Consider the following 144,179-nt stretch of genomic DNA (forward strand, 5'->3'; position numbering starts at 1 on the left):
TTTTTGGGATAGTTTCTTAAAACAGCAGGTTAAAAGTCCAGCCAGAAACTCCAAGGTGTTTTGTGAAGCTAGCCTAGACTCTGAGCTAAGTTTCACATTTGACATCAGGGTGAGCATAAGATGTTTCACTCCAGGTATGATTCAAGCGACCCACCTGGAAGTTTTTATCAAACAACGGTATTTAAGAACACAATTAAAATATAACAAAAAAAATGATCATAACTTTTACCAATTACAAGACTTAAATATGGCACAGAATAACTCCTAACAGCTAGCTATCTCCGTTGTTCCAATTTAAAGCAGTACCCCATTGATATACACCCTTCTTCAGAATTAGTTCACACTAAAACAAGTCTGCTCATGTGATGCTAGATTTCTAGCTTTTAACACCTATGGACAGAAATCCAAATGCCAGTTTTCAGAGAAGGACAAATCCTCAAGGCAGCAAAACAGCAGTGAACCCAATCTCGAGCAGCTTCCAGTCTTCAGACTTCAGAGGCAGGAAAGGTACCTCCCTCTCTCTGCAGTTTCCAAAATAGCAACACTCAGACAGCAGAATCTCCAACTCCAGAGAGGGGAATAAAGAGACACTGCACTCTCTCAACTCCAAACAGGATCTGAAAAACAGCAATTAGACTGGAATTCTGTGAAAGTCCAGCTGTTTCCAGTCATATGACCTGACATATCAATTATCCCAATCACGCTCTACTCTGCAATCCCAGGGGAACACTAAAATAGCAGAACACTGCTTTAGTTCAGATTAAAACAAACATGATGTCAATTATCATGCCTCAGTAACAATAGAGGAAACCGGTTCTAGACAAAATGGCTCAGAAAAATGCCAGGGGTTGCGAGAAACATCCTGCAGAGAAACATGATTAAAATACAGTTCTTAAAGGCACAGTATCGTCACAAGTATGTTCTGGAGCCAACCAGAGAACAGGTTATAATAGACCTGGTATTATGGAATGAGATGGGAGTAATTAATGATCTTATAGTGAAGACACATCTAGGTAGCAATGACTATAATATGACTGCATTTTGCATTCAGTTTGAAGGAGTGAGGAGTGGATCTGGGATTATTTAAAGTTTATTTATTAGTGACATAAGTAGGCTTACACTAGTTTAGTTTGGTTTATTTATTAGTACTCACAATTATTTATTAGCATTCACAAGTAACATTCACACTGCAATGAAGTTACTGTGAAGATCCCCTAGTCGTCACACTCCGGCGTCTGTTCGGGTGCACTGAGGGAGAATTTAGCACGGCCAATGCACCTAACCGGCACGCCTTTGGACTGTGGGGGGAAACCAGAGCACCGGAGGGAACCCACGCAGACACGGGGAGAATGTGCAGACTCCACACAGACAGCGACCCAAGCCGTGAATCAAACCCAGGTCCTGTAAGGCAGCAGTGCTAACCACTGTGCTACCATTGCCATTAAGGAGGGATTGTCCAACCCCTTTCGGCATTTGGGAAAGTCAGAGAGGGTGAAGAATCCACCGGATTCCCAAAACGACATTTACACCAACAGGTTTTCACACCAACATTTACACAAGTGGGATTACCGCCCCCTGCCAAAGGCACAATCGGGCTCTCATCATGAAAGGTCGGAAACGCCACTAGAAATTTGAATGTCATTAGCAGGCCTTCCCCACTGCATCATCCCACAATGCAAGGTTTCCCCTCCTCACTGGCGTGACGTCACATTGGCAGGGTTTACACCAGGTCAGGCGAATGGTCAGCACTGGGGGCACACAGCTGAGCACAGCCCCCCACCGGGGAGGGAAAAGGGTGATGCCCAGGCAGTGCCAGGGAAACCTCCACTGGGGAGGTTCTTTTTTTTAAATGCATTCTTTGATCGGGACACCTTTCCCAGCAAGCAGTTGGCTGGCTGCCATCCCCTTTTACCAGTGAAGACAACACTTCGAAAAAAAATTAAAAGCTTCCATCTAAACTTAAATAAGGGCAATTATGAGTTTGCTAAAGTGAATTGGCAAATTAGGTTAAGGGATAGGTCAATGGAGATGCAGTGGCAAACATTTAAGTTAATATTTCAGAATACACAGGGTATATTCCAATGAGTAAGCAGAGGTCAAAGGGATACACACCATACATGGTTAACTAGAATGGTTAAAGATAATATCAAACTTCATAGAATTGAATCATAGAATCCCTACAGTTCAGAAGGAGGCCACTCGGCCCATCGAGTCTGCACTGACCACAATCCGACCCAGGCCCTATGTCTGTAACCCCACGTATTTACCCTGCTCATCCCCTTGACACTAAGGAGCAATTTAGCATGGCCAATCAACCTAACCCGTACATCTTTGGAGTGTGGGAGGAAACCGGCGCACCCGGAGGAAACCCACGCAGACACGGGGAGAACGTGCAAACTCCGCACAGACAGTGACCCAAGCCGGGAATCAAACCCGGGTCCCTGGAGCTGTGAAGCAGCAGTGCTAACCACTGTGCCACCGTGCTGCTCCAAAGAAACAAAAATAAATTTAAAGAAAAATATGTGCATACAAAGTCAGATGACAGGTCAGAAGATTGGATAGACTATAAGGAACAACAAATATTGACTAAAAGGTTTCTAAGGAGGGGAGGATCAGAGAAGGAGAGAAATGTAAAAACAGATAAGTATTTATATGAAAAGTGAACAAAATGAGTATTGGCCCAATAGAAAGTGAGTCTGGAAAATTGATCATGAAAAACAAGGAGATTGCAGGTGAACTGAACAGGTCTTTGCATCAGTCTTCACTCCAAAGGACACAAGTAAGTAACTATAAACCCGAAAAATGGGAGGGAGGGAGGGAGGGAGGGAGGGAGGGAGGGAGAAACTCAGGAAAATGACTATCACCAGGACGTGGCACTGAGTAAATTGTTGGAGCTGTGGGCTGAACAAGAGCCCAGTCCAGATAGACTTCATCCTCGAGCCTTAAAAGAAGTGGCCAGTGAGAAAGGAAAGTAGAAAGAAACATAAGCAAGCAGTAAGGAGGGCTAAAAGGGGTCACGAAAAAGCATTGGCCAGCAGGATTAAGGAAAATCCCAAGGCTTTTTATACATATATAAAGAGCAAGAGGGTAGCCAGGGAGAGGGTTGGCCCACTCAAGGACAAGGGAGGGAATCTATGCGTGGAGCCAGAGGAAATGGGCGAGGTATTAAATGAGTACTTTGCGTCAGTATTCACCAAAGAGAAGGACTTGGTGGATGATGAGTCTGGAAAAGGGTGCGTAGATAGTTTGACTCATGTTGAGGTCAAAAATGAGGAGATATTGGGGTTCTTGAGAAACATTAAGGTAGACAAGTCCCCAGGGCCTGATGGGATATACCCCAGAATACTGAGAGAGGCAAGGGAGGAAATTGCTGGGGCCTTGAGAGAAATCTTTGTATCCTCACTGGCTACAGGGGAGGTCACAGAGGATTGGAGAATAGCCAATGTTGTTCCTTTGTTTAAGAAGGGTAGCAAGAATAATCCAGGTAATTACAGGCCGGTGAGCCTTACATCAGTGGTAGGGAAATTATTGGAGAGGATTCTTCAAGACAGGATTTATTCCCACTTAGAAATAAGTGGACGTATTAGTGAGAGGCAAATTGGTTTTGTGAAGAGGAGGTCGTATCTCACGAACTTGATCAAGTTTTTCAAGGCAGCGATGAAGATGATTGAAGAGGGTAGGGCAGTGGATGTTGTCTACATGGTCTTCAGTAAGGCCTTTGACAAGGTCCCTCATGGCAGACTGGTGCAGAAGGTGAAGTTGCATGGGATCAGAGGTGAGCTGGCAAGGTGGATAGAAAACTAGCTTGGTCAAAAAAGACAGAGGGTAGCAGTGGAAGGGTGCGTTTCTGAATGGAGGGCTGTGGCAAGTGGCATTCCTCAGGGATCAATGTTGGGACCTTTGCTGCTTGTAATATATATAAATGATCTGGAGGAAAATGTAACTGGTTTGATTAGTAAGTTTGCAGATGACATAAAGATTGGTGGATTTGCGGATAGCGATGAGGACCGTCAGAGGATACAGCAGGATATAGATCAGTTGGAGACTTGGGTGGAGATGGCAGATGGAGTTTAATCCGGACAAATGTGAGGTAATGCATTTTGGAAGGTCTAATACAGGTAGGAAGTATACAGTAAATGGCAAAACCCTTAAGAGTATGGACAGGCAAAGGGATCTGGGTGTACAGGTACACAGGTCACTGAAAGTGACAATGCAGATGGAGAAGGTAGTCAAGAAGGCATACAGCATGCTTGCCTTCATCGGCCGGGGCATTGAGTTTAAAAATTGGCAAGTCATGTTGCAGCTTTATAGAACCTTAATTAGGCCGCACTCGGAATATAGTGTTCAATTCTGGTCGCCACACTACCAGAAGGATGTGGAGGCTTTGGAGAGGGTACAGAAAAGATTTACCAGGATGTTGCCTGGTATGGAGGGCATTAGCTATGAGGAGAGGTTGGAGAAACTTGGTTTGTTCTCACTGGAACGACGGAGGTTGAGGGGCGACCTGATAGAAGTCTACAAGATTATGAGGGGCACGGACAGAGTGGATAATCAGAAGCTTTTTCCCAGGGTGGAAGAGTCAATTACTAGGGGGCACAGGTTTAAGGTGCGAGGGGCAAGGTTTAAAGGAGATGTACGAGGCAAGTTTTTTACGCAGAGGGTGGTGAGTACCTGGAACTCGTTGCCGGGGGAGGTAGTGGAAGCGGATACCGTAGTGACTGTTAAGGGGCATCTTGACAAATACATGAATAGGATGGGAATAGAGGGATATGGTCCCCGGAAGGGTAGGGGGTTTTAGCTCAGTCGGGCAGTATGGTCAGTGCAGGCTTGGAGGGGCCGAAGGGCCTGTTCCTGTGCTGTAATTTTCTTTGTTCTTTGTTTTTCGAGATAGTTGATGCATTGGTATTAATTTTCCATAACTCCATAGATTTGGGGAAGGTTCAATTTGATTGGAAGATAGCAAAAAACTCCATTATTCAAACAGATAAATTACAGGCCAGTTACATAGAAACTAGAAGCAGGAGGAGGCCATTCGGCCCTTCGAGCCTGCTCTGCCATTCATTTTGATCATGGCTGATCATCGAATTCAATATCCTGATCACCCCCTTCCCCCATATCGCTTGATCCCTTTAGCCCCAAGAACTATATCTAATTTCTTCTTGAAATCACACAGCGTTTTGGCCTCAACTATTTTCTGTGGTAGTGAATTCCACACATTCACCATTCTCTGGGTGAACAAACTTCTACTCACCTCAGTTCCAAAAGGTTTACCCTTTATCCTCAAACTATGACCCCTAGTTCTGGATTCCCCCACCATCGGGAACATTCTTTCTGAATCTACCCTGTCTAACCCTGTTAGAATTTTATAAGTTTCTATGAGATCCCCTCTCTCTCTTCTAAACTCCAGTGAATATAATCCTAACCGACTTAATCTCTCCTCATTTGACAGACCTGCCATCCCAGGAATCAACCTGGTAAACTTTCGCTGTACTCCCTCTATAGCAAGGACATCCTTCCTCAGATAAGGACACCAAACTGCACACAATACTCCAGCCATGGCCTCACCAATGCCCTATACAATTGCAGCAAAACATCCCTCTCTATACTCAAATCCTCTCACTATGGAGGCCAACATACCATTTGCCTTCTTTACTGCCTGCTGTACCTGCGCGCTTACTTTCAGCAACTGATGCATGAGGACTCCAAGGTCTCATTGAGTATCCACCTCTTTCAATTTATATCCATTCAAGTAATAATCTGTCTTATTATTGCTATCAAAGTGGATAACCTCACATTTATCCACATTATACTGTATCTGCCATGCAGATGCCCTCACACTCAGCCTGTCCAAATCATGCTAAAGCATTTCTGCATCCTCCTCACAGCTCACCCAACTTAGTATCATCTGAAAATTTGGAGATAATACATTCAATTCCCTCTTCCAAATCATTTATATATAATGTGAACAGTTAGCACGGATCCCTGCGGAACCCCACTAGACATTGACTGTCAATCAGAAAAAGACCCATTTATGCCAACTCTTTGCTTCCTATCTGCTAACCAGCTTTCTATCCATCTCAAGACATAACCTGCAATCCCATGTACTCATAATAGTCTGTTATGTGAGACCATGTTGAAAGCCTTATCTTAACAGCTATCATAGGGAAGATGTGATGAAACTATATCATTAAGAAATGTATTTGCATCATGTTTCTTGTTAGGGGTATGTTTAAAATTCAGCTCTGTTTTACATGGTGCCAATTTGGCCGCACCGGGCCCTCACATGCAGAGAACGCAGGCTAATGATTGATTTTAGCTAGGAAGATGTTTGTTTTAATCTGAGTTAATGCATTTTTGTTTAGTTGGTTCTCTGGGGTTTCAGAGTAGGGTGTTGATTAGGTTGATTGACAGAGGCATGTGCTTAACATAGAAAATAGGTCCAGGTGTAGGCCATTCAGCCCTTTGAGCCTGCACCACTATTCAGCGTGATCATGGTTGATCATGCACTTTCAGTATCCCACTCCCACTTTCTCTCCATACCCCTTGATCCCTTTAGCCACAAGGGCCACGTCCAGTTCCCTCATGAACATATCTAATGAACTGGCCCCAACATCTTTCTGTGGAAGAGAATTCCACAGGTTCACAACTCTCTGAGTGAAGAAGTTCTTCCTCATCTCAGTCCTGAATGGCTTATTCCTTACTCTTAGACCGTGACCTCTAGTTCTGGAATTCCCCAACATCGGGAACATTCTTCCTGCATCTAGACTGTCCAGTCCCATCAGGATTTTATATGAGATCCCCTCTCATTCTTCTAAATTCCAGTGAGTACAAGCCCAGTCGATCCAGTCTCTCTTCATATGTCAGTCCTGCCATTCTGGGAATCAGTCTGGTGAACATTCGCTGGACTCCCTCAATAGCAATAATGTCCTTCCTCAGACTGGGAGACCAAAACTGTACACAATACTCAAGATGTGGCCTCACCAAGGTCCTGTATAACTGCAGCAAGACATCCTTACTCCTATACTCAAATCCTCTGGCCACCGTGCCGCCACAGGATTGTAGCTTGTCATGTTTAAGTATTTCAATTGGGAGAAGTTGTTAATTCACAATGACACAATGGTTAGCACTGCTGCCTCATAGCATGAGGCCTGGGTTCAATTCCCAGCTTGGGTCTGCTGAGTCTGCACTTTCTCTCCTGTCTGCATGGGTTTCCTCCGATTTCCTCCCACAGTCCGAAAGACGTGCTGGTTAGGTGCATTGGCTATGCTAAATTCTCCCTCTGTGTATCCAAACAGGCGCCGGAGTGTGGTGACTCGGGGAATTTCACAGTAACTTCATTGCAGTGTTAATGTAAGCCTACTTCTGACACGAATAATAAATAATTCATTATAGTTAAACTATATTTTTTTTATTCATTCGTGGGACATGGGCGTTGCTGGCTGGCCAGCATTTATTGCCCATCCCTAGTTGCCTTTGGAGAGCAGTTGAGAGTCAACCACTTTGCTGTGGCTCTGGAGTCACATGTAGGCCAGACCACATAAGGACAGCAGATTTTCTTCCCTAACGGACATTAGTGAACCAGATGGATTTTTCCCGACAATCGACAGTGGTTTCATGGTCATCAATAGATTCTTAATTCCAGATTTTTAAAAATTGAATTCAAATTCCACCATCTGCCATTGCGGGATTCGAACCCGGGTCCCCAGAACATTAGCTGAGTTTCTGGATTAATAATCTGGCAATAATACCATTAGGCCATTGTCTCCCCAAAGTTTGTTTTGATAAAATCTTCCTTGTGTGAATAGAAACCTTATCCTTACACTAATGCCAAAATAGCAAAACCATTGGGGTCTAGTCAGCTAGTCAGGCTTCATTAAGTACTTTGAGGTTTCTGATCTGGTACCTTAATAAAGAAGTTATAGGAGGGAACTTGACTAAGTTCAAGAGAATGAGGTAGTGTCAATATTGTTTTGTGAAAAGGAATTCATAGAACCATAGAAAATTACAGCTCAGAAACAGGCCTTTTGGCCCTTCTTGTCTGTGCCGAACCATTTTTTGCCTAGTCCCACTGACCTGCACTTGGACCATATCCCTCCACACCCCTCTCATCCATGAACCCGTCCAAGTTTTTCTTAAATGTTAAAAGTGACCCCGCATTTACCACTTTATCCGGCAGCTCATTCCACACTCCCACCACTCTCTGCGTGAAGAAGCCCCCCCTAATATTCCCTTTAAACTTTTCTCCTTTCACCCTTAACCCATGCCCTCTGGTTTTTTTCTCCCCTAGCCTCAGCGGAAAAAGCCTGCTTGCATTCACTCTACCTATACCCATCAAAATCTTATACACCTCTATCAAATCTCCCCTCAATCTTCTACGCTCCAGGGAATAAAGTCCCAACCTATTCAATCTCTCTCTGTAACTCAGCTTCTCAAGTCTGGCAACATCCTTGTGAACCTTCTCTGCACTCTTTCAACCTTATTTACATCCTTCCTGTAACTAGGTGACCAAAACTGTACACAATACTCCAAATTCGGCCTCACCAATGCCTTATACAACCTTACCATAACACTCCAACTTTTATACTCGATACTCCGATTTATAAAGGCCAATGTACCAAAGGCACTCTTTACGACCCTATCCACCTGTGACGTCACTTTTAGGGAATTCTGTACCTGTATTCCCAGATCCCTCTGTTCAACTGCACTCTTCAGAGTCCTACCATTTACCCTGTACGTTCTACTTTGGTTTGTCCTTCCAAAGTGCAATATCTCACACTTGTCTGCGTTAAATTCCATTTGCCATTATTCAGCCCATTTTTCTAGTTGGTCCAAATCCCTCTGCAAGCTTTGAAAACCTTCCTCACTGTCCACTACACCTCCAATCTTTGTATCATCAGCAAACTTGCTGATCCAATTTACCACATTATCATCCAGATCATTGATATAGATGACAAACAACAATGGACCCAACACCGATCCCTGCGGCACACCACTAGTCACCGGCCTCCACTCAGAGAAGCAATCCTCCACAACCACTCTCTGGCTTCTTCCATTGAGCCAGTGTCTAATCCAATTTACTACCTCCCCATGTATACCTAGCGACTGAACCTTCCTAACTAACGTCCCATGAGGGACTTTGTCAAAGGCCTTGCTGAAATCCAGGTAGACAACATCCACCGCCTTCCCTTCATCCACTTTCCTGGTAACCTCTTCGAAAAACTCTGATTGGTCAAACATGACCTACCACGCACAAAGCCATGTTGACTCTCCCTAATAAGTCCCTATCCAAATATTTGTAGATCCTATCCCTTATCACACCTTCCAATAACTTGCCCACCACCGACGTCAAACTTACTGACCTATAATTACCCAGATTTCTTTTGGAACCTTTTTTAAACAACGGAACAACATGAGCCACCCTCCAATCATCCGGCACCTCCCCCGTGAATACTGACATTTTAAATATGTCTGCCAGGGCCCCTGCAAGTTCAACACGAGCTTCCCTCAAGGTCCGTGGGAATACCCTGTCCGGTCCTGTGGATTTATCCACTCTGATTTGCCTCAAGACAGCAAGCACCTCCTCCCCTTTAATCTGTAAAGGTTCCAGGCCCTCCCTACCTGTTTGCCCTATTTCCGTAGACTCCATGCCCGTTTCCTCAGTAAATACGGATGCAAAAAAACCATTTAGTATCTCCCCCATCTCTTTTGGTTCCATACACAGTCTACCACTCTGGTCTTCAAGAGGACCAATTTTATCCCTCACTATCCTTTTGCTCCTAACATACCTACAGAAGCTCTTTGGATTTTCCTTCACTCTGTCTGCCAAAGCAACCTCGTGTCTTCTTTTAGCCCTCCTGATTTCCCTCTTAAGTAGCTTCTTGCACTTTTTATACTCCTCGAGCATTTGATCTGTTCCTTGCTGCCTGTACATTTCATACAACTCTCTCTTCCTCTTAATCAGTGTTACAATCTCCCTCGAGAACCAAGGTTCCTTATTCCTATTTACTTTGCCTTTAATCCTGACAGGAACATACAAACCCTGCACTCTCAAAATTTCTCCTTTGAAGGCCTCCCACTTTCCATTTACATCTTTACCAGAGAACAGCCTGTGCCAATCCACACTTCCCAGATCCCTTCTCATTTCATCAAATTTGGCCTTTCTCCAGTTCAGAACTTCAACCCGAGGACCAGATCTATCCTTATCCACGATCAGGTTGAAACTAATGGCATTATGATCACTGGATCCAAAGTGTTCCCTCACACTCACATCCATCACCTGATATCATATTTAACCAACCTATTGGAGTTCTTTGAGGAAGTAACTTGTGTTGTGGATTTGATTTGATTATTGTCACATGTATTAGTATACAGTGAAAAGTATTGTTTCTTGCACAGAGAAAGCATACCGTTCATAGAGAAGGAAACAAGAGTGCAGAATGTAGTGCTACAGGAGGAAGGAGGACTGTTGGATGTGCTGTACTCAGAATTTAAGGCGGCAATTATTCCTCCTTGTTCTGCTGGGGTGAATGTGAAAGATCCTATGACACTATCTCAAAGAGGAGAGATATCCCTGGTGTCCTGGCCAATATTAATCCCTTACTCAATACCACAAGCAGATTAACGGGTTATCACATTGCTGTTTGCAGTGGTTTTGTTGCCACGTTTCCGACATTAGTGACTACACTTCAAAAGCACTAAAGGTAAACTTGCAGGTTGAGTCCGTAATCTAAAGGTAAACTTGCAGGTTGAGTCCGTAATTAGGAAAGCAAATGTAATGTTGTCATTTATCTCAAGAGGCTTGGAATACAAAAGCAGGGATGTACTTCTGAGGCTTTATAAAGCACTGGTTAGGCCCCATTTGGAGTACTGTGAGCAATTTTGGGCCCCACACCTCAGGAAGGACATACTGGCACTGGAGCGGGTCCAGCGGAGATTCACACGGATGATCCCAGGAATGGTAGGCCTGACATACGATGAACGTCTGAGGATCGTGGGATTATATTCATTGGAGTTTAGGAGGTTGAGGGGAGATCTGATAGAAACTTACAAGATAATGAACGGCTTAGATAGGATGGACGTAGGGAAGTTGTTTCCATTAACAGGGGAGACTAGGACGCGGGGGCACAGCCTTAGAATAAAAGGGAGTCACTTTAGAACAGAGATGAGGAGAAATTTCTTCAGCCAGAGAGTGGTGGGTCTGTGGAATTCATTGCCACAGAGGGCTGTGGAGGCCGAGACGTTGAGCGTCTTCAAGACAGAAATTGATAAATTCTTGATTTCTCGAGGAATTAAGGGCTATGGGGAGAGAGCGGGTAAATGGAGTTGAAATCAACCATGATTGAATGGTGGAGTGGACTCGATGGGCCGAATGGCCTTACTTCCGCTCCTATGTCTTATGGTCTTATGATAAAGCGCTCGGGGGCATCTGATGGTTGTGAAAAGTGCTATATAAACACAAGCTATTTTTGGGTCCTAGACTCCCACATGAAGAAAGGTTTCTATTTACCCCTCAAACTCCTTCCAAAATTTAAAATACTCCAATCAAATCACCTATTTGGTCAAATCCATCTGGTTCTTCTATTTTCCATGGAATACAATCTAGCTCATGTAGCCACTGGAAGGACCTTTGAGAAAGGGGCTCACAGTGCCAGGGACCCAGGTTCGATTCCCGGCTTGGGTCACTGTCTGCATGGAGTCTGCACATTCTCCCCATGCCTGTGTAGGTTTCCTCCGGGTGCTCCGATTTTCTCCCACAATCTGAAAGACGTGCGGGTTAGGTGGATTGGCTATGCTAAATTCTCCCTCAGCGTACCCGGACAGACACTGGAGTGTGGCCACTAGGGGATTTTCACAGTAACTTCATGTAAGCCGACTTGTGACTAATACATTTTAACTTTAGAAAATTATACAATACAAAGACGAGTGCAAAACTGAAATGTAGACGAAAAGTGGTAAAAGACATACAACTTAAAATTGATGGAATGTATTACATTAATGTCACTTCTCCACATTTAGGGAGTTTGAAAAACAACGAAAGGCAGAAGCATCAGCTCCAGATCAGAGTAATGTTATTGTTCGTCATCATACACTTAGATATCAAGCATCAGATGACAACTTCCACTCAGACCACAAATGATTGATGCATTTATGACAAACATGAATTAAGAACTGGTTACATCTATAGGTGATTGAGAAGTTTCCAGTGTAACTCAGTGCTCAGCTTCTGAGCCAGCATGTGACGAGCTTGGTTAAGCAATTGGTTGCTGCCCCAATGATGTTTGAGGCTAGGACATCAGTTTGGAGTTCCAGTCCATGTCCCTCAGATCTGAGCAAGGAAAATATCACTGGAGGTTGAGAGGAAAGTAGCAATGATATGTGAACAGGAAATAGTAGGAAAATCCGACTCAGTTCAATTTTCTCGAGCAGTTTTATTTGCCAGGAAACACCATTTACCGACATCCAGCATTTACCAACATTCAGCCAAGTTTAAAAAAATTCTCTCATGGGTTTTGGGTGTCGCTGGCTGGGCCAGCATTTATTACCCAAGCCTAATTGCCCTTGAACTGAGCACTAGGTAGTTTCAGAGGACAAGTAAGAGTATGGAGTCATATTTAGGCAAACCAGGTAACGGTGTCAGATTTCCTTCCCTAAAAGGAAATTAGTGAACCAGATGGGTTTTTACAACAATCCGCAATGGTTTCATGGTCACCATTAGACTTTTAAATGAATTCAAATTTCACCATCTGCCGTGGTGGGATTCAAACCCAGGTCTCCAGAGAATTAACCTGGGTCTCTGGATTATTAGTCCAGTGACAGTACCACAACACCACAGCCTCCCCGTTAAGTTACCCACAAGCTGAACTTGCAAGTTTACTTCCAATTAAATCTGATTAATGATGCCAAGATATCTGGATTTAAATGCATATATTGTTCCCAAGATCTTTTTCAAAAAGCAACAATGATATTGATAAGATCATATTGATCCCATTTGCACAGGAAACTTTTATATGTACAATAAGGCAAAAGATGTAATATACCACCCACTGACTACAAATCCGGCTGCAATTTGTCTCTATGGAGATGGATTTATTGTCACATTAATAATAGTGAAAGGTATTGTTTCTTGTGTGCTATGCAAAATATACCGTTCATAGAGCAGGAAATGAGAGAGTGTGGAATGTAGTGTTACAGTCATAGCTAGGGTGTAGAGAAAGATCAACTTGATGCAAGGTAGGTCCATTCAAAAGTTTGACAGCAGCAGGGAAGAAGCTGTTCTTGAGTCGGTTGGTACATGACCTCAGACTTTTGTATCTTTTTCCTGACGGAAGGTGGTGGAAGAGAGAATGTCCGGGGTGCGTGGGGTCCTTAATTATGCTGGCTGCTTTGCCGAGGCAGCAGGAAGCGTAGACAGGGTCAATGGATGAGGTGTTTAGGGAATGAAGTGTTTAGGGTTTTTCTCACTGGTAGGTGCTGAAAATGTTTCATATGTTGTAGTCTGCAGTTTCCACTACCACTCAAAACTTTTGAAAAGTGTTTAAAAATTTGGAAACATTTCAACGTATTCAGATTAAGTCCTTATGTGCATCCTCTGTATATTTATTGAAAAATAAAAGTTTTTCTGTTCCGTTGCCACATTTGCAGGATTGGAAGTTGCTTCTCATGACGCAAGTCATGCAGTCCACAATATTTGCATCACTTTGCAATGCAGATGGATTCAAAATTAAATGCACAAAGATACGTAACCATATTTTCAAATATCAGAGGACTGAATGAACAGTACCTGCTACTCAAGTGCACCCCCCACTCCCCCCAGTACAGCGCAGGGACCAACCCTTTCTCCACCAAGTATGGGCTGATCATGATGCTGTAACTAAACTAAAAAAAATCATCTGCCCCTACTTGGTCCGTATCCTTCTATTCCCTCCCTACTCGTGTATCCATCCAGATGCCTTTTAAATGTTGCTAATGTACCTGCTTCCACCACCTCCTCTGGCAGCACGTTCCAGGCACCCACCTCTCTGCATGAAAAACTTCTCCCGCACATCTCCCTTAAACTTGCCCCCCTCACCTTGAACTTGTGCCCCCTTGATTTAAATTCAGTACAAGCGGCACAGTAGCACAGTGGTTAGCACTGCTGCTTCACAGCTCCAGGGACCTGGGTTCGATTCCCGGCTTGGGTCACTGTCTGTGTGGAGTTTGCACATTCTCCTCGTGTCTGCGTGGGTTTCCTCCGGGTGCTCCGGTTTCCTCCCACAGTCCAAAGATGTGCGGGTTAGGTTGATTAGCCATGCTAAAATTTCCCCTTAGTGTTCTGAGATGTGTAGATTAGAGGGATTAGTGGGTAAAATATGTAGGGATGGGGGTAGGGCCTGGGTCGAATTGTGGTCGGTGCAGACTCGATGGGGCGAATGGCCTCTTTCTGTACTGTAGGGTTTCTATGATTTCTATGAAGCATATACTAATAAATTGGAATGCTGATTACAGCAATTATACATCTTCTATTCTTTGTTCAACAAAGAGGCCTGGACTTTGCTCTGTTGCTACCTCATTGACAGTTGCCCATAAATTTTTAACAGACTTGTTGCAAAACATTTCTGGTTCTCCAGAACAGTGCCCTGAACATAGGAGTCTGTGGCATGAACAGTTTAAAATAGAGAATGAACTGCAATTGGAGAAAATAAAGAACTCCCCAAGTTGCCTTCCTACAAACAATTCTCCAGAGATTTAGAGTCAGAGGTTTACAGCATGGAAACAGGCCCTTCGGCCCATCTTGTCCATGCTGCTCAGTTTTTAACCAGGAAGCTAGTCCCAATTGCCCACATTTGGCCCATATCCCCCATACCCATGTAACTGTCCAAACGCTTTTTAAAAGACACAATTGTACCCGCCTCTACTACTGCCTCTGGCAGCTTGTTCCAGACACTCTCCACCCTGTGTGTGAGAAAAAATTGCCCCTCTGGACCATAATTTCAGGCAATTATGTCTCATCTTCTCAGCCCTTATGAGTAATGTGCATATTTAAACCAAAAATGACCAACAGGAAATATGCTTGCTGTAAAATTTTATTCATGGCAAAATAAATTTGGTCCCAAACAAAGCAGCCAGCATTTGATAAGCCATTTTTCTTGTTCTATTTTTGTTGAAAATACATAGAGAGGAAACAAAGCCCTTGTCATATTTTCAGATATATCCAATACTCAATCAACATAATAATGTTCAAAGACCTCAAATAAACGCATCTCTACCAGTTTACATCAGTTGTACAAAGTCTGTTACTCAAATCAGCCAAGAGATTACCAACACAAATTTATGCAGATCTGCATATATAAGCCACCATTTCAGAACAACTACTAACATACTGTGGGTTTTTAGACATCACAAAACCAGAAACCTACTCTATGTGACTTGAGTGGCTTGTAATAAATCAGAATATTTCTGTTCCTCTTTGCTGATGCTCCAAGCAGGAACTATTAAAAAAGGTGTTTGGCAATAGTTACTGCACATTAACTTCTTTAGCATCTAAACTGCCGTCATTTAATAAGGTTTATTTTTGAAAAAAACCTATATATGTACTAGTGTACAGACATTAAACACCTGGCCAAAGTCTTCAACATTTGAGTTCCAGGTTTAACTTGGAACAGATTTTTTTTCCCATACGATTGTTCAATTTATCCCAGTTTTGCTACTTTCTAGTATTTCTGAAGCTAATATTTCAATGTTTATGCACATTATAAACCTGAATGGTCACAAATGCAAGTCTGTAGAGAAAGATAGTTTCAGCAATTACACATTTTACTAACAAACTCAAATCTCTGGCACCAGTGGAGAATTTACTTTTCCAAAAATAGGTTATTGTAATCTAGAAAAAGTGCGTTCTGGCAAATACAACCCATTGTAAAAGCCAGGTTCTGTCCAGAAGGCCCTAATGGGCCTACTGCCACACTGTATTAAATCCTTCTAACCTTTTCCAAGGTCATCACACTGGCACTACAGTCACCAACTCTGATACTTAAAACTTCCCAATAGTAACCACTCAAAACACAATGGAATAAAAGCAGTTCACATTAAAACATTCTGTAACTGTTAGTTTATGTACACAGCTCCCCAATGAAACATGGCTTTAAAAAAAAAAACAAGGTTTTAACAAAACCTTGATATTTCTGCATTTTCAAGGGGAAATTCAGCTCCAACTGTCAAGTGGAAATGATAGCTTTTAAACAGTTTTCCTTACCTGACCCAGGCCCTGTGATTTATGCAATACATGCATATTTCACAATGAACTCCCAATTCTGCACCCAGTGCCACTCACATTAGACTGGAGACGCACCATTAAGTGTAGCAGATTGCTAAGGCAATGGTCAATTCAATTTCGAGATATAATTCATGAAGACAAGATTACAGATAACTGATTAAACCAACTTGCAGTAAAACTCAAACATAAACCTTATGGGAAGCCATCACACCCCAACAGCATTTGCATTATCAGGAGGTTCTTTAGCTCTACTCTTCAACTACAGGACATTATAAACAACACAACCATTGAATGCAATCGGTTCTTTCTACAGAGAGGTGAACAAAACCAAAGGTTGGATTGTAATTACAAGCCACTCAAGTGACATTCTAAACATTTCAACTACACTTGTACAGTTAGATTATACAAGACGTGCTGCTGGTCTGTAGGAATCGGATCAAAAAATCCTCAGCTATCGCATGTTGAGACATCATGCATTTTACTGAGAAACCTTACATTGGAGAGATAACATGAATAGGCTTTTAGTGCAAGAAAACACAGCTTTGACTTTCTTAAAAACAAAAACCTCGATCAAACATTACAAATCTCTAAATTATAACAACCTATACACAAATCTTGGAATCTTAATTGCAGCCAAGATAGATCATGGACTACAGCAATATTAGCTCCAGACACAGACCCAGCTTTCTTCCTATGTGTTTTGTGGCGTTCTTTAAATATTTTAAATACAGAAGGAAAGTGGAGATAAAAATGTGTTCAATTCTTTGGATTTAGCACTTTGGAATCAGTTTTAGTGCTTTAAGTAGTAAAAATAAGTATACAAGCTCTTTCTTAAATTAATTTAAAGATTAATTGGGGATGAAAGTGAAAAATTTGCTGCCAACTTCACTTTACTTCTGGGCTTCTTGAGAGGGCTGTCAGTCACATCCATGTGTAGCGACTTGGTTTCATGCACATCCTCAGCTTGATACGCAGTCAGAATATTTTCTTTAATCTGGTTGGTAACGCTGCCACTGGTAAAAGCATCTTCAGTCATAGCTGCAGGAAGGACAGTTTTTTCCTCCTCTGTCAAGACCAACATGTCTGTTTAGAAAGTTATACAGCATTACAACACATTTTCAAAACTTGATCATTCCATGTTAAAAGTTGCATTCCATTCCTTGGCCTTAAAACATCAGATGTATTATTCTAAAGAGGAGTTCTCCCTTAAAAGTAGTTTAAAGTTTATTCATTAGTGTCACAAGTAGGCTTACATTAACACTGTAAAAATCCCCTAGTCGCCACACTCCAGCGCCTGTTCGGGTACACTGAAGGAGAATTTAACATGGCCGATCCACCTAACCTGCACATCTTTGGAGTGTGGGAGGAAACCGGAGCACCCGGAGGAAATCCACGCAGACACAGGGAGAACGTGCAAACTCCGCACAGGCAGTGACCCAAGCCGGGAATCAAACCCGGGTCCCTGGAGCTGTGAGGCAGCAGTGCTAACCGCTGTGCCACCACCTTGGTACTCTGACCAGTATTTATCTCTCAATCAACAACAAATTACCTGGTCAAATCTCATTGCTAAGTAAAGTAAAGTAAAAGTAACGTTTATTTGAGTCACAAGTAGCCTTACATTAACACTGCAATGAAGTTACTGTGAAAATCACCTAGTCGCCACACTCCAGTGCCTGTTTGGGTACACCGAGGGAGAATTTAGCATGGCCAATGCACCTCACCAGCATGTCTTTCGGATTGCGGGAGGAAACCGGAGCAAACCCACGCAGACATGGGGAGAACATGCAGACTCAACACAGTGACCCAAGCCGGGAATCAAACCCAAGTCCCTGGCACCACGAGGCAGCAGTGCTAACTACTGTGCTTCCATGAATAAAGTGGCTGCTACATTGCAAGTAACTACACTTTAAAAATACTTCACTGGTGTAAAGCATTTTGGAATTCCAGGATCATGGAATTATTGTATAAATGCAAGGTTTCTTTTATAGACAGATTTGCATCATGCAGTGTAGTTTTACAAGCAATGCAATATTATCCAGTATTAAATAATTTTTTTACTATTTACCTGTTTGTGAGGGATTATTTTAATGCTTACTTAATACTGATGTGGAGATGCCAGTGTTGGGTTGGGATGGCCACAGTAGGCAGTCTCACAACACCGGGTTAAAGTCCAACAGGTTTATTTGGAATCACCTGATGAAGGAGCAGCGCTCTGAAAGCTCGTGATCCCAAATAAACCTGTTGGATTTTAACTGGTGTTGTGAGACTTCTTACTGTACTTTGTGGAGATTTAATCTATTACATGGAAAAACTTTGACAGCATGTTAAAAAAGATAAAGATTGGCTCTCAACCTGCAACATTCGGCGACTGTTCCTCAAATTGAATAAGATCAGCATTTTCAAGAATAACTGGGTCTGGTCTGAGCTGGGGGGATGGTAAGCATGATGGGACGGGTCCACACAGCAAGTCAACAGGAGATTGGTTACCAAGGTAGAGAAGCTCTTGTTCAGGCTGGTTTGAACCTATGAAAAAAAAAGGTGATACATGTTGGAGGTTGTACACATTACAATACCTTCACCAAAACCTCACACGACACCTGCATTTTGGAACAAAGGGCCAATTTGAAAACTCTACGTGTATTATCTGTTATGACTTTACAATATGAACAAAGCACCACTGCACACTGTAGAAAGTGGAGTACAACAAGCATTCATGGTTTTAACATTGACATTGTTCATAGTCACTGCGCCTGTTGAAAACTGATGATTCGGGCAGGATTCAGGTGCTTTAATGGCTTCTTTGCCTTTGGGACTATGATCCCCAAGAATAAGCCACTCCATTCCATGTTTTAGTTACCAAAGCCCCACATTCTGCTACTTGCAGGGGAGGGATGCATCTCATCCCACAGCAACTCTGGCTTATATTGAGCAGCTTAGCCAGGACTGCGTATAGTGGAACTAGTGCTATTGTTAAGCATCAGTCAGCTCTCAAACAATAGCTGTTGTGAGGTTGTACAGATGCCAGTGCTAGAAGAACCCACAGGACTACATTTTACTTTTGCACACTTGTCGGACTTACTTCCAGTTTTGTGGATACACTGGGATGACTGGCAGTTATCACCTGCCACAAGTTGCCATAAAGAGAACAGGGCATCAATCTTGGAATCAGTCCAGAATGCACAGAATTATTACAACACAGGAGACTAGCTGACCCATCGTGTCTGCAACGGCTCTCCAAACGAGCAACTCATTCTCTCGTCTTCTCATAACATTCTCCACATTCTTCCTCTTCACAAAACAGTCTAATTCCCTTCTCAATACCTCGATTTAAGCCGTCTCCATCACACTCAGGTGGTGCATTCCTGATCTTAATGATTCGCCATGTGAAAAGCTTTTCCCTCATGTTTCTTTTGCCAATTAAGTTATATCGGTGCCCCCTTGTTTTAGACCCTGAGTGGGAACAGTTTCTCCCCATCTACTCTGATCCAGTCTATCTGGTGAATTTGCTCCCAGAATACTGCTAAGGTTGCTGACCCAGTGACAATGGAGAAAGTTGGCCGCTATGGCACATCTTGTTTCAGATCTAGAGGACAACCAATTGTTGCAACACATTAACTATGAAATGTATTATAATTACAGGAGCTTCCAGTGAAGCTCAACGAAAACTGGAGGAACAGCATCTCATCTTCCGGCTTGGCACTTCACAGCCTTCCGGTCTCAACATCGAATTCAACAACTTCAGATGATTCGCTCTACCCCACCTCCACCCCTTTGTTTTCATTCTATTTTATTTAATTTTTTTTACTGTTCTCTACCTTTTATTTCTTTATTGTCTTTCTTCCATTTTTCTTCCTTCCTCCCACTCTTTCCCCGTACTTCATCCCCCTTCCCTTTTCTCCCCCCCACTTCCCCTTTTCTACATTTTACCTCTGTCCCATGGCCACCCCCCTAACATCCCCATCTGTTACAGCTTCTCTGCGTTTGGCCATTCACACCCTTTATTCTCTCTGTGGACAGCCATTAGCAGTCTTTTCCCCTGGTTTCTGTGGCTATGACTCATCTTGCATTCCCTCACCCTGCAGTATAAATATCTCCCACTTTCTACGCCTTTTAGCTTTGACAAAGGGTCAACAGGACTCGAAACGTCAGCTCTTTTCTCTCCTTACAGGTGCTGCCAGACCCGCTGAGATTTTCCAGCGTTTTCTCTTTTGGTTTCAGATTCCAGCATCCGCAGTAATTTGCTTTCATACTTACAGGAGCTGGCAGTTTCAAACTCCTTTGTCTCGGTGTCACTGGAGTTTGTTACTGCCAAGGTTACTGGCCGTTTAGGGTCTTCTGGTGGCTGTTCACATTCTTCGACCATGTAAGCAGGAGAACAACAGTTAGAGCTGTTACGCACTGTCAGGGTTGGGGGCAAAGGGAAGAAGAAAAAATATAAGACCATGGAACAGGTTATTATAGAAGTTTTTTAAAAATCCGTTGAAAATTAATTCACAGTCAAAAGGCTGTTTAAATGCACAGCAAAAGCATTTATTTAAAAAATGATGTTGCTTTCCTGTCTCTAGAGATAGTAATTTTCAGGTGATGCAGCTGTACAGGAGAATTAAATCAGGCTGATTCTGGGGATGGCGGGACTGATGTATGAGGAGAGATTGACTAGGTTAGGATTGTTTTCACTGGAGTTCAGACGAATGAGGGGGGATCTCAGAGACATTTAAAATTCTAACAGGACTAAACAGGGTAGATGCAGGGAGGATGTTCCCGATGGTGGGGGAGTCCACAATCAGGGGTCACAGTCTGAGGATTCGGGGTAGACCATTTAGGACAGAGATGAGGAGACATTTCTTCACCCAAAGAATGGCGAGTCTGAGGAATTAATTACCACAGGAAGTAGTTGATGCCAAAATATTGAATGTATTCAAGAGGCGGCTGGATATAGCACTTGGGGCAAATGGGATCAAAGGTTATGGGGAGAAAGCAGGATTAGGCTATTGAGTTGGACGATCAGCCATGATCATGATGAATGGTGGAGTAGGTTCAAAGGGCCAAATAGCCTCCTCCTGATCCTATCTTCTATGTTTCTATGTAAACACCCCTAAACCGAGGGGGAAACTTCTCATGATTCCCGTATTTCCCTCTTTCACCAGCCAGTTTAAAAATGCAGAAAGTGTGCACAAATATTCATGGGTCATTAAGTCATTGTTGCAAATATGGAAACCCGGTTTTTTTGTTGTTAAAGGTGATTTGGGGCACAAAGTATAAATGTTTCCTTAATTTTTCCTTCACAGTAATTTTCTAAAAAGGGAAAGTGGAAATAAATGGATAAAAGCAGAAAGCCTCATTAAATTTAAAATAAATTGTTACCTTTCATGTCATTTTTTAAAACCACTATTCTTTTGTGCCCGTGTCCTTTTATCCAGATGACCTATTAAAAATTGAAAATATTAAAGATAAAACTCCACATGTTGTGGAAGGCGGTCCTTGAAATTCTGGCTGACATTTCATGCCTTGTGACAATCCAATAAGTTGGTCAAAACTGTGTTTGTGTTCTTTCATTTGGTGTCACTCTTACCAAGATCGAAAGCACAAAAAGTGGCAGAATTTGCAAGAGCGATTGTTAGGGCACCAGATCAGAAATCCCAACGTATATTATGCAGCGAGACTATACCCCAACAATTTTCTTTGGCAATAGTGTGAGGACAAGGTGGTGCAACCCTACTGACAAACTGGCAAGCTTTTATGAAAACAAAATTTAACAACAGTTTGACTATAACAATGAACTAGCTTAACCTTAAACGTGACAAGATACAAGTCTGAACTGCTAACCTATCGCTATGAGATCCAATTCAAACAATATTCCTCTTATAGACTTAAACCCCCTCTTTAAAATTAGTTAGCGAAACACAGGCATAATTGCTGTGACTTAGGTCATCGGGCGTTGGGGAATGTGGCGGCGAGCGAGAGAGCTGCAGGCAGCAACTGCTTGTATTTTAAAATGAAACTGAAACAACAAAATTTCTTCTCAAGCTTAGCCCCTCCCATTGCACATGACGCTGTCCCTGCCAATCAACCTAATCAAAACTCTACTGAAACCCCCAGGCAAACACAAATGCATTAGCTCTGTTTAAAACAAACACTCTAGGCCTAAAATTAGTACTTATCCTGTGCTCTCAGCTACGAATTTAAACATTTTGAGACAAAACCAGCACCCTGCAAAACAGACCTGAATTCTAAACATACCCATTACAAGAATGATGACATATATAATGTACACGCATGCACGCACACACATATAGCCCCCTGTATCTGGAGTCTCAAAAAAAAACAAAATATAAACTACATTTACATTATTATACAGGAAACAAAAATAAGGATTGGAAAATACATGAGCAGACCAAGAAAGCTAAATCTGCAATATTAATTTTGAGGGAATGAGATCCATCACGTTAACTTTTCAGGGCCAGAGAGGTTAAGTTACAAATATGCCCCAGCCTTTCTCGCTGTTTATAGCCATAGACTCTGTCACAGGGCAAGCTATCAGCAAAGATTGCAACAACACAACCTGACGGACCGGGTAACACTGACAGCAACTTCTGGATTTTCACAATTAATTGTGCATCTGCAGCTTCAATTAGACCCCTATACTTCATGTTTTTCTAAGGTACAAAAGAATCTCTGGAACAGGCTATTATAATTTGGCAAATGTAAATGGGTAATGATAATTGGAAGACAGCTGAAACATTAGGAATATTAATAATCACCATTAATCCTTGCAGCAGCACATATAGATCTAGTCAATCCAGCACTATTTAATTCTGAATGCTACTGCTGAATATGATTTGTTAGCACAGCGCTTCCCAGTTTCGATAGAATCTGCTTTTCACTGGCTAAAAGCCAATACACACATTTTAAAAATGAATTCCCATCCCAAAGGTGTAGTGAGACACAACAGTAAGAAGAAACATTTGAGTGGCGGGGGGGATTAAAGAAAAGGGGAAGGACAACATTCAATGGGACCGAATTTAAACTACGCATTTTTTGTATTTTAGGGTTTGTTTTATAAAATTTATCACTGCAACTTTGTCCCAAAACAAAACAACTAGCTGTCCCCAAGAGACTAACATCTAGCAAGTCTATAGAAAGAGTTAAAGAAAAAGACTTCTGCACAGTTTAAGAGCAACATATAACTTGTAACTAATAGGCACATTTACCTGTGGTATTGCAATAAGGAGATCCTCTATGCTTGCGTAGCCATATACTTTGGGCTGTAGCACTTCACCTGTGTACTTGTGGTAAGTCGATGGAAATTCAGTCAGGAAAATCTGCTGGTAGTGGTAGGTGTGCAGTAAGGCTCGCACATTCTTGGCAAACTGGTACACTTTGGTAAGTTTCACATATTCTTCTCCTGTGTCATCAGTGAATACCTGTCACAAATTAACCCAAAACAGTAAAAGTTTAGTAACCAGTATTATGCCCCAGCAATAAAACTACGAAAACTGGCAAACTACCACAAAGTAACATGGATGTCAAAAACCATTAAATGAATTTAAGATGTATCCATGAGGCAGACTCAGGTTATGATCTTTACTTTGTAAATTCAGTGAAAACTTCACATAACAAGCCCTACAGCACGACCTGAAATTATGTTTATTTCACTACATTTTACAACAGAATAGCATACTCCAATCAAACTAATGCAATTATTCAAACTGGGAGAGCAAATCGATTATGAATCTCCTTTTCAAATACTGTACAAACAAGCAGTACTAGCAACATTTTCCAGACGTACACATCAACTAAAACCTCAACGATCTAAAGCAGGCAGCTATGTGTAGATGAAGGGACTGTAACTAAAATCAGCATCACCCTGACAGTTCAATGCTGGAGGAAGTTACAGGATTGATAAAACACTCACTATTGTCCTCTCACTTATGCAAACTGAAACAATATGGCTGAGGCGATGCATTTTTAATACGTCGCCATGTGCAGGAAAACAGAAATCTTTTCACTCAAATCTCTAATCTGACCCCCATCACCACTGAGGGCCGACCATGCCTCAGTTATTTGGCAGGAGTCCAACAATGAAGTTTGCTGCATCAAGTTCTTGAGTGCAGCTTGGAATAGATTTCATGCAAGGTACAAAGTGAAGACAACAAGTCAGAAAGTATGAATTCTTGCTGGGAGGATCCTACCTCTTTGATATAAAACTTCAGTTCTACTTTAAGGTTTCTGGATGCAGAACTAAAAACCTGAATAAGCCTCAATGCAAAGAGACACTGGCTGAACTTTCTTTTTAAAGTAATTAGTAAACCACGCAACTTGCTAAGACATGAAAGAAATCTTCCCTGTACATCCTTAGGATACTGAAGAGATTTGAAAAGTAATTATCAGATAGAAAATTTTCAGATTGGTCAAGAAGATTCCCATAAGAAACCTCTGGGACAAGAAAGCACACACCTGCTCTTGAATTTAGATAGGATCATAGAAAGTAAACATCCTGAGGGTTGGGTCAGGAGGTAAACATGCAGAAATTTCTATGTGCACTATTGTCACATAAGAAACAAAAGCAGCTTTTATACACTGCCAGAAATAATCCTATAAAAATGCTCGTTAAGGAATCTTAGAATTTGTACCTCAACCAGATACGGCAAGCTCTTCAACAATTCTGTCAGAGACATGAAACCATATTCAGATGGGACAAGAGGATTTCCGCACGAAGCATCAAAATGATTCTTAAGATCGTCGACTTTGAGGAGTGAGACACCATCCAGAGACATCAACAGAACAAGAAGTTGAGCGGTTAGAGTGCGGAGGGACTTCCTGTTTATCAGCTGGAGCTGCTTACCTGATGGTGTGCTGGCAAGCTTTTTGGTGGGTGGGGAAAAAAAGTTATACTTAATTAGGAGACGCTCAAATAAAAATCCCAATGGGGAAGTCGTTAAAGTAACCATGTAATATACCTTCGCAACATGGCAGAGTTTCTGCATGAGTTCTGTAACAGTGTTGACGTCATAGTCCTGAAGGCGCAGAGTATATCCATATGTATTGTTATACTCTAGAAGGAAATCTGAAAGTGTCATGCAATTGTCCTTTCGTGTTCTGAGCAATTTAACAAGCTGGGCTGTCAGTGCTTTAACTTGCTCATTTTCTGTTAAAACAAGGATCTTTTCTTCCCCACACTCCAGAACCTGTGGACAATATCATTTGCATCATTGCTCTATAAACATTTCAGAGTTCACAAATGCAGTGTGCTTTCTGAAAGCATCATCCAAGATACTCAGCTGCTTGCTGTAGTCAGACTGTGACATAACAGCACACTGGGTTGAAATCTCATTCACATACAGCTGTACGTGGGTGTGAGAAAAATTAAACTGGCCAACTAAACACAGTAAAATCCACACATTTTAGCATTTAAGTACATTGATAATTGTACATCATTCAAAAACATGTGGGATGGCCTTATTGAAGCAAACATCATCTGGAGGGGACTTAACAGGGTGGCTGCTTCCCTTTGTGGGAAGGATTTTAAAAATGAAGTGGTCTCCTTTTAAGACAGATGGAGGAGAAATTTCTTCTCTCAAGAGTATTGTGAATCTTTTGAACTCTCTTCCCCAGAGAAGGGAGGAGGCGGGGTCATTGGATATTTTTAAGGCTGAGACAGATGGACTCTCCTATTCATCAAGAATATAATGATTATAATTGAGACCACAATCAGCCGTGTTCTTACTGAATGGTTGAGCAGGCCCAAGGGCCCGAATGACCTACTCTTGCTCCTAATTCATAGGATTAGCTTACATTTCGAGGTCAATGGCTGCTTGCTATCATCTTCAGCTTAAATTTCAACATTACACCTACTTTTCAGGAATACTGCCCCTGATGACGTGACAATGCTAAATTTACAGAATGATTTTATACTACTGGATATGCATAAATGACAAGGCAGGCTGACTTGAGCAGACTTAATTTTACTTTAACAGCAATGTGAGAATAAGGTTTAAATATTAGCATATTCCTGACTTACTGCTGTCAAAGTTCGCCTGCCCTTGCACTCACCTGCAACACATCAGGTATAGCTTCAAACAGTTCCAGGAGTTTGTTAAATCCATAGTAAGTGAGCTTGCATTGACGTCCAAAGTGGTGGTGATATGCAGGTATAAATTTATTAAAAGGCATACGACAATGAGACTGATGCCGCAGTAAATCCACCACCTCCTTTGCAAACTGCTTTGTCCTCTCTACTTCTTCTGGAGTACGCTCTAGAATAAAATTCAATAATTGTTCAAAGATTGAACACAGTTTGCAGCTTTCAAATGCATAAATTGTTATTCAATAGCAACATTGAACCAACAGCATATTGAAGTAAAACTACAAATACAAGATCTACAAACTGGAACAGATGTAGAAACATTAATGATAATTAATTAATAATAACCCATGATCAACTGATGAATGCAAGCTTTAAGTTTCTTTTCTAGATGCATACAAATACACACAACTTTGAAATAAAAGGGAATTTCAAAACACTTCTCAGCATCAGCTGTTATCTGCATTGTTTCATAGACATAGAACCCCAGCTTTGACAAAGGGTCACCTGGACTCAAAACGTCAGCGCTCTTCTCTCCTTACAGATGCTGCCAGACCTGCTGAGATTTCCCAGTATTTTCTCTTTTGGTGATAGAACCCAGTCAGTGCAGAGGGAGGCCATTTGGCCCATCGAGTCTGCACCGAATCTCCACTCCAGCCATCAGCTTCTATGCCAAGTTATGTCATGAGTTAACCACATAAAAGCAATCAGGGATGGTAATAAATACCAACACAAATCGTAACTGGAAATGTCTGCATATATAAGATAGGCTAGAAAGGATAGGTTAGGTCAACATTTTCTTCATCAAAATGCCCAGTATAGCTCAGCACAAAATCATCCTTCTACTTTTGTTCACTCCCCTGTTCCTGCACCCATAGGTCCACATTTCCTTTGCAGAGGATGAGGAAGGTACAAAATACCATGAATGGTGACTTGAAGTGGACAATTGACACATTATCAGCCTTCTCTCATCTCTAGATATCAGCTCCTTCCCCCGAGGATTATGGCCTCTAAGCAGAGGAACGCAGCAAGTTGAGAACAACCATGTCTCACAAACTACCACTACTTCAAAATACTGTTCCCTGCTTCAAAGAAACCAGCACCAATCTATCCAACTGTCACGTGAACAGCATAAAGTCCATTTTCCCCAGCCTGTGTTCAGAAGACTAAGGAAATTTGGCATGTCAGCAATGATTCTCACCAACTTTTACAGATGCACCATAGAAAGCATTCTTTCTGGTTGTATCACAGCTTGGTATGGCTCCTGCTCTGCCTAAGACCGCAAGGAACTACAAAAGGTCGTGAATGTAGCCCAATCCATCACACAAACCAGCCTCCCATCCATTGACTCTGTCTACACTTCCTGCTGCCTCAGCAAAGCAGCCAGCATAATTAAGGACCCCACGCACCCCGGATATTCTCTCTTCCACCTTCTTCCGTCAGGAAAAAGTTACAAAAGTCTGAGTTCACGTACCAACTGACTCAAGAACAGTTTCTTCCCAGCTGCCATCAGACTTTTGAGTGGACCTACCTTGCATTAAGTTGATCTTTCTCTAGATCACCCTAGCTATGACTATCATTACAACCTGCACTCTCTCGTTTCTTTCTCTATGAACAGTATGCTTTGTCCGTATAGCATGCAAGAAACAATACTTTTCACTATGTTAATACATGTGACAATAAATCAATTCAATTCAAATTCAAGAAAAATAAATCTCAGGATGAGGAATCAAAGCGGTCAGAGACATGCTACTCTGTGCATTTCCACAATGTTGGTGGAGCAGCTGTTGAACAGGAAATAAATTTATCTAAATTAAACATGCCAAACGTAAATGTTTTTAAAAAGATCAGTACCTCGCTTTGGGATAGAAATCACAGTATCGTCATCTTGTTGAGATACACAAACTGTGGTATCGGACATTTCTGAAAGAAGATCAGCCAGTTCACAGACACCATAGTCTGTGACATTCCAGTCTTTCGAAAAACACCTAACGGAATCAAGGCATGTAGAAAATTGAATCCAATATAGTTCAGGCATCCGCACAGTAAAAACCTATTGCATCATTACTTGCTCAGTGTTACCAACAGCCACAACAGTGTCAGTTGAAGTGTCACACAATACACATGCATGCTCAACTGAACTGCTGGTTCCTCTCAAATGCACTGCAGCACAGGCTGATGCTTCCGCATCACCTGGAGCCAGAAGGCCTTCTCTTGCACGTTGATTTGCAAATCAATCTCCCACCCAGAGGAATAACCTATCCTAAAGGTCTAGGTTCACTGTCCAACTGACCATCCTTCATACACAAAAGGTACAAGAGCATGAGTCAACAGCAAATGAAAGGTAATTAATTAGGTACATGGAAAGAAAGGGCTGGAACTTTAGCCATCATTCAGTGACAAGATTTTTTGTCATTTCCATTCAGGGAGGACCCAGAATTCTGAGTTGTCTAGATGTGGCACACTCGAGGACCAGCAGGATGACAATGGGAACAATAATTCACTGCTGTGCAGAAGATTATCTGGTTAGGCTGGGGCAGAGGCCGTGAGATGTTGATGCTCAATGCAAAGAAGAAGAAATTTCATTCCTCAAAATAACTGAAATTTAAACTGAATTGTAGAATTTAAGATCACACTTACCAATGATATGCCTGTCCAAATTCTTTTATGAAAACCTGTTTACTGGCTTGCGATTTCAGAAGCTTAAGTAGATCTTGGGTAAAACGCTTTACTTGTGCTCGGTGAGTCAAGGTAAGTAGGCGTTTCGCGCCCAAGCCAAGGATCTATAATAAATCATAAGGGCAAGCAATTCAGGTTGCAATGGTAGCATCTCAGAGGGCACACCTGAAAACCTGAGAGACTGTCACTAAATTATGGTCAGTACAATTCCGGGAACATCGGTTGGTTTTCACAATACATTTTATTTGTTGAATTAACTTGTCAACCAGCTTAATAAAAAGGAGTTTCATAAGGGGAGGTGATGGCCTAGTGGTGTTATCGCTAGACTATTACTCCCGAAACTCAGCTAATGCTCTGGGGACCCAGATTCGAATCCCACCACGGCAGATGGTGAAATTTGAATTCAATTAAAAATATCTGGAATTAAGAATCTACTGATGACCAGGAAACCATTGTCGATTGTTGGAAAAATCCATCTAGTTCACTAATGTCCTTTAGGGAAGGAAATCTGCCGTCCATACCCGGTCTGGCCTACATCTGTGATATGGAGATGCCGGCGTTGGACTGGGGTAAACCCAGTAAGAAGTCTCACCACCAGGTTAAAGTCCAACAGGTTTATTTGGTAGCAAAAGCCACTAGCATTCGGAGCGCTGCCCCTTCGTCAGGTGAGTGGAAGTGCTATTCACAAACAGGGCACAAAGACACAAACTCAATTTACAAAATAATGGTTGGAATGCGAGTCTTTACAGGTAATCAAGTCTTAAAGGTACAGACAATGTGAGTGGAGAGAACTTGGCTATCAGTCTCTGCTCAGCGACTCTGCGCTGTTGTGTGTGGTGAAGGCCGCCTTGGGGAACGCTTACCCGAAGATCAGAAGCCGAATGCCCGTGACCGCTGAAGTGTTCTCCAACAGGAAGAGAACACTCTTGCCTGGTGTACCTTCGGGAGGCAGTAGAGATCTCCAACGTGGGATGAGAGCCCAGCGTACAAAGAACCCCCAGCTTTCGTCGCAACACTACGGACTTCCTACAGAAACTCAGCGCACATGGAGCAGTTGAAGCAGGAGCACTCCTCGTCACAATGGATGTCTCAGCACTCTACACCAGCATCCCCCACGACGATGGCATTGCTGCAACTGCCTCAGTACTCAACGCCGACAACTGCCAGTTTCTAGATGCAATTTTACAACTCATCCGCTTCATCCTGGACCACAATGTCTTCACCTTCAACAACCAGTTCTTCATCCAGACACACGGAACAGCCACGGGGACCAAATTCGCACCTCAATATGCCAACATCTTCATACACAGGTTCGAACAAGACCTCTTCATCGCACAGGACCTTCAACCGATGCTATACACTAGATACATCAATGACATTTTCTTCCTTTGGACTCATGGTGAACAATCACTGAAACAACGATATGATGACATCAGCAAGTTCCATCCCACCATCAGACTCACCATAGACTACTCTCCGGAATCGGTTTCATTCTTGGACACACGCATCTCCTCAGCACTTCACTGTAGTGCAAGCCCACGGATAACCTCACAATGCTCTTCTCCAGCTTCCACCCTAAACACGTTAAAGAAGCCATCCCCTACGGACAAGCCCTCCGTATACACAGGATCTGCTCAGCTGAAGAGGATCGCAACAGACACCTCCAGACGCTGAAAGACGCCCTCATAAGAACAGGATATGGCGCTCGACTCATCGATCAACAGTTCCGACGCGCCACAGCGAAAAACCGCACCGACCTCCTAGAAGACAAACACGGGACACGGTGGACAGAGTACCCTTCGTTGTCCAGTACTTCCCCGGAGCGGAGAAGCTACGACACAGTCTCCGGAGCCTTCAAACATGTCATTGATGAAGATGAACTTCTCGCCAAGGCCCCACTTCTTGCCTTCAAACAACTGCACAACCTCAAACTGACCATTGCCTGCAGCAAACTACCCAGCCTTCAGGAGAACAGTGACCACGACACCACACAACCCTGCCACAGCAACCTCTGCAAGATGTGCCTGATCATCGACACGGATGCCATCATCTCACGTGAGAATACCATCCGCCAGGTACACGGTACATACTCTTGCAACTCGGCCAACGTTGTCTGCCTGATACGCTGCAGGAGAGGATGTCCCGAGGCATGGTACATTGGGGAGACCATGCAGTCCCTACGACAACGGATGAATGAACACCGCTCGACAATCACCAGGCAAGAGTGTTCTCTTCCTGTTGGGGAACACTTCAGCGGTTACGGGCATTCGGCCTCTGATCTTCAGGTAAGCGTTCTCCAAGGCGACCTTCACGACACACGACAGCGCAGAGTCGCTGAGCAGAGACTGATAGCCAAGTTCCGCACACATGAGAACGGCCTCAACCGGGATCTTGGGTTCATGTCACACTATCTGTAACCCCCATGACTTGCCTGGGCTTGCAAAATCTCACTAACTGTCCTGGCTGGAGACAATACACATCTCTTTAACCTGTGCTTAACCCTCTCTCCACTCACATTGTCTGTACCTTTAAGACTTGATTACCTGTAAAGACTCGCATTCCAACCATTATTTTGTAAATTGAGTTTGTGTCTTTATATGCCCTGTTTGTGAACAGAACTCCCACTCACCTGATGAAGGAGCAGCGCTCCGAAAGCTAGTGGCTTTTGCTACCAAATAAACCTGTTGGACTTTAACCTGGTGTTGTTAGACTCCTTACTGTGTCTACATGTGTGACCCCAACGCCACAGCAATGTGGGGGTTGACTCCCAACTGCCCTCCAAGGGCAACTAAGGATGGGCAATAAATGCTGGCCAACCAACGACGCCCATGTTCCACAAATGAATAAAAAGAATTACATCATGTTGCAATCCCTTTTCAGTTTAGTCAGATTGTGGACTTGGGAGACTACAAAGCACATGCATCTTCATGGATATGGGAAATCAGTGTCAAGGAAAGCTATTACAGCCAGCTGGATTAAAGAGGGTGTCAGCGCACGAGGATGAGACAGGTGCACCATCAAGTACAAGGACTGTAGCAGTGAGATGGAAGAGATCAACCAACATCATAGGGCAAGTAGAGATGGACCAAAAAAAAAAAGGCCTTACAATCCCAAGACTATAACACAGGAAGCAAGGGTATTGTGAACAGGAAGTAAGGGCATTTACAAGACTTAATAGATAGAAACACAAAACTTAACAGATGGAAACTCAGTTGAAGTTCCCTATCATCCTAATAACAGATCAGGACCAATTAGCTTCACTTTCAATTGTAAGAAACTTCTTAAAACTGTTCAAAATATTATATTTGGATTTTTAAAAAAAAACTTTCCAAATGAGATTTAAAAGCTCATATTACAAAAAGTGAAACTGTTACTTGTACATATTAATCAATCTCACCGGAACTAGCAATACACATTTAATGGTTAAAAAAAATCCACTGCATTCGTTAAAACAATAATCTCGCAAGCATTTCCAAAACTGTACCTACTGGTTGAAAAGGCCCAACACTGTGGTTTATGATTTAAACTTATTTCTGTTGTACAAAGCTCACCTGCAAAACATGAGGCACTGCTTCCAGCAACTCCACTAGCCTGGAATAGCCATAGTCTGAAACCCTGCACTGCTTCCCAAAATGATGATGGTAGGTTGGTATGAATTTATGTTGACATATGAGACAGTGAGCTTGGTTCTTCAGCAGATCGATTACTTCTCTACTAAACTGAATAAGCTGAGGGTTTCCTACTGGACTCTTACAGCGCAGCAACCAGGGATCTAGAGAACAGAATACAGAATGTTCACTGGATTCAGCACTTCAGACGCATGATACAGCAATCAAAATCGATCATTTTGATCAACCTGTTCCTTGTGTTATAAATAATGAGGAGATGCCGGCATTGGACTGGGGTGGGAACAGTAAGAAGTCTCACAACTCCAGGTTAAAGTCCAACAGGTTTATTTGGAATCATGAGCTCTCGGAGTGCTGCCCCTTCATCAGGTGAGTGGTATCACTGGATGAAGGAGCGGCGCTCCGAAAGCTCGTGATTCCAAATAAACCTGTTGGACTTTAACCTGGTGTTGTGAGACGACTTCTTGAGTTATAAACCCCAAGCTTTACCAGAGCCAGCTCAATTTCCATTGTGCAATCTGGCAGCAGCATCTTGCAATCAAGACTTGGTTAACAAAGATATTTTCTATGAGATGTTTGGCATTTTATAGATTTTTTTCATTCAAGCAGGGTTAAAGTTGGAGAAAGATTAACATATTAGAAAGCACCTCCTCAGATACAACTTCAAGTCAGATAGGTGATGAGCTTGACCTTGTTACAGTTTGTGCTTTAAAGCAGCTAAATTCTGCTGTAGTAACTCAAAAACTCCATAAAACTAAGATACCCTTGTACCTTAAATTTCTGAAATGAGGTTATGATCCAGTCAATTTCAAATGCATCAAACGGCACGACATCTAAACACGACTGGAATGTTGAGTTGTTGTCTCCCAACAGTAATGAACTTGCCTTCCAATTGTGGCTTTGCTAGATTTTAATCTTACATGCTCTTTGAGGCCCTCTCCAATTCTTTAAAATGGTGAAGAGCCTGAACTTACCTCTATTTCCGCATAACTCAAGTCTCCCTAACCTTGGGGATAAGGTCCTTTAGCATTTTGCTGAACCATTTTCTTGAGCAGGCAAAAATTTGTTTTATTGGTGACTAGAATTGAATGCAACGTTTAAAAGATGCTCAGTGGTGACCAAGGTGCTGTACAACTTCAGCATGGTGGTCTGGTAACCTTGTCTGCTGCTTTTTCTAAGCTACCACTCACCTGATGAAAGAGCAGCACTCCAAAAGCCAGTGATACCAAATAAACCTGTTGGACTTTAACGTGGCATTGAGAGACTTCTTACTGTGCTTTTTCTAATGCAGGATATGGAGTTCAAACTCATAACCATTTAATTGCTCAGATTTCATGCTTCAGAGTATGTTGGAAGTCAGGAACTAGGGAAAATTGGACGTAGTAATACAATATTGTGCCAAATGAAGGAGGTGATGCCCATAATTATTCACAATAGATAAAACCAGTTGTACGAATAGACAAGCATCATTGTTCTCTTTCACACAGAAACCTAATCTAAGAATTGTGTTGGAATATTGGTTTATCGCAATGAAGTTTATCAAATTCTGCCAGTGTTTTCTTAGAAAATAGCCATTACTTTCATGGCTATGTCAGCTAACCAATTATTTAGAAATTAAGTGCCTTTCACTTGTGTTTATTTTCCATTAAAGTTCCTATATCCACATTTATAAATAAAACTCATGATACCCCAATTGCATCGTGTCGTGGGATAATGCAGTGTCACAACGGACAGAAGGGTGCAATTAGAAGCAGCATTTCTGCCTTGTTTGTTACAAAGGTAAGGCTTGAGAACTTGTATTGGAATTATAACAATAAAATGCATGCCTGAGATGGGAGTGAAACGGGCGGCACGGTAGCACAGTGGTTAGCACTGCTGCTTCACAGCTCCAGGGACCTGGGTTCGATTCCCGGCTCGGGTCACTGTCTGTGCGGAGTTTGTACATTCTCCTCATGTCTGCGTGGGTTTCCTCTGGGTGCTCCGGTTTCCTCCCACAGTCCAAAGATGTGCGGGTTAGGTTAATTGGCCATGCTAAATTGCCCCTTAGTGTCCCGGGATGCGTATATTAGACAGATTAGCAGGTAAATATGTAGGGATATGGGGATAGGGCCTGGGTGGGATTGTTGTCAGTGCCGACTCGATGGGCCGAATGGCCTCTTTCTGCACTGTAGGGGTACTATGGTTGGGACAAATTATCTACCATGCTCTAACGGTATTCTTGGCTTTGACTCGAGTACATTGTGACAGCAAAGATTAGTTAAGATTTAAGGTGAAAATTTTACTTTAATACAAAAAAACGATAAAATTGGTACAGTTGTACAGATTGTGGAAGCGTTCAGAGTAAATTAGAGTAACCATAGCAATATATTTTACAGATCAACACGTGCATTTTCTTTGCTAGCTTTAAATGGGGAACTTGCATCAGCTTACCAGCATTAGGAGGTGGTGGCTTGTTCTGCACCCATTTTACAACTTTAATGCCATCCTGTGTTGTGACAATGTTAACACCAGGGACACAGGTAATGAGGTGCTCCAAAGGAACACCGCCCTCCCACTCTTCCACTGGCCTCAGAACAGTAAACTCTGCAGCATAGCAGTCCAGAAAGCTAAAGAAAATAAAATGCATCAACATTTTAAGTAAATAGTATTTATATAAAGCTGGAATCACAACAAACAAAAAACATTAATTGAATAAAACCCTGCCCACATATATAGAGCGAGGAGGCTTAGAAACTTCATTTGATTACTGAAATTAAATATTCTCAAGGCTTAGGCTAATGTGATCCGAGATGCTATTATAATGAATTAGTTTCCATTTACACTATGAAAATTAGCCTACAGGAAGTAGAGATCCTAGTTGAACCAGGAACAATGTGATTTCCTGGAAAGGATTGATCAGCCGAAGTAAAGGTGGGATTTCTCATTTCCCCAGGTTTTTAAACGCGATTTTCCAGATCGTATTTGTGTCACAAGTAGGTTTACATTAACATCGCAATGAAGTCACTGTGAAAACCCCCTAGTCACCACACTCCGGCACCTGTTCGGGTACACTGAGGGAGAATTTAGCATGGCCAATGCACCTAACCAGCACGTCTTTCGGACTGTGAGAGGAAACCCACGCAGACACAGGGAGAACGTGCAGACTTCGTACAGACAGTGAACCAAGCTGGGAATTGAACCCGGGTCCCTGGCGCTGTGAGGCAGCAGTGCTAACTACTCAGATGACAAAGGAGCAGTGCTCCGAAAGCTCATGATTCCAGATAAACCTGTTGGACTTTAACCTGGTGTTGTCAGACTTCTTACTTAGATTTACTGAGTTACAAGAAATCTCCTAGATTTCATAAATGAGAGACGCACAAGGCATCACAATTGTGTAGGGCTGGCAGAATGGACCAGCAAGTCTGTCATTTTCATTTATTTTCAATAAAACTCACTGCCCCCTACCAAGCAGGTGGGGAGTCAGTGATGAGAGATCAACTACAATACCACCAAGTGAGGAGATAGAGGAATCTGCCCCTTTCTTTTAAAGCTGCAGTGTTTGGCACCAGGCAGGAAAAGTGGCCTTGCAGCCACCAGCCCAAAGGCAGCTTTCTCTGCTACATTGCTCGGAACTTGGTTAAAAATCTTGATGGGGCTGGTCCCACACTGTCACGCTGGTGGGGCATGTTGATTGAGCCCACTCTGCCAGCTACTTAAATTGAGCCGCCATCCTGATGTCGAAGGTCAGGGTTTCCGTTATGTCACTGGCAGGCAGCGGGCACAGGCGTGACGAGGCATCTTGCCACGTAAAACATATTTCGTGCCTCGCACAAGATTTTCAGCTTCTGCCAGCAAACCCACCAGAGAAGAACGGGAGTGAAAAATCCTGGCATAGATAAAATTTATTTTACAGAGGGCTGATGGAGGGGGAATGCTTTGCCACAGGGAATGATTATGGGAGAAACTAATGCATCTATATAAATCTTTGAAGCAAAAGGAAATAAAAGACCATGGGGAGAAAATGAAGCAGTGGAGAACCTTGAACTTCACAAACTGCCAGTACGTGCTCTCAACTTCTACAGGTTGATTGAGGGGTATCGATCAGGAATTTTAGGCTTGATTCTCAATTATCAGCGAAATGGGTTCAAAATTGTGCAATAAATGGCCTCACCCCTCCTGGGATTGGGAAAGATGTAGATGGTGGGAAAAGAGCAACAAGCTTCCCGTTCTTGAAAGTGGTTGAGTGGCAAAATGTGCATGTATTAATTGTTGAAGACCTGACTGGGCTGAATAACAGTGCTCATTATTTGATCTCAGGTGGTATTAAATATTGCTGTCCACTTTCTGTACAGGAACAGTTTCTCTTGCATTTAATTCCAAATGATGTGCTGACACTACTGGCCAGTCAGGGAATTGCAGCAAAGTTGAAACGCCAAGAATTAATCAACGCCAATCTCAAGTAGGCATGTACTGAAGGAACAATAACTGAAGGAAAGAATTATGGAATGCTTTTTGAACAGAGTGAACGTACTTGAGCTTCAGATTTGAGAGATTTTGGCCATAAACTTAAAAATCCTTTCTGGCAATTGCCCGTAATGCTATTTGTCATATGGCAATTAGAATACAGGGGCTTTGAAGATTTTATGCACATCACCAGGTAGGGGTGACATTTTGGAAACATTTTCACTTTTCTCTCCAATCACCGATGAATTGCATCATGCAATCGAGAATACTCACCTAAGAAGGGGCACAGTTCCCTCATGGGTATGTAACAGGCTATGTACCTGAGGTGCAAACGTTTTCAGGGACAATATAATGAATGGTATTTTGTAAGAATCAGGATCAAATTCATTTTCACTGCAACTGAAAAAAACAACAAAAAAAGTTACTCTAAGGCGTGCACTTACTACATTCATTCACTTCAAAAATTTACATTGATTAACGTAGCAAAATACTACACTAGTGGCTTTAGGATGTGCGAAACTGAAGTCTTACTGGGCTTGTACAAAACATGCACGGAAACATTTGTTCACATATTGCACATCTCTGTTACTTTCTGAAACAGTGTGGCATATTATGGACAATTGCTAAAGGAAGCAGCAAAAGATATTATGATGCTTGTACTTTAACTGTTTAACGTATCTGAAGAGCTGCTGCTAGAATAGGCACAGTTACTCAAGGAAACACGATTCCTACCTATAGCTATTACTGGAGCAGTGCTGTTTGCAGATTGGTTCATGGTATTCTAGCTCTTCAAATATCACTGGGCTGCAATTGGACGATGAACCATCATATGATATTACGGAACCCAGAGGGCTCTGCCGAGCCTGACTGCTGGGCAGAAGACAAACCATTCTTCCATTTACTTGGTCGCGGATAGCCACTGTGTCCGTTAATTTGTATAAATCAGACACAACCAATTTGTGTCCAAATCTGGAGGGAGGTAGATTAAAGTTAATTACTCAGCAGTTACAGAATTTTCTGAAGCACGTGAACAAGTGATAGCAGATATTATGTATAAAAATACAAATAAATGTGCTTGGAAATTGGATAAATATAGAATTGAGCAAAATAATTTGACAAGTAAACCAGTAACAGGGGAAATAAACTTTCCATTTTACCAAAAAATTCTCAATGAAATTAAGTTATCACAGCATGCAACTTCAACCAACTCCCTACTTCAAAAAATAAAAAGCTTGTTTATTAGTCACAAGTAGGCTTACATTTACACTGCAATGAAGTTACTGTGAAAATTCCCTAGTCGCCACCTGCTCGGGTACACTGAAGGAGAATTTAGCATGGCCAATTCACCTAACTTGCACATCTTTTGGACTGTGGGAGGAAACTGGAGCACCCGAGGAAACCCACACAGACATGGAGAGAACGTGCAAACTCCACACACACACACAGTGGCCCAAGCTGGGAATCGAACCTGGGTCCCTGGTGCTGTGACATAGCAGTGCTAACCACTGTGCCACCCTCACAGAATGATTGTATGTAAAAACTTCATATTAGTATCATTCAACATCCACTATTACAGAACTAAAGAGGTGTGAACATTGTGAAAGACAGCAGCTTGCAAGTCTGCCTATAATAGAATAAATCACCACATTAAAAAAATGTAACAGTTAATTTCCATGTAAAATGAAATCAACTCCTTTATACAGTCCAAAGGGAGGAGGACCTGTCTCCTAAATCAGGAGGGGGTGAAGCAAGTCTCCACTGCTCAATGTATTCCCCTTTCCCTCAAATATTTCTCAAATCAAAAGGGATGAACACAAGTTAGTATACCAATTATTTTGTGGCATTAAGTGCATCAACAGTTCACAGAACTGCAATCTGTACCTTTTCTCATAAATCTCTGTGAATTTGAACAGTGGCAAGCAACATGCTGGGGAATCCTGCAGAATGGACATGGCTTCAGAGCTGTAATCAAAGAAAATCAGAGCAAATCATTCATTTGTGACATTTCTGAATACTACACAAGTAGTTTTGTAAGATATCTCGAGTACTCAGCCAGTGATATCAATAAAAACAGGCGATGGGAGCAATTTTAATTATTGAAACTATTTAAGTTAACAAAACACCAAGTTTCACAGTTTATTCAGAGTACAGATTAATAGGGCTTTTGTTATTACTCCCTACAATGAGGTTGTTCCAAAAAATAATTAATGGTTTTATTTTTCTAATCTATGAACTTTCCATTGTAATCGATTACAGCACTTGTTTTTGTTAGGTTAGGTCAGGTCAACATTGCGATGACGAGAGAATGGTTTTTAAGCTGGCTGCAGAACACAAAGCTCGCAGGTGTAGCTGCACACATTTTGATTAATTCAACACCGAGGGAACTTGTGTGCGCATCAAGGTGAGTAATGCATGATTAAAGGTCTGTTTAAGAGTGCATATGTTGACTTAATATGCAGCTGTTTGTGCTGCCTACTAAGCCAAGTAGCAATTACAACTGCAACCACTCAAAAAATCCCAAGTTTGATGGAGGGCCTTTTTAGCAATGGGTTCAGGCCTTGTGTATGAACTATCCTCGAAGTTAGTTTCAAATGGACCACAATACAGGTTTGGGAGGCCTAGGGATATATTATGGTCCCATCAATGTACAAATTAGATGATGGCAAGAATAAAAAGCAGGCACAATTGCATTACATCCCCATCAGACTCTTTCCCCACCCACCACACAACAGAAGCAGGAGTCGGCCACCAAACCCTTCAAGCCTGCCCCGCCATTCAGCACGATCATGGCTGATCTGTGCCGGCCTCAACTCCTTTTCTGCGCCATTTCCCCCTGCCCTCGATTCCTCGAACTATCAAATATTTATCCACCTCCACTTTGAATACTTCTAATGACCCAGCCTTCACCACCCTTTGGGGGAGAGAATTCCAGAGGTTCACCACCCTCTGTGAGAAGAAATTTCTACACACCTCAGTTTTAAATAACCAGCCCTTTATCTTGTGGCTATGTCCTTGTTCAAGACTGTCCCACTCGTAAAAACATCTCACCACCTACCCTGTCAAGTCCCCTTGGGATCTTATATGTTTGAATAAAGTCACCCTTCACTCTAAACCCCAAGGAATACAGGCCCAAACTATTTAGTCTCTCTTGATAAGACAACCCTGGGCTGCCTCCAACGTTACTATTCTTTTTAAGGTAAGGGGACCAAGACTGATCATAAAATCCCTAGTGCAGAAGGAGGCCATTCGGCCCATCAAGTTTGCACCGACCACAATGCCACCCATACCCTACTCATTCACCTTATTAACCCCCCTGACACTAAGGGACAATTACTCTATGCAGTATTTCAGGTGAGGCCTCACCTGTACAATTGCAACAAAACCTCCCTACATTTAAACTCCAATCCCTTTGCAATAAGGCCAAAATGCTGTTGCCTTCTCAACTACTTGAACCTGCTTGCTAGCTTTTGGTGATTGATGCACGAGAACATCTTGGTCCTTCTATACTTTTCTCACTTGCAGTCTCTCTCCATTTAGATAATAATCTGTCTTTTGATTCCTCCTACCAAAGTGCATGACCTCCCACTTTCCCACATTAAAATCCATTTGCCAGGTTTCTGCCCCATCACCCAATCTATCTATATCCCGTTGCAGGATCACCATATCCTCATCATATCTTCCACCTATCTTCGTATCATCAGCAAACCTTTCATTAATGTAAATAGTGAACAATTCAGATCCCTGCTGTACTCCACTAGTTATATCTTTCCACTTTGAAAAGGACCCATTTATTCCAACTCTGTTTTCTATCTGACAGTCAGTTTTCAATCCACGCTAACACACTTCCTCCAATTCCATGGGCTTTTACTTTACGCACCACTGTGTCAAATGCCTTTTGGAAATCTAAGTACACTACATCTCCAGGTTCCCCTCTGAGATTTCTCTCTATTCCATACTCAAGATTTGTGCAAATTTGTCAACAGTGATTTACCTTTCAAAAGACTATGTTGACTAGGTTTGATTATATTCAGCTTTCCCCCAGGTGTTACACAAAGCTATCTGAAGGTGTGACTTTAATGTGCTTTACGGTTACACCCTGAATGGATGTTTTATGGTTACACCTTAGTTGGTACAGTCGCAACTTAATACTGGCAAATATATTTGCACTTGAATCAGAGCTTTTTGACTATGCTCACCTCAGTCATGAGCACAGTTCTGTTTTCTAATCTCCGACCGCTAATGTTAGTTTTCCTCAGGAAACGTGGAAGATTTAAATTCATTTTTAAAAGACTTTTAATTTTAAATATAGCATGACATTATCTCTTCCTCCACACCTCCCACCCACAATTTGGTAAATATAGTTTATAAAGAAACAAGAAAACTTTAAACATGTAGTAGGTAAAAAAAAAACAGAAAACACCTTACCCAAGTAAAGCCAGAGATTTACTGGTGCTTCCGGTAGCCAAGGATACTTGGACTCGCTTGCTTCCTATTTTGTATCTGTGCAAAGTATTGACAGCCGAGATCGCTTCCTGGAGGTTCCCCATCTGAACTGTTGCCTTCAGCTGATAATCAGTATGAGGGCTTAGTTCCACATTCTTTACCTGTATATCCATGAGTTGGAACAAACAGAACTTCCCGTTATGGCTCATTTTTGGGTAATTATGAAGTTTTGATGTTTAAACTTCAGAGGTCTGTTTCAAATTAAACGCCAGGAATGTGTTAATAATTGAGAACTGCAGGCCCAATGTCAAACTAAAATTATAGCAATGCTAAGAAATGGTCACACCTACTCCCCTCATGGCCAAATGCACCAGGTGTGGTACGGATTCATATAGACCATGCCGGGCCTACATTTATGTGCTGAGGTAATATAGCCACTGTAGTAGCATAGGGAACATAATAAGATTTTAGTCTTCAGCCTAACAATTGCTTCCGCTCAATAGTACATGATTAGCAACCTGGGAAGAAGTTCTAGATCCAACCTGCTTGCTCTCATTCCCCCCCCAAAAAAAATTTCTATGAACTGCTTCTGTCTGGTACGTCAATTGTTAACTTGTTCAGATAAAACAGATCAATTAAATCCATAATCTGACAGGAAACCACGTGCTGAAGCAGAGCTCCTCAGTAACACAGGATTACAAAATCAAATCAGGTAAACAGATCCTTTTAGTCTTACAAAGTTAGACTATAAAGCTGCAGATCAACTGTGGTACAATGACAATTTGTATCTTAGCTCCCCTCACTAAACACTCCCCCAACCCGAGGGAAAAGATAACAAACATCATTACCAAATATAGCTAATCAGGGGGAGGTGATGGCCTAGTGGCATCATCACTGGACTATTAATCCAGAAACTCAACTAATGTTCTGGGGACCCGGGGTTCGAATCCCGCCACAGCAGAATTTGAATTCAATAAAAAGTATATTCAGAATTAAGTGTCTACTGATGACCGTGAAACCATTGTTGATTGCCAGAAAAACCCATCTTTGCCCTTTAGGGAAGGAAATCTGCCATCCTTACCCAGCCTGGCCCACGTGACTCCAGAGCCACAGCAATGTGGTTGACTCTCAACCGCCCTCAGGCAACTAGGGATGGGCAATAAATGCTGGCCAGCCAGTTACGCCCATGTCCCACGAATGAATAAAAATAATTTTATAATTATGGGGTGGCACAGTGGTTAGCACTGCTGCTTCACAGCTCCAGGGACTTGGGTTCGATTCCAGGCTTGGGTCACTGTCTGTGCGGAGTTTGCACATTCTCCCCGTGTCTGCGTGGGTTTCCTCCGGGTGCTCCGGTTTCCTCCCACACTCCAAAGATGTGTGGTTTAGGTCGATTGGCCATGCTAAATTACCCCTTAGTGTTCCAGGATGTGTAAGTTAGAGGGATTAGTGGGGCAAATGTGGGTGACAGGGATAGGGCCTAGGCGGAATTGTTGCCAGTGCAGACTCGATGGACCAAATGGCCTCCTTCTGCACTGTAGGGTCTCTATGAATCTTTGAAGTGACAGATTGCAAAAATGATGCTACTGTCAGCTTCACAGAATGCTTTCGGTGAATTTTTGAAAATGATTAAAAACAGAATCACATTCAAAACCTCAACCTGAATAATGGCAACTTAGCAACAAATTAATTACAATATGCCACAACACAAATAACTTCCCTAACAGGAAAGAGAAAATCCATTGCCAATGAGGATTCTTTTTAAAAGAAAAGCATCTGAAAAATGCAAATTACAACAGGGCCGAATTATCACTGAATTACATTCACAGTATGGACGCAGACATTAAAGCATGGAAATTTTAATTGGCATTGGGCAACAGATGAAAGGATGAAGCACCATCACAAAATACACATTCCAAAACTTGAAATTCAGTTTATGGTCAGGAATTTCCAAGAGCAACACAATCCAACAGTCAAATGATACAAATCTGCAATTAATGTTCGTTCAGGGTTCTTATCATACTGATGCACCTGAATGCTTAGTTAGGAATTTACATTCCCAATTCTAACCCAACACAAACGTTCAGAAAAAAATCTGCCTCTAAATACAGGACATAACAGGTCACAAACTTTACAGCTACCACTGGCCTTGAAATTTAGAGTTCTGCAAGTTCACTGTACTAGATTGCAGCCACATATTCAGCCTGAAACCTTACTCTGAGCATTCAGCGAGTTTACCTTGCCATGCCGGGAGAAAATATCATGCAATGTTTGTTGTAGTTCCTTTCTGGACATCCTGTAATCCAAGTTGCTGACCTGTATGTCTGCTCCATTTGCAAATGGGCCAGTCTGAGAGTCAGAATAATGAGGTTGATTTGCATTTATAGGAGGAGGTCCATTTGAAAGGTTTGGGGATAGACTCCTAGGATAATTAAGAAAGGGTCAAACAACATACACATTAAACCTTTACCAGAATTATGTACTGAAGCAGTGCTCATGATGCCAAAGTTCCAATACTGAATTTCCACTCCCAAGTACAAAACAACTCAGCTCCGATTTCCTCTTTACTAGTGGTAATTTTAAAAATTTGTCAACTCTTTTGACGATGTACTCTTAAAGAAAGTACATAGAAGTTACCTTGCAGACCAGGTACCGTGGCCTGGAGTAGGTGGTGTGTTAAGTCTCGAAATTGACAGCTTAGAAAAAGCAGAAGGGGAACTGATGTGGAAATCAACTTTCTTCTCAATCTTATCTATGGGAGATTCCAGGGAACTTCTGGAAGTTGGCGTTTCTCTCCTGAAATAAAAATGTAGATTTTAAATAGTATGCTTTCAGTTTATTTCCTCCAAGTACTACTTGAAACATGTTTGTTATACTCAAGCACATTTAACATTAAGAGGTTTGTGTTTGCATACAAGAGTGGCATTAGAAAACAGAAATATTTCTTCTTGACGCAAAGAAAAATTTTTGTGGAGACAATAGAGAGGCACCCAGTAACCAGGACTTATCCCATGCTGGGGAGGGGAGCTGATTTATCTATACCCAGCATCTCCCATGACTAAATTCACAGGCCAATTAAATTACAACTAAATTAGCCTTCACTACGCACTCACCCTCAGATACAAAACTCCATTAGGATGAGTCACTTTTGCGTAAATTGTTGACACTAACTGCTATATTATGATCTTTAGTGTCAGATACACCAACATATTGTCGTCCGTTTCTCTGATTTACATTAGGATAGGCAAATAATAGCACTTCACCCATTGCATTTATTATTCCAGTAGTACTTCACACTCCTGGGCTGTTAATTAATATTGTACTACATGGCATCCTAGATGACACCTACTTGAACAAGAAAAGTGTGCTATGTAATCAAGAATTCATTTCCAATTAAGTATTGTATTCAAAATATTAATTTCTTTTCCAATGCAAAATTACCCATGAATTTCCTGCATGAGAAAAATTAAATTGACAAAATAGGAAAACCAGTCCTTAAACTTGAATGAATTCATGCAAAGCATTTCAAACATTTCTTTATTCTATTGCTCGATAATTAAATTAGTTGTATAGTTGTGCTCAAGTAATTCCAAAAAGTGCATAATCAAAGAATATAGAACTTAAAACATTAGTTAATTTTTAAAAAATCGATTAAAAGCCAACCAGTTTATAAATGTTAGTTAGATATAAACTCACTTAATGTTTCCACTGAATGAATCGCCATTTCCAACATTTTTGACGGTGGCTGGGGGATAAAGGGATGTACAATGGCTGACTGGTGGAGATTCAGTTCCTTGCTTTTTGATCTTCTGGGTATGTGCACTTTGCTTTGTTTTGGATTCCATACCACAGAGCTCCTTACAAAATAAATAATTAACCACTTAAAACTGCACCATTTAATGCAAAAAAAAATGCTTCAACAGCTATATCAAACAGGAAATAAAAGCAGCCTTTAATTAAGAGTTGCAAATAAATATTCACAGAGTTAAATTTAAATAAAGCAGAGGAATCTTTGTTCTCTGAGCCATTGATAGAAGCAGCAGTAAATGGAGAAGGTATTGATCTAATAACATGTTTTTCCTCTTGTTGAGCTGGGCTTTATCAAAAGTTTAGTTTTTCAGATCAAACTCCCAGTTACTAAAATTACAGCAGTTAACACTATCAGGACATTTCTCCGTGAACTGCAAGGTTTAGAATATTATCTATTTAAGGCTGTCGTAGCCGTTAAGCTCACTTTTGCTGCCATCACCCTGCTTCTACAACATTAAATGTCCACATTTTCCATGACCTCCTCATGCTTTCACTCTCTGTCAAGTAAACAATCAGGAAATAGCTGTACTCAGCTTAAGAAATCAAAATGCATTTTGTTCTGTTTTCATGAGACTTAGCTTATCCCCACTAAGTTAATCATGTGAAAACTCACAAGACAAACATTTATAAACAAATATTGTGGGTGAACTGCAGCTCATTTCAGAAAACTAACACTGATATTTCCATTTTTCCATGTTACTTGGCTCAATTCTGCAGTATAAGATACTGATAACAAGACATGTATGTATTTACTGTGATTTCAAAATGATTGAGGCGATTAAAATGAGATATCAAAAGATACCTTACTAAAAGGATTCCATTTCTGTGTTTACTGAAACTTGATAAACTCCAGTAAACTAGTAGAGACATTGGTAAAACTTAATATTCACAGCCAGAAAAACTGCTCAACAGCAACTCCTGCTATGTTTGGCATAATGGCAGGTCTACCAGTGGACTAAAAGCTTCCAAATTAAACTGTTAAGCATATAGCTCAAATACTATGTTGGAACCTAAACTTCCATACGAGGCAAACAATCACCAATTGAGTTGCTTAGCAGCAAGGGAAGGACTAAGAGAAACAAGACCAGCTCCCTCATCAGCACCCTTTCTTTTCTACCTCTTGATGCAGTGCACCTGTAACACATTAACTAATCAATCACTTCTGAATTACATTCTGCATTAACTGTCCGAGAAGAAATTGTTTTCTCCGATTAAGGATCGATTGGCCTGAATTTCCTATCTGCTGCTTTTGGCTTGTTTATATTTACATAAAAATATATCCAGATGTCAAAGGAGGCAAATCAATACACGTGATTGTCCATAATGCTGAACCGTGTTCTCTTCTCGCTAATGACTGCTTTACTTATTTCCAGCAAACTTTGTATGGAATCAGCTAGATGCTGATTTGGAAAGAAACTGGTTACTAATTACACAAATAAAGTCTGTTGAGTAATCAATGCAAAACTGATAGAAAAAGATCACTAAGTTACCTTTGAAAAATGTTAAATGCATAATTTTATCCATCTTCAGAATTTACAAAACAAACTTATTTCAGAGTGACCTCTTACTGCCACCTCATCAGGTGAAGACCAATATAGAATTCCAACAGAACTGGGCTACTCCCAATCTTATCTCAACTCACATTTCAAAAATGGAGCAAGTACTCTACGACACTAGACAGTAATCCAATATAATGCACATTAGAATATATTATGTGCAAGATTATTAACAACATCACATTTGCAGTCATACACAAAATGTTCCAAATCCACTGTTCAAGATCTAACAAAGGATAGAGAACTCAAACATGGATGGAGAACAAAGATGGACAAATCAAACAAAATTTTTATGGGTACCTAAGCAATAAGGTTTTCAATTTGCACAATATTCAAAGAGTTGGATGAAGAAAAGTTTCAAAGTCTTACAAAGTATAAATGATGGTTGGGAGTGAAGAAACTGCACTTTTGTTGTGCCTCATCAATCATATACAATTAATCCTTTTGCAGTGCAGTCATGTAGACAATATGGCACACATTTAAACACAGCAATATCTTGCAAAGTCCAACTCAATGTTTTTTATTGGCATTGTGTGAAGGAGCATGGACACAGAGAACTCCAAATAGATATCGTTAACATTCAACAACACAGGCAGAGACTTTGTTTAATGTCTCATTAAACATGCATTTTCTTTGAACAAAAGCAGCAAAAACAATTGATACTTGATCAGTCACATCCTTCTAAAGGAACTGGTTAAATTATCTCGTTTGCAGTGAGATTATAGGATTCGCTATTAAGAGAGACAATTAAATACTCCATGGACACAATAGTTGGGAGGCTGGGAAGAAGTAGTGTCAGAAGGAAGGTCTCCAGAGTTGAGTTGCAAGGGTGGACATACTGTTCACTGTTATTTTGGGGTTTAAGAGTGCAATTCTGTACATTTCAACAGAAATGGATTGGATTACAAATGCTTGTGAAAGATCACGCTTGAAGTTTCCTGCATTCCACTTTTGTGCGTTGCCCCCTTTCTTAGCCAGTTTTCTCTGCCTTGCTTCTTTACTGACACAATGACTGATTACTCTCCAGTATCTTTCCCAAGTGCCATTAATTTTAACAACAAGGATTGGGAGACTACGTGCATGTGTGGGGAGAAATGCCATCGAGCCCAATGTTCTTTTTATCTTTTGGGCTACATACATAAGCTTCCAACAAGTTTACTCGATCGCAGTTAAGAGCAAGAAGTGGGGGTTGAACCTGGGACTTTACTAGTCTGTATGTATCAACAGCTCACCACAAAAACAGGCCCATGCCCAAGCAGATTCCTCGACTTTTAACTTCAATGACAATTGTGTAGCGCCACAACCCTCCAATGAATCACACGGTTTACTTTGCTTTGGATACTGTTGTAGTTTTTTTTTTAAGCCTTATTACACAAGGATTTTTCGTCCTTTCTCCTTTTACACAGAATGTGGAGATGCCGGCGTTGGACTGAGGTAAGCACAGTAAGAAGTCTCACAACACCAGATTAAAGTCCAACAGGTTTATTTGGTACCACAAGCTTTCAGAGTGCTGCTCCTTCATCGGGCGAGTGCTCCTTCATCAGGTAAGTACTCACCTGATGAAGGAGCAGCGCTCCAAAAGCTCATGATACCAAATAAACCCGTTGGACTTTAACCTGGTGTTGTGAGACTTCTTACTGTACCCATTTATACAGAAATTGGTAACAGTAGTATCTGAGCTGCATTAAATGAACAATTTACCTGTAAACTTCTGACATTGCTGTCTTTAACTGCTGATCCTTGGTGTGTCTGTGAATTCTTTACTGCATAATTTTTACCGTTCTGTAACTGCTCATCGAGGCCTTTGTTCCGCTGAGAGAGTTTTGTCAACTTGCTAGCCTTTTTAGGGGATTTTGCTTTTTCAACTGTAAAACAGTTATTTTTGCTCTCACAAAGATCTTTGTTTTTTGGGGTAAATGATACGAGGATCTTGTTGCCAAAGACGTCTTCGTTTTCCATACGTTTCTGTGCACGCTCAGCACTTTCCTGGCTTGTAAAACGAAGGATTGCGCAGCTGCCAGAAATACTTAAAACTTTTCCACCACAATTATCAGACAAACGGCGTAGTCTGTTGCTCACTTGCTTGCTGTCTCTATTGAGTGGTAAATTGTAGGCATACAGAAGAGTGTGGCATTGCTGAAAAGCAAGAAAGAAATTGAATCAACAAGAGTGAAAGTGAAGTCAAATTTGCTTTTTTTTTTTTTGGTTAATTATACAGCAATATTTTATTGCAAATACACTTTTTAAAAAGCTGGCTGAAGTTGCGGGATCCCACAATTCATTTACTTCCAACTGAAATGTCACAATTACAAAGTTCCCGAGCTACCTCTACTTTACTTTCAGTGTGAAAACCTAAAGCATTGTTCAGTGATGCAGGAGAAAGTCAGCCTTACTAACGGGAAAACAAATTAACAGACTGTACAAGTCAGTAAAGTAGCCACATCTACAAATATTAAGAGTTCCTGTTAGAATCTAACAAAATATAGCCTTTTTGGGGATCATTTAAGATGTAACATTGTATGTAAACAATTTCATAATAGGATAAAGAAGATTTCAGCATGTGTTAAGACAAGGGGGGGGGGGGGCAGCACAGTGGCTAGCACTGCTGCCTCACAGTGCCAGGGACCCAGGTTGAATTCTGGCCTTGGGTGACTGTGTGGAGTTTGCACCTTCTCCCTGTGTCTGCATGGGTTTCCTCCAACTGCTCCGGTTTCCTCCCACACTCCAAAAATGTGCAGGTTAGGGGGAATTAGCAGGATAAATGTGTGGGGTTATGGGGATAGGGCCTGGGTAAAATGGTCTGTCGGAGAGTTGATACAGACTCAATGGGCCTCCTTCTGCATTGCAGGGATTCTATGAACTGAAATGCTGCAAAGAGAAAACGGATATGGGAAAATTGCCTAATGAACCAAGTCTCAAAGAATCCATTAATTCTTCAGATTTCATCATTTGTTAATCTTAATATAGACAATTATTTTAGAAGATACTTACTGGCATTTTTTCAGGTAATCTCGGTGGTAAGTTAGAAACAAATTCCTCAAATTTGATATGCTTATGCGCGTGTTGTAAAAGCGCATCGGAAACTTGATTCTTATGCACCAAAATAATCTGAAAACCATGTCGATGTCGAAGGTCACTCAGTTCTAAGGCAAAGTTAACATCAGCTGCAGAATGATAAAGTCACAATTATGAGAAAAAATAAATTCTGACTGAAATCAAGTTTTCATCCTTCTATTTCAAACTACAAAAGCCTAGACGAGGTTTCCGCAATGTTCACTCGTTTCTCAGTACTTTATTATGAAATGTTTGTGAGGGGTGACACAAAGTTAAACCGATGAGTGAATATTTTGCAAAATTTGCCTTGATCTCCACCCAAGAAGATACATGCTGCTGCTACGTTACAGATTCATCTATTTTCATTACCATATTCTAGATCTCCAAAACCTAAAATTATAGATGTTTAAGAGTCCCAATTAATTTACATTTTCCACTGTGGCAACAACATCACAAGGCTGCTTTCTAGATCCTGTTCCTTCCCTGTCTTTCAAATGAAAATAATAGTTTTGTAGCACTGATTACTTACAGGACACCAAAATAACGGTGGACGGAGCTGTGTGAGTATCGGCAAATCGCCTCAAACTCTGTCTAAGTTTGTCGTCTGCAGCATTCTTTGCTGTTGCATTGATATGTGCAACTGTTACCTGCAACACAGAGTGATACTATACAAATTTTCAATCACTAAACCTCAGAGCTAAAAGGTACAAGTACTGTCTCATACACATAATCCAGGGAGATGAATCAAGAACAAGGAGTGACGGGTAAAGTTAACCTAACCTGACATGATCAGACTGAACTCGCGTTTTGTAATTTTGAAGTCAATGGAATAATACAAAATTGGGGAGGTTTTTATTTGAATGCAAACAACATCAGCATATATTTACTAACCTTCCGAATGTTTAAAAATGCAATAAACATTCATCATTCTTTTACTTTAAAAATCTTTCATGGCAAACTGCTCGTCTCTTTCTTTTCGGTGAACAGCACATTATACTCCATGGATTCAGAAAATTGACTGGTATTTACAATTTGTACAGCTGTCTTACCTGGCAGTTGTTAAGTTCCTGGATAACTTCCTTATTCTCTTTGCTAATATCACACACACACATGAATTCTGCCTCCCTATGGCCCTGAAAAAATCGTTGACGGATTCGCTGCACTATTGTCATGGCCGATCGTCCTGTTGGGACGGAACAATTTTCTATATCCCAAAACACCCCGATAGGAGGTAGATTCTCCTGCTGTCCTAACGTACCAACATCAGGTGACCCTGTTAAAATACATCCCAGAATTAGAAGCGCATTTTCTTTCGGAGTAACTGTTACAGCTTACAATTAAACATTCTTTCATTATATTTTTAATTTACAGCTAACACAAAAAATAGATGTGTTCATTAAACCATTACTGACATCCATTAATCAAGTATCAAGAAACATTTTGATATAAACAAGACCAAAGGTAATCACATTAGAACAGTACGTTATGAAATGGAGGCCAGTGTAAATAACATTATGGAAGGGTTGCAAAGGAAGTAAGCTGGCTGAATGATATTTTAAAATCAGTTGTATTTCACAACTGAAGGTTTTAAACTGGCTTTCAGGCATCCATTTGAAAGAAATACTGAGCAGAATCTTCTGTTCTGGAGTCTGAGTTTAGTGAGAGGCGCAGAATGGAATGATTTTTAAAGTTTAAAGTTTATTTATTAGTGTCGCAAGAAGGCTTACATCTGCGTGGGTTTCCTCCGGGTGCTCCGGTTTCCTCCCACAGTCCAAAGATGTGCGGGTTAGGTTGATTGGCCATGCTAAATTTACCCGGGTGTCCCGGGATGTGTAGGTTAGAGGGATTAACATAGAACATAGAACATAGAAAGTCACAGCACAAACAGGCCCTTCGGCCCACAAGTTGCGCCGATCACATCCCCACCTCTAGGCCTATCTATAGCCCTCAATCCCATTAAATCCCATGTACTCATCCAGAAGTCTCTTAAAAGACCCCAACGAGTTTGCCTCCACCACCACCGACGTCAGCCGATTCCACTCACCCACCACCCTCTGAGTGAAAAACTTACCCCTGACATCCCCCCTGTACCTACCCCCCAGCACCTTAAACCTGTGTCCTCTCGTAGCAACCATTTCAGCCCTTGGAAATAGCCTCTGAGAGTCCACCCTATCCAGACCCCTCAACATCTTGTAAACCTCTATCAGGTCACCTCTCATCCTTCGTCTCTCCAGGGAGAAGAGACCAAGCTCCCTCAACCTATCCTCATAAGGCATGCCCCCCAATCCAGGCAACATCCTTGTAAATCTCCTCTGCACCCTTTCAATGGCTTCAACATCTTTCCTGTAATGAGGTGACCAGAACTGCGCGCAGTACTCCAAGTGGGGTCTAACCAGGGTCCTATAAAGCTGCAGCATTATCTCCCGACTCCTAAACTCAATCCCTCGATTAATGAAGGCTAGTACGCCATACGCCTTCTTGACCGCATCCTCCACCTGCGAGGCCGATTTAAGAGTCCTATGGACCCGGACCCCAAGGTCCTTCTGATCCTCTACACTGCTAAGAATGGTACCCTTCATTTTATACTGCTGCTCCATCCCATTGGATCTGCCAAAATGGATCACCACACACTTATCCGGGTTGAAGTCCATCTGCCACTTCTCCGCCCAGTCTTGCATTCTATCTATGTCTCGCTGCAACTTCTGACATCCCTCCAAACTATCCACAACACCACCTACCTTGGTGTCGTCAGCAAACTTACCAACCCATCCCTCCACTTCCTCATCCAGGTCATTTATGAAAATGACAAACAGCAAGGGTCCCAGAACAGATCCCTGGGGCACTCCACTGGTCACTGACCTCCATGCAGAGAAAGACCCCTCCACAGCCACTCTCTGCCTTCTGCAGGCAAGCCAGTTCTGGATCCACAAGGCAACAGCCCCTTGGATCCCATGCCCTCTCACTTTCTCAAGAAGTCTTGCATGGGGGACCTTATCGAACGCTTTGCTGAAGTCCATATAGACCACATCCACCGCTCTTCCTTCGTCAATGTGCTTGGTCACATTTTCAAAGTGGGGTAAATGTGTGGGGTTGAGAGGACAGGGCCTGGGGTAGGAATATTGTTGGTGCAGACTCGATGGGCTGAATGGCCTCCTTCTGCACTTTCGGGATTCTATTAACAGTGCAATGAAGTTACAGTAAAAATCCCCTAGTCGCCATGCTCCGGCGCCTGTTTGGGTACACTGAGGGAGAATTTAGCATAGCCAATGCACCTAACCTGCACGACTTTTGGACTGCGGGAGGAAACCGGAGCACCCGGAGGAAACGCATGCAGACACGGGGAGAACGTGCAAAATCCACGCAGACAGTGACCTAAGCCGGGAATCGAACCCAGGTTCTTGGCGCTGTGAAGCAGCAGTGCTAACCACTGTGCCGCTCACTATGTGGCAGGATTGCTGACCACACGTGATCTTGTGCTGTTCAGCTCATTACATATGCATCCACAAGGAGCTCGCCAATTCTTCCAACGGGGCAGGCAGGAAATCACTGTCCCTACCCTGACACTCCCAGGGTCGAAAGTCAGGTGCAATATTTAAAGGCTTCCCAGACAGTCAGCACGATCCCTCTCTACTGCTTCACACTTCCCCACTAACTACTGCTCTCTTCCTTGGTCATCCTCCACGCAACTTGCACCGTCAGTACCCGGTCTCAAGTATAGGTTGGCATTTACAGACCCTCCCCAAAGAGGACGATGAAGTGGCAACTCACCATTAATCATGAAGTCTACCTCACTAGGTGCATGTCACTTCTGTGTAGTCATGAATGTGAACATTCTAATTTCTTGTAAGTGGGCAACTTAATTTGGTGGGGGGAAATTCTAATGAACATGCATGACATGCTAATGCAGGCAAAAGAGTTTCCCGACACTGTTCCTTATTCAAAGTTCCGAGAACTTAATTGCTAAAGTTCATACCGCCATCAAGAAAACTGACTTTTGACCTCACATGTAATTAAGTTCTCTGCCCAACAGGTTTCCCCCTGCTGGCGGGTCCGTAAGATTCCGCCCACTATATATTTTCCATCTAAAAGGAATAAGAGAAGGAATCTAACTGATGATTATTGGTTTTGATTCTTTCAGCAGCACAACCAGACTCTTGGAATTAAATTAACTCGCACCCATTTGAATGCAACAGCAATTTATGTTGACCCTAATTTGTGTGAACAAAATGTTGGGAGTTTTCAGTGGCATGTGGGCATTAAATCAACTGGTGAATGGTTCAATAATTTAGTAACAGGTGCAACTTATTTCTTGGAGGAAAAGATCCATGACTATGACAATTAATTAAAAATTAATCAACTGAGCTTCAAAATGCTGGCTAATATAACAGGATATATTTTTAATTTAGAAAACTTAAGTTAGACGGAACTAAATGGCTTGATTTGAGGACAATAGAACATATTTAAAATTCAACACAGAATAATCAGCAGTTAAGCTCGGGTTTCCTCCCACAGTCCAAAGATGTGTGGGTTAGGTTGATTGGCCAAGCTAAATTGACCCTTAGTGTCTGGGGGATAGCAGAGTAAATAAGTGGGGTTATGGGGATAGGGCCTGGGCGAGATTGTTGTCAGTGCAGACTCGATGGGCCAAATGGCCTCCTTCTGCACTGTAGGGATTCTATGAACAGCAAAATGCCTGATCTTCCATCTGTTTTGACAGACACTCTATCCTACTTATTCTGATTAGGCACGATTGTCATTCCCAATTGATCTTGGGAAGAACACTACACCAAGCATCCTGAAAATAAAAATGGTTGGGCCAACACAACCTCTAAAGTACACCTTGTGCTTGCCACTCATGGTCATTACTAAAATTGACCACACAATCTTCTTTAGCCTGCTCCCAAGATGGCTTAATGAATATTTGCACCTGGCACTGTGGAAATTAAGGTCCCACTTTTGATCCTAGTCTATGCTGAGTGAGCTGTGATCAGGCAGAGTGGTAATAGAGGTGCTATAATTGTTCGATACAATCCTACGCTGGGCAAGGTGAATGGAAGAAAGGGGTGGGTGGGTTGTGAGGTCAGTCACAATTCCCACTCCTTATCACTATTCAGTAACTCTAAAACTGTGCACATTAAGTGAAGGAGGATGGGGTTTGGTTGTGATGCCTCCCTCATGTTTGTGCTGCCTGCTTACCAATGAACAATCAAGGTTTGCCAACCACGCAAAAAGTTTGGTTTCCTTGATATAACATAACTAAAGTGCCCTCTCTGCATGTATGTACACATATATGAATATATATCACATATGTAATAAATAATCTATTTCCTGATATTGGCTTTTCTTAATAATTTGTAATTCAGAAACTTTGAAAAGTGCTGATCATAAGCAATGGGTGGCACAGTGGTTAGCACTGCTGCCTCACCACAGCAGTGAGGGACCCAGGTTCAATTCCGGCCTTGGGTGACTGTGTGGAGTTTACTTTTTACTTTGTTGTATTTATTGGTGTCACATTAACACTGCAATGAAGTTACTGTGAAAATCCCCTAGTCGCCACACTCCAGTGCATGTTCGGGTACACTGAGGGAGAATTTAGCACGGCCAATGCACCTGACCAGCACGGCTTTCGGACTGTGGGAGGAAACTGGAGCACCCGGAGGTAACCCTCGCAGACACGGGGAGAACGGGCAGACTCCGCACAGACAGTGACCCAAGCCGGGAATCGAACCCGGGTCAGCATCCTGAAAATAGTTTGCATGTCAGCAGTTTTCACATTTCCCCTGTGTTCTGCATGAGTTTCCTCCGGGTGCTCAGGTTTCCTCCCACACTCCAAAGATGTGCAGGTTAGGTGGATCGGCCATGCTAAATTGCCCCTTAGTGTCCAAAGATGTGTAGATTAGGGGGATTAGTGTTGTAAATACGTGGGGTTATGGGGTTAAGGCCTTTGTAAAATACTCAGTTGGAGAGTCGGTGCAGGCACGATGGGCCAAATGGCTTCTTTCTACACTGTACTGATTCTATGAGCCCCCTAAATCTTTAAATATTTCATCTGACTACTCCTTCCCAAAAAATATAATTAAACTTTGTTGGCGGGGTGGGAGCAGTGGTTTCAATGTAGATATATATATAATGGTTGAGAATAAATTGTCATTATTTTTTAAAAGAAAAGGTTAGTATCAATGGGGAAGATTAATAGAGCATAAGTTAGGATAACACTGCAATCAGACATACCATATTTTTGCGGTTGGAGGCCCAAGCTTCCTGTTGCTAAAATTGGTGCCTCTGCAGTTTGACCTTCCATTTGAACACCATTACACAAAGACATGGGTACTGGAACAGGCTGAACAGGAGGAGCGATATTTGGCCAAATCTTTGTAACGTCTATAACAGGACGCCTGGGTGGCTGCAAAAAGATTTTTAAAAGAACAACTAGGACAATTCTTCAGATTACACGCAAAGCAACTTGTTTTAACTTTAAAAAGTATTATTTCTGCAAATAAATTAACAGGCAACAGATATTTGTGCATCAGAAATGGACCAAGTTACATTATTCTGTGCAGATTTCTGCTTTTACAATACCAACAAAGTCAGTCATACATTCGCAAAGAAGGACAACTCTTAAGATCTACAATGCATAAGGAGGCCATTTGGCCCATCGAGCCTGCACCGACACCAATCCCACCCAGGCCCTATCGCCGTAACCCCATGTATTTACCCTGCTAGTCCCCCTGACACTAAGGGGCAATTTAGCATAGCTAATCAACCTAACCCGCACTTTTTGGACTGTGGGAGGAAACCAGAGCACCCGAGGAAACCCACGCAGACACGGGTTCTTGTTTGAAAGCACAATATCTGAAAATGATATTTTTATTTTGCCAATTATTTAATCAATAATATGGTTCATATTAAAATGCATTTATCTTTTAACACGGCTCAGCACTGTTACATATTTAAGGGGACAGTAATTACAGATCAGGGGCAGAATTTCTCTTCCCAGGTCCCAATCTCATGCGATGAAATGTCAGTTGGGAACAGACAAATGCTGGCAATGGTGCCCCATAGGACGGTTTTGGAGGGGGATGCCCACACATGGCCATTTCTGAGAGCTGTGTCCAATTAAGGACAGCGGGAGAGGTCCCAGATCTGCAGGGCCAATAGGAGGCAATCCAGCACTGGAGTAATATGGGCACCATCAAGAGAGGTGGATGATGCTACTCTCAGTAGGGGAACAAGGGGTGCCTCAAGATGGAGACACTCTCTGAAGACTTTTGAGTGTGTGAATCTAGAATGTGGCCACAGCTATCTGGCCATCATTGTGAAGGGAAGCCACTCCAAATTGAGCCTACAGACCCAACTACAGCTCTCTGGGAGATCATTACATGATGCATACTTGGGAGTTGGGACTGACTGAAATTCTCTCCCATTCTCAAGAGAGGTTATCACAGTTTGCTCCTCCACCTTTCTTAGCATCCAGTTGGAAAAACATTGAATAACAGTTCTATTGCACAATGCTGAACATGGTGAATAGTGACCAAAATGGAAGAAAAAAATGTCTCTAAAAAAGGTTTGCTGCAGAATGGTGCAGTTGGCAGATATCTGGTGCTGTTCAAAGCCACACAGAAGGGCTTTCATAGCTAATTTCCATCACTGGATGAAAGTTTAAAAAATGTTTTCTTTTTTCAATTCAACATGTGTGTCCTCTTGTAGGCCGGAGTTTTCTGGCTGTTCCTGGTTGCAGGGGGATGCATACAACGAGAATTGACAGTGGCCGGATCAGAAAATCCCGCTGCCAGCCAACTACCAGCCTCCTCTGCTGCCACGGAACACACCGTGGGGGCGCATGGAAAATCCCACCCGTAATTTCTGCTCCTTCCCATAAAATGCGTACATAAGGACATCATCATTAGGAATAGATCAAGCTTGAACACAATGGTACCCTCACCTCCACTGCTGAACCACCTGCTATTAATACTCAACTGGGTCAATTACTGTAGGTACATCAAAACAATTGTACACATAAGTATTTTGGAATAGTGGAGAATAATATGTAGGGAAGGGGGATAAAATAAGATTTCACAAATCCCACTTAATAGAATGCACATTTTGGAGAAGGTGAGGAGACAAATTATCGGTCACAAATATTTCATGTATACAGTATTGCAATTTTAATTATATCTACTTAGATAGGTATGGCTTGTGTTGTGGTCCTCAGCTAATATTCATGCACTGAAGTGACTGTGGGGAGCTGAGGTGATGTTAATGTTTTCCCAGTGACAACAGAGATGCAAGTTTGGAGGATAAGGTTGTGCAGAGTAGTAAAAACAAGGAATAATTGGAATTAGATTTTTTTGCATAACAACATTGTTGATGTGACTATATTATTTTCTGCACTGTCACACTTTTCACATTGCCGCATCATTCTCTTACAGTTGAGTGCTACAAATGCATCATAAAAATACTCCACTGGTTAATTGCAGACTGCAGAAGTAATGCTACAAGCCACACATATGCCATAAAGATTAATATATCTCATATAAGCCGAACGTTCTGCTCATGTGCAAACCCTTATCTTTGAATAAAATAAAATGTAAAATGATACTAACCTTGTTTAAACAATCATCACAGTAATGTGAACCCTTCAGAAACATAGGTGCCATGTGAAAATGTAAAGAGTTAGTGCAAACACGTTTAGGTAGCTCAGCTTGATTCACACGATCTTCCAAGTGCCCACTAACCCCACCTGTAAGTTCCATGCAGGAAAAAAAACTGGATGCATTGTAGCTTTGTTTCATAGGAGTTTGATGCTGCTTGTGGGCACTGCTGTGGAAAGGCTGCAGCTGTTTGAAGAGATTTCCACAACAGGACAGATGCTGGGAAAGAGGTGGCTGAAGCTGACAACCAGAGACAGCATTCTCTACACAGGGACCAGCTAAACGGTCATTAGTTACAGCCACCTTACAAGGGTTTGATGAGTGGGAAGTAGGCCTTGCGCCTATCTGACATGTGACTGTTCCAGCATTTGTGTATTCTAAAGCTCCAGCTTTTACAGAGTGAATGCAACCATCACCATTGGGAATTTGGAGGGAGCAAGAAGCCTCATTGCCACAATGAGGACAGCAGCTTACTTTAGTGCCAGTTGACTGCTGTTGTTGAAAGGCCTGAATGTCAGAAGGTGAAGCACTTGCAAATAAATTAGAAATAGCATGATGGGAGGGAGGTGGAAAATCCTTCAACTCTAACGTGGACTTGTTGCTCTCCATGCAATTTTTCTGAAAGAAAACACAAAATAATCATGATTAGTATCTAAATTTCTGATTCTGGTACAGAATGCAATAATTCCTCCCACTACAAAATATACTCAAAATTTTATTATGCTTCATACACTAGTTTTAGAATCTGCATTTGAAAATAATGCAATTATTTCCTTTCCCATGAGCAAAGATTTCTCCAACTGAATTCACACATACCAAGAAGAAAGTATTGATACTTCCAATATTATGGAAATGATTAAATTAATTGTATTGTCCTACTTTAAATGTCCATAAACAGAGGAGAACATTGAACAATTTACCATGTAAAGTATAATTTACAAAGCAGTATATGCAACAATACTATGTATGAAACAGAGATAACAGATTAGTTGCAATGGCTACACTGGGGGTGTGGGGGTAGGTATAGCCTCAGGTGGTGAGGGACATGGCCGGGCACTGCCCTAGATCGGGATGCCCTTCATCAGGAATCCTGCCCTTGCCGCGGTCTTTAGGCCCTGTCCCTGCAGCTGACAGTGTGAATCTCACTTTCCCTTTTAAAATGCACAAGGTGTTGTTCAATATGACATGAAACCTGCGAACCAACACTTTGTGCATTTTTGGGAAGATTCCACCCAATGACTCTGCTGCCATGGAGAAGGCACAGTAAGTAGTCTCACAACACCAAGTTAAAGTCCAACAGGTTTATTTGATAGCGCGAGCTTTCGGAGCGTTGCCCCTTCATCAGGTGAGTGAAGAGTTGGGTTCACAAACAGGGCACAAACTCAATTACAAGATTGGAATGTGAGTCTTAACAGACAATCAAGTCTTTACAGGTGCAGACAATGTGAGTGGGGAGAGGGTTAAGCACAGGTTAAAGAGATGTGAATTGTCTCCAGCCAGGACAGATGGGACCCTGTTCCCATCGACTCCCCCGTCACCATTAATCAGGACGGGGAACAACTCCACATCATGACCGTGGAGGAGAACACTCGTAATGACAATCTTGAATTTACACAGCTGACATTAAGGAAACCCATTAGATTTTCAAGAAAACTTCAGCAAAACAAATCGAAAATGATCCTAGTGGATGTTGCAGGATATTTCATCCACTAAGTGAATTATAATCAATCATTGTTATTTTCTACTAGAGTGCACAGCTTCAAAACATGCACACTGTTTATAGGAAACAGATAAACCTTGATTGTACTGAAAACAAAATCTTACCATTCTATGTCATAAGCAAATCTATTTGTTGTTACAACGTATGGAATGAGGGTAAATATAACAGGTTGGAATGAAATTTACCGTTTTGCTACTCGTCGGCAATATCTGTTCAACTGTTGAAAAGCAATTGGAGATTTTCCAGAGCCACGGTTTGGAAACACCGCCATCATCATCAGTTTGATTCAGCCATCCAACTGGCCTACTGCAGGAGTTCTCCTTTCTGTTGCCATCCATTATACAGCTTTACATACCTCCTCAGCATCCTTTCATCTGTACTTTCTTTCATTCTTCCTTCCTGTACTTACAAAAATATAAGCAAATATTGTTCAACAGGAAATGGTGAAACAGCTGCATCAAGTTTTTGTCTCACATTTAGTTTTCCCCAATCTGCACTCCTTTCATCTTCATAACACAAATTTAGGACAAACAACAGCAAGTCAACATTATTTGGTTACTATGATGACTTCAGCCAGGCTAATGAGGTTGGCTTGCTAGAGTATGAGCTGCCTGATGAGTCCTTGGCTCAGTTGACGCGTTCCGTGCCCACTGGGCACGGCAGGGGCTGGGGTGTATTATCGACCCTGATAATCACCTTTTGGTTTGATGTTTTAAGTTTCCTTTCGACTTTGTTTTTGGTTCGGGCTGTTCCCCCTTCCTTTTGGGGAGCTGCCCCTTTTAATTTGTCCCTAAGTTAATTTGAGTTTGTTTATTTGGTTGGTGTAAAAAGACATGCCCGATGAGTCCTTGGCACAGTTGACACCTTCCGTGCCCGCTGGGCACCGCAGGGGCTGGGGTGTATTATTGACTCCGATAACCACATTTTGATTTGATGTTTTAAGTTTCCTTTTTCCTTTGTCTCTGCGTTCAGGCGGTCCCCCCACCCCCCCAACCTTTTAGAGAGCTACCCTTTTTGATTTGTCCCTCAGTTAATTTGATTTTGTTTAATTTGTTGGTACCCAAAAAGAAATACCTGATGAGTCCTAATTGATGGTTAAATCAGGGAGCCTCACGCTCCCTATTTAAAGCAGGTGTGTCAGACTCCCTGCCTGTAGTCAGCAGGGAACAACTGGAGAGCTGGCTGTGTACAGATGTATTGTGTAAATAAAGTAACTTGGTGACGGGACTTTTGCCTCCGTGGAGTTATTACAGTTACCTTTATATGATTATTAGTAGCATTAAGCAACACTAAACACAAAAGAAGAGTGGTACAAATTAGAGTTGCTTTCCCCGTCAACAATATTGTGATGTGAGGTAGTTCTATCCACAAAAAGACATACTTTTCAATGTAGATGTGAAGTCACAGATAAAGTTAGCGAGACAGCTGAATTTACTGGTGTGTGTTGGTAAGGCTGTTTGATTATTTTTTAAGTTAGACACATTCAACAGGATGTAATTAATATCAGGTTTCAGACTCTGCAATCCACAACATACTGCCTTTTTGTGAAACCAAAAGAGAAAATGGTGGAAAATCTCAGCAGGTCTGGCAGCATCTGTAAGGAGAGAAAAGAGCCAATGTTTCGAGCTTTGTCAAAGCTCATAAATTAATGATCAGTTTTTTTGTGATCTTTATTCAACAGATACGAGCAGTTAATAAATTACTGTAGCCTGAGAGGCACCATCAGTTTTGCAACCTGAATCCATTATATCTCACATGTTCCCAGGGGTATAATCATTGAAGCTGCTCATATAGCTACTTAACCATTAAAATCACTAGAATACATTAGGGCTGGCACATTGGTTCCTAGCTAGATCATAGCAAGTGAAAGGGAGGCAACACTGCACAAGGCAAAACCAAAATTAATATACTTCTGTCTAAGGTACACTCATTAAAACAAAGACCACTCTTGGTCTCAGTTATCTTGTCACTGACATCATATGCTACAGATAATGATTTAATACATTAAACTCTGCTGATTCTTCTGTCATCATTCATACAGCATGAGAAAAGGGCCATGGACAATATACCAGGGGATTATTGTCCTCCGTGTTTTTGCTTAATTCAAAAAAGGCACAATGTTTGCAGCATGTTCTTTTCTCGTGCAGTATAAATTGTTGCTCCATTGAAATTTGGTATTCTTGCATCTGTCCTGATAAGTGCAAGTATAAAAGCTTCGCCAGGATGTTTTTTTAAGCAATACTAAAGTTCTGTGTTTCCTTAAGGCTTTATTAGGAGATAAACCAGTGTTAGTGACCTGTTGTCCCTTACCAATACCGGTAAGCAAAGAATTCAATCACTCAAACATTTCTTTCTCCACTATCGGTAATAAGCTGACATATCAAGGGTGGAATTTTCCTTTTCTTTTATGCAGAGTGTGGCAGTGGATGGGAAAAGCGGTGTTGGAACCATCGGCCACAACGGCGGCCTTCTCTGCTTGGAATTTTCACACTGGCAGGAGCCCATCAGCAACTTCGTCTTTTATAAAAATCAGGGAACTATTTCTAAAAGCTGCCCCGGTACACAAAATTACAATAGATCCAGGCAATGCCAACGGGCCTTCCGCGAGATTTTCCACTCCCATCACCAAACCCATCCAAGAAGGTTTTTTAGGCGACTTTCAAAATAACCTACACTTTGAATTAACTACTGATATGATGTATTTACAGACATAAAGTAAGTTGTACAACTAAAACCTTCAGATGTGTTAGTACAGTTTTAATTGAAATTCCACATTTTTCTGGGGAGTTTATTCATATTATCTATGTAATGATGGTTAAATCCTGGCAAATGAATGCAGTCGGACCAGGGTTTGGAGGAAGGGGAGGAACTTGTAGTTTTAAAAGATTACTAATGAACTTTGAAAGATTGGAGAAAACGTAAGTGTGGAATTGAGTCAACGCAAGTCAACTTTGCACTGTAAGTTTGCAGAAGAATAAGAAAATGTGCATATTATTAAAAGAAAGTCAGTCAATGAACCAGGAAAATTTAAAGTGTTTCATGAACCTGCTAAGGCTGTGATACTTTATTAAAAAACTAGATCATTTAAGTCACTGATGTTGTGCTGTTTTGATTCAGAATCCAAATTATTGCAAGTTTTGTGATAATTATGTTGCCAATGATATTATTGTTGCCTATGTAGAAATTAGAAAACAGTTATTAAAATGTCAAATGATGTCCTTTAAATCCTTGACACCTTTAAGGTGACCTGAAAATAAATTGATCCTTCAACAATGTTGCATTCTTAATGATGTTCAAACTATGGCTGGATTTGATTAATAATGTTTGCTGTCGGACAATTCGAGAGCAGAATCATCCATCAGAAATAAAACCATCGGTACAAACTTCAGAACGAAATTAACTTTAACAAACGTAACAAGGATTATGGGAAGTAGACAGTAAAGTGAGTTGAGACCACAACCAGATCAGCTAAGATCTTATTGAATGTCAGAACAGGTTTGAAGGGCTGAACTCCTGCTCCTAAATCCTATATTCTTATGTAACTGAGCAATTCATGTGCCAGATTATCAAAAGACTCCTCTCGTTTTGCAATAGATGTCTTAAAATTCATCACAATTCATGGAACTTACACTATTCTCTTCACATTTTGCACTCTTTTCTGCTCAATTTTCCTCATGTTTACAATGTTTCCAATCTCCTTTTTCCACGACATGATGGGCAAGGTCGGCTATGACAGGGCAACATCAGAACTCGATGAAATCCGCAGTGGAGTCAAACAAAACTGTGTTCTACTGAGGGTCTGCATCCATTTACATTCCAAAACTGATGGGAGATTGTAATGCCTTGCCTGCCTGAGATCCAAAACAAAGATACGCCAAGTCCTCATCAGAGATTTGCTCCGTGCCACATCTTCAGCAGTAAATGGTCAGACCCTTTCATGTCTGGGTTTGGTTTGACCATCAGAATCAGAAGACAAATGTCATGATCCAGGATGTTGTCATACTGCTATCAATCAGCTTTGACAATGTGAGGCTGGAGGTTGTTGGCAGCTTCATATATCTTGGTTCCACAACCCCCAGCAATCTGTCACTTGATGTTAAAGTCAACATAAGTATTGCAAATGCCGTAGCTGTAATGTCCAACCTGACTGAGGACACCAAACTTGAGTCTACCATGCCTATATCCATGTTCTATGTCCTCTGCACACTCCTCTACAATATGTCTTCAGCAGGAGAAAAGGCTGAACAATTTCCACCTTTGCTGTCATAGACATATCCTTGGTATTTCTTGGCAGGACAAGATCACCAACTCAGTGTGTTAACTACATTAGCATGCACTCATTTCTAAGCCAAAGATTTCTGTTCTGACTTGGCCACGTTCCTTGAGTATACAGCCGTCATCAATCCAAAGACCTTCTGCATAGTGAACTGGCCACTGGCTCATGACCTCCTGGGCATCCATGCCTTTGCCACAAAGACACCAGCAAGCAAGATATGAAGATGGTAGATGTTGGCACTGATAACTGGGAGACAGTCACTGATGGCCTTGACCTTTGGAGGTTGACTTTGGAAGGGCATTGGAAGAGATGATCAGAAACAAACAACTCAACTGGCTAAGAGTGTCCAAGACAACAGGCCAGCGAATCATCACCTTTTCAGAAAATGAGCCACACTAGGTGATGCTAAACGGAGTTGACCACCATGGCACAAACAAGACAGAAAAATGCCACTGGTACCAAAATAAATTTTAAAAACAGGTTTTAAGCACTTAGAAGCAAGAAAGGGGGGAGGAGAACAAAAGGAACAGTTTACAGGTGGAGAATAAATGACAACGCGGATTGTAGTGTAAGGTAAAAGAGGATGGTAATTGGACAAGTAAAGAAACAAAATATGTGTCTCCAGGAAATGTAAATGGGAAAAGTAGAATCACCAACAGCTGCCATCCAAAATAATTGGGAGCCAAGATTATGATCTAATATTATGGAAGACAACATTGAGTCTGGAAGACTGCAATGTGCCCAACTGGAGCTTATGTTGAATTTCACTATAACAGCAGAGACCAAGGACAAAAAGGTTAAACTGGGAGCCAGCTAGACTATTAAAAAGACAAACCAACTTATCTAGTTTCTAAATGGATAAAATTGTATCCCAATATTCAAAATTACCAAAACTTCGACAACCAGCAGACAAAATTCAAGCTTAGAAGAGGAAAGATGTGGAGACTAATTCATGCAGCAAGTGAACATGTGGAATCAAATGGCCCAGTTAAAGGCAAATAGCTAAAGGGAAAAAATCTTTTCCACCAGCATCATTCCACCCGCCACTGTATTCAACGCATCATCGATTGCCATTTCTACCAACTCCAGCATGATGCCAAACACATCGTCCCCTTCATCACTCCGAAGGGACCATTCCCTCTGTGACAATTCGGTCCGCTCCTCCATCACCCCCAACACTGCATCCCCTTCCCACGGCACCTTTCCATACAATCACAGGTGTTAACACCTGCCCCTTTACCTCTCCCCCCCTCACTATCCAAGGCCCCAAAAATTCCTTCCAGGTGAACGAGTGATTCACTTGTACTTCTTTCAATTTACTCTACTGTGTTTGCTGCTCCCAAAGCGGTCTCCTCTACACTGGGGAGATTAAACGCACACAGAGTGACCGCTTTGCAGAACATTTTCACTCAGTTCACAAGTATGACCCTGATCATCCTGTCGCTTGCCATTTCAATTCACCATCTTGCTCTCATGCCAACATTTCTGTCCTCGGCCTGCTACAGTACTGCAGTGAAGCCTAACACAAGATGGAGGAACAGCATCTCACCTTCCGATTCGGCACTTTACAATCTCCTGGATTCAACATTGAGTTCAACAACTTTAGACCATGAACTCTGTCCATCATTTTTAATCTCCTCTCCATGTCGGTCTGTATCATATTCTCATCTTTTGCTTCCAGATAGCACTGGCCCCTTTTCTGCTATTAACACATTCTGCTTTTTTGCTTTCAGTCAGTGTTGACCTTTATTGCGCTGTTAACACCTGCTTTAGTCTTGACATCTGTCATTTCATCTGATCCCACCTGACTTCTCTAACCCTGACCTCCTGTTATGCTCCACTTGCCCCAGCCCCTTTTCAACAGCATAAAATCCATCACATTTCTACCTCTCTCCAATTCTGATATAGAGGTCATATTAGACTCAAAACGTTAACTCTGCTCCTCCCTCCAAAGATGCTGCCAGATCGCTTGACAAGACAGGTGGTGAGAGAGGGAAAAAGTTGCGGTGAGAGAGGGAAAAATTTGCTCGATGCCGGCGTTGGACTGGGGTAAACACAGTAAGAAGTCTCACAACACCAGGTTAAAGTCCAACAGCTATATTTGGTAGCAAAAGCCACAATTAGGGCGGCACGGTAGCACAGTGGTTAGCACTGCTGCTTCACAGCTCCAGGGTCCCGGGTTCGATTCCCGGCTCGGGTCACTGTCTGTGTGGAGTTTGCACATTCTCCTCGTGTCTGCGTGGGTTTCCTCTGGGTGCTCCGGTTTCCTCCCACAGTCCAAAGATGTGCGGGTTAGGTTGATTGGCCAGGTTAAAAATTGCCCCTTAGAGTCCTGAGATGCATAGGTTAGAGGGATTAGCGGGTAAATATGTGGGGGTAGGGCCTGGGTGGGATTGTGGTCGGTGCAGACTCGATGGGCCGAATGGCCTCCTTCTGCACTGTAGGGTTTCTATGATTCTATGATCTGCTGAGTTTTTTCCAGTATTTTCTGCTTTTACACCAGAAAGATTACCTTTTAGATATAGCTCTTGGGACTAAAGGGATCAAGCGATATGGGAGGAAGGGGGAATCAAGATATTGAATTCGCTGATCAGCCATGATCAAGATGGATGGCGGAGCAGGCTCAAAGGGCCGAATGGCCTACTCCTGCTTCTAGTTTCTATGTCACTGTCATATTGGTGTCCTAAGTTTGTGAGAGACATTCAATCAATGCATGTTTTTTATTCCATATGTACAAAATTCAGACAGAAAGTAGCATGTTTCCTGCATGAAATTATTAAAAATCAAGTCTGATATTGCTTTAGTTCAGAGAAATGTATAACTGCACTAGAATTTAATCTCATTCATATGACAAATTGTGCTTTAATCCATCAGTTTGTGTGTCATAGTTTAATGATGTGGAGATGCCGGCGTTGGACTGGGGTAAACACAGTAAGAAGTCTCACAACACCAGGTTAAAGTCCAACAGGTATATTTGGTAGCAAAAGCCACTAGCTTTCGGAGTGTTGTTCCTTCGTCAGGTAAGCGGGAGTTCTGTTCACAAACAGGGCATATAAAGACACAAACTCAATTTACAAAATAATGGTTGGAATGCGAGTCTTTACAGGTAATCAAGTCTTAAAGGTACAGACAATGTGAGTGGAGAGAGGGTTAAGCACAGGTTAAAGAGATGTGTATTGTCTCCAGCCAGGACAGTTAGTGAGATTTTGCAAGCCCAGGCAAATCGTGGGGTTAGAGATAGTGTGACATGAACCCAAGATCCCGGTTGAGGCCGTCCTCATGTGTCTGTACCTTTAAGACTCACATTGTTGGAATTTAACCTGGTGTTGTGAGACTTCTTACTGTGTCATAGTTTACTCAGGGAGTCTGTATTACTGTGGCAATGTGCAGTTTTATGTGCAGGTTGTGGTCTGGAGCTATGGATAGTGATGGGAGAGGCTCTAATGTTCTTTCCATCACATGGTCAGGAATTTTTCCCTCTCTCACCACCTGTCTTGGCATGTTTGAAGGATTTGCAGATTGATATTCAACCTGCTTGGCTGTGTCATGAAAGCAACTTCCTTGGCCATCAGGTCCTGGGGTGGGACTGGAACACTTCTGACTCGGAGACAGGAGTGCTACCATGCAGCACATGACCTCAATTTTAATCCAGCAACTGCCATTCAATTTACTTTCTTCACATTCAAATTTGAATTCGGCAAGACTTTATAATATAGACTATAATTGTGCATAAACAAGTCATATTTAGTTGGTATATGTTCAGACAGTAACATATCCAATTGTTCAGATTGTGTTAATCAGCTATCACGGACACAATCTAATCTCCATTCAGACATTACAGTAACCTGGTTGTCTAATTTCAAATATGAATACAGATTCTGCCACATTAGAGGTATTTTCCTATTTTGAGGTAGATCAAATTATCAAGTAAACTAAATCAAGTAAACTGAAGGATAAAGTAAAGAGACAGCCCCTAAAAGAAGTACTGCCTTAAACAAAAACAAATCACAAATTGAACTTAAAACATCAGACCAAAATGTGATTGAGGGTTGATATTCTAGGTACCTTACTGATCACCAACTAAAGTTTCTAAAGTTTATTTGTGTCACAAGTAGGCTTACACAGTCTGGCGCCAATTCAGGTACACTGAGGGAGAATTTAGCATAGCCAATGCACCTAACCAGCACGTCTTTTGGACGGTGGGAGGAAATCAGAGCGCCCGGAAGGAACCCATGCAGACACTGGGAGAATGTGCAGATTCCGCACAGTGACCCTGCCAGGAATCAAACCCGGATCCCTGGCGCTGTGATGCAGCAGTGCTAACCATTGTGCCACCGTGCCACCCTAACTAACAGAGAGGACAGAAACTGTCAATGACATAAATATACACCACATGACATCTATATAATTACTTTTTGGCAAATGTCTCTTGTAGGAATTGGCTCTTTGAAGTACAAGTCCAAAAGGAACCAGTGACTCTTTGATTCTTCGACCAATATTCATGTATAAACCTTGACAGTGGCGTTGATGGGCTATGCAACTACATAAGACATCACAATTGAGCCTGATCTTGTTCTCGTTAGAAGTCCATATATATTTCCAGCACAGATCACAGGATAGTGCTCAGATGAGACAACCTGGGCCAATTTTCCTTCTCTAACCCAAGGGGAAAAATCTGTGAATTCAGCAGATATTTGTGTCAAACCTAGGGTGTTCTCAATTTTGATTTGATTTATTGTCACATGCACAGTGAAAAGTATTGTTTCTTGCAAGCTATGCAGAGGAAACATACTGTTCGGCAGCACGATGGCACAGTGGTTAGCATTGCTGCCTCACAGCGCCAGGGTCCCGGGTTCAATTCCCGGCTTGGGTCACTGTCCGTGTGGAGTTTGCACATTCTCCCCGTGTCTGCATGGGTTTCCTCCCACAGTCCAAAGATGTGCGGGTTAGGCTGATTGCTCCTTGGGACAAGTAGGGTGAATACAGTTGCAGGGATAGAGCCTGGGTAGGATTGTTGTTGGTGCATGCTCGATGGGCCAAATAGCCTCCTTCTGCACTGTAGGGATTCTATGTAAGGATTCTATGTTCATAGAGTAAATAGCGGAGAAGGGAAGGAGAGGGTACAGAATGTTACAGTCATAGCTAGGATGTAGAGAAAGATAAGCATGGCCAGGCAACTTAATACGAACTGACTGATTGGAGCACCCATAAGACATAGGAGCAGAATTAGGCCACTCGGCCCATCGAGTCTGCTCTGTCATTCAAGCATGGCTGATATTTTTCTCTTCCCCATTCTCCTGCCTTTTCCCCACAGCCCCTGATCCCCTTATTAATCAAGAACCTATCTATCTCTGTCTTAAAGACACTCAATGACCCGGCCTCCACAGCCTTCTGCGGCAAAAAGTTCCACAGATTCACCATTCTCTGGCTGAAGAAATTCCTCCTCATCTCTATTTTAAAGGATTGTCCCTTTAGCCTGAGGTTGTGCCCTCTGGTTCTAGTTTTTCCTACTAGTGGAAACATCCTCTCCACGTCCACTCTATCCAGGCCTCACAGTATCCTGCAAGTTTCAATAAGGTCCCCCCTCAATCCTTTTAAACTCCAACGAGTACAGACCCAGAGTCCTGAACCATTTGTCAAAGGACAAGCTCTTCATTCCAGGGATCATTCTTGTGAACCTCCTCTAGACTCTTTCCAACGCCAGCACATCCTTCCTTAGATATGGGGCCCAACCTCCCATCCACGATACTCAACAAAGAAACATTATCTGGAGTTTCGGTAAGCGATAAGACTGAATTTATTTCAGTTGATGTTCCTCAATAAGACACACTTGTAAGGACCTGACAAAGCTGGATTGTACAGGGTATTTTTAAAAATCCCTTGATTTATGCAATTAATTTCGCAAGGAGGGAAATTAATTATTTCTGAGTTCAGGATTGGGGAAACAAAAGCATTGGCAATGAAAGGAAGATGTTTAAACAACATTTTTCCAGTGACTGCAGTAAACAAAGCAACACAGGAACTCTGAGCTGCAGCAGGCACCAGCAATGGGAGAGGAGACCTTTCCCAACACAAAACTGACCCTATGTTTTTAAAATTAAACACTGCAGCTGATGTTTTTTTACATTTAAACGGCCCTTTACCGCCAACAACGGAAGCCAAGAGCTTTGACGCAGAAACATTTTGTTTACTCCCCCCAGGCCGCACACTCTGTGAGCTGAGGCCTGGCCTGGCCTGGCAGACTCTGCCCGCTTTTAATCCCCCTCCCCCGCCCCCCGGTGCCGGCCCCGGGGCAGGGGGCGCTTACCTGCCTCAGCCCCCGCACATTCCCGCTGCCCTCACAACCGCCTCACCGCCAACTGCCGCAAAGACCGCCCGCCCCGCTGTCGCAAAACACTGCGCCGGGGTTTCTCACTCTGACTGGCAGGGGCCTGGCTGGCGGTTGTTCCGAGCGCGAGACCGAGTCTGTGAGAGAGAGAGAGAGGGAGAGAGAGTCACTGTGAGAGAGGGGGGGAGAAAGTCTGTGAGAGAGGGACTGAGAGAGTGAGGGTCACTAAGAGAGGGAGTGAGGGAGGGTCACTGTAAGAGAGGGAGTGAGGGTCACTGTGAGAGAGGGAGTGAGGGTCACTGAGAGAGGGAGTGAGGGTCACTGAGAGAGGGAGAGAATCAGAGAGGGAGTGAGGGTCACTGTGAGAGAGAGAGGGAGTGAGGGTCACTGTGAGAGAGTCAGAGAGGGAGTGAGGGTCACAGAGAGGGAGTGAGGGTCACTGAGGGAGTGGGGGTCACAGAGAGGGTCACTGTGAGAGAGAGAGGGAGTGGGGGTCACAGAGAGAGGGAGTGAGGGTCACTGGGAGAGAGGGTCACAGTGAGAGAGAGAGGGAGTGAGGGTCACAGAGAGGGAGTGAGGGTCACTGCGAGAGAGAGAGAGGGAGGGTCACTGTAAGAGAGGGAGAGAGAGTCAGAGGGAGGGAGTGAGGGTCACAGAGAGGGAGGGAGTGAGGGTCACAGAGAGGGAGGGAGTGAGGGTCACAGAGAGGGAGGGAGTGAGGGTCACAGAGAGGGAGGGAGTGAGGGTCACAGAGAGGGAGGGAGTGAGGGTCACAGAGAGGGAGGGAGTGAGGGTCACAGAGAGGGAGGGAGTGAGGGTCACAGAGAGGGAGGGAGTGAGGGTCACAGAGAGGGAGGGAGTGAGGGTCACAGAGAGGGAGGGAGTGAGGGTCACAGAGAGGGAGGGAGTGAGGGTCACAGAGAGGGAGGGAGTGAGGGTCACAGAGAGGGAGGGAGTGAGGGTCACAGAGAGGGAGGGAGTGAGGGTCACAGAGAGGGAGGGAGTGAGGGTCACAGAGAGGGAGGGAGTGAGGGTCACAGAGAGGGAGGGAGTGAGGGTCACAGAGAGGGAGGGAGTGAGGGTCACTGTGAGAGAGAGAGGGAGTGAGGGTCACTGTGAGAGAGAGAGAGGGAGTGGGGGTCACAGAGAGAGAGGGAGTGGGGGTCACAGAGAGAGTGAGGGTCACAGAGAGAGAGAGTGAGGGTCACAGAGAGAGAGTGAGGGTCACAGAGAGAGGGAGTGAGAGTCACTGGGAGTGAGAGGGAGTGAGGGTCACAGAGAGGGAGAGAGTCAGAGAGAGGGAGTGAGGGTCACTGTGAGTGAGGGGGGAGTCACTGTGAGAGAGAAGGGGGAGAGAGTCTGTGAAGGGGGAATGGGAGGGAGGGAGGGAGGAGAGGGGGTGTGTGTCAATATGTGGGGAGGGGGTGTGGGTCAATATGGGATGGGGAGGGGGGTGTGGGTCAATATGGGATGGGGGGAGGGGGGTGTGGGTCAATATGGGGGGAGGGGGGTGTGGGTCAATATGGGATGGGGGGAGGGGGGTGTGGGTCAATATGGGATGGGGGGAGGGGGGTGTGGGTCAATATGGGGGGAGGGGGGTGTGGGTCAATATGGGATGGGGGGAGGGGGGTGTGGGTCAATATGGGATGGGGGGAGGGGGGTGTGGGTCAATATGGGATGGGGGGAGGGGGGTGTGGGTCAATATGGGATGGGGGGGAGGGGGGTGTGGGTCAATATGGGATGGGGGGGAGGGGGGTGTGGGTCAATATGGGAGGGGGGTGTGGGTCAATATGGGAGGGGGGGGAGGGGGGTGTGGGTCAATATGGGGGAGGGGGTGTGGGTCAATATGGGGGAGGGGGTGTGGGTCAATATGGGGGAGGGGGTGTGGGTCAATATGGGGGGGAGGGGGGTGTGGGTCAATATGGGGTGGGGGGGAGGGGGGTGTGGGTCAATATGGGGTGGGGGGGAGGGGGGTGTGGGTCAATATGGGGTGGGGGGGAGGGGGGTGTGGGTCAATATGGGGGGAGGGGGGTGTGGGTCAATATGGGGGGAGGGGGGTGTGGGTCAATATGGGGGGAGGGGGGTGTGGGTCAATATGGGGGGAGGGGGGTGTGGGTCAATATGGGGGGAGGGGGGTGTGGGTCAATATGGGGTGAGGGGGAATGGGGGGGAGGGGGGTGTGGGTCAATATGGGGGGAGGGGGGTGTGGGTCAATATGGGGGGAGGGGGGTGTGGGTCAATATGGGGGGAGGGGGGTGTGGGTCAATATGGGGGGAGGGGGGTGTGGGTCAGTATGGGGGGAGGGGGGTGTGGGTCAGTATGGGGGGAGGGGGGTGTGGGGGAGGGGGGTGTGGGTCAATATGGGGTGAGGGGGAATGGGGGGGTGTGGGTCAATATGGGGAGGGGGGAGGGGGTCAATATGGGGAGGGGGGAGGGGGTCAATATGGGGTGGGGGGGTGGGGGTCAATATGGGGTGGGGGGGTGGGGGTCAATATGGGGTGGGGGGGTGGGGGTCAATATGGGGTGGGGGGGTGGGGGTCAATATGGGGTGGGGGTCAATATGGGGTAGGGGGGTGGGGGTCAATATGGGGTAGGGGGGTGGGGGTCAATATGGGGTAGGGGGGTGGGGGTCAATATGGGTTGGGGGTCAGTGGGGGGTTGGGGGGAGGGGGTGGGGGTCAATATGGGGTGGGGGGGGAGGGGGTGGGGGTCAATATGGGGTGAGGGGGTGGGGGTCAATATGGGGAGGGAGGTGGGGGTCAATATGGGGAGGGAGGTGGGGGTCAATATGGGGTGGGGGGGAGGGGGTGGGGGTCAATATGGGGTGGGGGGAGGGGGTGGGGGTCAATATGGGGTGGGGGGGAGAGGGTGGGGGTCAATATGGGGTGGGGGGGAGAGGGTGGGGGTCAATATGGGGTGGGGGGGAGAGGGTGGGGGTCAATATGGGGTGGGGGTCAATATGGGGTGGGGGGGAGAGGGTGGGGATCAATATGGGGTGGGGGGGTGGGGGTGGGGGTCAATATGGGGTGGGGGGTGGGGGTCAATATGGGGTGGGGGGAGAGGGTGGGGGTCAATATGGGGTGGGGGGGAGGGGGTGGGGGTCAATATGGGGTGGGGGGGTGGGGGTCAATATGGGGTGGGGGGAGGGGGTGGGGGTCAATATGGGGTGGGGGAGGGGGGTGTGGGTCAATATGGGGTGGGGGGAGGGGGGTGTGGGTCAATATGGGGGGAGGGGGGGCGTGGGTCAATATGGGGTGAGGGGGTGTGGGTCAATAGGGGGGGTGTGGGTCAATGAGGGGGGAGGGGGGTGTGGGTCAATATGGGGTGAGGGGGTGTGGGTCAATATGGGGGGAGGGGGGGTGTGGGTCAATATGGGGTGAGGGGGTGTGGGTCAATATGGGGTGAGGGGGAATGGGAGGGGGGTGTGGGTCAATATGGGGTGTGGGTCAATATGGGGAGGGGGTGTGGGTCAATATGGGGTGAGGGGGTGTGGGTCAATGTGGGGGGGAGGGGGTGTGGGTCAATATGGGGTGGGGGGGAGGGGGTGTGGGTCAATATGGGGTGGGGGGAGGGGGTGTGGGTCAATATGGGGGGAGGGGGTGTGGGTCAATATGGGGTGGGGGGGGGAAATGGGGGGAGGGGAGGGGGTGTGGGTCAATATGGGATGGGGGGAGGGGAGGGGGTGTGGGTCAATATGGGATGGGGGGAGGGGGTGTGTGTCAATATGTGGGGAGGGGGTCAATATGGGGAATGGGGGAAAAGAGAGAGAATCATGGAATCACCAGTGTAGAAAGAGGCCATTCGGCCCATCGAGTTTGCACCAACCACAATCCCACCCAGGCCCTATCTGTGTAACCCCACCCTGGGAAAAAGCTTCTGACCACCCACTCTGTCCGTGCCTCTTATAATCTTGTAGACTTCTAATAGGTCGCCTCTCAATCTCCGTTGTTCCAGTGAGAACAAACCAAGTTTCTCCAATCTCTCCCCATTGCTAATACCCTCCATACCAGGCAACATGAGAGAGAGAGAATGACTTAGCTTAGTAATAGTAGATTAGGAATCAATAATTTCAAAACACCTTACTGTGGTGGAATAAATTTGCACATCTAAGTGTTTCTAAAAAGGAAATTAGAAAGTATTTTTTATTCCTTCACAGTAGGTGGGCATCATAGGCTAGGCCAGCACTTATTGCCCATCCCTAATTGCCCTTGAGAAGGTGGTGGTGAGCTGTCTTCTTAGACACAGCAGCCCATGTGGCGCAGGTAACACCCACATTGCTTTCAGGGAGGGAGTTCCAGGATTTTGATCCAGTGACAGTGAAGGAATGGTGATATACTTCCAAGTCAGAATGGTGAGTGTCTCGGGGGGTAAATTGCAGGGGGTGGTGTTCCCATGCATCTGCTGCCCTTGTCCTTCTAGGTGGTGGAGGTCACACGTCTGGAAGGTATGATAGCATCTATATATGCAAGACACTTCACGTTTTTCTGTCGCACTTCATCATTATCACATTTATTATTATCAGCCTAGATTCATTCTACCACTGCTGATGGCAGAATTCTTCCCACGTGATTAACTGAACATTAAACAGTTACAGTACATCTCAGTGGAATGAGTATTTAGAAGAAACTTATGGAGCTCCAGGCTAGATGTAATGTTGGGAAGTTTAAACCTTTTGACAATGATTTGTTATAATGAGGATAATTTCTCAGTGTCCATCTCACTGCTAATTGTTCTGGACAGTGTCAAAATGACATTATAGTTTCCTCTCTAGAAACAACCGGTTCTACAGTATCTGACTAAGTTAATTGGCCTTTTCAATCAAATAAAGCCCGGGTTCTTAATCTGCAACCTAATCTTTAACTGAACCTACCATTCACTTCAGGCAGGTGGAGCAATTCGACTCTTTCGCCTTGAGATACATTCCGCTGTTTTATTTTACATGGTGTAATGTCCAGTTATTATCAGACTGTGTCCTGACTTCTGGTAGGCAAATGGGGAATTCACTTGTTTGAGTACTCCTAATGCTAGTTGAATATTATGTCCAACCGATTGCATTCCTACTAAACAATCAACTAAAATATAAAGCTAAGTTAGTTGAAGTTCTAAATTTTGGCTGAAAACATTTAAATCCACCTACCAATAAAAAAGAATCAAACTGAACCAATGGATTTGAGATGTAAAAACTGGCTCAGCAGATTGGAAGTGCAGGTTGGTGGTCGGCCATACTTTGAGTATAAGTTTGAACCTATGGTGAAAAGTTGTGTTTCTGACCTATTCTGAACTGTTCCACATCACTCCTGTACAGTATGATCTGTTCACCAGTATCTGTTCCAATCCTTAGTGATACTGATATCCATCCAACCATGTACCCCGACTTTGTTTTGACGATTTCTCCTCATCTTTCCATGGGCTCAGTATTAGTTCAGTCAATGTTAAGCACATTTATTGTTGAAAATTATCTTTAGGCCAGGGATTGGACCAATGCTGGAGCTTGACTACAGACAGGGTGCTGGTTGGGCCTCTGCTCCCGTCCAACCCCTTCCCACTTGCCGGAAGACACCAGAATCTTACTGCACAGTACTGGCATTCCCTGACATAAATATTTCTATTTGCTGCTGGATGCAAAGACTGCAGTACATCCCTGGCATGGGGGCTCCTCTTGTCTTAACTCTCTTCTGCTGTTCTTCCTTTTATATCTGCCACTGCCTAGACCACCTCCCCATCCCAACTATAGTGCTGCAAAATGTTCTCACTCCCTGTCTCCATTTTCTGCATCTAGTACTTCTACATCCAAGAATGCCTAAGTGAGCCAAGCCTCTTTCTGTGCTGTAACCTTCCTATGGTTTTATTTGAACGTGATCGATAACCCCATGTTGCATGTTATTACATTACAGCAGAATTCTTTCCACAACATTGCAGTCTCTTCAGGAAACAATCTACAGTCACTCCCAGCTTCCAGTGTGTTCAGTGCTGAGCCGTAACATCTAGCAAGCGTTGAATTCTGAGAATTCCTGAACCGACTTTCAGGGGGCCTACTCTGGTGATTTCTTCTCCCAGCCTCAACGGGGCAAATCTTCCAGTGACCTTAAATAGCTGCAGGTTCTTTTTCTTCCAGTGGTGGTCAATCTTTTCCCAGCATTCTGTCTGATGGTTAACAGACAAAACAGCCTTTTCTCTCTCATTCTCATTCTGTTTACTCAGACTGCCTGGGAGTCTGTACATCTACACAAGGCAAAACACCTGCTCCTTTGTGTTCAGTTGTGAAATGGGACACCTAGTTTCTGTAGATTTTAATCCAGACCCCCTATCCTTATGGTAGCCGTCAATCACCTGGTTCATTACAACTTCAGGACATGCCCCCTTCTCTAGGGCTTTCGGTTTACTCTTAAATTTACAGAGACAGTTTAAACATAACCGTATTGTGCAACCTTGCATTTGTAACATTAGTCTTTTCAGTATTTAGCTAGAGGGAATTGCTATTCATATTAGAATAGATGTCATGAACCATTTAATAAACCAGAGGTAATGGATGATTGAGAAAGATGGTAGAGTGGAACTGAATGTCAACACTTATCTGTGGAAACTGGCACTGAGGGTGATATCCACACTCATGTAGATTAGGAAGAGAATTGGTGGGAATGGTGCCAAGGATGGATGCTCCTGTGGACTGGATGTGATGTGATTGCTGGAGATGCACTGGCTATGATCAGAGTTGAAACAAGCTACAGGTGTCACTGAGCTGAAAATGGGAAGCATAGAACATGGTCTGTGAAAGGTTCTAGGGAAGTCAACGAGAAACTACGCCTTTTGCTGCTGGAACCTAGAACACAGGAGTTTGACAGGAGAGGGAGGCCTGGCAGAGTTTGACGTGGTCCGGCCAGATCAACATTTAGACTTTAGTCTGCCCTCTTGAACTGAAGATGAGAGCAATCCCAAGGGACTGATTTGCCATTCTCCAATTTTTCTGGGAAATCTTCCTATGGAGGAGGATCCTTCCAAACTAACTCAGCACAGATAATCTCGGAGACATCAGCGAAGGGAATCCATGCAAAAGCCATGCCCCCTTTTTTTTACAGCACTAGCTGCCGTATTCTGATAAGTTTAAATGTCATGATGTGGAGATCCCTCTAACCTACGCATCCTGGGACACTAAGGAGCAATTCAGCTGGTTAAATATTCTCACCAGGTGCCCAAGCCTGATAAAAGATCTTGTTTTATATTTTGTTCCCTATAGCCTGTCTGGATCGCCGGGTTTTAATAAATCTTCTGAGTTTCCTTAAAGGTAAGTTGGTAATGGGTTACGATGACAGTTGGGGTAAACACAGTAAGAAGTTTAACAACACCAGGTTAAAGTCCAACAGGTTTATTTGGTAGCAAAAGCCACACAAGCTTTCGGAGCTCCAAGCCCCTTCTTCAGGTGAGTGGGAATTCTGTTCACAAACAGGGCAGATAAAGACACAGACTCAATTTACATGAATAATGGTTGGAATGCGAATACTTACAGCTAATCAAGTCTTTAAGAAACAAAACAATGTGAGTGGACATCTCTCTCCACTCACATTGTTTTGTTTCTTAAAGACTTGATTAGCTGTAAGTATTCGCATTCCAACCATTATTCATGTAAATTGAGTCTCTGTCTTTATATGCCCTGTTTGTGAACAGAATTCCCACTCACCTAAAGTAGGGGCTTGGAGCTCCGAAAGCTTGTGTGGCTTTTGCTACCAAATAAACCTGTTGGACTTTAACCTGGTGAAGTTTAAATGTCCCAGTGTGTTAGTGAATCGAGGAAAGAAAATTGCTACCAAATATCATTCAAAAATGATGGAAAGTGACAAATACATAACATTAAACGTAAAATAACAGAATTATCAGATAGCATTCATTGAATTTTTACTTTGTGAAATATACGATTAAAATGCTGCAGCCTCGGATGTAAAATAACTATAGCTAGCCAGTGATTGAGAAAAGCTATTCTGATCAAAGAAAGAGTTCTTGGAAATTGCGGTCATAAGTTATTAGCACAAAGTTACATTTCTACGTAGCCATCCATTCACAATACAACATCGAAATGAACTTGTAACAGGATGTCTAAGAGGAAATGCATGCACTGTGTGAATCCCTTTTCCGGCTGCCTCACCATAAAGTCAGTTGTATATTTGTTCCTTCATGGCTATTTGTCCTTCGATTGGATTTCCCCTTTCACATTACTGGTCTGAATAGACCCTTCAGACCTCATTCTATCCCCACATATGATCTGACCCATATAATTAATTAAACGTAGAATATTATAGATTATTAAAAATAAAAACAACAGTGTAATATCTCAAGCTGTCGAACTGTCTCGACCGGTTTTATCAGGCTTGGGCACCTGGTGAGAATATTTAACCAGCGTCTCCTATCATAATAGGCAATTGTTAGATTTTATCAGCCCCAGAACTCACTTAAAATTGTTAACGAACTGGGCAGCTTTTAGTCACCTCTACGTTTGCGCAAATTTAAACCATGCTGCAGTGAGATGTGTGGGGAGGGGAGGAAACAAATCAGAGGTCCGAGAGGGAAGAGAGCATTTGCAGAGCGCAAGATCTTGTTTTATATTTTGTTCCCTGTAGCCTGTCTGGATCGCCGGGTTTTAATAAATCTTCTGAGTTTCCTTAAAGGTAAGTTGGTAATGGGTTACGATGACAGTTGTATTGTTAGTAAGAAGTTTGACAACACCAGGTTAAAGTCCAACAGGTTTATTTGGTAGCAAAAGCCACACAAGTTGTATTGTTATCCAGGAGTTAAAGGTTTGTCTGTCCAGCATTTCCTGAGTAACTACCCAGCTCAGTATAGGATCCTGGAGAAGGGGTTGCAGATGGTACCAAACACATGGGGGCTGTTCTAAATTGAGCATCTGGGAGTGCAGGCTGAGCTACAGATCTTAGAACCATAGAATTCCTACAGTGCAGAAGGAGGCCATTCGGCCCATCGAGTCTGCACGGACAACAATCCCACCCAGACCCTATCCCCGTAACCCCACATATTTACCCCACTAATCCCTCTAACCTATGCATCCTGGGACACTAAGGAGCAATTCAGCATGGCCAATCAACCTAACCTACACACATCTTTGGACTGTGGGAGGAAACCCATGCAGACACGGAGAGAATGTGCAAACTCCCCACAGACAGTGACCCAAGCCGGGAACCGAACCCGGGTCCCTGGAGCTGTGAGGCAGCAGTGCTAAGCACTGTGCCACCGTGCCATCCCATGGATGGACCTGACAGAGCAGCTTCTAAAACAAATTGAACCATCAGACTGAGAGTTGCAATCTTTTTAAGGCTGCTTTGGCGGTGTCATGTCAATATCATTCGTCGCCATGATTTTCACAGTAACTTCATTGCAGCGTTCTAAGCCCACTTGTGACACCGGTAAATAATAAATAAACTGCCGCTTCCGATATTCAGGCTGTGGTGAACCACTGTTACTACAAGTATGTACCTGGACACACCCATGCTGCACCTGGTCCGAGACTCCTCCCTTTCCACCTGGGACCCCTCCCTTTCCACCCAGAGTGGGGTATAAAGGTGATGGTCCCTCCTCCTTGCCTCAGTTCAGACCAGGTCAGCTACAAGGGTGTGCTCCTGTTCTCAGTGAATAAAAGCCTATTAGTTTTCCCTCACTCTCAGAAGTCTCCGCGTCGTAATTGATAGTGCATCACAGGCAGCTTCGTGGTTCTGATTTTTTCTTTCTTTCGGAAAGCTCACTAGAAAACCACAAAACTGCCCAAGGGTTTGCAGCAGCCGAATGTGCTTGCTTGACAAATGGTAAGCCGAATCCCTGAAATTTCAGAATCAATCATATGGTGTGTGTTTGGTGGGGTGGGGGGTGGGGGGGGAGGGCAGAGAGGTTGCAGGGCGGGTAGTGGGTGAGGAGGTTGGGGCGATGTTTGGGATGGGCTTGGGGGAGAGGCTGGAGGGGATGAGAGGAGATTAGAGGGGGTTAGGGAAGGTTGGAGGGGATGTTAGAGGGGGAGTTGTGAATTGGGAGGTTGGATGAGGCTGGGGGCGGGAAGGGTGGGTTTGGGGTGAAGCTGGAGTGGGTTGGGGAGTTTGGAAGGGGTGGAGGGAGGTCAGAGAAGGGTATTATGGGGAAATAAGCTACACAGTTGATTTGTTTTTGTGAATGTTATTTCTTTGTAGCCACTTTCTCAACATTAGTTGATTGCACTGTGATTAATTGCCCATAGAAAATCAGCTTTGGGCCTCCAATTTCCCCATTGCTGCAGTCACTCTGCCTACTGTATACAGGTTTAAAGAAAGACAGACAAAACTTATATTTATATAGCACCTTTCACAATGTCTCAAATTAATGCACAGCCAATTAAGTACTTTTGAGTTGGAGTTACTAGTATAATGTAAGCAATGTTATCAAATAATGCAGCAGGCTCGAGGGACTGAATGGCTTATTCCTGCTCCAAAGCTGAGCTGGGCTTTGACAAAGGGTCATCTGGACTCGAAACGTCAGCTCTTTTCTCTCCTTACAGATGCTGCCAGACCTGCTGAGATTTTCCAGCATTTTCTCTTTTGGTTTCAGATTCCAGCATCCGCAGTAATTTACTTTTACCCTATCCCTAATATGTATGTCTGTATGTCATTCTGGGATGGATTAGATGAACTGGCTGGATAACCTTTGTCATCCATAATGATCCTGCAAATAAAGGGTGGAATCATGACTGGAGTTCTGTTTATTTTGTTGCTATTGTAGGTTTGCTGGGAGTGGGCTTAGTGGGGTGAGGTTGCCAGGACAGAAGTGCATGAGGGCTCAGAGTGAATTGGTGACCAGTTTTACACTGCACAAGATTCTTAAGTCTACTCCATTGACTTCAGTCTTGTCCTTTTGGTCTGCTTGCCTATTATCCTAGTCTATCTTGGTATTTATTCTGAGTCTTTTGATGTCTTGAAATATCATGATAAAGTTGTGTTGCATTGTAGAAATTAAAAATATATCGTAGTGAGAAACAGTAATCAGTATGACTTGCTGATCAGGAAAACATAAATACAATTGTGAACCATTCTGCCTTTGTCCTCTGAGAAAATTGTGATAATGTGGAGATGCCGGTGTTGGACTGGGGTAAACACAGTAAGAAGTCTAACGTGGGTTACAGGACGGTATAGGTGGGATTGTCAAATGTTGCTGTTCCCCTGAGTTGAAGGGTCAGTCACGAGGGGACATAGGTTCAAGGTGAGGGGCAGGAGGTTTAGGGGGGAATGTGAGGAAAAGCTTTTTTTAACTGGAGGATGATGATGGTCTAGAATGCACTGCCTGGGAGGGTGGTGGAGGCAGGTTGCCTCGCATCCTTTAAAAAGTACCTGGGTGAGCACTTGGCACGCCAGAACATTCAAGGCTATGGGCCAAGTGCTGGTAAATGGGATTATGTAAGTAGGTCAGGTGTTTCTCACATGTCGGTTCAGTCTCGATGGACCGAAGGGCTTCTTCTGCACAATGTGATTCTGAAACGGGGTAGCACTGGGTCCCTTCATTTCTCTCCCTCGTCCTGGGTGGGTAAGTAAGTTAAAACTGTCCAGAGTTGCTGACTCTTTTACAGATGCACCATAGAAAGCGTTCTTTCTGGTTGTATCACAGCTTGGTATGGCTCCTGCTCTGCCCAAGACTGCAAGGAACTACAAAAGGTCGTGAATGTAGCCCAGTCCATCACGCAAATCAGCCTCCCATCCATTGACTCTATCTATACTTCCCACTGCCTCGGCAAAGCAGCCAGCATAATTAAGGACCCCACGCACCCCGGACATTCTCTCTTCCACCTTCTTCTGTCAGGAAAAAGATACAAAAGTCTGAGGTCACGTACCAACTGACTGAAGAACAGCTTCTTCCCTGCTGCTGTCAGACTTTTGAATGGACTTACCTTGCATTAAGTTGATCTTTCTCTACACCCTAGCTATGACTGTAACACTACATTCTGCACCCTCTCCTTTCCTTCTCTATGATCGGTATGTTTTGTCTGTATAGCGCGCAAGAAACAATACTTTTCACTGTATACTAACACGTGACAATAATAAATCAAATCAAAAATCTAACTTAGTGTTGGAATGTTTTTCTGAGGGTCCCAGGGAGCAGGGGGATCGCCCACCAGAAGTTCAACTTTCTCATCGGGCGATTTCCAAGGAATCAGTGCGTTGGGATACCGAGGGGTCATGTCGCACATCTTGGGGGTTATGCCTTGTCTCCAACTTTCCAGAGACCAGAAGATCTGGGCCAATGTCTTGCTGAAAACAATGACATCAAAGATGAGGGCATAAGAAATTGAGGGAGGAATCCCAGGCAGATTTAGTTTTGAGTGCAGTTTAAAAAATAAAAGAACAAAGGAACTTTTCAAAAACAAACTAATAGAGTCAGCATCTCGGCATCCTTATAACTGTTTCTGAAGGAGCCCAGTGTTTTTAATCCAGCAGCAACTAGACTGCATGCTCAAAAGAATACACACCTACTGTCACGTTTGGCAATCTTTTTGATCATTCTTTCACAGAAGGGATTTGGACACGAGCTATTTTTAAATGTGTTTTTAAATTATGAGTTCACACAGGTTTAAAATCCTTCCAGGGACTGAGAGATGAGATTGATGTCTTAATGACCCAAATATCATTACTGTTTCCCACAATGAGCAGACGCAATAATTATCTTGCTTCAGACTTTCAGTAGGTTATATAGCAGATGACTGCTGAGAATATACTCTTGGGAAGGAGGGAGCTGGTTTGTTTGAAGGCCTATTGATGATCCGTGAATGAAAAGTCAGGAACGTCATATTGTGCCTATTCTGCCACTCAGATCAAGTCATTTATGCATCTTAACTCCATTTGCTGTCTTTGTTCCATATACCTTGATGCCCTTATCAAATTGAATCTATTAATCTTTTTCTTGAAAATTCTTAATTGTCAAAGCATCTACAGCCTTTTAGGGGAGAGAATCCCAGATTTCCTGTAATGTTTCTGTAGGTGTAGCAGACCTCAAGAATACTGGACACACCTAGCAAGCTCCACACTTGCCCACCTTTCAAAATTAAACTATAAGTGTATTGATTCAAGCCTTTTGCTCAAATGAGTGTCTCAGAGCAAGCTCAAAGAACAAAGAAAATTACAGCACAGGAACAGGCCCTTCGGCTCTCCAAGCCTGCACCGACCATGCTGCCTGACTGAACTAAAACCCCCTACCCTCCCGGGACCATATCCCTCTATGCCCATCCTATTCATGTATTTGTCCAGACACCCCTTAAAATTCGCTGTCGTATCTGCTTCCACTACCTCCCCCGGCAGCGAGTTCCAGGTACCCACCACCCTCTGTAAAAAATCTTGCCTCGTACATCTCCTTTAAAGCTTGCCCCTTGCATCTTAAATCTATGCCCCCTACTAATTGATTTTTCCACCATGGGAAAAAAGCTTCTGACTATCCACTTTGTCCATGCCCCTCATAAACTTGTAGACTTCTATCAGGTCGCCCCTCAGCCTCCGTCGTTCCAGTGAGAACAAATCAAGTTTCTCCAATCTCTCCTCATAGTTAATGCCCTCCACACTTGGCAACATCCTGGTAAATCTTTTCTGTACCCTCTCCAAAGCCTCCACATCTTTCTGGTAGTGTGGTGACCAGAATTGAACACTATACTCCAATTGCGGCCTAACTAAGGTTCTATAAAGCTGCAACATGACTTGCCAATTTTTAAATCTGGTTAAATCTGGGGAGCTTGTACATTTCCAGCTTATAATGAAACATGATGTCGAGATGCCGGCGTTGGGCAAGGGTGAGCACAGTAAGAAGTTTTAACCTGGTGTTGTGAGACTTCTTAAAATGAAACTTAGAGGAGCTAAAGCAGGCAAAAAAAAATTGAGTGATGTTTTTAATCAGGAACTGTGTATACAAGTGATGAGGCAGCCTAGTGACCTCATCCATTTATGGGTGGCAAAATCCAGGTTGAGAATAGGTGCTAGACACAGATAGACTTGGAGAGTTTTTTTACCAGGCTGTTGTGTCTCACCTCATGATAGCTACTCGAGAGCAGTGTGTATCAGCTTTCACACAACCACAGGCACAACCAATAATTTTGAGTTTAAATGCTTCCTTCAGAAGCAGCAAGAAGTCTCACAACACCAGGTTAAAGTCCAACAGGTTTATTTGGTAGCACGAGCTTTCGGAGCGCTGCCCCTTCAGCACTCACCTGATGAAGGGGCAGCACTCCCAAAGCTCGTGCGAGCAAATAAACCTGTTGGACTTTAACCTGGTGTTGAGACTTCTTACTGTGCTTACCCCAGTCCAACGCCGGCATCTCCACATCATGGTCATCAAGCGAGATGGTTTACAAAAAAAAAACAGATTATGAGGCATCTGATTCAAATGAGGTATCAGATAGGGGACAAACTATCCTTAAAACTAGACACTGATTGAATCGCCACTCTATTTGTGTAACTAAGTTTTGGCTCCTTAATGGCCTAGCACTAATTTGGAGAGGGGCAGCCTCTTTACTTCCTAGGAACATGGAATTTGAAAGCTCAGATATGGGGACAATTGTAAAATCAGTGCAATTAGTTCTGGGGAGGGAGCCCATTCTAATGTGAGAAAACTTGCTGATCTTAAACTGGGATGCGTTGGAACCAGAATGCTGAGCTTAAAAGTTAGTCCATTTGTATGGAAGAGTGTTGTGATTAATCTTTCCTTGTTTGTGATTTGTTTTGCTGTTAGTAAAGTAAGTGAGTTTTGATTGTAACTATCAATCAAAAATATTGATTTGCCTAATGTCCAAGAAAATGACTTTAATCTGTCCTTGTCTTACTGAAGTGTTTTCAACCTGCCTATTGCAGGATTTGGGGAAGACACACAAGTTCAGAACGCAAGGGGATATACTTTGATACACTATCATACAATCAGATATTGGGCAGTATGTGTAAACCCTTGAACATAAGTAAGATGGACAACTTACAAGAGTTATCAATGCCACTGAAATTGAAAAAATGCCTAAAGTAGATTGAAAAATTGCATTAATACTTAAAAGAAGATATTTACACGTTACTTAGTATAATGTGTATGCCTTAATAACCTTATTAACTATCTAGTGTGCCATAGGATATCTGTTGGTATAATATGTATGTGAGGAAAATTTAGATACAGATGTTGCTTACTTTAAAAGTTTCTCCAAAACCCATAGTCTTCACCTGGAAAGATAAGGCAACATCTCCAGGTTCCTTCACCCCCAAATCACACACTGACTGGAATTATTCCTTCGTCATCACTGAGTCTGCCACTCCTTACCTAACAGAATATAGAATCATAGAATCTTACAGTGCAGAAGGAAGACATTTGGCCCATCGAGTTTGCACTGACCACAATCCCACCTAAGCCCTATCCCCATAACCCTATGCATTTACCCGAGCTAACTCCCCTGACACTAAGGGCAACTTAGTATGGTCAATCCACCTAACCCGCACATCTTTGGAGTGTGGGAAGAAACCGGAATACCCAGAGGAAACCCACACAGACACGGGGAGAATGTGCAAATTCCACACGGACAGTGACCCAAGCTGGGAATCGAACCCGGGTTCCTGGCGCTGTGAGGCAGCAGTGCTAACCACTGTGCCACCATGCCACCCACTGTGCTATGGGAGTATCTTCACCACAAGGGCTACAGTGATTCAAGCAGAGACCTCACCACCAACTTTGCAAGGGTGGACATTGGGTTGGTCTTGCTAGCAACACCCAAATCCTGCAAATGATTTTAGTAAAAAAGTAATAACTCTGTTAATTTATTTGCTAATTCATTATCTGTGTAAAATGTGAGTGCGACACTGTTGATTCATGCTTGGAATATTCTATTCAGTTTTGATTCATTACATTGAGACAATGAAACACAAAAGAGCTGAAATCAACAAAATAATTCTCATGGGATGGGTAAGAGAAGATAACAGATAATTCAGGCAAGGGTCAGGGGTAGATGTGGGAAAGTCCTTAGTACTATACTTGGCAAAATTGGGAGAATGATGTTTCCGAGTGGCATTACTTGAATCTATATGAATTTTACTGTCCTGAAATTCTCTTAAAATGTAGTTTCACCTCCCAAACATGAAATTATTGCCTTTTTAGAGACAGCTTGCTTGTTAGCTGAGGCACTGCCTCACCTAGAATTATCATAGACAGTAGAGATTGTGAATGAGTTTACAAATTGACTAAGGTGTGCTTGCTTGAATAGCTCGGCTAGATTTTTTTCGGGCTATATTGGGAAGAACAATTTAAAGAAAAAAAGATCTGTTTGCCACAGTGAATATTAACTTTCTCTCCTCCCACCTGTTTATCAGTTTCTCCCTTTACCCTCGACATTGCATTCCTCTTGTAATGGAAGATCACCATGGACAACAAAATAAACCATGTGCACAAAGGACCACTTGCCCTGATACCAAGCTGTTGTGGATAGGCTTGTATAACATATGCCTCACCTGACAAAGGGTTCACCTGCCGCTACTGACTATTTTAGCTGTGGGTTGTGACCTTTCCCTTCCACTTGAAATCCTGAAGATGTCCTGATTTTCCATTCAATGTTTTATTAATGTGTAAACATCGATGGTGACACATTTTACAGAAATAATGGTACAAAATTCATAGAATCATAGAATCCCTACAATACAGAAGGAGGCCATTCGGCCCATCGAGTCTGCATCAACCAAAATCCCACCCAGGTCCAATTTCCGTAACCCCATTTACCCTGCTAATCCCCCTGACACTAGTATCAATTTAGCATGGCCAATCAACCTGACCCGCACATCTTTGGACTGTGGGAGGAAACCGGAGCACCCGATTGTCTCACCTAGAATTATCATAGACAGTGGAGATTGTGAATTAATTTACAAATTGATCAAGGTGTTCTTGCTTGGTTAGCTTTGGCTAGGTTTTTTTAGGGCTATAATGTATCTATTCCGAGAACAGATTATGTTGCAAATATACTGAAATGAATGACTAGAGCTTGAGAGCTAGAAACTATTTGCCTTGAAACTTATTTTACACTAAAAGCTTGCAAAAGTGATGTGCAGTCAGTAAATGTTACCGCATTGATTTATAAACTTGGAATGTGCTCAAGCAACCTATTTACCTTCAACTTTCTTGACTTTCTTTGATTTAATAGTAAAGTTTAGTTGAAACTTGATTGTCCTGGAAATAGACGTGAATATTTCAATAGCCAATAATTTATTCTTTCCTCACATTCACCCTGACCAAAATGTTTAGTTTATTGATTATGGTGAGAAAAACAGCTTACATTTCAATAGTGTTTATCACAACTATCCCAAAGCATTTAAAGTAAGGTAAAAGTTTATTTATTAGTCACAAGTAGGCTTACATTAACACTGCAATGAAGTTACTGTGAAAATCCTCTAGTCACCACACTCTGGCGCCTGTTCGGGAACACTGAGGGAGAATTTAATATGGCCAATGCACCTAACCTGCACATCTTTTTGGACTCTGGGAAGAAACCGGAGCACCTGGAGGAAACCCACGCAGACACGGGGAGAACGTGCAAACTCCACACAGACAGTGACCCAAGGCGGGAATCGAACTTGGGTCCCTGGCACTGTGAGGCAGCAGTGCTAGCCACCATGCTGCCCCTGTGAAATTGGCATTTCACAGCCAATCAAGTTCTTGGGCAGAGCTGTTGGAATGTAAAGAAATGCAGTAGCCAATCTGAACCCATCGAGTCCCTCAAATGGCAGTGAGATAAATGACCAGATCACCTGATTCACTGATATCAGACTTGGGATAAATATTGACCCAGGCATGAGGAAAATGCAATGGTGGGCGCAATCCTACCTGCCTTTCATGCCTTGCTCCCGCTGCAGCGAGACAGGAGAATTTGGCAGCCAGCCAAATCTCAGTTCACTGCAGGAAAATCCTGCTGGCGTGAATGATGATAAGATTCCAGTCTGTGCTTCCACAAAAAGTGCCATGGGCTCTTCGACGTGAATTTGAATGGACCTATGGGATTTTGGGTTAATATTTTAGCTGTCAGTGTCCCCTTTGGCTCAGTTGGTAGGCCATTTGAGTCATAAAGATTGTGGGTACAAGTCTCACTTCTGCACAGAGACCAAGGCTGACATTTCAGTGTGCTATGAAGGGATTGCTGCATTTATCAGTCGTGCTGTCTTTCAGATGAGACCTTAAACCAAGGTCCAGTTAATCTGCCAGGTGGATGTAAAAGATTCCATAGCACTACTTTGGAAAAAGAACAAGGGAGTTATTTCCAGTGCCCCGCTTAATATTTATCCTTCAATCAACATCACAGAAACAAGTTAGTTGGTCATTATCATACTACCATTGGTGGGAGTTTGCTGAGTCGCTATTGGCTGCCATGTTTCCTACATGACAACAATCTTTTGTTATTGTCACATGGGATGAGGACGTCGCTGGCTGGGCCAGCATTTATTGCCCTGCCTAATTGCCCTTGAACTGAGTGGCTTGCCAGAGGGCAATTCAGAGTCAACCACATTGCTGTGGCTCTGGAGTCACATGTTAGTCAGACCAGGTAAGGACGGCAGATTTCTTTCCCTAAAGGACATTGGTGAACCAGATGGGATTTTTGGCAATGGTTTCACGGTCATCAGTAGACTTTTAATTCCAGCTTTCTATTGAATTCAAATTTCACTATCTGCCGTGATGGGATTCAAATCTGGGTCCCCAGAGCATTATCCTGGATTGCTGGTCCAGCGACAATACCACTACGCCACAGCCTCCTCTGTACTTAAAAAATACTTTGGGACAACCTGTGGTTGTGAACTTCTAAACACCTGTATTTCTGAAAGATGTGTCCTCTTAACTTTTATAAATTCAGTTTATTCCAGTCAGCGCTGGAGGAGACGTTCATAGCAGAGTGCATTAATAAGACCATAAGACATAGGAGCAGAATTAGGCCACTATCCCATCGAGTCTGCTCTGCCATTCAATCAGGGCTGATAATTTTCTCATCCCCATTCTCCTGCCTTTTCAAAGAACAACAAAGAACAAAGAACAGTACAGCACAGGAAACAGGCCCTTCGGCCTCCAAGTCTGTGCCGCTCCTTGGTCCAACTAGACCAATCGTAGACCAATTTTCCCCATAACCCCTGATCCCCTTATTAATCAAGAATCTATCTATCTCTGTCTTAAAGACACACTCAATGACCTGGCCTCCACAGCCTTCTGCGGTAAAGAGTTCCACAGATTCACCACTCTCTGGCTGAAGAAATTCCTCCTCATCTCTGTTTTACAGGATTGTCCCTTTAGCCTGAGGTTAATGTTACCATCCTGAAAAATTGAAAATTTTCAATTAGAAATAATCAGCAGATATGTTAGTGTCTGAAAAGACAACAGGGTGGAGAACATTAATCAGAATTGAAATCTGGAAGACAAATCCTTTATAAATAAGATTAAACAAAATTAAGTTGATGTGTAGGGGTGGGGAAGAAGTGGAGTTGTTGGTGATAATATAGCTGGCAGTTGTGCTGATTGCTGTCACATGAAAGCTGGTAATGGATTTAATACAATGCAAAATAATCCAAAACCAAAAAGAAGTATACAAAGGTAATTTTAATTAAAAGGCTATCCAATGGTTTCTAACCTTTTCAGTAACACGGCACACTTTAATGAGACAAGGAATACTTTTCTTCAGTTGAATCGATTGCTCATAAACGAACCCCCAACATAAACCAACAATGGCCAATCACATACAAGCGCCAGGGCCACCCGGTGTCCCATCTCCATGGGGATGGAACGTTGGCACCTGCTACATTTTTGGCGGGTTCCGCGTGGGTACTTGCCGTTTCAGGTAATTCAAAAAGAATGGTTTGGAAAGGCGGTATCACAACCAGAAACAAATATCAAATTATATTTATTTATTTATATTTTTTTAAATGCCCGTTTTAAATTAAGAATAACTGAATTAAACAAGGTCAGGGAGAAAGAGGAATTATTACAAAATCCTGACTCATAAATTAAATCCACAAAATGTGTTGCATTCAAAAATAAGAGAGAGATAAAATATAGAAGATAGGAGCAGGAGGAGGCCATTCGGCCCTTCGAACCTGCTCCACCATTCATCACAACCATGGCTGATCGTCCAACTCAATAGTCTAATCCTGCTTTCTCCCCATAACCTTTGATCCCATTTGCCCCAAGTGCTATATCCAGCCGCCTCTTGAATACATTCAATGTTTTGGCATCAACTACTTCCTGTGGTAATGAATTCCTCAGGCTCACCACTCTGGGTGAAGAAATGTCTTCTCATCTCCGTCCTAAATGGTCTACCCTGAATCCTCAGACTGTGACCCCTGGTTCTGGACTCCCCCACCATCGGGAACATCCTTCCTGCATCTACCCTGTCTAGTCCTGTTAGAATTTTATAAATCTCTATGAGATCCCCCCTCATTCGTCTGAACTCCAGCGAAAACAATCCTAACCGGGTCAATCTCTCCTCATGTATCATTCTGTTAGGTCCAGAAATTGACCTGAATTGTTCAGTTAAATTTGCTAATATATATATATTTTTTTAAACTGCTGAAATCCATGCTGGTTTTAGATGGAGAGCAATCAGCAAGTGATTTCCAGCACACCTACTCTCCACAACCGAAATATAAACTGTCAGTAGAATTTGGAGGAACACTACGCCTTTCAGCTAAAACCTTTCAAGATTTCAGTTATTAGTTACAAACAGTGGCTGAAGGAGTGGCCCACGCCGGTTTACTATAAATGTAATCTTGCTTTTTCTTTCTGGCATCATTCACTGCATTAGACATTCACAAACGAGTAACAGTCTCTTGTCTATGCAGCACATCTCCACTAAGATCCGTGACTGGGAACGTAGCCTCCTTTACTTTGTATGTGGAAATGTCAGGACTCTGTCCGTGTGCAGCTGACCCTGTTGATCCGATGCTAAGAGTTGGGCTCGGGCTCGGGCTCGGGCTCACACTGTTGGAGCTTTCTGGCCATTTGCAGGGGAACAAGACCATAATTGATAAATCCCCAGATTTAACTCCTCAGCACTGCACTTGGATTGGAATGACATGGCCCTCTGGGGAGACAATGGCCTAGTGGTCTTATCGCTAGACTATCAATCCAGAAACTGAGCTAATGTTCTGGGGACCCGGGTTCAAATCCCGCCACAACAGCTGGTAGAGTTTCATAGAATCATAGAATTCTACAGTGCCGAAGGAGGCCATTCAGCCCATCAAGTCTGCACTGACCACAATCCCACCCAGGCCCTATTCCCATAACCCCATGCATTTACCCCAGCTAGTCCCTGTGACACTAAGGGGCAATTTCAGCATGGCCAATCCACCCAACCCACACATCTTTGGACTGCGGGAGGAAGCTGGAGCACCCAGAGGAAACCCACGCAAACACAGGGAGAACGTGCAAACTCCACAATTCAATTAAATTCAATTAAAAAATACTTGGAATTAAGAATCTACTGATAACCATGAAACCATTGTCAATTGTCAGAAAAACTCATCTAGTTCACTAATGCCTTTCAGGGAAGGAAATCTGCCGTCCTTACCTGGTCTGGCCTACTTGTGACTCCAGAGCCACAGCAATGTGGTTGACTCTCAACTGTCCTCGGTCAACGAGGGATGGGCAATAAATGCTGGTCAGCCAGTGACGCCCATGCCCCACGAATGAATTTTAAAAATATCACAGAGACAACCATCCACCCTTAGGCGAACTGCAACTCATGTTCCCAGACATAATAACACACATTGACCTTTACTTTTTATAAAGAAACGGGGATGGAAAGTTTAGTTCTTCTAAGTGTCTTTCCCTTTGATTCCTTTTCCGTGTAATTTTGCCTGCTGGGAAATCTCATTAACCAATTGGATCGGAGACACGAGGGACTTCCTACATCTTCAATCCAATCAGTGGTGAGGTTAGGCATGTCAAGCCAAGTAATTAAACAGAGTTTAAAGCTGCAGCTGTTTTTTTATAGCACGGAAATGACTCAGACTCTGGCAAGACAAAGAGATCATTGCAGAAGCATTGCATCACTCTGAGAACAGATACTGTTAGTAATGAGAAATGTCTGCTCTTAAATAGTAATCCACTTTACAGTAAATTTATACAGTAAAGTCTTGTCTAAAGATCAAGGACCTGGGACAAAATTCCACGGCGCACTTAGACAGTTCTCACAGCACACACCAGTGATCCATGGCATCAAGAAGCTTGACACCATCCAGGACAACGCAACCCACTTGATTGACACCACATCCATATAACATATAGGGGAGGCGGTGGCATAATGGTATTGTCACTGGACTAGCAACCCAAAGACCCAGGGTAATGCCCCAGGAACCTGGGTTCGAATCCCACCACGGCAGATGGTGGAATTTCAATTCAATAAAAATCTGGAACCAAAGGTCTGACGATGAGCATGAAACCATTGTCGATTGTCGTAAAAACCCATCTGGTTCACTAATGTTCTTTAGGGAAGGAAATCTGCCGTCCTTACCTGGTCTGGCCTACATGTGACTCCATGCAATGTGGCTGAGTCTTAACTGTCCTCTGAAATCAGTAAGAAGTCTCACAACACCAGGTTAGTCCAACAGGTTTATTTGGAATCACGAGCTTTTGGAGCGCTGCTCCTTCCATCAGGTGAGTCCACACCATGGCCTAGCAAGCCATTTAATTCAAGGGCAATTAGGGGTGGACAACAAATGCTGCCCCAGCGGTGCCCACATCTCATGAACAAATTTTAAAAAATTCCCTCCACCACCAACACACATCTTCAAATGCACTGCAACAATTCACCAAGGCTCCTTAGACAGAACCTTCCATATCTATGGCTGCTACCAGCAGACGCATGGGAACACCGCCACCTGCAAGTTCTCCTTCAAGCCACTCATGGTCCTGACTTAGAAATATCTCGCTGTTCCTCCACAGTCATTGTGTCAAAATCCTGGAACACCCTCCCTAACAGCACTGTGGGTGTACCTAAACCACATGGACTGCAATAGTTCAAGAAAGGCAGCTCCCCACCCCCTTCTCTAGGGCAGTTGGGCATGGGTAATAAATGCTAGCCCTATCGGTGAAGCCCACATCCCTTGAATGAATAATGAAAATGTAGCTACAAGCAATGAAAGGTGCGGTGAAAATATATGCTGTTTAGTTGGGGCGGCACAGTGGTTAGCACTGCTGTCTCACAGCGCCAGAGACCTGGGTTCGATTCCTGGCTTGGGTCACTGTCCATGTGGAGTTTGCACATTCTCCTCATGTCTATGTGGGTTTCCTCTGGGTGCTCCGGTTTCCTCCCATCGTCCAAAGATGTGCGGGTCAGGTTGATTGGCCATGCTAAATTGCCACTTAGAACATAGAACATAGAACAGTACAGCACAGAACAGGCCCTTCGGCCCACGATGTTGTGCCGAGCTTTATCTGAAACCAAGATCAACCTATCCCCCTCCCTATCATCCTGCTGTGCTCCATGTGCCTATCCAATAACCGCTTAAATGTTCCTAAAGTGTCTGACTTCACTATCACTGCAGGCAGTCCATTCCACACCCCAACCACTCTCTGCGTAAAGAACCTACCTCTGATATCCTTCCTGTATCTCCCACCACGAACCCTATAGTTATGCCCCCTTGTAATAGCTCCATCCACCCGAGGAAATAGTCTTTGAACGTTCACTCTATCTATCCCCTTCATCATTTTATAAACCTCTATTAAGTCTCCCCTCAGCCTCCTCCGCTCCAGAGAGAACAGCCCTAGCTCCCTCAACCTTTCCTCATAAGACCTACCTTCCAAACCAGGCAGCATCCTGGTAAATCTCCTCTGCACTCTTTCCAGCGCTTCCACATCCTTCTTATAGTGAGGTGACCAGAACTGCACACAATATTAGTGTCAGGGGGACTAGCAGGGTAAATACGTGGAGCTACAGGAATAGGGGCTGGGTGGGATTGTGGTTGGTACAGACTCGACGGGCCGAATGGCCTCTTTCTGCACTGTAGGGATTCTATGGATTCTATGATTCTATGGAGTTAACAACCATTCATTGGGCGGCACGGTGGCATAGTGGTTAGCACTGCTATCTCACAGCGCCAGGGATCTGGGTTCGATTCCCAGCTCTGCTAGGGTAAATGCATGGCGTTATGGGGATAGGGGGCTGGGTGGCATTGTTGTCGGTGCAGACTCGATGGGCCGAATGGCCTCCTTCTGCACTGTAGGGATTCTATGATTCTATAACTGGACTGCACATACTGGAACTGAAAATGTAATGACATAACGGAGCATGACTGGGAGAAACTGTAGCAAGGACAGAGACCTTGCACATTGGAAACAAAGTCGCTGGGCATGCAGTGACACCTGGAAAACCTGGATCTGGATGTCAACAGATAAATGACAGATTTTTTTAAACACCCACTGTATATTCCAGCAATTCAGGTTCAGTGAGTAAGAATTAAATCATTTAAACTTTCATATTATTCGGATTGGAATTCCAGATTGAGACCCAATTAAGAAGAGCATTTCATGTTACACTATTGACATCCACACGTCATTATGTTTACTACTGTTTTGTTTCTCTTCCCGTGAACTGGGCTTTCTCACTGGAATAAGGAAAATGGGTGAGCTTTCAGACGTGGGCTGATTTATGCAAGGTTGCTGTGACTGAGCGGGGAAAATGGGTCTGGCTATTCATTGTCTACAACTCACACATAGAAAACATGCATGCTGCATTGTGTGGCAACACTCTTCGTGGTAGTTTATTGTCGTAAAAATGTTGAGCCTTTTCCATCTTTCACTGAAAAGGGGGTGAATCCAGGTGAGGCAAGAGAAAAGCAGTTAAAAGCACCGTGCATTGTAATGAACTTTAGAGGAACGTTGAATCTTTACTGTTTGCCTTTATTCTGTTGAACTCCAGCTACATGCCTCTCCGTATCTCTTTATTTCGAAAACGTTTAAACTAATAAAAGTGACTCCAAGTTAAACTTGTGGATTTGCTTCATAACATCATATCGGCTGCTGAAGAGGGATTTGAGCATTTATTTACTTGCACCTTTTCTTGTTTTTGTTGCAGTGCCCAGGGCGATTGTTTTAATATAAACTTATGCGCTTGCACGATAGTGGGAAATTAGGATCCGAATTAAAGCCACTACACGCTACAATAAAGGACCTTGGTGGGAACCCCATTTGCATTTGAATTTGCTATTTGCGGTGACCAATAGATTCTTTTGTAGAATGCACCTATTGTAAATGGGTGGTGAGAAAGGGGGTTGTTTGCAGAAGACACTGAAAGGTTTCTTTGCCTGAACGCAGTAACAATTTCTCACGGAAACAGTGGGGTTCTCAGAGAGTTGACTCCATGCATTAAGGGAAAACTTGCTGTAATATAAGAAATGTTGACATTCATGCCAACTTGTTCATAACAGGAGGAAGAATGTGAGTGTTGTCAACAAGTATAATAAAGATTAACTCAGTCTTCACTTTAATGTTTCTGAAAGCGCATTTAGACAGTTGAACATGCTTTATACATTACCCCTCCCAACGTCTGATTTGGAAATAACATTTCACACGTTTGCAGGTTTTCAAATTCAAAGTGCAACTGCTGAGGGCCCCCAGACCACCAAGGAACTAAAACATTGCTGATAGATCTACTAGTTTATTAATTTTCCTGCTGCAGATTGCATTTCATTACAAGCACACTCAATTCAGACTGTGACATGAATGATATATAAAAATGAACTAGAATTTTTAAAAAATTCATTCATGGGACATGGGCGTCGCTGGCTGGCCAGCATTTATTGCCCATCCCTAGTTGCCAAGGGCAGTGGCGAGTCAACCACATCACTGTGGCTCTGGAGTCACATGTAGGCCAGACCAGGTAAGGACGGCAGATTTCCTTCCCTAAAGGGGCATTACTGAGCCAGATGGGTTTTTCCAACAATCAGCAATGGTTTCATGGTCATCAGTAGATTCTTAATTCCAGATTTTTTTTATTGAATTCAAATTCCACCACCTGCCGTGGTGGGATTCGAACCCGGGTCCCCAGAACATTCACTGAGTTTCTGGATTAATAGTCTAGTGATAATACCACATGGCCATTCCTAATATCAAGCAGGGAATTTTCAGCTTTGCTGCCTGGACAGTAACGTGGGAGATTGGATCACTTGCCCATTATATAATTTAGCCAATTTTCATTTTAGAATGGGATAAGTTTTTATTTATTCTTTCATGGAATGTGGACGACACTGACAAGGCCAGCATTGTTGCCCCTCCCTAATTTCATTCAGTCTGAGTGGCTAGCCAGGCCATTTTAGAGGGCAGTGCCAATCACATTGTTGTGGGTCTAGGGTGGTAGATCCTTCCTGAAATGGGCGTTAGTGAGCCAGATGGGTTTTTACAACAATAGTTTTGTGGTCATCATCACTGAGACAAGCTTTGTATTCTTGATGTATTGTGAATTTTTAAAAACTTCACCACACTGGGATTTGAGCCACCGTCTCCAGGGGATTTGCTGGAGTTGCTGATCTAGTGACATTACCACTCTGCTACTGTCTACCCGTAGAATGGGCAGGTGACCCATTCCATCACATTACTTCCCCAATGACAATGTAGAAAATTACATCAAGACATCCCAATGTGATCTGAAATACAGTATATTTCAGATTTTAATATACTACAGTTAAAATATTTATATTACAATATAAATTGTTTAATATATATAAAGTTACCCTAACTTGAAGTGGATTCTGTAAGGTCCTACCTCATGGTAAGGTTTTAAACAAAAAGGAAAGATGTGGTTTGCATGCGTGGGTTCAAACTAATACCAACAAGATTTATTCTTGTGACCAGCTCTCAATGCAATCATGCAATCATTTAAATATATAGCAGATCCCCATGACTCTTCAAATTTCTGCAGTGAATACCTGAACCATACAGAATGGGATGATCCCAGGTACAATCTTTGATTTATGTTTTATGTAAAACCATTTGCCACAAAATACCCAATGGTACAGTGGCACAGTGGTTAGCACTGCTGCCTCACAGTGCCAGGAACCCGGGTTCCATTCCTGGCTTGGATCACTGTCTGCACGTTCTCCCTGTGTCTGCATGAGTTTCCTCCGGGTGCTCCGGTTTCCTTCCACAGTCCGAAAAACGTGCTGGTTAGGTGTGTTGGTCATGCTAAATTCTCCCTCAGTGTACCCGAACAGGTGCCGGAGTGTGGCGACTAGAGGATTTTCACAGCACCCGGAGGAAACCCATGCAGACACAGGGAGAACGTGCAGACAGTGATCCAAGCCAGGAATGGAACCCGGGTTCCTGGCACTGTGAGGCAGCAGTGCTAACCACTGTGCCACCGTACCATTGGATATTTTGTGGCAAATGGTTCACTGCAGTGTTAATATAAGCCTACTTGTGACTAATAAATAAACTTTAACTTTTAACCTCTCACTTTCTTTAATTAGAGCCGCATTGATGTGACAGATCAATTGAGTTTTGGTCAAAGTGACTCCCAAGATGTTGATGGTGTGGAATTTGGGAATGCTAATCCCATTGATTATCCGGGAAGCTGGTAAGGCTTTTTCTTGTCGGAGATGGCCAATGCCTGCCACTTGGGTAAATGAAATGCCAATTGTCACTTATTAGCCCATGCTTTGACGTTATTGAGGAATTTCTGTAGAGTGGCATGGACTGCTTCATTATCTGAGGAATCATGAATGGGACTGAACAGCTCCACTTCTGACCTTTTCATGGAGAGAATGTCGTTGATAAAACAGCTGAAGACAATTGGCCGAGGACACAGCCCTGAGAAATATCTGCAGCAATGTCCTGGGACTGTCCACAATCTCCATGAACTACTTGGCTACGGAAACTGATTTAATTGACCTTGTATCCACTAGATTACAGAGAACAATTATTTCTATCTCCAGAACATTCCAAATAACTGCCTATCTTCTGTTGAAATCCTCATACCTGTGCTTTGCCATTCTCCAGAATTGTCTCAGATTTTTCACTCTCCTAAAATTTCCACCTATCCAGACTTCGGCTTCCCCTTTCCTATCATCTGTCAGGCCCGGCTTACTCATCAACTCCTATCTTGTTGACCGAGTGCACACCTCTCGCTCTCCCACAATGGAAGCAATTTAAAATGTTCATTCTCGTGTTTAAATCCTTACATGCTTTCTTTCCTCCTTATTGCAATAATCTCCTTCAGCAATTTCCGGATGTATCACAGCTCAGTATGACTCCCACTCTGACCAAGACCGCAAGAAACTATTAAGGGTCGTGAAAGTAGCCCAATCCATCACGCAAACCAGCCTCCCATCCATTGACTCTGTCTACACTTCCCGCTGCCTTGGGAAAGCAGCCAGTATAATCAAGCACCCCACACACCCCGGATATTCTCTCTTCCACCTTCTTCCGTCGGGAAAAAGATACAAAAGTCTGAGGTCACGTACCAACTGACTCAAGAACAGCTTCTTCCCTGCTGCTGTCAGACTTTTGAATGGGCCTATCAAATTTTAAGCTGATCTTTCTCTTTAACCTATCTGTAACTGCAACACTACATTCTGCACCCTCTCCTTTCCTTCTCCCCTATGTACTCTATGAACAGAATGCTTTGTCTAGCACGCAAGAAACAATACTTTTCGTTGTATCCCAATACATAAGAACATAAGAACATAAGAAATAGGAGCAGGAGTAGGCCATCTAGCCCCTCGAGCCTGCCCCGCCATTCAATAAGATCATGGCTGATCTGACGTGGATCAGTACCACTTACCCGCCTGATCCCCATAACCCTTAATTCCCTTACCGATCAGGAATCCATCCATCCGCGCTTTAAACATATTCAGCGAGGTAGCCTCCACCACCTCAGTGGGCAGAGAATTCCAGAGATTCACCACCCTCTGGGAGAAGAAGTTCCTCCTCAACTCTGTCTTAAACCGACCCCCCTTTATTTTGAGGCTGTGTCCTCTAGTTTTAACTTCCTTACTAAGTGGAAAGAATCTCTCCGCCTCCACCCTATCCAGCCCCCGCATTATCTTATAAGTCTCCATAAGATCCCCCCTCATCCTTCTAAACTCCAACGAGTACAAACCCAATCTCCTCAGCCTCTCCTCATAATCCAAACCCCTCATCTCCGGTATCAACCTGGTGAACCTTCTCTGCACTCCCTCCAATGCCAATATATCCTTCCTCATATAAGGGGACCAATACTGCACACAGTATTCCAGCTGCGGCCTCACCAATGCCCTGTACAGGTGCATCAAGACATCCCTGCTTTTATATTCTATCCCCTTCGCAATATAGGCCAACATCCCATTTGCCTTCTTGATCACCTGTTGTACCTGCAGACTGGGCTTTTGCGTCTCATGCACAAGGACCCCCAGGTCCCTTTGCACGGTAGCATGTTTTAATTTGTTTCCATTGAGATAGTAATCCCATTTGTTATTATTTCCTCCAAAGTGTATAACCTCGCATTTCTCAACGTTATACTCCATTTGCCATATCCTCGCCCACTCACTCAGCCTGTCCAAATCTCTCTGCAGATCTTCTCCGTCCTCCACACGATTCACTTTTCCACTTATCTTTGTGTCGTCTGCAAACTTCGTTACCCTACACTCCGTCCCCTCCTCCAGATCATCTATATAAATGGTAAACAGTTGCAGCCCGAGTACCGATCCCTGCGGCACGCCACTAGTTACCTTCCTCCAACCGGAAAAACACCCATTTATTCCGACTCTTTGCTTCCTGTCGGATAGCCAGTCCCCAATCCACTTTAACACACTACCCCCAACTCCGTGTGCCCTAATCTTCTTCAGCAGCCTTTTATGGGGCACCTTATCAAACGCCTTTTGGAAATCCAAAAACACCGCATCCACCGGTTCTCCTCCATCAACCGCCCTAGTCACATCTTCATAAAAATCCAACATGTTCGTCAAGCACGACTTTCCCCTCATGAATCCATGCTGCATCTGATTGATCGAACCATTTCTATCCAGATGCCCTGCTATCTCCTCTTTAATAATGGATTCCAGCATTTTCCCTACTACAGACGTTAAGCTGACCGGCCTATAGTTACCAGCCTTTTGTCTCCTTCATGTGACAATAATACATGTCTCCTTCATGTGACAATAATAAAATCGAATCAAATCAAATCTCTGTGTTACTGTCACTGACTTCTGGGCACCTTCCTTATCTTAAACACAGCTTTGGCGATTGTGCCATCAGATGCCTTCAACCCTCTGCTCTGGGATTCCACCCCTAACCCTCTCTGTCTCTTCACTTTGCTCCTCCTTTTGGTCACCCCTTAGAATAGGTTTTTGACTCCCTCCTAATATCTCTTTCTTTGCCTCAGTGTGTATTTTTGTCTGATTATTCCTCTGTGTTACAGCTAGTGATGTTTTCCTGCATTAAAATTGATGTAGAATGCAAGTTACTATGATATTCTTGTATGTATATTGTAATATGTCTCAAGTAGGCTTACATTAACACCGCAACGAAGCTACTGTGAAAGTCCCCTAGTCGCCACACTCCAGCACCTGTTCAGGTACACTGAGGGAGAATTTAGCATGGCCAATGCACCTAACCAGCACGTCTTTGGACTGTGGGAGGAAACTGGAACACCCCGGAGAAAACCCACACAGACACGGGAAGAACTTGCAAATTCTGCACAGACAGTGACCCGAGACGGGAATCGAACCCGGGTCCCTGGCGCTGTGAGGCCAATCCACAATTTAGATGCAATGTTTAAACTATCTCGGTGGTTTAAATGCAATTCACCTGACTCTTGAAAGGATATCTTTCATGCATGTAGTCACAGTAGAAATTACTTCAAGAAAGAGTGTTACATCATTGTATTCTAACTAACAAAATAGCTGTGAACAATAATAACACAGCCACCCACTGGCTCCCCAAAGCCTATCCACCATCTGCAAGGCACAAGTGTGATGGAATACTCCCCACTTGCCTGGATGGGTGCAGCTCCAACAACACTCAAGAAGCCTGATACCATCCAGGACAAAGCAACCTCGCTTGATTGGCACCACATCTACAAACATTCAATCCCTCCACAACTGATGCACAATCGCAGCAGTGTGTACCATCTACAAGATGCACTGCAGAAACTCACCAAGTTTCCTAAGACAGAACCATCCAAACCCATGACTGCCACCATCTAGAAGGACAAGGACAACAGATAAATGGGAATACCATCACCTGGAGGTTCCCCTCCAAGTCACTCACTGTCCTGATTTGGAAATTTGTCGCTGTTCCTCCAGCATCAGTGGGTCAAAATCTAGGAACTCCCTTCATAACAGCACTGTGGGTGTACCTACACCGCAGGGACTGCAGCGATTCAAGAAGGCAGCTCACCACCACCCTCTCATGGGGCAATTAGGAATGAACAATAAATGCTGGCCTCGCCAATGACACCCACATCCCATCAATGAATATCAATTAAAAAAAACCACAAGCATGTATGGGAATCAGCCTTTCGAAACATAGGTCAGAATAACAGCAATAACACCGAGGATAAATAAAGCAAAGAAATTGAATTTTCCCATAACAATTTCCAATAGCTGTTATTATCTGCTTAATGAACAATGATGTTTCTGAATATATCACGTCCACTCGCAGAATTAACAAGATTAGCAGAGTTAAAACTTTTTGTTGAAACATAAGAAATTTTAAATCTTGATCTGTTCTGTTGTTCCTTTTTGATTACATAACTACATTGACTTAGTTTCTCACAGTCTGGCTTTTAAGATATAAAATAGATCATTCTTTACACAGGTACAACAACTGTGCTGAAAACATATGCTAATTGCTGAAGGTACTGGGTGGAAATTATTATGAATCTACAATGTGTCTTCCCTGGGGACTGATTTACACTGAGTAATTCAAGTGGAGGTGAACTGATTTGCAATCTGACATCCTGGTTGCTCAAGGACGTGGAGATGTACTGAAGGGCAAATTGAAAGTTTGCTTCTGATTAAATCACACGGGAGGCCACAGATTCAAAGTAGGGAAAAATAAATTTCAGACTGAAGTCTGAATCAAGTAGAAGGGTTTAAGGAACAGCTGGACGCTGTGACAGAAGGATTACAGGGCATTCTGGATGGTTAAACTAACATGAACTGAATGACCTTCTTGGTCCATATCTATCTTGTTCTTCACAGGAAGATATCTGAACTTAATGGCCTAGAATTACATGGAGATACCAGGTGGCATTGACAGCACTGCATGGAAAGGAATTAAGGCAATTAGAGCACACCTAGCTCTGGACATCGGATAAATACGGTGGCACAGTGGTTAGCACTGCTGCCTCACAGCGCCAGGGACCCAGGTTCGATTCCCGGCTTGGATCACTGTCTGTGTGGAGTCTGCACGTTCTCCCAGCGTCTGCGTGGGTTTCCTCCAGGTGCTCCAGTTTCGTCCCACAGTCTGAAACACTGTGCTGGTTAGGTACATTGCCTATGCTAAATTGTACCCGAACAGGCGCCGGAGTGTGTTGACCAGGGGATTTTCACAGTAACTTCATTGCAATGTTAATGTAAGCCTACTTGTGACACTAATAAATAAAACTTTAAAAAAACATGCAGCATTTCAAGAAGGCAGCTCACCACCATCTAGGGCAACTAGGGATGGGCAATAAATGCTGGCCCAGCCAGCGACGCCCCTGTCCCACAAATGAATTAAAAAAAACATAGAATGGCCCTGACTCCACGTTATAGAAAAAGCATTCAAAAACCTTGAGTGACATTGACTGCAGTGACTGGAAAAGCATGGACATGCTTTGATCAAACTTTGGCAGCATTGCATGGAAACAAACTGACACGTAATGATTGAATGCCTATGTGGAAACAATCTGAATAACATAGACTGCATTGCACGAGAACCCCTTGATATACTGTGGAAAAGGCAGAGGACCTGCGAGTTTGTGCCGGGGATTGAACTGTTTTGAAATGTTTGAAGATACGCCACAGAGAGAAGAAAAAGAAACAGCAGGTCCCTTTTTGGAAAGAAGCAATGTTGGGAATACACAGATAAATTACTAAAATTATCAATATTTGAGGGGTGGGATTCTTCATCAAATGTTGCATGAGAAAGATCTTTTCAGCCCAAGAATGTAGTTTTTTTCCCAAAAAATATACTTTATTCGTAAAATTTAGAAATGTACATTTCATGGCTGTTCAAAGTTGACACTGCATAAAGTGCAAAACCAATTCAATTTCTTCCAGTGTTGTGAGTTACTCATTATGCTTACAAATGGGCATCGGGGTTAAGCTCTCCACTGGTTGGAACCATATTCAGGACTAAGGTTGTGGTTATCATTTATGGGGAGCAGTAGCATAGTGGATACAGCCATTGGACTTGCAATCCTGACACCCAGGGTAATGCTCTGGGGACCTGGGTTCAAATCCCACCCTGACAGATGGTGAAATAAAGTAAAATTTAGTAACTATAGGGTTCATGGTGGGAGATATAGGAAGGATATCAGAGGTAGGTTCTTTACGCAGAGAGTGGTTGGGACGTGGAATGGACTGCCTGCAGTGATAGTGGAGTCAGACACTTTAGGAACATTTAAGCGGTTATTGGGTAGGCACATGAAGCACACCAGGATGATAGGGAGTGGGATAGCTTGATCTTGGTTTCAGATAAAGCTCGGCACAACATCGTGGGCCGAAGGGCCTGTTCTATGCTGTACTGTTCTATGTTCTATCATCTCAGCCCCGGGATTCTCTGCAAAGGTTCCTCAGGGTAGTGTCCTGGGCCCAACTGCCTCCAGCTGTTTTATCAATGACTTGTCTTCCATCATAAGGTCAGAACTGGGAATGTTCACTGATGATTCACGACTCCCAGATACTGAAGTAGTCTGTGTCCTTATACAGCAAATCTTTGACACCATTTAGGTTTGACTGTGAAGTGGGAAGTAACATTCACACCACACAAATGCCAGGCAATGACTTTCTCCAATAAAACAAAATTTAACCATCTCTCCTTGACATTCAATGGCATTACCATCACTGAATCCCACACTATAAACATTCTGGAGATTACCATTGACCAGAATCTGGACTGGAGCAGCCTATAGATGTTGGGTCATTGGATTTATTCCAGGCAAAGATTGCTGACAGATAAGGGAGCCAAGGGGTGGCACGGTAGCACAGTGGTTAGCACTGCTGCTTCACAGCTCCAGGGTCCCGGGTTCGATTCCCGGCTCGGGTCACTGTCTGTGTGGAGTTTGCACATTCTCGTCGTGTCTGCATGGGTTTCCTCCGGGTGCTCCGGTTTCCTCCCACAGTCCAAAGATGTGCGGGTTAGGTTGATTGGCCAGGTTAGAAAAATTGCCCCTTCGAGTCCTGGGATGCGTAGGTTAGAGGGATTAGCGGGTAAATATGTGGGGGTGGGGCCTGGGTGGGATTGTGGTCGGTGCAGACTCGATGGGCTGAATGGCCTCTTTCTGCACTGTAGGGTTTCTATGATTTTGATGTGATTTATTATTTTCACAAGCATTGGTATACATTGAATCTTGTGCGCTATACAGACAAAGCATACAGTACATAGAGAAGGAAAGGAGAGGGTGCAGAATGCAGTGTTACAGTCATGGTTAGGGTGTAGAGAAAGATCAATTTAATGCAAGATAAATCCATTAAAAAGTCTGATGGCAGCAAGGAAGAAGCTGTTCTTGAGTCAGTTGGTATGTGACCTCAGACTTTTTATCTTTTTCCCAACAGAAGGTGGAAGAGAGAATGTCCGGGGTGTGTGGGGTCCTTAATTATGTTGGCTGCTTTTCCGAGTCAGTGGGAAGTGTAGATGGAGTCAATGGATGGGAGGCTGGTTTGCGTGATGGATTGGGCTACATTCACGACCCTTTGTAGTTTCTTGCTGTCTTGGGCAGAGCAGCAGCCATACCAAGCTGTGAGACAACCAGAAAGAATGCTTTATGGGGGCCTGGTAGGAAAGTGTAGTGGAAACGACAATCAGATCAGCCATAATCTTATTGAGTAGTGGAGCAGGCTTGAAGGGCTGAATGGCCTACTGCTGTTCTAAAGACCTATGCTTTGATGTTCCTATATAAATAGTGTGGCTAGAAGAGTTGGTTAGAGGCTGGGAGTTCTGCAGCAAGTAACTAATTTCCTGACTGCCAAAGGTCTGTCCACCATCTACAAGACTCAATTCAGGAGTGTGATGGAATAGCCTCCACTTGCCTGAGTGAGTGCGGCTCCAACAACACTCAAGAAGCTCGATACCATTCGGGACAAAGCAGCCCCGTTAGATTGGCATCACATTCCTTACCTTCAACATCAACTCTCATCACCACTGATGCACAGAGGCAGCTGGTGTACCATCTACAAGATGCACTGCAGGAACTCCCTAAGGTTCCTCCAAACCTGTGACCTGCCACCTGGAAGGAAAAGGACAGCAGATACATGGGAGCACGATCAGCAGCAAGTTCCTCTCCAAGCCGAACACCACTCTGATTGGGAATATATCACCCTTTCTTCAATGTCACTGGCTCAAAGTCAAAGAATTCCCACCCTGACAGCACTGTGGGTGTACCCTCCGCCTCAATTCACTCGCCTGCTCCCTCAATTCCCCCACACACCCTCTCCCTCAATTCCCCCACACACCCTCTCCCTCAATTCCCCCACACACCCTCTCCCTCAATTCCCCTACACACCCTCTCCCTGAATTCACTCTCACCCTCTGCCTCAATTCCCCCACACACCCTCTCCCTCAATTCCCCCACACACCCTCTCCCTCAATTCCCCCACACACCCTCTCCCTCAATTCCCCCACACACCCTCTCCCTCAATTCCCCCACACACCCCCTCCCTCAATTCCCCCACACACCCTCTCCCTCAATTCCCCTACACACCCTCTCCCTCAATTCCCCCACACACCCTCTCCCTCAATTCCCCTACACACCCTCCACCTCAATTCACTCGCCCGCTCCCTCAATTCCCCCACACACCCTCTCCCTCAATTCCCCCACACACCCTCTCCCTCAATTCCCCTACACACCCTCCACCTCAATTCACTCGCCCGCTCCCTCAATTCCCCCACACACCCTCTCCCTCAATTCACTCTCACCCTCTCTCCTTCAATTCACTCACACACTCTCTCCCTCAATTCACTCACACTCCCTCTCCCTCGATTCACCCAAAAATATCTCTCAGGATGATTCATCCAGAGCTGAGGGAAGTGTCATTCTCTGAGCTTCATGCTGCTACTGCTGTCAGGGTTGTTCAGCCGGAGCTGACAGCAGTATCATTGTCTTCCCTTAGTTTTCACCTGGACACTCTGTCAGTATATCTCACTAAGTCACTGTCTGAGGCCTTGCAGTCACGGTACATCGAGGGCCTGGAAACTGTGTAAAACCCCCTCAGGCTGTGTGTTTGGCATGAACTGAATATTGTAAATATTAAATATATATACATTTTATTTACTCTTTTGTGGGATGTGGGTTTCGCTGGCTAAACCAGCATTTATTGCTTATCCTGAATTGCCCTTGAGAAGGTGGCGAGGCTGTGTGTGAGTGGATTTTTGATTTGATTTATTGTCACATGTATTAACATACAGTGAAAAGTATTGTTTGTTGCGCGTTGTACAGACAAAGCATACCATTCATAGAGAAGGAAACAAGAGAGTGCAGAATGTAGTGTTTCAGTCATAGCTAGGGTGTAGAGAAAGATCAACTTAATGCAAGATGGGTCCATTCAAAAGTCTGATGGCAGCAGGGAAGAAGCTGTTCTTGAGTCGGTTGGTGCGTGACCTCAGACTTTTGTATCTTTTTCCCAGTGGAAGAAGGTGGAAGAGAGAATGTCCATGGTATGTGGGGTCCTTGATTATGCTGGCTGCTTTGCCGAGGCAGCAGGAAGCGTAGACAGAGTTGATGGTGGGAGGATGGTTTGCGTGATGGATTGGGCTACATTCATGACCTTTTGTAGTTCCTTGCGGTCTTGGGCAGAGCAGGAGCCATACCAAGCTGTGATACAACCAGAAAGATTGCTTTCTATGGTGCATCTGTAAAAGTTGGTGAGAGTCGTAGCTGAAATGCCAAATTTCCTTCGTCTTCTGAGAAAGTAGAGTAATTGGTGGGCTTTCTTAACTATGGTGTCAGCATGGGGGGACCAGGACAGGTTGTTGGTGATCTGGACACCTAAAAACTTGAATCTCTCCACCCTTGATGTAGACAGGGGCATGTTCTCCTTTACGCTTCCTGAAGTCAATGACAATCTCCTTCATTTTGTTGACACTGAGGGAGAGATTATTGTTGCTGCACCAGTTCATCAGATTCTCTATCTCATTCCTGTACTCTGTCTTGTCATTGTTTGAGATCCAACCCACTACGGTGGTGTCATCAGCAAACTTGAAAATCGAGTTGGAGGGGAATTTGGCCACACAGTCACAGGTGAATAAGGAGTAATGTAAGGGGCTGAGAACACAGCCTTGTGGGGCACCGGTAGGATTTTCCAGCCCCGTTTGCCCCAATACTGGGAAATCCCACTCGAGGTCAATGGACCATTGCATGGTCTGCCTCCTGCCCACTATGACTCCCGTGATAAGTGGGACGGGAAAATTCTCCCCAGTGTGTGTTTGTATTGAGGGAGATAGTGCATTGAGGGAGAGGATGAGTGTACTGAGGGAGAGGATGAGTGTACTGAGGGAGAGGATGAGTGTACTGAGGGAGAGGATGCGTGTACTGAGGGAGAGGATGAGTGTACTGAGGGAGAGGATGAGTGTACTGAGGATGAAGATGCGTGTATTGAGGATGAAGATGTGTGTATTGAGGCAATGTGTGAGTTCCTATGAGGCAGGGTGAGTGTAATGACGGTGTGTATTGAGGGGGAAGTGCGTATTGAGGGTGTATATTGGGGCTGTGTATGAGGAGAGTGTGTATTGAGGGTGTATATTGGGGCTGTGTATGAGGAGAGTGTGTATTGAGGGTGTATATTGAGGGTGTGTATAAGAAGAGCGTGTATTGAGGGTGTATATTGAAGGTGTGTATAAGGAGAGTGTGTATTGAGGGTGTGTATAAGGAGAGTGTGTATTGAGGGTGTATATAAGGAGAGTGTGTATTGAGGGTGTGTATTGGGGCTGTGTATAAGGAGAGTGTGTATTGAGGGTGTGTATAAGGAGAATGTGTATTGAGGGTGTGTATAAGGAGAGTGTGTATTGAGGGTGTGTATAAGGAGAGTGTGTATTGAGGGTGTGTATAAGGAGAGTGTGTACTGAAGGTGTGTATTGAAGGTGTGTATAAGGAGAGTGTGTACTGAAGGTGTGTATTGAGGGTGTGTATAAGGAGAGTGTGTACTGAAGGTGTGTATTGAGGGTGTGTATAAGGAGAGTGTGTACTGAAGGTGTGTATTGAGGGTGTGTATAAGGAGAGTGTGTACTGAAGGTTGTATTGAAGGTGTGTATAAGGAGAGTGTGTATTGAGGGTGTGTATTGGGGCTGTGTATAAGGAGAGTGTATATTGAGGGTGTATATAAGGAGTGTATTGAAGGTGTGTATTGGGGCTGTGTATAAGGAGAGTGTATATTGAGGGTGTGTATAAGGAGTGTATATTGAGGGTGTGTATAAGGAGAGTGTGTACTGAAGGTGTGTATTGAGGGTGTGTATTAAAGTGTATTAGACAGAGGGTGTCTGTATTGAGGTGTGTATTGAGGGATAGAGTGAGTGTAGTGAGGGAGTTAGAACATAGAACATAGAACATTACAGCGCAGTACAGGCCCTACGGCCCTCGATGTTGCGCCGACCTGTGAAACGAATCTAAAGCCCATCTAACCTACACTATTCCAATATCATCCATATGTTTATCCAATGACCATTTAAATGCCCTTAATGTTGACGAGTCCACTACTGCTGCAGGCATGGCATTCCACGCCCTTACTACTCTCTGAGTGAAGAACCTACCTCTGACATCTGTACTATATCTATCACCCCTCAATTTAAAGCTATGTCCCCTCGTGCTAGCCATCACCATCTGAGGAAAAAGGCTCTCACTATCCACCCTATCTAATCCTCTGATCATCTTGTATGCCTCTATTAAGTCACCTCTTAACCTTCTTCTCTCTAACGAAAACAGCCTCAAGTCACTCAGTCTTTCCTCATAAGACCTTCCCACCATACCAGGTAACATCCTGGTAAATCTCCTCTGCACCCTTTCCAATGCTTCCACATCCTTCCTATAATGCAGCGACCAGAACTGTACACAATACTCCAAGTGCGGCCGCACCAGAGTTTTGTACAGCTGCAACATGACATCATGGCTCGAAACTCAATCCCTCTACCAATAAAAGCTAACACACCGTACGCCTTCTTAACAACCCTATCAACCTGGGTGCCAACTTTCAGGGATCTATGTACATGGACACCCAGATCTCTGTTCATCCACACTACCAAGTATCTTACCATTAGCCCAGTACTCTGTAATCCTGTTACTCCTTCCAAAGTGAATCACCTCACATTTTTCTGCATTAAACTCCATTTGCCACCTCTCAGCCCAGCTCTGCAGCTTATCTATGTCCCTCTGTAACCTGCAACATCCTTCCGCACTGTCCACAACTCCACTGACTTTAGTGTCATCCGCAAATTTACTAACCCATCCTTCTACGCCCTCATCCAGGTCATTTATAAAAATGACAAACAGCAGTGCCCCCAAAACAGATCCTTGCGGTACACCACTAGTAACTGAACTCCAGGATGAATATTTCCCATCAACTACCACCCCCTGTCTTTTTACAGCTAGCCAATTTCTGATCCAAACTGCAAAATCACCCTCAATCCCATGCGTCCGTATCTTCTGCAATAGCTTACCGTGGGGAACCTTATCAAACGCTTTACTGAAATCCATATACACCACATCAACTGCTTTACCCTCATCCACTTCTTTGGTCACCTTCTCAAATAACTCAATAAGGTTTGTGAGGCACGACCTACCCTTCACAAAACCGTGTTGACTATTCCTAATCAAATTGTTCCTTTCTAGATGATTATAAATCTTATCTCTTATAATCCTTTCCAAAACTTTGCCCACAACAGAAGTAGGGGTTACTGGTCTATAATTACCAGGGTTGTCTCTACTCCCCTTCTTGAACAAGGGGACAACATTTGCTATCCTCCAGTCTTCTGGCACTATTCCTGTAGACAATGACGACATAAAGATCAAAGCTCTACAATCTCCTCCCTAGCTTCCCAGAGAATCCTAGGATAAATCCCATCCGACCCTGGGGACTTATCTATTTTCACACTTTCCAGAATTGCTAACACCGCCTCCTTATTAACCTCAATCCCGTCTAGTCTAATAGCCTGTATCTCAGTATTCTCTTCGACAACATTGTCTTTTTCCTGTGTGAATACTGATGAAAAATATTCATTTAGCGCCTCTTCTATCTCTTCGGACTCCACGCACAACTTCCCACTACTGTCCTTGACTGGCCCTAATCTTACCCTAGTCATTCCTTTATTCCTGACATACCTATAGAAAGCTTTAGGGTTTTCCTTGATCCTACCTGCCAAAGACTTCTCATGTCCCCTCCTGGCTCTTCGTAGCTCTCTCTTTAGGTCCTTACTGGCTAACTTGTAACTCTCAAGCGCCCTAACTGAGCTTTCACGTCTCATCTTTACATAAGTCTCCTTCTTCCTCTTCACAAGAGATTCAACTTCTTTAGTAAACCACGGTTCCCTTGCTCGACCACTTCCTCCTTGCCTGACAGGTACATACTTATCAAGGACACCCAGTAGTTGTTCCTTGAACAAGCTCCACATTTCAATTGTGCCCATCCCCTGCAGATTTCTTCCCCATCCTATGCATCCTAAATCTCGTGTGATCGCATCATAATTTCCTTTCCCCCAGTATAACTCTTGCCCTGCGGTATATACCTATCCCTTTCCATCGCTAAAGTAAACGTAACTGAATTGTGGTCACTATCACCAAAGTGCTCACCTACCTCCGAATCTAACACCTGGCCTGGTTCATTACCCAGTACCAAATCCAATGTGGCCTCGCCTCTTGTTGGCCTATCTACATACTGTGTCAGGAAACCCTCCTGCACACATTGGACAAAAACTGACCCCTCTAAAGTACTCGAACTATAGCGTTTCCAGTCAATATTTGTAAAGTTAAAGTCCCCCATAACAACTACCTTGTCACTTTCGCTCCTATCCAGAATCATCTTTGCAATCCTTTCCTCTACATCTCTGGAACTTTTTGGAGACCTATAGAAAACTCCCAACAGGGTGACCTCTCCTTTCCTGTTTCTAACCTCAGCCCATACTACCTCAGTAGACGAGTCCCCATCAAACGCCCTTTCTGCCACCGTAATACTGTCCTTGACTAACAATGCCACACCTCCCCCTCTTTTACCACCTTCCCTGATCTTACTGAAACATCTAAACCCTGGAACCTGCAACAACCATTCCTGTCCCTGCTCTATCCATGTCTCCGAAATGGCCACAACATCGAAATCCCAGGTACCAACCCAAGCTGCAAGTTCACCCACCTTATTCCAGATGCTCCTGGCGTTGAAGTAGACACACTTCAAACCACCTTCCTGCCTGCTGGTACACTCCTGCGACCTTGAAACCTTATTCATGACCTCACTACTCACATCCTCCTGTACACTGGAGCGACAATCCAGGTTCCCATCCCCCTGCTGAATTAGTTTAAACCCTCCCGAAGAGCATTAGCAAATTCCCCCCCCAGGATATTTGTACCCCTCTGGTCCAGGTGAAGACCATCCCATTTGTAGAGGTCCCACCTACCCCAGAATGAGTCTCAATTATCCAGGTATCTGAATCCTTCCCTCCTGCACCATCCCTGTAGCCACGTGTTCAACTGCTCTCTCTCCCTATTCCTCTCCTCGCTAGTACGTGGCACGGGTAACAAACCAGAGATAACAACTCTATTTGTTCTAGCCCTAATCTTCCACCCCAACTCCCTGAATTTCTGCCTCACATCCCCATCCCTTTTCCTACCTATGTCATTGGTGCCTATGTGGACCACAACTTGGGGCTGGTCCCCTTCCCCCTTAAGGATCCTGAAAACACGATCCGAGACATCGCGGACCCGGCACCTGGGAGGCAACACACCAACCGCGAGTCTCTCTCGCTCCCACAGAATCTCCTAACTATGGAGGCCCCAATGACTCATGCTCTACTCCTCCCCCCTTTCTCTTCTGAGCAACAGGGACAGACTCTGTGCCAGAGACCTGTACCCCATGGCCTACCCCTGGTAAGTCGTCCTCCCCAACAGTATCCAAAATGGTATACTTGTTATACAGAGGAACGGCCACAGGGGATCGCTGCTCTGACTGCTTCTGACCCCTTCTAACAGTCACCCAAGTACCCTCATTCCTAGGAGTATGAACCTCCCTGTAGCTTTTATCTGTAACTGCCTCTGCCTCCTGAATGATCCTGAGTTCATCCAGTTCCAGCTCCAGATCCCTAACACGGTCTTCAAGGAGCTGGAATTGGGTGCACTTCCTGCAGGTATACTCAGCTGGGACACTGGTGTCCCTCACCTCAAACATCCCACAGGAGGAACATTGCACTGCCTGTACTGACATCCCTGCTAACCTCCCTGAATAAGAAACAAAAAAAAAGGTGAAAAGAAAACTCAAAAGTTGGTATGTAATTAGGGAGGTGTAGAGAGGGTCAGGGTGTGATGAGGGTGAGGATAGTGAGGGTGAGGATAGTGAGGGTGAGGATAGTGAGAGTGATGAGGGTGAGGATAGTGAGGGCGATGAGAGTGAGGGTGAGGATAGTGAGGGTGATGAGGGTGAGGATAGTGGGGGTAATGAGGGTGAGGATAGTGAGGGTGATGAGGTGAGAATAGTGAGGGTGAAGATAGTGAGGGTGAAGATAGTGAGGGTGAGGATAGTGAGGGTGATGAAGTGAGGATAGTGAGGGTGAGGATAGTGAGGATAGTGAGGGTGAGGATAGTGAGTGAGGATAGTGAGGGTGATGAGGTGAGGATAGTGAGGATGAGGATAGTGAGGGTGAGGATAGTGAGGGCGAGGATAGTGAAGGTGATGAGGGTGAGGATAGTGAGGGTGAGGATAGTGAGGGTGAGGATAGTGAGGATAGTGGGGGTGAGGATAGTGAGGATAGTGAGGGTGAGGATAGTGAGGGTGATGAGGATAGTGAGGGTGATGAGGATGAGGGTGAGGATAGTGAGGGTGATGAGGATAGTGAGGGTGATGAGGATAGTGAGGGTGATGAGGGTGAGGATAGTGAGGGTGATGAGGATAGTGAGGGGGATGAGGATGAGGATAGTGAGGGTGATGAGGATAGTGAGGGTGATGAGGATGAGGATAGTGAGGGTGATGAGGATAGTGAGGGTGATGAGGATGAGGATAGTGAGGGTGATGAGGATAGTGAGGGTGATGAGGATGAGGATAGTGAGGGTGATGAGGATAGTGAGGGTGAGGATAGTGAGGGGGATGAGGGTGAGGATAGTGAGGGTGATGAGGGTGAGGATAGTGAGGGTGAGGATAGTGAGGGTGAGGATAGTGAGGGTGATGAGGATAGTGAGGGTGATGAGGATAGTGAGGGTGATGAGGATGAGGGTGATGAGGATGAGGATAGTGAGGGTGAGGATAGTGAGGGGGATGAGGGTGAGGATAGTGAGGGTGATGAGGGTGAGGATAGTGAGGGTGAGGATAGTGAGGGTGAGGATAGTGAGGGTGATGAGGATAGTGAGGGTGAGGATAGTGAGGGTGAGGATAGTGAGGGTGATGAGGATAGTGAGGGTGAGGATAGTGAGGGTGATGAGGATGAGGGTGATGAGGATGAGGGTGAGGATAGTGAGGACTTTGTTCTGAATGGAAGCAAAGAACGTGACGTCATTGTGCAGTCTGATTGGCTGGCGCTGGGCCTATCAGACGAGCGGGTTGTGATGAGCTGACCAATGGGGGTGGAGAATGAGGGAGTGTGATGGTTTGGATTGAAGGAGCAACCGGAGAAAAAAAAACGACAGCCGCAGGAGCCAGAACAGTATAGAGCCTATAGCATAGAGTACAGAACAGTATAGAGCCTATAGCATAGAGTACAGAACAGTATAGAGCCTATAGCATAGAGTACAGAACAGTATAGAGCCTATAGCATAGAGTACAGAACAGTATAGAGCCTATAGCATAGAGTACAGAACAGTATAGAGCCTATAGCATAGAGTACAGAACAGTATAGAGCCTATAGCATAGAGTACAGAACAGTATAGAGCCTATAGCATAGAGCACAGAACAGTATAGAGCCTATAGCATAGAGTACAGAACAGTATAGAGCCTATAGCATAGAGCACAGAACAGTATAGAGCCTATAGCATAGAGCACAGAACAGTATAGAGCCTATAGCATAGAGTACAGAACAGTATAGAGCCTATAGCATAGAGTACAGAACAGTATAGAGCCTATAGCATAGAGCACAGAACAGTATAGAGCCTATAGCATAGAGCACAGAACAGTATAGAGCCTATAGCATAGAGCACAGAACAGTATAGAGCCTATAGCATAGAGCACAGAACAGTATAGAGCCTATAGCATAGAGTACAGAACAGTATAGAGCCTATAGCATAGAGCACAGAACAGTATAGAGCCTATAGCATAGAGTACAGAACAGTATAGAGCCTATAGCATAGAGTACAGAACAGTATAGAGCCTATAGCATAGAGTACAGAACAGTATAGAGCCTATAGCATAGAGCACAGAACAGTATAGAGCCTATAGCATAGAGTATAACATACAGCATAGTGTACTGAGAGAGAGAGAGCACCGCGAGACAGAGCCAGTATAGCACCGCCTCACTGAGAGAGACACAGCTCACACTGCACCAGAGCTCACAGCACAGAGACTGCGATAGCCCAGTGACAGAGAGAGAGCTCACTGAGCGGGAGCAGCAGAGACAGAGGGGCAGCGGCTCGAGCTCACACAGCCTGAGAGACACGGTCAGAATAGACAGGCGGACACTCGCACCGAGCCGGCACACAGTCACACAGCCGGTGTGAGGGAGACAGGGGTCGGTGTCGCTCGGTGAGGACAAGCGGACACCCGGTGCCGGGGAAGCCGCCATGTCAGGTAAGCAGCAGCCGCTCCCTCCCGGCTCCCGGGCCTCTGATGGCGGCCGCGGCCCAGCCCCTTTCCCGGGGCCGCCGCCCTCACCCAGCCAGACAAGGCCCCGGCCTGTCGGTGAGCGGCGCCCGGCCGCCCCCCCGGGCCGCCCCCCCCCCGGGCCTCCCCCCCCCCCCCCCGGGCCTCCCCCCCCCCCCCCGGGCCTCCCCCCCCCCCCCCGGGCCTCCCCCCCCCCCCCCGGGCCTCCCCCTCGCCCGGGCCTCCCCCTCGCCCCCTCCCCCCGGGCCTCCCCCTCGCCCCCTCCCCCCGGGCCTCCCCCTCGCCCCCTCCCCCCGGGCCTCCCCCTCGCCCCCTCCCCCCGGGCCTCCCCCTCGCCCCCTCCCCCCGGGCCTCCCCCTCGCCCCCTCCCCCCGGGCCTCCCCCCCCCCCCGGGCCTCCCCCCCCCCCCCCCCCGGGCCTCCCCCCCCCCCCCCCCCCGGGCCTCCCCCCCCCCCCGGGCCTCCCCCCCCCCCCCCGGGCCTCCCCCCCCCCCCCCCCCCGGGCCTCCCTCCCCCCCCCCCCCCGGGCCGCCCCCCCCCCCCCCCCCCCCCGGGCCGCCCCCCCCCCCCGGGCCGGCCCCCCCCCCCCCCCCGGGCCGGCCCCCCCCCCCCCCCCCCGGGCCGCCCCCTGCCTGGGATCTGCCACGTGTCCGTGTTTCCAGCTGCAGTCCCGGGGCTGAGTGTTGTGGACACACAGACAGCCCCTCCCTCAGAGCCTGGGTACAGACAGAGCCCCCTCCCTGGGCAATCACACCCAGGGGGGAGAGGTTAACAGTCAGGGTACAGGCTGTCTGATTCTGCAATTCCCTTCCCCAGACTCTGGAGACGGGGTCACTGAGTGGATTGTGGGCTATCTGATATTTACAGTGGGTTGTGGTTGGAGGTGCCCATTGAGATGGAATTCATAACTATCATGTGGCCCTAATGTCAGGATAAGGGGTTACCCTTTAAGGACTGATGTGGAGATGCCGGCGTTGGACTGGGGTGGGCACAGTAAGAAATCTCAACACCAGGTTAAAGTCCAACAGTTTATTTGGTAGCACGAGCTTTTGGAGCGTTGCCTCTTCATCCGAAAGCTTGTGATTCGAAATAAATCTGTTGGACTTTAACCTAGTGTTGTGAGAATTATTTTAAGGACTGAGGCGTGGAGAAATTTCTTCATCCAGAGAGTCTTTAAAGTTGTTAGTGTCACAGGTAGGCTTACATTAACACTGCAGTGAAGTTACTGTGAAAATCCCCTGGTCACCACACTCCAGTGCTTGTTCGGGTACACAGAGAATTTAGCATGGCCAATGCACCTAACCAGCACATCTTTCAGACACTGGGAGGAAACTGGAGCACCCAGAGGAAACCCACGCAGATACAGGAAGAATGTGCAGACTCCACACAGACAGTGACTCAAGCTGGCAATTGAGCCCAGGCCCCTGGCGCTGTGAGGCAGCAGTGCCAACCACTGTGCTGTCCAGGGTGGTGAATGTGTGGAATTCACTACCACAAAGTAGTTGAGGCCAAAACATTGTGTGATTTCAAGGAGAAATTAGATGTAGCTCTTGGAGTTAAAGGGATCAAGGGATATGGGGGGAAGACGGGATCAGGACATTGAATTTGATGATCAGCCATGATCAAAATGAATGGCGGAGCAGGCTCGAAGGGACAACTGGCCTACTGCTTCTATTTTCTGCCTTTAAAAGGCCACATTATGCTATTTATTTGTGAGGGTTGTTTACCAGCAACTTTGGCTCCAAGCACAAACTCCTTTTGCCATTAAGTAGCTTGCTTGTGTATAATAAGCAAAAGCACTCGTAATACTGAACTCTGATCTAGTGATGGGGGCAAGTTGCATTTAAAATGATGTTGCAATATTTCAATGGACCAAGCTGATTCTGTAAAAACAAAACTGCAAATGTTTAGACTTTGGTCAGTGGGATGGATGCAGAGAGCGTTGCAACAACCTATAAAGGGCAATAAGTGATTGTAGATATACAGAGAAACAGATTGATGATTGCAGTCTGATATATTGATTTATTTTTGGCTTGCCCAACTGGAAAACAATATATTCACGATGTTTTAAATGGTTTCCTCTTTCCCTCCCTCGCTGAACCAGGTTAATTTGAGATCTTCGAATCCCTTTTTTTCAGATGTCTGTATGGGAATGAAGATAGCAAGGGGTGGGTGTGTAATTCTCAGATTGTGTTGGATCAGTTAATATTCTGTGTATTTTGTTAGCTTAAACTCATTGAGCTCCTCAGTTGAGCATTGCCGGCTCATGTACCAATGTTGGTTTCACGTGAGGTCTCCCTCTGCTTCTACATTCAAAATGGTGATTTCATCTCATGCTTAAAAGTTTATTTAAGATGTGATTTCTCCATCATTTAATCACCCATCAGATGAAATTCTTGTGTCCTCTGATCTTGATCACAGCGGTGTGTGTCTTTATTTCCTGAACTCTAACTTCCTCTAACCATATTGCAATGTGTCGCCAGTGTCCCTATGTCTAGGGACTGTGAGGTGTTGATTAGGAAGCAGACCCCACTTCCCCATGCCTTACCTGAGGCTGCTGTATGGTCCATTCGGGTGGCACAGTGGTTAGCACTGCTGCCTCTCAGTGCCAGGAGCCTGGGTTCAATTCCCAGCTTGGGTCACTGTGTGGAGTCTGCACGTTCTCCCCGTGTCTGCTGTGTGGGATTCCTCCCACAGTCCAAAAGACATGCTGATTAGGTGCATTGGCTATGCTAAATTCTTCCTTGGTGTATCTGAAAAGGCGCCAGAGTGTGGCGATTAGGGGATTTTCACAGTAACTTTATTGCAATGTTAATGTAAGCCTACTTGTGACTAATAAATAAACTTTACCTTGTCCCCTCTACTGCGGCTACGTTCGCGGCCAGGTGTCCCTGGAGAGGGAGCATGCGATGTCCACGGGCGCGGTTGACGCCTTCTGTGCCCGTTGGGCACCGCAGGGGTTGGGGTGCGTTATCGACCCTGATAATCACATTTTAATTTGATGTTTTTCAAGTTTCCTTTGTACTTTGATTTTTGTTCGGGCTGTTCCCCTTCCTTTTGGGGAGCTGCCCCTTTTACTTTGTCCTGACTTAATTTGAGTTTGTTTATTTGGTTTGACCTAAAAAGCGTCCACTCACAGAAAAATGATCTTCCTCAACTCTCACAAGTTCACTCAACATCTCAATGGCTCCTCCGACAGCATTCAAGCCATTAACTCACCTGCAGCTATGGTCATGCTTGACTGCTTCACCACCTTCAATGCAGCCAGTGCACCCCCAGCAATGACTTCTGATATTGTCCCATAGCGATCCCTCCTTGTCCTCCTCTGCACATTCTTCCCTTTGCAGCATCACCCAAAGGTGCAGCTTCCATGTGAATGCTGCTAATGTCCAGGTTTATCTTTGGAACCAACTCTTATGTTTAAGTGATCATACAATCCCTCCAGTGTAGAAGGAGGCCATTCGGCCCATCAGATCTGTATCAACCACAATCCCACCCAGGCCCTATCCCCTTAACCCCACATATTTACCCTGCTAATCCCCCTGACACTGAGGCAATTTACCATGGCCATTCAACCTAACCTGCACATCTTTGGACTCAATAAGGTACCACTTTTTTTTGGTGTAATGGTAGAAAGTCAGAGATTCTTGATCTGCTCCATCGACTTAGTTCCTGTATTGCCTTTCCTCACTCGTTTGTTAATGCTGGACCAAACCATGGAGTCCTGGTCAAATTCGCTGCAAAATGCACCTGAACCTGGATGATTTATACCTCTGTAAATCCGTCTGTAAACTTGATATTCCGTCCATGCTGACGTCACATCTGGTCTGACTTCCAAAATTCCTATCTTCTCAAATCCCAATTTATTCAAAACTCTTCTGTTATGTTATGCTTGCCCATTGCTGCTATTTTTTTGCTTTATTTATTTTAACCTCCTCCAGCTTTCTCCGTTTAGACCATAAGACAGAGGAGCAGTAGTAGGCCACACAGCCCATCGAGTCTGCTCTGCCATTCAATGAGATCACGACTGATCTGATGTGATAATCCTCAACTCCGTTTTTCCGCTTTATCCCCATCACCCTCTATTCCCTTACTGATTAAAACTGTCTATCTCAGCCTTGAACATACTTAATGACCCAGCCTCTGCAGCCCTCTGATAAAGAATTCCACAGATTCACTCCCCTCTGAGAAAATAAATTCCTCCTCAACTCTGAGATGATGCCCTCTGGTCCTAACCTCTCTGCATCTACCCTGTCATGTCTCTTTAAAGTTTATTAGTCACACGTAGGCTTACATTAACACTGCAATGAAGTTACTGTGAAAATCCCCTGGTTGCCGCACTCCGGCACCTGTTTAGGTACACTGAGGGAGAATTTAGCATGGTCAATCCACCTAACCAGCATGTCATTCGGGCTGTGGGAAGAAGCTGGAGCACCCGGAGGAAACCCACGCAGACACAGGGAGAACGTGCAGATTTCACACAGACAGTGACCCAAACCGGGGATGGAAACCGTGTCCCTGGCAGTGTGAGGCAGCAGTGCAAACCACTGTGCCACCCGGAGAGAATCCTATATATTTCAATAAAGTTGTCTCATTTTTCTGAATGAGCACAGGCCCAACCTACTCAGCTTCTCATAAGAAAATTCCTCCTTACCTAGGATCAAACTCGGGAGCCTTCCCTGGACTGCCTCCAATGTGGTATATCTTTTTAGTCATTGCAGCACTGAAGAAGGCCATTTGGCCCATTAAGCCAATGATGGCTCTCTATAGAGCAATCCAACCATTCACCCTTTGGTTGTCCTTCAACCTTGTTTCCCATTTCCATTGTCCTTTTTATGCAGTTTATTCCTGATCCCAGGCTTTGCTAAAAACCATCACTGCTATTTTCAGTTCTATTTTTAGTGACGTTTTCAGTCACATTTTGCAACGATTGCACTATTAATCCAGTGTTCCATTATTCCATTTTTTGCTTTTAATTTTGTTTCCCTTGTTTTTCTTCCCTCCTCCTCTTTCTCACTTCTCTCTTCTCCCCCTCCCCAGTCATTCCGATGTCATTCCCATGCTTACCTCGTGGTGAGCAGCCTTGATTCTTGTCAGCTGTTGACTCACCAGTTTAGTCATCGAGCAGTCAGCTTCCTCAATTCCGGGAGCTTCTGACCAAAAATTTGAAATTTATTCTCGAGAACTGCTAACTCATGTCTTTTAAAGTGTATCCCCCTGAGAGTCTGACTTCAGAGCTTTTTAATATGTATTCTGCAAGTATGTACAGTTGGAAAAGTGCAGTATTGAGCTTAAAGGGCCTAAGATGCCAGATTGAATTCCTTGTCTACTCTGTGGATCTTGGTTAGTGAGCTGCATTGACGTCAGTGCTTCTTGGCTCGAGCTTTTGCTCCTGATTGCGAAGGAATGACCCTGCATTGGAAAGTCTGGAGAGTGGCTGAGACCTGCCCACTTGTTTGAATAGCTGGGTGACATTTGCTGTCTAGTTTCTCATGATTCCGCACTTGGCTGTGGTATTTTTGGAACCCAATACTCAAATAAGAATCGCAACAGAAGACAAAATTAAAGTGCTGATAGAAGACTGCATGTCGTAAATTATCGTTTACTTGGGGATGAGAAAGCATTTTTCTACTTTGAGAAGTTATTAAAGGAGAGAATTAAATGCACTGATACATGGATGTTCCATATGCTTAATTGGCAGTCAGTTGATCACTAGCAAGTTCTACCAAGATTCCTCCTTTATGTTCATGATAGAGTTAAAAGATCACAATGTATTGAAAGGAATCGGGTGATATCTTGAGCCACGAGCATAGTTGAAGCAATGCTTGACGTCATCTTTAATAATTACAAGTGAGCAATGTTTAAGGCAGTTGGTCTATTTCTGAGCCAACGTTTTGAGTCTGGATGATCCTTTGTCAGAGGAAAGGTCATCCAGACTCGAAACGTTGGCTCTATTCTCTCTCCACAGATGCCGTCAAACCGGCTGAGATTTTCCAGCATTTTTCTGTGTTTGTTTCAGATTCCAGCATCCGCTGTGTTTTGCGTTGGTCTATTTGAGTTTTGCCCCTAACTACAGATTCGGTTCTATTTTTATATTTAAAAAAAAAAGACTAAATCTAAATGTAAACTAACAGTCCTGCCCGTTGTTCCAATTCCCCTACCCAAAAAGCTCATTACTTTTGAAGAATTATGTCCTGCAATTTCAAATTCAACCTGCCAAATTCAATCTTTGCACTATCTGTTTTGGCTGCAGTGATGAAAGTGCCGGTGAACCTTAAATATTTCTCTCAGACTGAAATGGCAATGCTTACACACTGTGCCCCTTAAAATGGTGGAAAAGTTTGAAACCTTATACTTCATACAATCCTACAGTGTAGAAGGAGGCCATTCGGCCCATCGAGTCTGCACCGACCACAGGCCCTATCCCCATAACCCCATGTATTTATCCTAGCTAGCCCCCCAACACTAAAGGGCAATTTAGCATGGCCAGTCCACCTAACCTGCACATCCACTTGTTGTGCTTTCAAAGAAAACAAGAGAGACTAGTGTTTAATATTCCAGTGTGCGGTTACAAAGATGACTTCAAGCATTGCTTCAACTATGCTTGTGGCTCAAGATATCACCCGATTCCTTTCAATACATTGTAATCTTTTAACTCTAGTCATGAACATAAAGGAGAGGAATCTTGGTAGAGTTTGCTCGTGATCAAATTACTGTCATTGCGTTCAGTCTTCTGTACTTTCCGAGTATAAAAGGTATGTGGAGCTGTTCTGTGTTTGTTTGTTCTGTTTGATGTCAGGATCACATGCACATGGGAAGGAATGGCTCCATTCTGGCTTCACCAGAACTTAGAAAATATATCGGTTTCTCGCATGACTGTTTGTGTTTTTCAGGCAAATGCTTTTACTGAGTAATAGTCTGTAATATACACTCCTTTCTCTCTTTGTAGAAGCTAAATTTGGAATAGTTGAAATGGATGATGTGGAAACAATGGCTTTCAATTCTGTTGAAGAGGAAATTGCTTATTGGAAAGAGCTTGCTGTAAAATACCAACATTGGTAGGTACTGAACAAGGATATACTTATTAGAATGGGATGTGTTTTTCTGTTTTTGTTTCAGATTCCAGCATCCACGGTAATTTGCTTTTTAAAAAATTATATAGAATTCTAGGTGTGGCACAGTGGTTAGCACTGCTGCCTCTCAGCGCCGGGTCCCGGGTTCAGTTCCGGCCTCGAGTCGCTGTCGGAGTGGAGTTTGCTTATTCTCCCACAGTCCAAAGATGTGTGGATTAGGTGGATTGACCATGATAAATTTCCCCTTGGTGTCAGGGGGATTAACAGGGTAAATACGTGGGGTTACGGGGATGTGGCTTGGGTGGGATTGTGGTTGGTGCAGAGTTGACAGGCTAAATAGCCGCCTTCTGCTCTGTACGGTTTCTATGATTAACCTCCTGTAATAATTAGAGGTCTATGGGTGTCTTGGATCACATTGGCACAGAAGTAGTGTCCTTCACCATTTGTTTTCTTCAACTAAATGACATTTTCTATTTATTGTATAATTGATGGCAGTACTGACTTTGCAAATGAGTTATTTTTGCCTGGGTTTTACAGCACAAAAACAGGTCATTCAGACTTAATGGTCTGTGATGGGGATTATAATCCACACTAGCCTTCTCTCACTGTACATCATCCGACCGTATCTTCATAGCATTCTGTTCCTCTCTGTCTCACACTTACCTAGATTCCCATTTTAAAGGTCTTATGTAATTAGTCTCCCTTTCTTCATGTGGTGATGAGTTCCACATTCTAGTCGCTTTGTATAAGGAAGTTTCTTCTGAATTCCCCTATTGGATTTATTAGTGACTATCTTGTATATCTGGACTCCTGGTTTTGGACTTTCCCCACAAGTGGAAACGTCTTGAGGAGAATGTTGAAATAGAATCCAGAATATTTTCCCAATTGTTTTTTTTTTCAACCTCCTGCCTTTAGTGCCCAGAACGCTCGAGAAGAGTTAATTGAGTTCCAGGAAGGAAGTCGAGAACTTGAAGCAGAATTGGAGACTCAGCTTGAGCATGCTGAAAATAGAAACCGCGACCTGCTGTCAGACAACAATCGTCTCCGGATGGAGCTTGACTTGTTTAAGGTACGTTAGTGAGAAACACTCTGCTCACGGAGACACACAGCACAGGAAAAGGCCCTCAGCCCATCGTGTCTGCACCAGTCAAAGACAAACCACCCAACTATTCTAATCCCATTTCCCAGCACTTGGTCCATAGCCGAGTATGCCTTAGCATCACAAGTGTACACCTAAATACTGCTAAAAGGTTATGAGGGATTCTGCCTCCACCTCTCTCTCAGGCAGTGAGTTCCAGACTCCCACCACCCTTTGGGTGAAAAGTTTTCCTTTTTAAAAAAAAAGTTTATTAGTCACAAATAGGCTTACATTAACACTGCAATGAAGTTACTGTGAAAATCCCCTAGTCGCATTCGGGTCAATGTATCTAACCAGCATGTCTTTCAGAAGTGGGAGGAAACCGGAGCACCCGGAGGAAACCCACGCAGACATGAGGGAAACATGCAAACCCCACACACAGTGACCCAAGCCGGGAATCGAACCTGGGACCCTGGCACTGTGAGGCACCAGTGCTAGCCACTGTGCCACCGTGCCCCCTTCACATCCCCTCAACCTCCTGCCCCTTACCTTAAATCTATGCTCCCTGGTCATTAATCCATCCACCAAGGAGAAAGGTCTCTTCCTGTCTACTCTGTCCCTCATAATTTTTTTCCATTTCAAATCGCACACTCCTCCCCCCCCCTCTCCTTGCTCCAAGGAAAACAACCCCAGTCGATCCAGTCTCTCTTTTTAAAACTCCAGCCTAGGTAGCATCCTGGTAAATTGCCTCTGCATCCTTTCCAGTGCTATCACATCCCTCCTATAATGTGAATTCCATAACTGCACACTGCATAAAGTACCTGCTCTTTAAAATGCAGTTGAGTTACTTATTGTAAAGCGAAGGCTTCTGTGCACTGATAAACGGGAGCACCTGTGGCCACTTGGTTTCTGTATCAGGTTTTTAAAGTTAATGTGTAACTTGGCCTAAATTTTACTCTAATCTGCCTAAGTAGTTGTCCCATAGGTTTGTCCGCTACGCTCATGGTGCAGGCAGTACCTGGTGATTTGCCAGGTCAGTACCAAGGTACAGCATTCCTCCACTGCTGAAGGGGGTTTGCATTATTCTGAGCTAAAGCAACACCAATGAGTTAATTTTGTCACTTGCTCCAAATCTGTTTATCAGCTACTGATGGAGTGAAACCTTCTGTTGCTTTTGAAAGGTTTAGGGGCCCTCTGTTAATATACTTAGCATTAATGTGAGAGACAATTACCTAGGCAGGAGGCTCCTTGTATGTTTGTGGAAAACTCTGTCACAATTCAAGGTGTTAAATCAGCAGAATTTTCCATGGGCTTTATCTTTGAGAACCGGCACAGTGACGGTATTGTGTGGGCAGGCAGAGAGAGGTCATGGCATCTGAAATGCCTTCAATTTAGCCTGCTTAAGATTACTGTCAGTTAATAAGGGCAGGTTGCCCATTCAACACTGGCACAAAATCCACCTCTCTGGTGGGCTTATTTAGTGGTGGTGCTAATTTGGCATGAGTTCAGATCATTAATAGTGGTGAAAGGAGGACAGATTTGTGAATGAATCTGCCCTCGTTCTATCACTGTAGATGGGTATTGGATTTCTGCAGCTAATTCTTTAGGCTTGAAGATGTTTTTAAAATTCAATTTGATTTCAGTATGTTGACTGGTTTTTGTCTTGCCTATTGTAATAGTTATTGAACATTCATTCGGAATTTTAAACATACATTCTTGCCTAGTTTTATTCTGAGGTGGTGTTCTCAAATTCTATCTCAGCTGAAAGGCACTTTGTAGTAAACTTTCCAACTTTTGGTTAATTAATTAATCTGCTTAAAGAGTATCCTTTTCTAAAGCTGGGACATAGTGGCTTCCATTCTCTCCAAAGACTGAGTGCAAACAAGTGGTTGAAGAAACAGGGAATCCATTGTTCGAATCTGCTGTGCAGTCAGCTGGGAGTATGTTTGTGCTCTTCAGTTTTCTTTCTACAGGGGGGTGGGGTTTGAGCTTTCTAAGTGGGTCTAATTGGAAAGAATTTAATATTTGGAATGGAATAAGTAGTCTTGGCTACAGCTGCAAAAATAGTTAATTTGCTTTAGACATCTGGAAGCAATCCAACGATACGACTATTGCAACTAGGAATGCAGTAGTGTCCTGAGGGGGTACACAATGCTTTCGTGTGTTTGCTCGAACAATGGAAAGCACATTGTAATATTAACTGTAGAATGTCTCTTTGGCTTGTATCTGGGGAGTATTTTGAGTCACGTTAACTCCACGATGCTTTATCAGTAGCAATTTGTGCAATGTTAGTGGAACAACACGAGGTGATGAAATGGGAGAGAATTACCCGTGCGGCATTCATTGCACAACACTTGTGTTTTCCCTGTTGCTTATTGGCTGCAGTGTGCTTTGTGATGGTGCTACCATTTGAATGATCGATAAATGGAAGGGGGTGGAGAGGTCCAAAGGACGACAATGGGGGTGAAAGCAGGCTCTTGTGGAAGAATGTGCTGGAGCAACATTTTTTGATTAGAATGTACAGTACTTGATGTGAAATTTAGTTTGAGAGTTTAACTAAAGCTTTAAATTGGTTGTGACTGTACTTTTAGTCGGAATCATTAAATACATTTTTGAAGTACCTGGCCTGGGGATTAATGGGCCAGTGCATCATCTGGTTACAAATTTGAGTTATAATCCATGCTAATTTTGTCCATGGCTTTGGTACTTATTTATTTGGACTAGAATAAACAAGGTGGGGAGGGGAAACTTAATCCCAGATCCTAATTTCTACCCTTTTGTCTTGTGTATGTATGGAGAATAACAGCGTGAACAAGACTGAGCTTGCATTTGTTGGTTCTTTCTGAATAGTTGCTGGTACTGTTCTGAATGGCTGTTAGTCAGGGACTTTGTCTGACACCACCCAGGGATCTGAACCCAGCTTGAGTTACTGCCTTCAAAAAATGGAGACTTTATTTAAAAAAAAGTTTGAGGAACTAACTCGGAGGCAAATGTTGGATCCTGCAAATGTTTCTGCATTGGGCACATTTTGTAAACTGTCACCTGATCTATTTCTGCCATTGAATTTTTAATTGTTTAGGATTATCCAGCATATATAGAATTCTGACGACCTGACATTGGTTTTCTCTTTAAAGTAACATACGCTGGGAATGTGTCTGTTGTTGAATGAAATATAAACTGAGGCACTTCACCAATGTTCCAAACACAAAAGTTAATTCAAGTCGAGTGGGTCACTTTTTTTTAAAATTCAAGGCTGCTTTCAAAGTGGTTCTCTATTGGCTGCTCCCAATCCTAGTGTTGAAATTTGTAATAAGATCTTATAGCGGCCATAATGCCAAAAAGACAATGGTGCATGTGATTTGCAACAGTTTACTTTTGTACTCTGAACTTCCCAGTAGCTGGGAGAATGCATATGGACCAGCTGTATTGAAATGAGTTTGTTGCTTGTGTAAAAGGCTTTCAGGAACATTTCAGCTACTTGGCATGCCGATGTTTGACTCTGGCATGCTATTTGGTATTTACTACAGAGGCACTGCTATTGAGGTGAGCTCGGAAAAACCACCTGTCCTAAAACCACCTCTCTATTTATAAGGAGAGGATGGACAGACTGGGACTTTTTTCTCTGGAGCGTAGGAGGCTTAGGGGTGATCTTGTAGAGGTCTATAAAATAATGAGAGGCATAGATCAGCTGGATAGTCAATATCTTTTCCAAAGGTAGGGGAGTCTAAAACTAGAGGGCATAGGTTTAAGGGGAGAGATAGAAAGGGGTCCAGAGGGGCAATTCTTCCACACATGGTGGTGTGTCTGGAACAAGCTGCCAGAGGTAGTAGTAGAGGGGGGTACAATTTTTTCTTTTAAAAAGCATTTAGACAGTTACATGGATGAGATGGGTATAGAGGGATATGGGCCAAACGCGGGCAATTGGGACTGGCTTAGGGGCTTAAAGGGGCAGCATGGACAAGTTGGGCTGAAGGGCCTGTTTCCATGCTGTAAACCTCTGACTCTAATGCCTCCTTGTGTAACTGATGTTTTGTTTGATCACTCCTGTGGAGCACCTTGTGAAGTCTGACTACATTAAAGTCCAACAGATTTATTTGGTATCACGAGCTTTTGGAGTGCTGCTCCTTCATCAGGTTTAACACTCACCTGATGAAGGAGCGATGCTCCGAAAGCTTGTGGTACCAAATAAACCTGTTGGACTTTAACCTGGTGTTGAGACTTCTTACTGTGCCCACTCCAGTCCAACGCCGGCGTCGCCACATCTTACATTGGAGATTCTATGCAAATTCAAGATGTTGCACTGATGTTCCTCCACCCTCCCCCCACTTTAGTAGCAGCATTGTATTAACATTAGAATCTTCCCGTTGGTAGCAAATTTCAAATACACGGGATAGAATAGAACCAAAGAACTCTACAGTGCAGAAAGAGGCCTTTTGGCCCATCGAGTTTGCACCGACCACAATCCCACCAGACCCTATCCCCATAACCCCATATATTTACCCTAGCTAGTCCCCCTGACACTAAGAGGCAATTTAGCATAGCCAATCCACCTAACCCACACATCTTTGGACCATGGGAGGAAACCGGAGGAAGCTCACTCAGACACGGGGAGAATTGCAGACTCCACACAGACAGTGACCCAAGGCCGGAATTGAACCAGAGTCCCTGGCGCTGTGAGGCAGCAGTGCTAACCACCGTGCCGCCCTCAATACACAAGCTTGGCTGTCTGCTTAAAAAGTAAGTAGTCTCTCAACACCAGGTTGAAGTCCAACAGGTTTATTTGGTAGCACGAGCTTTCGGAGTGCTGCTCCTTCATCAGGTGATGAAGGGCAACGCTCCGAAAGCTCGTGCTACCAAATAAACCTGTTGGACTTTAACCTGGTGTTGTGAGACTACTTACTGTGCCCACCCCAGTCCAACACCGGCAACTCCACATGTTTAAAAATTAAACAAGTGCTCTATGATCTTGTGAACATGGAATGAATTTTTGTCTTTTAACTTGACATTTTATTCACCATATCACTGTATTGGAGCCAGTATATTTTATTTACAGATTTATGGATTGAGTGTTAAAAGAGTTGAAGTTGGTAAGGTTGAGGAAGCGGGCTTCTTATGTGTGGAACTGAAGTGAAATTTTTCTTGTGGTGACGTACAGCCTTGGCATGTTTTAATTGTACAACAGCCTGTTTACCTAACTCTGCCCTGCATGGATCATTAGCTCCATGAGAGGGGGGTGTGGATAATTCAAACTCATTTCTGTTTTGTATAAAGTTAATGTTTCTGATCGCCAGTGTTGGAACGCAAATGTTAGTTTATGACGTTTAGCGCAATGTTAATGAGGTGTCAGATATTGCACTGAAGCAGTCAGGCACTAATGGAAGCTGTCACAATGGGACGGGGGGGTGGTGTCAATGGCAGGGAAGTTTTTCCAACTGCAAACTACCTGCTTCAGCCACTGGAATGTGAATAACCTTTAAGTAACTTTTTTATAATCCTGAAATAATGGTGTGGGGACAGAAGAATTTTGGGGAAGGTGTGGAGCGCGCAATGGGGTAACAACTTGAGCATGTTTGGTAAATGCTCCCCCAATGTAAATAACTGACAATAGGCCTTATTGCCAAGTGAAGAAAGGCTTTGTAAAGTAACAATGTAAATTTGTAATACCTAATCTATCAAATTGTAATTTTTTACTATGCATCATGGTCTATTACTTTAAGTAGGACATTTGACCTGTCTCCATTCCTAGCTCAGTCCATCTACTGTATTCAGAATACTTAGAACGTCACAGAAAGCAATGGATACCAGTGTAGGTTTGAAAATAGCAGTGACTGATCTTAATACAATGATTGGAATAAGGTATGTGAGTGATCTGATGTAATTAGCAGGATTATTAGGTACAAGTAATCACAGAACTCCTACAGTACAGAAGAAGGCCATTTGATTCATCGAGTCTGCGCTGACAATAATCCCACCCAGGCCCTATTCTCGTAACCCCACGTATTTATCCTGCCAGTCCCCCTGACACTAAGGGGCAATTTAGCACGGCCAATCCACCTATTCGCCGCATCTTTGGAGTGTGGGAGGAAACCCGCGCAGACACGGGGAGAACGTGCAGCTTCACACAGGCAGTGACCTGAGGCCAGAATTGAACCCGGGTCCCTGGCACTGAGGCAATAGTGCTGACCACCGGCAGTGCCGCCCCGTGCTTCTGAAAGCGTGGGAAGCAGGTTCTCCTCGAAGGAATTATGACTTAATTGGACACAAAGTTAGCGCAGCAATTATTGTGCAATAGAAATAGTCATTTGGTAATATAGGATTTCAGTATTGCTGAAAAAAGACATGTCAAGTGCTTTTTGTCGTGCACTCTGGACATTCACAAGAAAACCAAATGTAAAGGGAACAAGAATTTGTAATTCATGAGAAGAGTGCTGATTGGCTGGCAGGTGGATGCTGGATCCTGCGGGGTCCTGAGAGGGTGGATGTGAAAAGGATGGTTCCTCCTGTGGGAGAATCTAGAACCAGCAGGTCACTGTTTAAAATACGATGGACGCAGAGAACCTTTTCCTGAGGGTTGAGACTCTTTGGAGCTCATCCTCAAAGGACAATGGAAGGGAGTCTTTGAATAGGTGGATAAATTCTTGATGAGCAAAGGGGTAAAAGATTATTTTGGGGGGGGGGGGGGGGTGAGGAGGATGTGGGCATGTAGAGTAGAGTTTGCAATCAGAGGTTTTTGAACGGTGATGCATGCTTGAGGGGTTGAATGGTCTGCTCCTAATTCGTATGGTAGAGGCATTGCTGTGGTGAATGCAGCAGTTGACAGTTTATTGCCAAGCTTTGTTTAAATTCAAGCCCAGACAGGTTGACAAGCCTGGTAGGTAACTGTCAGTCATCAGTTAGCTGATGCATTCTCCATGGCAACACCACTAGCAATCAGGCCACTCCCCAACCAATCAGCTTCTCATGAAATAGAAATTGTTTTCTTTTACATTTGGTGCTGTTGTGAATGTTTGAATGTTTATTGATTTCTCTTGTGCAATGCTGCCAGAACACTGTTTGTGACCTGGGTGCCCCCCCCCCCCCCCCCCCCCGCCCCCCACAATCAATATCACCTTTCAGAGGGGCCTTGAATTTGTTGTTTGAGAGAATTGTGTTGGACAGTTTGGGTTTGATTTTTTTTCCTATCCTCTCTGTGCTGCAGAGTCCCAGACCTCAGCTGCAGTGCTGGGAGGAAGCCACACGATTCCGTTGTGGTGGCTGGCTTCTTGCCTTGTCCTGGGATTTGGTGCATCATGTGGGAGCCAGCTACAGAATATAACTGGGATGACCTGCTCATGGCGGGGTGCAGCTGGTGGTGGAATAGGGTGCGGCAGAGGAAACCTTTTGAAAGAGAGGCCTGATAACTAATGTAATATAATCTGTGACAATCTGTTTGAGGGGCACTTGAAATAACTGCGTAAATTTAAAGCAGCCTTTTTCTGAGCAGTTGATGTGTGGCACGGCTAGATTTTAAGGTGACATCGGCACTGCTTTCAATAACTGCTCTCACTGATAGTTATTCTGTTCTTCAACAGGTGTCAGCTGTAAAGTAGCTTAAAAATGCCCCTCTTTAAAAGTAGGTTCTGAATGTAAACTTTTTGGATGTTGTAAAATACTCTTTCCCAGAATTGAATTAGTGTGTTTTCCGAATGAAGTGTTTGAGCCAGACCAGCCTCTTCCCAATCTTCCACAGGTATTTCCTGCAGGAAATATCTGATTTGTTGGGGATGAGTGGGGGCAATCTATTGGAGGAAAGGAAGTTAATTTATCAAAGCTTAATTTTCAGCAACGAATGCTCTGCTATATTTCCACAGTAATAAATTTAAATTGGAATATGTGCAGGTAGTATTTGGATAATAGATGCTTTTTTTTGTTCCACATTCTGCCCTTGTAGGTTATAGCCTGTTTTTTTATCGTAGAATCCCTACAGTGCAGGAGGAGGCCATTTGGCCCATCGAGTCTGCACCGACCACAATCCCACCCAGGCCCTATTCCCGTAACCCCACATATTTACTCTGCTAATCACCTGACACTCAGGTCAATTTAGCATGGCCAATCCACCTAACCCGCACATCTTTGGATTGTGGGGCGAAACTGGAGCACCCGGGGGAAACCCATGCAGACACGGGGAGAACGTGCAGATTCCACACACATCGTGACCCGAGGCCGGAATTGAACCTGGGTCCCTGGCACTGAGGCAGCAGTGCTAATCACTGTGCCACCCCTACTGCCCAATGGATGGAACGCCCATTTTGTTCAGGAAGGACCTGTCTGTGCTATTGTTAGAATTAAAATTATATTGTCAACAATGAAGCTGGATAGAATACAATTAGTTTCTGATGAACCTACGTTTTGGAGAGTGGAGGATTGGGTTTCAGTGGTGGATAAGCTGAGATAGGAATGGAAGTGGGTGATATGGAGGGTGGAAATCTGTGGGATAGGAGCTTGACTGGCTAGTTAGGATTTTTTCCTTTGTTTATAATTTATTATTTCCTGGAATATGGTGTCACTGGCAAGGCTGGCATTTGTTGCCTCTCCCTAATTATCCTTGAGCTGTGTGCCTTACCAGGCCACTTCTGAAAGCAGTTAAGAGTTTGTACTTATCTGCATTGAATTCAATTTATTGTAGTTCTGACAATTTGCAAATATTAATTCATTGCTTCCGCAATTCCTTGGCTTAATCCGATTCTACTTGCTTCCAACCTCGCACCGAGGTTTAGAATAATTCAGTTTTGACCAGTTGCTGTTCGAATCTAGGCTATTTAAATATATCGGAAACCACATGGGTTCAGCACTTACTCCTGGGCTATGACCTAATTTTCCTGATTATAACCCATTACGTCTTCTCGCAAAGCCACTTCCTCTTCGCCCTCCTGCAAGCTTCTTCTCGATTGTTCCCATCGCTTAAACTTGTGCAGCTGACTTTCATGTGGAAGCCTAGAGGGAGACCATATCGTGGCGCTACTAATATCATTTCCTCAACAAAAGCATCCTGTTTCGAATATCAAACATCCGGATACTAACTTTTAAAAAAAATCTTCTGTGCATGGTCATGTATTGTAGCTCTTTTTATTTCGGTTCTATAAGTGTTGAGATTGGATCTGTTTCTTGTTTGGGGATACTCCTCCACTTTTGTTTCTAGTTTTGTTCTATTTGATTCTCATTACTGTGAGAAAATGAGCCTGAAATTACCTAGTTTTGTTAATGCCTCCTATAAAATAATTCGGCCATATTTTCATTCCAATTTAGTGGGACACTCCTGAACTTTTCGAACATTATCTTTTGGCCTGACTTGATGTTTTTGCGCATATATTCCTCACTCCTTAGGCTTTATTCGTTATTTACCCATTTTAAACTGGTTTGGGGGCATGTTGTATTATTTGAACAATTCTAGTTGTCTCCACCTCTGGGTAATAGGTGTTGACTTGTGTATTTTGTAGTGAATGCTTCCAGGAAATGAGCTGGTATTAACAATTTGTATTTCAACCCCCCTTTTCCTATGTTAAAACCATAGAATCTTAGAATCCTATAGAATTTTACAGTGCCGAAGGAGGCCATTTGGCCCATCGAGTCTGCTCCAACTCTCTGAAAAGGCACCTTATCCATCCCATCCAACCTATCCTCGTACATTTACCATGGCTAATCCACTCGCCTACATATTATGGGACACTAAGGGGCAATTTAGCACGGCCAATCCACCTAACCCACACATCTTTGGAGTGTGGGAGGAAACCAGAGCACCCGGATGCAACCCATGCAGACACAGAGAAGGTGCAAACTCCACACAGTCAGTCACCCAAGGCCGGAATTGAACCTGGGTCGCTAACCGCTTGTGCTGCCCCATGGAAACCGAGTTCTTGCTGGACACCTTGGTTCAAAGTCTCAACAACAGCAATGATAAAAGTGGAAATGCTCAGCCAGTCTGGCAGCGTTTGTGTAGGGACAGTAACTGAGTGAACAGAGAACCGTGTATGTGTTCCCTATCCCTGGCTCCACACTGCTCATCAGGTCTGACAACACCTGTGGAGAGAGAATAGAGCCAAGGATTTGAGTCTGGATGACCCGTTGTCAGATCTAACGAAGGGTCATCCAGATTGGAAACGTTGGCTCTATTCTCTCTCCTCAGATCCTGTCAGACCTGCTGAGATTTTCGAGCCTTTTCTGTTTTTGTTTCGGATTCCAGTATCCGCAGTATTTTGCATTTATCCACACTGCTTATGTTTAGTTATATTCTACTGCAATTGTGCAAAACAGTTCTTATCTGAATGGATTTGGGGAAATAAAATGCACACGAGCTGTTTGCAGAAACACCTGGTGGAACATGAGTTGCCTTCTGATGTTGTGGGGCCTGATGGAGTAGATTCTTGTGGTTTTTTAGCTTTCTGCATTATGGCGGAACACTGATCTTTGAGATCAGTGGGTTTGTCTCGTTCGAACTCTCACCTTGAGTGGATGTTGGTCTTAAATCAATCCGGGAAAGTGATTTTAAAACATTTTGACTTTTGAATCACTGGCTAAGGTTGTAATGGTATTAAACACATGGGAGAAATTTCACAAACAAGGATAAAATAAGCTCACTTGCTTTCATTATTGAAGCAAAAATTGTTCCTTATTCTTGTGATATGTTGAGTATACTATAAACTGGAAAGGCCAACCGTAAATTGAGGACTGAAGGAAAGTAATCAATGTGGCTGTCATCTCCGTGAGGTAGGCATGATGGAGCAGCTGGTCTCGTCAATTTTGTATGTTTGTAAAAAATGTAATTGAATTTTAAATCCAGTGGATTTATTTCCATGGCGATTGTAACAATTTTAAAATTACATCTTTCCGAGGAGGGGGTCATGTGACACGGGTGCGGGAATAGCTCTGGAGCTACTCTGCTGGAAATCCTTTCATTTATCGTGCTCATATGGCCCAATGGGGTGGCAAGGTGGCACAATGGTTAGCACTGCTGCCTCAGCACCAGGGACCCGGGTTCGATTCCCTGCTTGGGTCACTGTCTGTGTGGAGTTTGCATGTTCTCCCCGTGACTGCGCGGGTTTCCTCTGGGTGCTCCGGTTTCCTCCCACAGTCTGAAGGATGTGCTGGTTAGGTGCTTCGACCTGAAGAGGTGCTGGAGTGTGGCGACTAGGGGAATTTCACAATAATGTTATTGCAATTAGGCACAAGCCTTACTTGTGACTAATAAATAAACTTCCTACAACTCACACTCAGTTAAATCCGGAGCGAAAACTCCATGTTATGTCCCAGGAGGATTTTTGATTATGCATTGGCTGTGCTAAATTCTCCCTCGGTGTACCCGAACAGGCGCCGCAGTGTGGCGACTAGGGGATTTTCATTGCAGTGTTAATGTAAGCCTACTTGTGACACTAATAAATAAACTTTAAACTCTGCTGATAGAATGCTAAGAAAACCAATGAAAGAAAGATCAGCCTGAGGCAACTGGAGAGGAATTGATTCTTTAACACGGAGACTGAGTCAGCTCTTGACACGACGCTTTCAAAGGCGTCACAACTGATGACTAATATAAAAGTCTTTGATGAGAAACTGGGTCTATTAGTGCAAAATATCAGTGCTTGTGCTATCGAGCTGCAGAATACTGGCAAAAGACTTGACTAAGTTGAGGAGAGAATTTTTACTGAGGAAACAGGGTTGTGAATCTGGATAAAAGCTTTGACAAAGGGTCATCTGGACTCAACGTCAGCTCTTTTCTCTCCTTACAGATGCTGCCAGACCTGCTGAGAATTTCCAGCATTTTCTCTTTTGGTTGTGAATCTGTGGAATTCCCTGCCCAGTGAAGCAGTTGAGACTACCTCATTTAATGTTTTTAAGGCATGGATAGATAAATTTTTGAACAGTAAAGGAATTGAAGGTTATGATGAGCGGGCGGGTAAGTGGAGCTGAGTCCACAAAAAGATCAGCCGTGATCTTATTGAATGACGGAGCAGGCTCGAGGGGCCAGATGGCCTACTCCTGCTCCTAGTTGTTAAAACACAACTTCCTTGCTGGATGGCCGTTTACAGTGCATCGAAAACAGCTCCCCCCCCCCCCCCCCCCCCCCACCCCCATATTCTTTGATCTCCTTCACCTTCAGTGCTATATCTAACTGCTTCTTGAAAACATTCAATGTTTTGGCCTCAACTGCTTTCTGTAGTAGTGAATTCCATTGGCTAACCACTGAGTGAAGAAATTTCTCCTATTTCTGTCCTAAACTGTCTACCCTGTATCCTCAGACTGTGACCCCTGGTTCTGGATATCCTCACCATTGGGAACGTACTTCTTGCATCTACCCTGTCTAGTCCTGTTAGAATTTTATGGGTTTCTGAGATCTCCCTCGTTCTTCTGAACTCCCAGCGAATACAATCCTAACCAACTCAATCTCTCCTCATACGTTAGTCCTGCCATCCCAGGAATCAGTCTGGTAAATCTTCTCTGCATTCACAATGTCAAAACAGCTAGATGATTTAGAGAATCAAGGCCAGAGGAAAAATGTTTGGTTTACCAGGAGCTGAGGGTAAGCTCCTGGCTAACCTCTGAGATCTAGCTACACTTTCTCAACATACACGTGAGCGCTGGTTGCATGAAAATGGAAAAGGCTTACTTGCTCTGAGGCCCAGGGACAACCAATGGCCCCGGCCAATAATTATGCATTTCTACAACATCAAAGATTGCCAAAAAGTGATAGAGGCAGCCAGACTTGGTGGGGCCTCATCTACGATGGATCGGAGGTCTCTTTCTGTCAAGATGTTTTGGTGGTGATACAACAGAGACGCAAGGGTTTTGAGGAAGTTAGATGGCAACTGAAGGCCATCAGAGCACAGAGTGCCATACTGAGGGTGACATTCAACAACTCCAAAAACATTCAATGTCCTGCCTAAAGCCATGGCTTTTGTGAACTCCATGGGAAGCAATGATTTGGGTCCCTCAGCTGAATGACATCATTAACAGATTGCAGTTGACGTAAAGTTTGGACTTTTTTTGTACTTGCCATTCTGACAGGGATGGTCTAGTAACCAGGTCTCCAGAGCACTGCAGTGCATGTTATTGTACTTAAATGCGGGGACTTGTACATAACTTTGAATAATATTCTTCAGCGTGTTTTTTTTCTAGTCAGGGAATGTTCTTTGCCGGTTGTACGACACTAGGGTTGTATGAGATTTTTTTATTATACTTAGTACAGATTATCTGTCTCCCTCGTGTTAAATAGGAGTGGCACCACTGCTGAGAGACAAATATGTGACTTCAGTCTTAATAGGCGAGTTTAGATTACAGACATGGCACCTTTGTTCTCTTTTTCCTTATAAGAAGCTCTCTGTTATAAATATGGAACATATGTTTGTTTAGTCCAACGAGGCTTCACATGCGTTGAGGAAAACTCCCTTAGAATTAACTGTTTGTTTTGTATAATATAGTTCTTGTGTGTTTTTGTTTTGGGTTTAGAGAATCATTTGTAAAGGCACAGACAAGTTTAATTTGTTAGAAAACAATTGTATAATTTGTTGCTGGCGCTGCTTGTGGGACTAGGGACGAAGGAGGCGAGTTTTGGTGCACACCTGAGCAGGAGGGGAAAGTGGAGTCAAAGGGTGGCACAGTGGTTAGCGCTGCTGCCTCCCAGCGCCAGGGACCCGGGTTCCATTCAGGCCTTGGGTGATTGTGTGGAGTTTGCACTTTCTGTCCGTGTCTGTGTGGGTTTTGTCCAGGTGCTCCGCTTTCCCCTCTCACTCCAAATATGTGCAGGTTAGGTGGATTTGCCATGGTAAATTGCCCCTTAGTGTCCCAAGATGTTTGGGTTAGGGGGATTAGTGGGGTGAGTATGTGCAGTTATGGGGATAGGGCCTGGATAAGAGATTCTGGAGAGTCAGTGCAGACTTTGGGCCGAATAGCCGCCTTTTGCACTGTAGGGATTCTATGATTTGAAGCAAGACAGTCATGTCAGTCTCTTAGAGCTGCAAATATCTATTTAATTTTAATAGGCAAAAATCCAGAAAGTTGTGTCTCCTAAAGTGCAGTCTCGCTTTTAAATATAGATCTGAAATTACTGTCTAAAATACTGGCTTTGCGTTGGGAAAACATTCTTCCTTTAATTATCCAGACTGATCCGACTGAGTTTAGAAAAGGCTGTAATTCATGTAACAATGGCAGGAGATTATTAAATATCATTCCTGTTTCTCAAAAAAACGGGCAATAGACAGCCTGGTGCTTTCACTGGACACAAAGCATTTGATTGGGAGGAGTGAAACTATTTATTTTATACATCAGATAAATTTGTATATGTGGGGAAGGGCGGTATTTTATTAAATGGACACAGGTGCTTTATAAAAACCCACTTGCAGCAGTTCTCACTAATAGTTATGGATCTAATAATTTCAGTCTTCAGCAGGGGACCGGACAGGGTTGCCCTGTATCCCTGTTGTTGTTTACGATAGTTATCGAGCCCTTCGCTGAGGCAATTAGACAGAACTCTTCAGTGTTTGGTTAGTGGCTAAAGCAGCATAAGATTATGTTGTACGTTGATGGGTGTTACTATTTTAGTCTAGGCCTGAAATTTCTGTTCCTGCTTTATTGACGTCAGTTGGTTTGGCTCCTTGGATTATAAAATAAATATTGCCAAGTCTGAGGCTGCGACTTCCTCATTAGGAAGGCGGAGATGGCAGCCCCCTCCCCTTGCTCCCTTCTCCTTCAGGTGGTTATCTTCAGGTTTTACCACGGTGGCAGTGGTTAGCGCTGCTGCCTCATGGTGCCAGAGACCCGGGTTCGATTCCCGGCTTGGGTTCTCACCGTGTCTGCGTGGGTTTCCTCCGGGTGCTTCAGTTTCCTCCCACAGTCTGAAAGATGTGCTGGTTAGGTGGCTTGGCCGTGCTAAATTCTCCCTCCGTGTTACCTGAACAGGCGCCGGAGTGTGGCGACTAGCGGATTTTCAGATTTTCATTGCAGTGTTACTGTAGGTCTTACTTGTGACTAATAAATAAACTTTAACTTTTTTATTTAGGTATTTTTATTAGCCCCCCCCCCCCCCTCATTCTGACAGCTGTACAAGGCAAACTCCCCATTATTTGGATCTATAACGTGGGATCTACATCGCCGGACCTTTTTACCTGTACCATGGCTGGGCAGGACCCTTTCTGCTCAGGTCCTGAAGGAAATCAATGGGGTGTTTAACTCCTTTATACGGAACAAAAAGAAACTCTGCTTAAAACTAACCAAATTGCAACTTCTGAGTTCAAAAGGGGGCCTTGGGAGGGGATCATGTGATGAGAGTGCAGAAACTGCTGTGTTTCCGTCAGCTCTGGTGGTAATCACGGTGGCAGTGGGGGATTATGTTTTGGTGCTCGCCTGAGCGTGGTGAGAGAATCAGCATTTTTCTATACCTGTGTTGATTTCCTATATTCTCATTGGCTGAATACGCAATGGCAGTAACTACTTTGAATATCCGGGAATGTAAGTTACGTGGCTCTAGTATCCTGTAAGCAGAGGCGTGCACCATTATGCCACATGCTCACGGCTTTATCCTGTTTTCTCGCGATCTTTGAAACATCCTTTTTTATTCATTTGTGGGACATGGGCGTCGCTGGCTGGCCAGCATTTATTGCCCATCCCTAGTTGCCCTTGAGGGGGTAGTTGAGAGTCAACATTGTGTCTTTAGAAGTGCCATTTAAAATGAATAAACCAAACCAACTGCGTTGGGATTCCCTTGTTTCTTTATGTATATGTGGAGAAATGATTACGCTGCACTGTACCAACCCTTGAGGGTTTGTTGTGTTTGTAAAAAGGGCGAAGAATCTTCAATAAAAATATATTTTTTAAAAAAAGGGGCCTTGGGGTGCTGAGAATAAAATTATATCAGCTAGCCTCTCCTGAGATTTGTATGCGAATGGATAAGACTTAGATGCTTCTTAGACTGAATATTCTTCAAATTTTTTTTGTTTCTTAGAGATTTTAAGACAGTACTAGACAACTGTGAGAATCAGTAATACTCTGAGGGCAGATACAAGGCAACACTGATTTCCCTCCAGGTCTTGGACTGTGGCTTTGGCATTTGGAATGATCGGGGACACTCGAGACTTGTGGATCTGTTTAGAGGGGTCTCCTTATCTTTTGAACAACTGTGCTAGCAATATATCCCCAAATGTTCACTTTTTTTTTTAGATACTTACAACCTGGAGAGACTTTATTAATAAAACAACTTTGCATCGTAATGCCAGCCCTTGTAGAAAAACATTGCTGTTCACAGAACCAAAGTGATTATTTCAGTCAGATTTATGTTCTAGATCCAATATGAATATGCGAAAGGTACTGCGGATTTGGAAAAGGGTGAATCTTGATAGAGAATGTCAATTTGTAATCGGGGCCAATACTCGCTGTTCGGTCTTGTGTCAAAATAAAAAACTATTGGCCAAGTATAATTTAAGGAGCTGGAAAAAAAAATATTTGCTATGACCTTGGAGTTCTGTTTTTGTTTGAGGTTCCAGCTAAACATATAATTGATGTCAATGAGAAGAGGTTGTATAATCTAACATTTGCAGCATGGAAAATTACTTTACATTCTTGGATCAATGACAAGTCACCTTCTGTATACAATTGGCACAAAATTATTATGCCGTGTACCCCAATGGAATTTCTAACTTGTATACTTTGATCAAAGTTGGACTCATTCCAAAAAGTATGGGCTCCTATCTTAAAAACAGGTTCCATAGTGTCAGATTTACTTCTACAAGGCTTTCTGTAGGACATGCTGTACTGTCCCTAATATTATAGGTGAGGGTGTGTGCCCCTTCTCCCTCTTTTTGTATTTTGTTCCTTTTCTCTCCATCCTTTAATGTTGAGGCTAGCTGAACCGACTGTGCACGGTGACACAGTGGTTAGCACTGCTGCCTCACAGCACCAGGGACCCGGGTTCAATTCCAGCCGTGGGTCACTGTCTGTGTGGCGTTTGCATATCTTCCCTGTGTCTGCGTGGGTTCCCTCCCACAGTCCAGAGATGTGTGGGTTAGGTTGATTGGCCATGTTAAATTGCCCCTTAGTGTCGGGGGATTAGGAGGGTAAATACGTGGGGTTACGGGGATAGGGCCTGGATAGGATTGTTGTTGGAGCAGAATCTATGTCCAAATCGCCGCCTCCTGCATTGTGGATTCTATACGGTGAAATGTTTGTACTCTACCTGTTTTATGGATGCGTTGTGTTTACAAAGAAAAGAAAAAAGCTCATTTACAAAAAGGAATTACATTTTCCCCTAAAAAGAAAGATGGATGCTGAGGGGGCAGCAATTGTCTGAAACTTTATCCGAATGGTCATCTTTGGTTTGGTGATTGTTTCTGATGTTTTCCTGTGGCATTTATACATTAATATAAATAAGAGAAATGGGTAGGAGTTAGCCCTGGAGGAAGGACTGCCCCTTTATTGGGCTGGTGTTGTGAAGTAAATCTCCAGTTTTTAAAATTCTTTCATGATGTGTGGGCATCACTGGCAAGGCCAGTATTTGAAATTAAGGAGCAAAAGGAGTAGCCGTCTAGACCATTTCAGAGGGCAGTTAAGAGATAACCACATTGCTGTGGCTCTGGAGTCACATGTAGGCCAGACCGGGTAAGGACGGCAGATTTCCTTCCCTAAAGGACATTAGTGAACCAAACAGATTTTTATGGCGATCTCTGGTATCTGGTGTGGTTGCCGCTACTGAGACCAGTTTTCAATTCCAGATTTATTAATTGAATTTAAATTCCAGCAGCTGCCTTGACGGGACTTGAATCCGTGACCCGCAGAGCATTAGTCTGGAATACTAGTCCAGTGACATTGCCACTACACCGCCACTTCCACACAGCCGCCCCCTCTGCGCCTACCCACTTTGCTCAAAAGAATGGCTATGCCTGATTGTTACGTTTTAATTTTCAGGATAAGTTAGAAGAACATCATTCGGAGAATTATAAACGGATTACTATGCTACAGGATGAGCTTGCTGAGACCACAGCAATTAAAGACCAGCTGCAGAAATACATCCGAGAACTCGAACAGGCGAATGATGACTTGGAGCGGGCGAAAAGGTGAGCATTGGGATTGCATTCTGAATGGTGCAATACAATGAGCAACAGCATTCAAAAATATAAAAACACACCAGAGCACACATAAATAAGAGTAGACCAGCCTTTGGAGCTGCTCTTCCAGTTAATAAGATCATAGATCATCTTCCCCAGCTATGGCTTCCCATTGCGTAGTTTTTTATTTGTATAAAAGTTGCCTTTGTGTGAAATGTAATGTAAAAAGGGTGGGACATTTAACCGATAAGAGGTACATGTGCAAATTCTCATGGCAAATTAAATGATTTGACTTTTGATTTGATTTATTGTCACATGTATTAACATAGTGAAAAGTATTGTTTCTTGCGCGTTATACAGACAAAACATTTCCATTCATAGAGAAGGAAAGGAGAGAGTGCAGAGTGCAGTGTTACAGTCATAGCTAGGGTGTAGAGAAAGATCAACTTAATGCAAGGTAAGTCCATTCAAAAGTCTGACAGCAGCAGGGAAGAAGTTGTTCTAGAGTCGGTTGGTACGTGACCTCAGACTTCTGTATCTTTTTCCTGACGGAAGAAGGTGGAAAAGAGAATGTCCGGGGTGCGTGGGGTCATTAATTATGCTGGCTGCTTTTCCGAGGCAGCGGGAAGTATAGACAGAGTCGATGGATGGGAGGCTGGTTTGTGTGATGGATTGGGCTACATTCACGACTGTTTGCAGTTCCTTGTGGTCTTGGGCAGAGCAGGAGCCATACCAAGCTGTGATACAACCAGAAATGTTTTATTTGGTGCATCTGTAAAAATGAGTTAGAAATACAAATTTTACAAATATATGGGGCCCGATTCTCTGACCCCTTCACACCGCTGGCAGGAATCTCGATGTTCCAGTGAATGGGGCATCGGCCAAAAATTGGGATTCCCAACGGGCGGGGGGGTGGTTCTTCGGATTCACCTGACCCATCCCACCGATTGGGTTCCCACTCAGAGCAGGTGGCAACCTGACAATTATGCAAACCTACTAATTTGAATGCCTCGGGTCACTGTCTGTGTGGAGTCTGCACATTCTCCCCGTGTCTGCATGGGTTTCCTCCAGGTGCTCCGGTTTCTTCCCACACCAAAAAGATGTGTAGGTTAGGGTGATTGTCCATGCTAAATTGTCCCTTAGTGTCCCAAGATGTGTAGATTAGGGGGGCTAGTGAGGTAAATGTGTGGGTTTGCGGGAGGTGGGTCTGGGTAAGAGTCGGTGCAGACTTGATGGGCTGAATGGCCTCCTTCTCTGCTGTAGGGATTCTGTGAAAGGCCTTAGTGCTGGTGTTACACTTTGCAACCTGGATTCACTGAACAATGTACGCTTTACACGCGCACACTGTCTGGAGCTGTGGAAGTGATGGTAGAGACTCCAAGGTTCTTACACTGCATGGCTGACCAGGACCCTTCCTACTGCCTGCCACTGGCAGGTGATGGAAGAATTTACAGGTCGGCACTCAACCTACTTGGCTGTATTGTGAACGTACTTTCCTTGGTCATCAAGTCCTGCAGTGGGGCTTGAATGTGGAGCTGAGAGTTAGTGATGCAGCCCATTGTGCCACAAGACCGCAGAAGAATTTAATAACCCAAAGGCAAGGCGGCCCAAATGCAAATTGGAAATCCAGCAAACTGGAAGAATTGTAATATTTTTTAAGAAAGACATGAATGCAAGGAAAATATCAAGATGAGTGGCGTATGAACAAATCAAAAGCTGACAGTCAAAGCTTTTATAAATTATTGAAGAGGAATTTGAGAAATGAAACTATAATTGGATAGTGAGAATATAGCAGCCTTGTTAATGAATACACTTGTATCAGATTTGCAGTGGAGAAAGAGGAGAAAATAACGTCGGTACAAAGGAATCTTTTAACTAAAAGCCCTGGGAAGAACTTGTGTGTAATTATTATTTTGAAGAAATGATGAAACACTAGAGTGGAGTGTC

General features: G+C 43.8%; 2 protein-coding genes across 14 annotated transcripts in view; one reads left to right on the forward strand and one right to left on the reverse strand.

Moving 5' to 3' along the window:
* Nucleotides 1–15,044: 15,044 nt before the first annotated feature.
* On the reverse strand, nucleotides 15,045–92,606 carry marf1 (meiosis regulator and mRNA stability factor 1). 12 transcript variants are annotated; one of them, XM_078240894.1, is made up of 28 exons: nucleotides 92,476–92,606; nucleotides 60,504–60,717; nucleotides 58,551–59,216; nucleotides 56,179–56,350; nucleotides 53,952–54,029; nucleotides 50,997–51,220; nucleotides 50,477–50,594; nucleotides 49,885–50,057; nucleotides 48,595–49,029; nucleotides 45,224–45,384; nucleotides 44,165–44,323; nucleotides 43,766–43,949; nucleotides 41,510–41,688; nucleotides 38,966–39,046; nucleotides 37,817–38,053; nucleotides 37,358–37,483; nucleotides 35,072–35,247; nucleotides 32,567–32,787; nucleotides 28,977–29,119; nucleotides 28,191–28,324; nucleotides 26,306–26,508; nucleotides 25,213–25,440; nucleotides 24,886–25,116; nucleotides 23,464–23,676; nucleotides 21,617–21,677; nucleotides 20,507–20,650; nucleotides 18,605–18,775; nucleotides 15,045–17,335 (listed from the first exon to the last, which is right to left on the reverse strand). In XM_078240894.1, exons 2-28 carry the CDS (start codon nucleotides 60,654–60,656, stop codon nucleotides 17,094–17,096), a joined length of 5,313 nt encoding a protein of 1,770 aa, XP_078097020.1. In that variant the 5' UTR covers nucleotides 60,657–60,717; nucleotides 92,476–92,606; the 3' UTR covers nucleotides 15,045–17,093. The 12 variants fall into 12 exon arrangements, with proteins under 12 accessions (XP_078097020.1, XP_078097022.1, XP_078097025.1 ...); XM_078240896.1 differs by lacking the exon at nucleotides 92,476–92,606 and adding an exon at nucleotides 83,001–83,037; XM_078240899.1 differs by lacking the exon at nucleotides 92,476–92,606 and adding an exon at nucleotides 70,902–70,974 and having other exon boundaries at nucleotides 15,045–17,317.
* Nucleotides 92,607–115,755: 23,149 nt separating this feature from the next.
* Nucleotides 115,756–144,179, forward strand: part of nde1 (nudE neurodevelopment protein 1) — a 47,317-nt gene continuing 18,893 nt past the window's right edge. Inside the window, exons 1-4 of one of the 2 annotated variants that reach the window (XM_078240905.1) lie at nucleotides 115,756–115,987; nucleotides 122,969–123,077; nucleotides 124,008–124,161; nucleotides 142,093–142,241. In XM_078240905.1, coding sequence (XP_078097031.1) covers nucleotides 115,981–115,987; nucleotides 122,969–123,077; nucleotides 124,008–124,161; nucleotides 142,093–142,241 — 419 coding nt within the window. In that variant the 5' untranslated portion in view covers nucleotides 115,756–115,980. The remainder of the gene's footprint in view (nucleotides 115,988–122,968; nucleotides 123,078–124,007; nucleotides 124,162–142,092; nucleotides 142,242–144,179) is intronic. The other variant, XM_078240906.1, reaches the window with a different exon arrangement.

Source organism: Mustelus asterias, chromosome 23 (assembly GCF_964213995.1).
Source record: "Mustelus asterias chromosome 23, sMusAst1.hap1.1, whole genome shotgun sequence".
NCBI lineage: Eukaryota > Metazoa > Chordata > Chondrichthyes > Carcharhiniformes > Triakidae > Mustelus > Mustelus asterias.

Bases quoted from the DNA above. Each gene is read 5' to 3' on its own strand.
- marf1 (XM_078240894.1), bottom strand. From the start codon at position 60,656: ATGGATGGCAACAGAAAGGAGAACTCCTGCAGTAGGCCAGTTGGATGG. The intron at 59,217-60,503 runs GTAAATTTCATT...GTTTTCTTTCAG, and splicing joins TGCCGACGAGTAGCAAAACG to AAAAATTGCATGGAGAGCAA. The intron at 28,325-28,976 runs GTAAGTGTGATC...TGATTCCGTTAG, and splicing joins TTTGGACAGGCATATCATTG to GTGTTTTTCGAAAGACTGGA.